Raw genomic sequence first — 144,179 nt, forward strand, 5'->3', positions numbered from 1 at the left:
AATCCAATAAAATATTATATATTTTATTTTATGTAAAACGCTGCAAACGCTTGCCACATAATCTCTGATCAAGCAAAAGGTCGTGTTTGTGTGGATATTTTATGAACATGACAACTACCAGATACCTTATAAGTAGGAGAGAAAAAACGCGACCAAACCAAATGTATGATTTGTCGTTTAACAGCCGTTTTTCATGCGATTTATCGAAATGGTGACAACACACTCGAAAAAAAAACCAACACAAAATCATTGGCAATATTTTTTGAGCATTTCTATTTGCATAAACATGATCGAATCGTAAAAAATGTGATACTTTTGCGTTCAAATCGCATTGCGAATAAATAAAATTTATTGGCTACTGATGCCAATCAATTCACCTTCATACGTTTCGCATTTTACGAGGACTACAATTTTTTATTTCCCTGTGAACACACACGGCTTTTTTTTTCAACAAAAAAATACATTCATCAAATCGTTTCATTCAAATTCGAATAAATAAATACTTACAAAATTGTCTATTACTTACGTTATGATGCAACCTTCCGAAATGCAAAAACCCATTGAATAAACATGATGATAAAACGGCACGATAAGAACTCATTCATTGAATGCATACTTACATTACAAGACCTTCGCTGAATCACACTGTGTTGACCGAGTATTTTCACCGCATTGACGTTCCAAATCAATAATTTATGACAGCTTTCCAAGCGGAAAGTGTGAAATACTTTGAATTAATTGCATTCATTATACACAATTTTATCATCTTCACTGCTGCGAAAACAAGTACACAAACACACTGTGTGATAAACCTCAAATTAAAAAGCCGATAACAATAAACCTCATTAAAATAAATTAAAACAAGCCATTACGCCCTTTTTTTGTATTTGGATTTTCATTTTTTTTGCCATTGTCTTTATTCACATTATTTTCAGTTGGTTTTTAAATATAATTTTTATTTCAGCGGTTAAAATTACTGTGTCTGTTTGTTTGTGTGTATGTGTGTGATGTGTTTGTCAATGAAACGAAATTGAAAAAGAAATCTCGAAAAAAATTGATGAATATGTAATACGACGGTGCGACTTACGATTGTAACCACCGAAACTTATTTCGCTCTCTTAATTTCTTTAAAACAAACAAACAAACAGAAAAAAATTACAACAATAAACAATTCTTCTCCTCTACTACACGTCTGGCATACAATTTTCTCTTTCTATAATCTATCGCACACGTCGTTTTACAATCAATTAGTTGTTTTTACAGCAAATTGCAATAATTTCTATCGTTTAAATATAGATTTCCATTTTATGTGTGTGTTTGTGTGTCTGTGTTTTGTTTTTTTTTTAATATTCAGTTCCATATCACGATTTTAACGAAGATATTACTAGATGTCACATTAACTTGCTTATTAAATTTTTTTTTTCTTTTTCTCAATTTTTTTCTCTCATTTGCTCCATCTTCGCATCAAAAAATGATTATTTGTTAAAATTTACAACATTTTACAATTAATTTTCGAAATCTGTCAATTATCATCATCATTATTATTAGCAATAATCACGAATTACATTAATATAATAGAATTACATTGTCTCTCTGTCTAAAAAAAAGTTATTTAAGCGTTTATAGACATAATTTATGTGTTGTTGTTGTCTTCTTCAAAGAAAAACTGAAATATAAAAAAAAAATGACAAATAGAACGAGAGATTGTTGTTTGTTTTTTTTTTCTTTTCTTTTCTTTAATTATTTTGGTTACTTAAATTGTTGGCGCGCAACTATGGATGCATGCCAGGCGATGTGCCCAATCGTCCATACAGTGAGTATGGTGAAAAATAGGGAGCTAGCGATGGATGTGGCAACGGTAAACCGGCTAACGATGGATGCAAGCTCGGAGATAGCACAGATGGTTTGCTGTATGGATGATACCGACTGCCCGACAATGGGCTCAATGGTGGCGTTGGATAGGTGCGCTGAAGTAACGGATGTGTCGGTGGTAGTCCAGCTGTTGCCGGATTAAGCATCGACTCAGTATGTGATCGCAGCATTGATTCGGGCATCGATGCGGTGTGTGTTCGCAAATGTTGCAACAAGTCATCGGATGTTGAAAATCGTTTTCCACAATAGGCTGCATCGCCAGCAATCCAATTGCAAATGTATGGCATCTGAGAAGCAGCAGCCAATGCTGCCAATTGTGCATGGGCGAATGCCTGTGACATTTGATGGGCATATGATGATTTTGAGGCAGCAGCGGCAGCGGTTGTAGCCGCCGATGGTTCGCATTGTGTGCAGCCGGTGGGGCATTTACCGATTGGATGTGGATTCAGTGAGCAACCAGTACAGAATGGATCGCGACAACCGAGTGTTTCAGTGCCATTTGCACCGGACATTTTCATGCGATTGGCATAGTTCAAGTACGGATTCATGGAGGCAGCTTTGAGCATTGCATGATGTGGTGACATTAATGCACTGGCCGCCATCAAATCCATTGGATACGGTAAACCCGGACCGTATGCACTGAAAAATTGTGGCACCGATGTTGGTGCTGTGCTGGCCGATGTCAATGATGTGCTCGTCTTCGGATACAATACCGACGATTCTTTGGTTGCTTCAGCTAATTTTGATGCACTATACAATGGACTCTCCTGAGCGGAACGCGATGCTGCACTGCTCGATTCTTTCGATGTGACCGAGGCACGATGATTCGTGACCGCGGATGCTGATGGACTAGCACTTTTTTCCAAATTTATCGGTTGCTGCTGTTGCTGTTGTTGCAACGATGATTTACGTGAACTGCTGGTGGCCGGTGATGAACGTGGCGATGCAGCACTATGGTTTGATTCACATCGTCCATTCGATTGCAACGAATGTGTCAAATGCATTTGTTTTGGTGTTTTGATGCGATGATTATTGGTGATCGATTGTGTTAATCGATAATCTTCAGGCGTTGTGACCGAACGATCCCTAAACGATGGCTCGTACGGTTTGAAACTAGACTTGGGATGTGATTCACTTGAACTGTTCGACAATGATGACGATTGACTGCCCGGTGACGACTTATCGCGGCTATCGGATTTTTGCAAATTTTTTCCACTCTTTTCCATGTTTGCAATGAGCTTTGGATTGGGTGCGTCGGTGCCAATTGCGCTGCAAGTCTGTGCCAATAATGCCAATGGACTATTTTTTGCGTCCAACTGAAACGAATCATAAAAATTACCAATTTATTAGCACATTTTGATAGTTTAAAGTGTATAAATAGAGACAGTGAGAAGGAGCGAAAAAAAAGTGCTGAGAATTAACTTGTTTTTAATACGATTAAGTCAAGCGGTAATTTATTCGCTGTAAATATCTTATGTGTTGGACCATGTCGTTCAACAACAACAACCACAACACACACAAAAGAACCCAGTCTATTATATGGTCATAAGTTATTATCATCGTTTAATAAGTGGCCAGAGAGTGAGAGTGAGAAAGAGAGTGCTTTTGCCAATTCAGAATCATTTGAACTGCAGCTAAATTTGCTGCTCCAGTTTATGCACACAAGAGATAGAGAGAGCTGGTCTGTATCACATAGCCAACGTGATGAAGGAAAATGCGTTTCGTTCATATATGCGCACCTCTTATGTTATAAAACGTTTTCAACGGCACGTTGGCCTATAAATTTTCCAAATTTATTTTGGAGAAACAAGTTTTTGCGGTTGCTCATTTCTCTGCAAATATGAGCCAAAACAACATCAAATTATCTTCTGGATTAATTTTTTTTTCTGCTGCTACTACTGCTGTTGCTGCTCTGTGCTTTGCAAAACCGCACTCACCGGTCGTCGCTGTTCCTTTGGCTGTGCAGAAAACATGTAAATCGCAATAATTTCGGTTTGCTCGTCTGCGCATGGGGATATCATTAGTTCATATATTTATAACAAACAGTGTTTAATATGTGCATTTGGGCGAAAATACGAACAACTTTTTCACATACGCTCGCAGCAGATCACATTTAATAGCGACCAAAAAGTGATAAAAGAATTTAAGCGAGCGATAGAATATGAGAAGAAGGCACGAGAATAGCGAAATGGATACAGAAATAGAAAACGAGAGAGAGAGAGAGAGAGAGAGAGAGAGAGAGATAGAGAGAGAGAGAAAACGAGAGAGAGAGAGAGAGAGAGAGATATCAAATTATGAATGCGAGCAAAATGGCAAATGCCCATTTAGCCCGAGTGTCACGTAGAATTGGAATGTGACCATTTGAGAAAGTTTATAAATATCACACAAATGGTTTGCATTACATATTTCTAGTTTAATCCCATCTTAAAAATATAAATCCGTCACCGAAATAAACGTAAATTGTTCGAATGACTTCACTATATTCCGTTTGTTTGGTTTGCACAATATTATAATAATGATCATCGATTTGTGTGTGTGTGTGTATGTATGCGTTTCGGCCGTCGAATTCACGTTTCACATTTACCATACATATATGTGAGCAGTTTGTTGCTGCCCAGAAATGCTTCAGGGATTTATTTGTAGTCGAGTCGCAAAAACATTGGAGATTATTTGATTTTAAATCGCTTTTTACAATCCTTCCTATTCAAAACAATCTTCAGTTAACTGTTTTCGTTGCCATTTTATCTGAAGAGCTGAATGCTTAGCCGTTACCATGGCTAGAATGAATGCCATTTCTCTTCGAAAACTTTGTGCGCTCAATTCAAATCTAACCCAAAACGAAAACACCCAAAGTTCGACCGCATTCATATTGTAAATCCCATTTAATTTACTGCTGAGGATGTGTTAATTATTTTATGTGCGCATTTGTTTTTGGGACTGTGTGTATGCTTTGCATGGTGTGGGGCGATGTCGAGATTTTCGGTTGTTGAGAGTAGCTCTTTTTAGTGACATTTTCATTTGTTTTCATTCCGGATTTGGTTCGGATTTATCCAAAACTGCACGTTTATAAACTGTGCCATGCCTTTCTTCTCTCGCTCTCGCTCTCTCTCTCTCTTTGGGTATGTGCATGCGGTTTTGTTTGTTGTTGTTCTTGTTTTATTTCGAAATTTTTACATGCACGATTCTCTCGATTTCGATTTGAGTTATCTGGCCGGAGCCGTAACAGTGTAACGAAAACACATATTCACAGCAAAAGTTTAATCGGATATTGTCGGATAATAATAATGGTCTCTCCGAGCAAAATGTGCAAACTGCAAATCCCCAAAAATAACCGTTTTAGTTTACATAAAATTGTCGTTGAAAAGGCAACCGAGCACAGCGCTAGGGCAAACAAAACTTTGTGCTACCTCTTAACTCAGGTAATTATCGAGCAATTTAAAGTAGTCACAAATTTTAACCAGAGAAAGAGAGAGAGATAGAGAGTCACACACATATTTTGGCCTCACCTATGGTAAGAAATCACAACTGAACTTCTGAAACTGCACTAAAAAAGGAGAACATTGTGCAGATCTGTGAAACATCTGTTTGGGGGATATCCGAGATTTAAATTCTCAGCTTTTTTTTGCTTGTGCACATTTGTTTCTTCAACAATATTGATTTGAATGTCTGTGGAATTTTTCGGAGCCATCAATCATATTTCTGGTGTCAGGCCTGAGTTTTGGATAAAAATTTCGATTGTGTGTCAGTGTCACTTAATTTGAGTCAGTCATTTTGCGTGTCATTCTTCCACTTGGTTCCGGTTTTTGTTTCATTTCGACTAATATTAATTATAATTAAGGGTCAGAAGGACAATGGTAAATTGTCGACGACGGGCGTCGTCGTTTTTCCAATCTCCTTTCAACCATTCTATCATTTGTAATTAGAGTGAATGGATTTTTTTTCTTTCTCTTTTGGAAATGCCCGGTTCTTTCTTATTTGACCGTGTGTCATCAATCATTTAAGACAGACGAAAAATGATTGGTAATGACATTTAAAGGGGAGCAAATAGGTATGAACCGAAATGAAACACACAAACGAAAACAATGATCAAAAGATAAATTGATAAAAATGATTAATTGAACAAAGGTGAGGAAGAATCATTTTGTGCGTATAGATAGCGTCGAATGATTAAAATCGAATTTTCTATCCATTGTTCCCAATGGGACGGAATTTCGTCGAATAACTAATGATTTACTGAGTTCCTTCTCTAATTGCTACCTAAACCACACTTTTTTTTCCCTCATGTTTTGATGGTGATTTCTTAATCGTGTGATCGAAGAAAAATAAACGATTCGGTCGATGATGACAATTTCGAAAGCATTGCTCTTAGGGGAATCGGCTGATTCCATGGTGCAATTTCCGTTGTTATTTTCGTCGAGTTTCGATGATTTATATCCAAAAGTGTTAATACGTTTTTAATTGTTGACTTATGTTTGTCAACGCTTGCCTCACTGGCTTCGACCACACGACGTTGCCATTCGACAATCACAGAGTTCGCGTTTTGCGTAAATTGCACGAATTTCCTTGTCGCTTTCGCAGCTCGTAAATCATGGCAAAAGGCTGCAAATCTCGCGAAGAAAAATCACAGCCGAAAATCCATTTGGCGACACGATGCCAAAAATAACAATCAACACAGAACAAAAAAAAAATGTTTTAAACCCCAAAAAGAATGCGATCAAAAATCATTGTCATCATCGTCATTATAATTATCAGTTCGTTATTTTCATAAATATTTCGTAAGCATGAATTATATATAAATCAGTCACAGAACCTTTTGAGTGACACTATAAAATGCGAGATCGTCGCCGTCTTTTCTTTTCTTGCCATCGTCATCAACATACTTGAGCGGAGAGCGATTGTTGAATCATTCACACAAAACGAACGTCTTTCTCTCTCGCTCTTCGCTTGGGAAAATACATATTTTTCTTTCTGCACAATAAGAACGAAATATTTCTTTTGGATAGCAAAGAAAGAAGCAGAGATTGAGAGAAAAAAAAACGTGTGTTGAACCTGTCACATGATGATAATTAACGTCTGTTTATAAAAACAAAGTCGACAAAATAAATTAGGTGTTTTGTGACAAAAGCTGACATGGTCTGTTGAAAAATTAAATAACACACGCGAATGCTGCGAAAAACGCGCGCGAGTGTCCGAATGAGCAGAGAAGAGACGAAAAGAAGGAAGAAAAAAAGACTGTCAGGCAACTGAAAAATGAATATATAGAGAGAAAAAAAATGAAGAGAAAAATGAAAACTGACAAAAATGAACAGGCGAGCACGAAACAAACATTGACAAACGACACAAACGGACCGACGGACAAGTAAAATGGTAAACGAACCAAGACACACACACACATCATTCGTCGACAGAGCGACAAAAATTATTATTTGTAGCAGCATTTTCTTGACACATATGCTGCTGCTCTCTGTCGGAACGAGGCTAGTGAAACAAAACACACTATAAAATATGCTCTTATGAAATGAGTTTGTTTGTTTTTTTTTTGCTTGCGCCAAAAAGCGCCAAGACAAACAGAGATGACTGAGAGCAAGAGCGAGAGAAGGATAGTGCGACCGAATGAATTGCATGACAAATATTTCAGAATTAATGATATAATTTGAGAGTTTTGCTGAAATGATGGCTGTTGTCAATGTTGCAACGGTGCTTGGCCATTCTCGTCGTCGCACACATAATCATTATAGAGAAGAAATAATTAAAATAATTAATAAATTGTACGTTGGCTGCTACGGCGTTATTGTTTTTTTCTCCGTCGTTCTCTTCTCGGTTTCATTTTGCGGCGTGTATAATTTTGATGTCGACGATTATTTGAATTACACATTAGCAGTAAGTGTAAGTGACATCAATAGTAATTATTTGGTAATGTGATACGTATACGAAATGTGTATTGCCTTCTGTATCGCAATGCATCAAAATTAATCTGACTAATATAAATGATTTCAATATTTCCATTCCGTTCGATCGGGTGAGTTGAGTCGAATGTCAATCGAAAAACAACAAAACACACATACACAATCTCCGGAGACACTAATGAAATGATTAATGTCACGCAATCAAAGTCAACGTCGTTTCAATGCAAAACCGTGAGTACTCGCTTAACTTGCCCGCCGTAAATAGAAAAAAAAGTGTATATATTTTCCATTTGTTTTTCGGTTTGTTATAGAAATTAATTATCATTGATAAATTATCCACTTTTGAATTGCCCACAAATTGACAGCAACAATTCGTTTTGGCGTTTTCTGCTGTCGCTTGTTTCTCTCTCTCCCCCTCGCGTTGCATTGTAAGCACCACATAAGCATTCCGTTTAAATCAATGCTCGAACTCGATCGAGAGAGCGAGAATTGTGGTAAACCCAGTCACAGTAACAGCAAAAAAAACGCCACATTAGAAAACCGAATATAATTATTATTAGATTCAATAAATAAACGAGCCAAGTCATGTATTTATGGAGTTTTACAAGTTTCATACTCACTAAATTATAGCCGAGAGTGTGAGAGAAAGAGCTCAAGATAGACCGTACGTATGCTACGTACTAAAATAAGAACTACACAACTAAAACAATTATCGCTCGAGTGAATTATGAGCTTCGAACGGAAAACTGCAATATGTATAGTTTCTCATATATGAGCGTACGCGCCCGCGCCCGCGCCCGCGCCCGTTCGCGAGTACTCATGTAGTTGCTTTTTTCGTTGTTCTCTGTCGACGGTGTTTTTTTTTTCTCTCTTATTTGTTCGTACAGTTTGTTCGACTCGATGTGCGCGTGAGCGCACGCTCACGTTCGTAAATCGATTGAATGTGGGTACACATAGTAGACAATTTATTAGTCAGTTTAGAGGTGGAGTCGTCTATTAAGTTGTCGGCTTTTGCATCGTAAATTCTTTAAATGGTCATCGAATTGTTCGTCGGCATGCATTGCATCGCGCGCGCGCGTACAGCTCACCACAGCCATTTTATCATATTCTCTCAATCGGAATGGAAATTAATGTTGTGTGTCTTGAAAATTGCAATCGGCGAGCAATTTTACAAGCATTTGGCTCGGCGAACACAACTCTCCACATATATATTTAATAAATGGCACAATTATGGCGTGCGAAGAAAAAAAACCCGTTGCAAGTTGCTATTTTTTTCGTGTCGTAGCTCGTTGATTGTTATCGATTGTTTGCCGAGAGGAGAAAAGAGTGCGAAGAAAGAAAAAAAGTGCAAATGATTTTCCGACAAATTATCAATAAAAATATGGAAATTCCGCCTCTTGCCCATATTCATTAATGTGCTGATGAAAAGACATGCATCAATTTCTTTTTAAGATATTTGCATTTGGCACGCTGTGCGTATTTTTATGTGTCACCGTGTGCATCATACATTTAAAATGGTTATGCCTTACGATTATCATTTATCATCATCAAAAAGGAACACGTGTAGAAAATGGCAGCGAGAGCTGCAGCCAGGGCTTGTAGTTGGTGTGCAATATCATCTAATTGCAATTATTGGTTTTGATTATAGTTTAAGAAAAGGAGGCCGTAATTGGAAAAATGTTTTGCAAGTAGCATCAAATGCCACAACGATATGGCCATAAAGTGCCGGGGCGACACAATCTTCGCATTGTCGCACGTTTTCGCAAATGTGTTACACATAATTACATTTAACTTGGCATCATTATCATTAATCGTGTGTTTCGCTGGTGAGTGACGACGACGATGATGGTGCTCAAAGACTTCTTTTCTATTTGCAACCGCACCATTTACAGGCATTTCGTGTGTGAATATGCTTTGCCAAGTCTTTTTCCCCATCTTCCTTTTTGGTCTATCCTCCGACAGCAACAACAACAACAACGATATCAAAGTAATTTTACACACTGAAAACATGATCGTTTTCAATGTAAAATCTGATCTCGCCTACCTATTACTAATAATAATGTGGTGCAACTACCAATGATGGCCTAAACGTAGAACATGCACCGAAGAATCGAGACAAGAACCAAACGAAGGCAGAGAGCACGAGAGTTGGAGAGAAGAAGAAAATGTCGTTGCTGTGCATTGTACTGTGCTGCCGTTGCACATCGTACGTCGTGCAAAAATGCATTCAATAAATTCTTTTGTGAATTGCAATAACAGCAAGAATGCTCAAACATTTATGGTCATAATCATGTTGTTGTGCCAACGCGCGCACAACACCACTTGCTGTGTGTGTACTTTGTGTATACACTGTCTTGTTGTGTCGTTTGTTCTACTATGTTGTGCTCGTTATTTATAGAGAATAATTGCGAAGCGTAGTTCGTGTGTGTTTTTTTTTTGTGTGTTTCTTGTCGACTTCTCACCATGTTTACTTTTTGGTGCACTCTCACACGTCTTCTCTTCAGTTTGCCCGAGTCTAACTCATGTGAACTCCAAACATATTATTACGTACATGTACGCAAAACCGACTCGCTGTTACTGCTGCTGCTGCACCGTCATCACAAGCGGATCAAGACCAGAGGATAAACTTTGCGCTTCACTTACAAAAACTTTTCATGTTTTACAACGTTCTTTGGTCGAACTGTGTTTTTCTCATTCTCTCTCTCTCTTTGTTTGGCCCTCTTTAACACTCTAGCCATTTAACGCGCGTCGTTCTCTTTCTCTCTATCGATTTGATGTGCTAAGCTGTTAATGCTTATGGTTGTGTGCATCACACGCGGTTAGATGAACTTTAATCTCTTGTGAATTAGTATAGCAAGTAGATTAACAAGTTGCGTGGTTTTTCACTTCGGGCCATTGCCTACCAACCGACCAACGGTATTATACATACTTAATAGTTTTTAATGAGAAGCGATTTATTTTTGTGTGTTTCACTTAAACGAACCACTTGAGTCCGCGCAACGCTCGTAATGGCTTTTGATCAAAGCAACGAACACTTTGATGCCTTTGTAATTTTTTCCCCTCTTCTTAACCATTCGCTTGGTCTAACGCCACTTTAAGTGGCCGCACTTCCTGTCCAATCGCCGTTAGACTATGCCTTTGTTGCAACAAAGTCTTTTTATTCCGTTTTATAATGAAAAAAAAAATGCCAGAACGATGATTGTTTCGAATAAAATTTCAATCAAAATTTTATTTGCGCATCTTTTGCCGATAATGACGGAATGAAGTCAAATCAGAAATGCGTTTTTAATGAGAACATAATGGATTGGGTCAATGACAAACGGGCTTTGATTGCGCATCCACTTAACATTGTCATGGAAATTGTCGTAAAAAAGCGAATTCCCATTCAAATTCATTTGCATTAATTGAACAAAGTGCATCATCAAATCACTCTGTCAGCACATTCAAGATGCCATTTAGGAACGAGGAAATTAAACTTTGGCCATAAACGGAACATACCATTTTATTGGAAATGAATAACAATAAAAACGGAAACGAAATCGATTTTTGATTACAATTTTATTGATATGTGCATTTTTCAATCGATTTATGGTCATGTCCAATGTTTTGATTTTGTACTAATAAAAAACGAGATGATCTAAACAAGCGCAAGCACTTAGAAAAATCAATGGGCGCCAAGTGAAGTCATACTTTGTGTTATAAATCGCACAATACTCGATTATTGATTTGATGATTTCCATATTTTATGCTTGGAGGCAAATGAGCCTGATTTTAATGTGCTTGCTTTTTAATTGCTCTACCATTTACCAGCCAACTATCGATTTAAAGTTCAACCGTTTTAGTTTATCTTGCTTAACAGATTCTTTACGGCTTTTTATTGGGACAACTGTGTACAATTGCATTTAAATAACAACAACTGGCGTGTGTGAATGTTGAAAAAGTCGTAAAAACTTGTGTGCGGTTGATTGATATTTTATGGCATTGCATCAAGAACAATAAACGACAAAAACCGTTATTGTGTGTCAACATATGTGCGCCCATTGAAATCGATCTGTTGAAATCATTGATGCGCAAATGGACCTGAAATATGCATTAAAAATTTATCATGCATAACAGCAATAAAACATATTCCAACACACACACACACACACGACTAGTTGTACTTATCCTTGTTATAGTTCTCGCTCGGCGAAAAGTCATCGATTTGTCATCGCGACCATCGTGTCGATGTGTAAGAAAGAAAAGCCATTGAGCTGATTAACTTTGGCCATAAATTATCCGATTTTCATAGCTATACGCACCGAATACATCATAAAAATATCAACGGAGTGATAGAGGCGAACGAAACAAACTGCGCATAAATTGTTGCATGATGAGCTAAACACACATAAAATAATCAAAATAAAAATAAAAATCCTACCCAAAAACAACGGGCATCCGAAAACAGGCAGTCTTAAATACATATATCACACACACAAACATAAATTAGATCATCGACAACACAACCATTTCATATCTAAGATTCGAAACGACCCGAAAAAAAGCTTCGGTATCGGCCATAACATTTTGGGAACGTGACTAATCGACTCTCACATATATATATATATATATATATATTTGGGAATGAGTTGGAGGAAAGGCAAAAATAAAAATGAAATAAAAAGCATTTTTATTGTTTTCAAAGCAGCAAAGCCAGTAGCGAGTAACAAGCTGTATAGTGGTCGTAAAAATTCTCGAAAGATTTATCAAAGAAATGAAACGAAAGAACGAAATGGCGAACGTCGACGTTGAATGTGCGGCGAACAAGAGAGTTCGAATGGAGGAGCCTGAGGCAAACTTATTTTCTTTTCGGTCGTATTATAACGCTATTAACTAGATAAGATTTATGACTATTTTCATATTAAGTAAATTAGACGTCGTAATTTAGTGCTAAGGCTGCACGCAAACCAAGCTATAAATGTCGCTCTTTTCCCGAACAACAACACACTATTTCGTAATAACATGTTCATTTTTATTTCGGCTCCTTTTTTCCTCTCTCTCTCTCTCTCTCTCTCTCTCTCTCGCACACACACTCTCACTCCATCTCTATCACTCGACCTAAACGCTTCAAAATGTATCTTTGTTAAACGTATCGATTTGGATTGTTCATTTCAGTTCAGATCAGTTGTTGTTGTGTATTTTATTCGTCGTTACCTCTGTGTGTCTATGAAATTTAAGCGAAATGTCAGTCAATTTCTTCACATTTCCCATGTGAACATGTGTAGTATGTGTGTGTGTGCTCTGTGAACGATTGCAATTGTGCCGAATGTGGAAAAGCATTGACATCGACAACGTACCATAGAAGAAAAAAAAATTCAATCGGATTTAAACAGCCTATCAAAAATGAAATGTTTCACAAGCACACATATCGCGTCACTGCATTATTCCATTTTATTTCGATTCACTTGCAAACGCTCGCGATTAAGTTTTATATTTACATTTTAGCTACTGTTTCTTGAATTGACGGGTTCTGGCAAGGCCGCCACCAAATCAGAAAAAAAAATTCACTCGTTCGAATGCATTGTATTGCGCGATGTTAAATGATGAACGTAAATAAATAAATGAATTCGAGTGAGAGAGAGAGAGAGAGAGACCAGGGATTTGGGTTTATTTGTTGTTCGGAAATTCCAATGCAGTCGGAGTGAAAGAATGCACTTCGCTTGGATCAATCTGCATAAAATATATATATATATACATCATGGTAGGAAAAATAAAAAACTTCCAACCGTTGACAAACATGCCGCCAATTTGAAAATCGCACAAACATTCGTTTTTTGTTGCTGCTCGCAAAAAAAAGTCAAAATACAAAACTTGCTCCGATTTATCATAGTGGTTTCAATTATTTTGAGCACATAGTGAATTTATGGGCCAATACACACACGTGGAGAGAACATTTATTTTGTGCGCACCACATTTTGATATCATAGAGTAGTTAGTTTGAAAACTCAGTAAATAAGTAGCAAAATTGTAAATGACATACTATTTTCAAGTGGCAGCAGCAGCAGCAGCATGAAAACAAAAACCGTCGATGAAACACACAGTGGCAAACACATGTACGAAATCCTTTCGACATTGTCTTATAGACCCCCTTGTTAAATCGTACTCACCGTGCATGTCATGCAGATAGTTTTGCACAAAGTTGGCTGGCTTGTTTCAATTCTATTCTCAACGCTGCTTTTTTTTTCTCTCCTCAGAAATGGAGGCCCAGCATTTATTATTTACAATGTTAATGTCACAAAGGTGAATACATTAATCGCTCTAAATAAAACGAACGGCATCATTCCAAAAGCAGCAACAAACAGCGAAAAAAAAAATCGCACACAGCGAATGAATAGAAATTTGTATGCAAATTTCAGAAAATTCAGCGCTTATTGTGCAAAGCAATTTATGCATTTATGCGACGGGTGCTTTTGTCATTATTTAGATTTAAAGGGGAAACAACAACAACAACCACAGAAAAAAAACAACAACGTTAAATAGATTCGAATGGCTTGTTTTTGTCTTTGTTTCGCCTAGCAAATTTATTCTATGAATGGTAAATTAAAAGGTAATCCATTTTCGTTTGTATTCACATCTTGTTGCTGCAGCTGCTGACAACCAAATATGTCAGTGGTTTTTTTTTTTTGGCGAAAAAACAACGTTTTTGTTTCTTTTATTTATGCAACCGAAATTTATGGAGTTCGTGATTGTGAAGTGCACACAAATCGATATCACACTTTGTGCATAAAAAAAGCATATTTCATCGGGATCATCAGTTGCATGGATCAAACGTGACAAATTGATTATGCAGCAGTTATTAAATTATCGCCTCGGCTGACGTCTTTCGTCATTTTTCCGGTTGTGAATTGTGTTTTGACAACAGCAGCAACGCAAAAAATGGCACACTGCACCATTTTACGACTCACTAAAAGTGTCTGGCTTTCGTTCGATGAACAATTTTTAAAATTGATTTGGGACACTCGCATGAAATGAGTTTCATTTAACTGAATCGAAAAGTAACGACAGCCTGACGCTGTCTTAACTCAATTTCAACGTCAATTGCGCACCGCCCAAAATTAACAAAGTTTTTTAACTAGCGAAGAGCATTATTCTTCCGAAACAGAGTGAGAGAGAGTGAGAGAGAGAGAGAGAGAGAGAGAGAGAGCGAGAGAGAGAGAGAGAGAGAGAGGACAAGAACTGCACTCTTCTTCACCCGAATTTTTTACAATCGATTGCACAATTTTGCAAGTTTGTTGTGTGCAAATTTGTATCCGCCACGATGAAAAACATACACACAGAAGAAAGAAACAGAGATACCCAGTGTGAGAAGTAGAAGAGAGAGAATGGAAGGAGAAACACACGCTGCGAAAATTGTGCAAAAATAAAGCGGCACTATAAAACGATTGTGTCTGCATTTGGTGTCATAAATTCGTTTAAAACCACTATAAAATTATCTATGTGCACACTTTGCTTATATTCAAAAAGTGTCTGGGAAGAATACTTAATCGTAATCATTTTCATGTAATTGAAAGAGCGGAGAAGGCGGAAAAAGCGAGCGAACCATTGTATTGAATCGCAAGAGTGCAGGCGGTTTTGTCATTTTCGCAAAACACCAGCGCACTGTGTCTTGATATCAGGCAGTGCGCGAGCGTGTGTTTTTTTTTCTACGTTCTGTCTCCATGAAATAAACAAAGAAATTAACATAAATTATGGTGCGTTTACCCTCATAATGTAAATTAGATTTTCAATTTTTCGAAATGAGATACTGAAACGGAAGATTTTGCACGCGTTCATTTATATTCATAACAACGTAAAATTATGTCATCGTTCTTTGTCTATGTCGTCGCCGTTTTGCATAAGTGCGAACGCCTCAGTTGGCTTCGTCCTCATTTGCACTGTTCCCATCTCTTTCATTCACCGCTCCTTCTCACTCTATTTATCTTTTGCATCATTTGGTTCTCTTTCCTTCCCTCTCTAACTCGCGTTCTTTTGCTCTATCTCGCCCTGGTTGCCTCTTGATGTTTATTATTTTTTTGCAGTTTTGCGAGGACCTGCGCCCATAAATACACACGGTTATTTCATTTAATCTCATTCTATGACGAACTTTGTTTATGATCGTTCATCTCTCACTGAAAACCAAATGCAGCATGAAAATGAGAGAGTGGCCGTTGCTGCCGTCGCCGTCGTCGTCGTCGTCGTCGTCAATGTTGTGTTCAAATACAAAAATTGCTATGACTTCATTTGGATGGTTTGTTTTGTGAACTGATTACATTTCGGTTATGCGTTGGGATCATCCGGTGGATCCTTTCATTGAATAAGGCGTTTGTTTAGTTATCTTTTTTTTGTGTGTGTGCGCGTGATGGGTCGGCAGTAATTTAATTTTAAATGCTTAACGATCCATCGCACATTTTCGTTCGCTGGCACAGTCAGTTCTTTTTCGCATTGGATATATGCGCGAATCCGTATAACTCAAATAACATTTCAACGACCTTTGTAAATTGCACTCCCAGCCATAAATAAAATTCATTAGGATATTTGTTAACACAGCGATAAAATAATTACCGGTTTATTACGGAGCGGCTTTTATCTAACGCAATTTCATGTTCTCACTGAATGCCAGCTAAACAACGGCAATGGCGGCGACGACGACGACGACGACGACGACGACGGCGTCATCAGCACCGACAACGATGGTTGATGGAGGGTTTTGATTTTCAGCTGAAAGTTGCGTATACGATTCATTAAGATGAGAGCAAATTATGAGGCATGGCATACATGAGCTCAAGCACAGAAAATGATTAAATCCAGAGATCTAAAAAAGAGCATCAGGCAAGCTCAGTCTCATCGCGAGCGAGTGCACAAATACGAGCATAATTCTTATTATCTTGTCATCGTCACATCTCATTTTCATTTTATGCGAAACAGAGAACGGCATCCAACACATTGTCAGTGGAGACAAATCATTTGGCGCGCTCGATTCAAAAGCCCAGCACCGACTCAAGCACTCACACACACACACACATTTCACAAAGGAAACGATGCGAAAAACATAAAATGTCAATTTATATTATTTTTCTGTGGCTGCTGGTGTCACAAGAAATTAAGCACAGTGAAATGCGGCGGAACATGTTCGCTACTTCCACCAGTCAAAATTGTTTGTTGAGTGTTCGGTCGGTCGGTGCAATAGAAAATTACACATGAACACATGTGAACCGCCGCGCTTGTTCACTTTGCAAACACACAAAACTTGGTTTGCATTTTTGATGTTAATGATGACAACAAACGATGTCGGCAAATATGAGCTTGTTCAATAGTACTCACTGACACTGAGGCACAACGCACACATGACACGGAAAAAATGCACACACAAATGCTGGCTGTCGCGGTACGGGCACAGATGCAAGAGGGAGCGTAATAGAGAATGGCAACATTAACATCAAGCCACAAAATTACACGATTGTAAATTTTAATTATTTTTATTGTGTTTAGATTGGGATGAACATAATGCGTTTTCATGTGTGTGAACACCGCCAACGGAATGGTTTTGCCTAGTGTGTCGTTATCGCATTTATGGCGGTTATACGTAATTTTCCACTTTGTTGTACGGGTGTTTTTATGGCCGCACAAACCATCTCTTTGGCTGCACAAATGTGTGTGTGTGAGTGTGCACGAATGATATTGAAGTAGCAAATGAACAGCGGAACAGAAAAAAAAAGTACACGGAAAACGAAGAAGCAACCGTCATTTACACACATTTATGCCATTTGTTGAAAACACATTAAAATCCCATAGAAAGTCTTATTAAGCATTTCGCATAAAAGGCTCTATTTTCATTGAGATCACAGCTCAAACACTCACTTGCACCTCACATTTCATCTCTTCTAGCCCTCCTCGATATCATCGCTCGTTTGCTCTGTGTCGCCAACGTTGATACTGCCGCTGCAAAGAGTACAGCGCTAAGATAATTTGCATGTTTAGTGACTTGTAATTAACAGGCTTGTTTTTCTTAAACCGCAATGAGATGATACGAGAAGCGTTGACTGCGCTTTCGGATCTTTATATTTGTGGTTTTTATTTACCTAATAAATAATCCAATTTACTTTGCATAACTTCTAATCCACGTCTCTTCACCATTGCTGCTGCCTTTTCCACTCTGACTGGCACTCATTCACTCTCGCTGTCTCTCTCTCTCTCTCTCTCTCTCACGCGTGAAACGTTGAGCGAATGTGTTTTCTTTCCGGTTGTGTATTCCAACAGTCATACATCATGTCACATCTACTTTATTTTCGACTGCGCATCGCTCATTTCAAACGAAAAAAAAACACACATAAAATCCAACTTAATTTCATTCATTTTGAGTGGCAACTATTTCCGAAACCGTTCACTCTTCACAACAGTTTTTGTTTCGCTCGAGATAAATGACGAAAAAAACTCGAATTGATAACCTGTTTGGACAAGCGATAAATTTTTTTGCTCCACACTGTTTTAGGTAAAAATCGATTGCTCAATCGTTGAAACAAGTTGCAGCATTTTCAGCGAAACTTTCGTTTGATACATCTTTATAACCGAAGACTTGAGTTATAAACACACACGTTAGGGAAAATAGATGTTTTGAAAAAGGCGTTTGAGTAAAAAAAAAGATCGTCTCAATTTTTTTTTTTAGTGTCGATGTATAATAAAATGCATTAAATAAAAGGCGCTAATGTACAAAATCGTAAAATCAAATCAACAGAAAGACGATAGAAAAAAAAAACCGAACCGCACTTTGCTTTTATTTTATGTGTTTATGGTCAAAAAGCCCCAATCAACGACATCAAAGAGCCAAACCGCCTCATTGATATTTTTATTTGAATAAAGTGTTGTTGATTTGTTCGTTCGTTCGTTCGTTTTTTTTGCTTCGCTTTAGGTCGCTCAGTCACAGTATCCAATGCAGTCGCTCTGATTAATGGCAAAAACATTCAGCGTTTCTCAATCGAATCACGAGCCAATTTCAATTTACCTCAAAATGACAACGAGATAAAATATATCCGAAACTAAATCAGGCCATCGTTGGGTTGAAACGAGAGACAAGACCCAACATGTTTGACTATCTGCACACATTTTTAAGGTGAAAAATTTCCGATTCGCAATTTTAAAAAAAAAATCACGAACAAAGCGAATGGATGACCGGAAAAAACATGTGCTGGCAACGGTTGATGGAGAGATAGAGGACGACACACGAAAAAAGAAGATTTATATGCAAAAAATGAATATGAATAAACGAACACTTCCCGCTGATTGCAGGAGAGGCGACACCGCCAAAATATATGTTACGATCAAAAATTCATTAATTTGTAAAGAGCTCTTTGCCATTGATGAAATTTTATGTGACAGCTCATAAAAAGCGACGGGCAAAATAAAAAACCTCAACTTTTGGAAAAAGGAGGTAAAGCGATAACAATATATACTGGCCGCAGGAAGCAACAACAAAAAAAAACGCAACACACAAATTTGCATAGGAAAACAAAAAACAAAAACAAGAAACGCCACACAATTCAAACACACACACATCGAATGTGCGACTCATTTAAATGAGTATCGTGACCAAATAAAGGCGAGTGAGTCAAAGGAGCGAGAAAAAAAAAACGAACAAACATTCGGAGCTGAAATAACCATAAAAATGAAAAATATCTTTTTAATTAATTAATTAAAGCACACCATTCTCGGAAGAGCTGAAAACAGCAAACAACCAACGAAACAGTAACAGCAACAACAAAAAAACGTGCTACGAAATCAAACCAAACAACAATCGAGTGCGAGTGGTCGCGCTTCGCTACGGAATGATGAATTCCAAAAAAACACGAATCAAACAAGAGATCCAGCGAAACGAACGAATGTGTTGGAAAAAAAAGAGAATTAACGTTTATGTCCGACAATAAATTGGATGTGAATGGAATGGTTGTTCATATCAAGCGGCGTCAATAACATAAATATGTATTATCAGCGACAGCAACCACACTATGTTTGGGTGTTATTTGAGCTAAATGCCCAAGACGAAACAACCAGCCATATTCGAATCGATTTTTATTTTTGGCTCAAGTGCGATAGAGCGAAAGAAAAGACGAAAAAATAAACACACACACCGTGCAGATTTATTCATCAAATCACATAATTTATCTACCGGAATCGATTACACCCATCATCGAAATTAAGCGAGCGGCGCGAGCAACTCATTAAAACTCTTTTGGCATTGGGATATACGTGCGGTGTACGTATGTATCGAATGGGGCTTGACTATACGCATTAGATAGCTGACTATATCGTAGAAGAAGATCAGGTTGGGTCACACTGATTAAGATGCGCTTGATGGCTAATATTTATTTGCGGTTTAATGTGAAAATAAAACAAAGCCATGGTTGAGCCGTTGACGATGACCCGGGGTGGTAATAAAAATTGACATTCACATTTATAAAATTGATTCGCCTGAAATCGTCAACTCTTGAGAAGAAAAAAAACTTCATAGAAATTACGGCCATTTGTATAGAAACACCAACAAAATGTTGCAGACATCCAGCAAGCCACACAAAGCCGCTCCAAGTCAATGAATATTGATTATCAATTTTAATTTATGTGTTTTTCCTCGCTTGTAATAGTATTTCTTTTGGGAATTTTATACTTTATAAATTGATGAGTTTTTTTTTTTTTGTTATTCATCGTCGTCGTTGTTGTTCAATCTCGACGATGTTGCCTTTCTCTTGAATGCGCGGCGCGACGCGCGAACGCTCGACAGTGTGTCGAAATGATTGTTAGCATATCGTTAATTTCATATTATTCACCTTCATTTGAATATAAATGTTTGATTTTTATTGTCGTCTCGTTTGCATATCGGAATAAATTTTGATTTGATTTTATTGTTTCTCTTTTCTCTGTGCTGCCTCTTTCGCAGCTCCATCATACTCATCGTCAACAAACAGTTTGAATGCGTCTTTGATTTGCTGCGTACAATCAATTTTATTTCTCTTCTCTTTGTGCATAGCCAACGAATGAAGTGAATGAAAAAAAAAAGCAACGACTTGATAATAATTTTATAGCGCACGATGTACATCGGCAATGGGTTTTTGATCGAAAATTATAAGCTTCATTTAAAATATGTATATCAACTAAGCATTATGAGTGACACCAACAGACAATAATTGATCCGCGTTGAAACTGGGTTCTCTCTCTCTCGCTCCACCTCTTTTATGAGCTTGAGTAGTCGCATTCCGTAAATTTGATTAAACAAATTTATGACACGTTGTTGTTTTCTGTCACTTCATTCGTTTGTCAGCCTCGTTGTGGCTTCGCTTTTGTGTCACAGTCTTTGAATTTATATTGTAATTTATTCAAACGACTTTGTGCATTTCACATTTTCCATTGGCATTTTTCTTCATTGGAACCTCTTCTTCTGTCGCACACATTTTCAAGCCTCAAAACTACAAGAATATTTACGACGACTACGACGCTGATGACGAAAAAAAAAAAAATCGAATAAATCGACAAAAAGATCAAATAAATCGATATCCATTAATCTTCCGCACTTTGTTTTCTGTGCACACGCACGAAGAGTGTTGCTCATGGCATTTCATTATTCACTCCCATCTCGGAGGCATCGAAGGTCTCTTCCGTTCATTAATCGAATGAATTACTGTCTAATTAATATTGCCAATAAATTATATCGGATTGGCAATATTTTTTATCAATAAAACGGTATTTTGAACGGCATCGTCGTCGCCAGTTCATTTAAAAATAGCCCAAAATTGGTGATGGTGCTTTGTTTTTTTGTCATTTTTTTCCTGTGTGTCGTGATTGTTTCATTTCGTAAATTCCGCTTTATCTCAATGAATCTGATTAAGATGGTTATGGTAATTCATTACGATTTTGACCACAAAACCCGATCCATTCTGAATCAGCCGTAAATTTATTTTCATAAACTCAACACACAGCGCTTGGTTGCGTCCTTTTTGCTTTTCATTCGAGAGGCTTCAAAAGAAATAAAGATGCAATATGGCCATTCAATGATTCATATTTTTATCGAGCGCTCGATACACAAACGAAAAAAAAGGAACGACTTAACAAAATGGAAATGAACAATAATCGTATATCATTTTGGCTTCTTTATCATTAACATTTACATGCTTTTTATTAAATATTTCGGTCGTTTTTCTATTCAATACGAATGAATTAGTGCTTGGCTTATTTTTTTCGTTTCTTTTCTCGCTCTCTCGTGTGTTCTGTCGAAATTTATTTGCGCCATAATTTTTCCCCTCGAAAGGCTGAATTGCCGATGAGTGGCCGGCATAATATATAATGGTTGTCAATAAATTGTTTCACCGCATTCCGGATGAATCCGAGCCGCTTCGAGAAATATGAGCGCGAATAAAATTTATGGCTTAAATGCGACGCACTGCTCGACAACACAAACGAGTGCCGAGAGACACTCGATTGATCTCTCGAATATGAAAGCTCAAAGGAATTTTCGTGATGTGAAATCTAAAACGGAAGAATCGATTCGTTCAGTCCTCATTCCACCGAACATCGCACGCTCGGCTCTTCAAATTTGAACGAAATGTTTTGAGAATTTCACAAAAAGCAATTTACAAACACCTACACACAAATCACACAAGTGAATGGTGCGAATTAATCGTTATATAGCCTGATTTGTTCGCATCGAACGAGAAAAAAATGCTCACTTTCCATTAATCCGTAATTTATATTCAAATTCAAATCGTAAAAATAGCCTTTGACTTTAAACACAAACACAAACACATACTCGGGTCGATCAAAATGCGATGCGCATAAAGCACCATACAACGAATCGTTGAAAATGTCATATTAACTGAATATTATTAATCATAAATTATGATTATCTTCGACATCACTTGCCTGGACGTAAATTTATGCTTTTGCGTCAGACTTATCATAATATCACACACACATACACACAACGGTCGCAGCAACTCAGCTTCAGGCTGTTTGCGAAAATTATTTATGGGCGAAAATGGGTTTTCTATAGAGATCGTCTATCGAATCTATCGCCATCACGCTATATCGATAAAACTGTGGACAGTAAAATGGATGGTGCATCATAAAGAAATCACAGTTTAAATTATCATTGGAGCATTTGAGTGGCTGTCACACACACACACATAGTATCTAACTATCGAAAGGTAATAATTGAGCTGAAGCACTGTTATGTACGCCATTACACTTGAATGTAACCATAAAGTGCAGCACTCTCGTTGACTCTCATTGCCCATTTCACAGAGTTCATCATTGAATGCAAAAAACGACGGATAAAAACACATTCCAGAAAAACTTGTTCCATTCACCGAATCCAAGCGATATACTATGTGTTTGTGCGATATGAATGATAGCAATTTATTGTTCTGTGAGTATGACTTTTGGATCATAAATTTCCATTTCTATTAGTCATTCGCATTTTATTTCGCTATAGTGAAGACGAACCAACAACAACAACAAAAAAAACCGGCATCAAATGGAGCGGAAACGATTGTGGCCGTTTCATAAACGGAATGTGCGCACCGCATGTATATATTGGATACATTGTATTCCATATTTTGTGTATGTGTGGTGGACGAAAAGCGATTCCGACTATTTCGTGTAATTCACCGTGAAGATGATTTTTATGATCCACATGAGCGAATGCTATGAACATTGGAATTGATGGAGCTCGATTTCATTTTTTTTTTGCTCGTCGTTTGTGCAATTTTGATATGACGTTTACATTGTTTGCTCGCATAATCCGGTGCTGTTTTTTCCACTGCGAATCATCATCATAAAATTCGGCAAATCAAAACCATCTCGAAGTGGCAGCCAATTACATTATTTGTCTCGGTACACCGTTGTCATCATCATCGTCGTCGTCGCCGTCGCCGTCGCTCTCTTCTCTTCGTGCGCATTTCACCGCGCCACAATGTAATTAAAGCAAATATAATTAAACATTTATATACATTCCAATTTGAGCGCAATAACCATTTGGTTTTTATGTTTATTTTTATTGGCATTTATTGCATGTATGTGTCCATTGGTTCGTTCATTCGCTAGCGATTGTTGGCAGTTTTCTTCTTCATGCTTTTTTTTTGCAAGGTTCGCACATTTCTACAGTCAGATCCATATAGATAAATTAAGATCTTTAAATGTGTCAACGCAGTTGTCGCACTTTAAATAAGAAGGCTGAAAGTTTCTCTTTCTCTCATACACTCGCTCCTTTCGCTGATCGTCATTTGAATCAAATGGCCATCATGCAAAAAAAAATTCACACAAGCAACTGAAAAACTTGAAAATGATGAAAATATCAGCCTCCACAAATAAGCGAATCATCATCTGCACACGCGCGTTAATTATTCAAGTGTGTCTTTGTTTGCATTTTCATTTCTCAGCACTCATCGGCAAACACAGTCTATTAAAAATGACATTTAAACACACACACACTTAGTGTGACCAAAACAAATTACTGAAATTGCCCAACGGCAATATTGAAATGTTAATTATCTCGATGACGAACCAATATACCGTAAGTGTTACGGTGCGATTTAATTTATAACTCTGGTTTTTTTCCCTATCATCATCATCATCATCATCATCGTCGTCGTCTTCTTCTCCATCACCATGAACGGCAACGATTTCTAATTTTAATTGGTTTAGCTATCAGTTAGATCAATCGATTATCATTAATTTGGTGTCTGTGTCGCGGTGAATTGAATGGCGTGAGATCCGTTCAAGCTACCGCTAAACGGAATCTCCATCTTGCAAGAATCTTCTCCTTCTCTCTGTCCGCGCATGGTGATAAATTTTAACGAAAAAAAAACAAACAAACACATTGGAGCCATTTCACAAATGTCACTTCAAATCATGCTTTTCCGCTTTTATGGCTCAAACGAATGACATTTTGAATGTCTCCAACATTCTCTCTCTCCCGCTCCCTGCGGCTGATGCTGGACCATTAATTCGCCCAAAAAATATAGATGTCAAATATATTAATCAATTTATTTTATGGTCCGTCTGTTCATTGGACGGAGTAAGCAACGAAGCGATGGCTTGTTTAAATTGTATTTGCGCGGCCAACGTCATCGTCGTCGTCGCTGCTGTCACTGCCATCATCGTCGTTGCCATCGTACACATGAACTGTGTGAATGTTTACGACTCAATGGCCAATAAAACGCAATGCACGCTCGCTCGTTTGCTTCGAATGTCCATTGATTATTATTTACGAGCCGAAATATTACTTAAAAAAATCATTTTTATTGTACTTTTGCCCGTTTCGAGCATCGACTCGGATCGGGGCGCGCGTGAACGAAATTTGCGTAGTTTAATTTTTTTTTTCTCTTTCGAATTGGTGTGCTGTACTGTGCCATTACTGTTGATTATCAAAACCATGAATTCGTGTACTTTTTATTAGGACATGTTAATGCCTTAATTTTGCCTCGTTTTACAGCCCCCTGCTATTACAGTAATATATCTGATGTGCGTCAATTGGTCGGTTGACTATCAAACTCTTAGCATGGATGCAATTTAATGACATTGGCCACGATTGGCGACTCTCTCTCTCTCTCTCTCTCTCTTCAACTCTCCCCGACTCTGTCGATACCGTTCTTCCTCCATTCAATACATAAATGCGGTGAAATTAATTGTTATTGCTTCGGTAAGTACTGGATCCGACGAGGGAAAGGAGCCAAACAAATGGACAGGGTGAGAGAGTGCAATGGCGAGAGATGAAGAGAAAGGGAGAATGAGAGAGCATGATGCATTGAAGAACAAAAACAAATGACCGCATGCGTTGGTTATAATTATACAATAAATGAACCACAAAAATGGATTTATAGTACCAGTTTGTTGGTCGACCATATTTATGAAATTAGGCACAAAGCCGTTAAATCTATGCGAAAATGAAAAAAGTCCGCGTTAAATTAAGAACCGTCGCCGTAATAAACAATGAACTTGTAATTCCACGACTAATATAAACAGCCTCATAAACAATTTTGTTTCAATTGTAATCGCCGTCGAATGTGTTTGCTGTTTTTTTTTCTGTTTTCCACGATAAAAGCTTCGATTTTGCCAAACAAAGCAAACGGAATTGCGTTGGCCAATCATTTGGGCCGAATTTGCATCTGAAATGCAACAGTCACGATTACAACTGTTATTGAAGCGTTCTTGTTCCCAAAGATATATACATTTCGAGTTGATTTATTTGCAAGCTTGCAATTTACAAATCATAAAATCGCCTTAAGCCAGTGGCACAGCTCGACAAAAAAAAAGTGTACGGTATAAGAATTGGCAATTAAAATGTTCCAACAAGCCAATTTCCAGCTCATTTTATTGTGTTTTGTGTGCGCTGCTTTTTTCGGGGTTTCGAACTCGTTTCGAGCGTTAGTTTGAGCGTTTGCATCGTAATTTCTCATAATTAATTATGTAAACGAATCAGAATTTTTGCTGTTTTCATTTGCATATTGAATTTCCATTTGGAAAAAGTGAAAGAGTTCACGGAAAAAATGGGCGGCATGAATCGTCTGTTTTTGTTATTTTTATCGCGCCATCACACACTTTGATTCCATTGACTGTGCGATGTGTATTCGTTGTTAATTCGAAAAGCTGCGTGTATTTGTTGATTTAATTTTTGTTTTGTTTTCGACTAATTAATTAGCTTCGGTTTGATGAATAATCACACACTCACCACTGAATACCAAATCAATGGAATTGAAACGTTGCCACACACAAAAATCAAACAAATGGTACAAAGTTCGGGTATCATGAGTAATTTGAAATCAATAAATCACCATCGCCCCAAAATCCAAAGCACCAAATGAACCAATCGAACGGTTTTCTTTTTTCGTTCGTTCGCTGCTTGTTTATAAAGTGTGGATTAGTTTGTCATTGAACATCACTGTTTCGCAGAGCCATTTATATAATCATCACGCTATCCATATTTCGATCCAATTAATAGAGTCATTTCAAAAAGCTGTTAACTCAATGGGCTCTCTACAACAGCAACAACAATAAATGACATGACAGCTTACGGCGGGGAAAAAAACGAGCCGTCATAATTTTTGCGTGGTTAAAATTTTAACACACTCCGCTCACAAATTGTCCAAATAAAAGCAAAACACCGAGAGGATAATAAATGAACATATATGAAACTTCCAATTCGAGTCAATTAAAAAAAAATGTATATCCAACGATTAAAAATGCGGACCCTCGATGTTGATGTGTGTGCATATGGTGTGTGTGTGAGTGAGCGCGCGCACATTGTGTGTGAATATTGCAGGTGAGGCGGCTATCAAATGAGTAACAGCACATTGACGGCTGAAATGACAACTGCATTTAAAATGTGCCACACCAATTCCAACAGTTCATATGTCCCATATGAAAAATCAATGCCGCATATTAATTTAAATGACTGTACCGCGGATCATGTGTGTGAGTTTGTGTCGGGGCCAATCCCAAAATATGTCACTTTAATTTCAATCGCCGTAAGACTTGAGCTCGCTAGATTTTGTTTTTGCGGTGAATAAACGACGTTGTGTGCAGCTGGAGGAAAAAAATGGCCCTTTTATCTCTTTCTTTGCATGAAAAAGAATGTGTGTGTGTGTGTGTGTTTGCACAAAAAAAGAGCCGTTGGTTTTTTTTTACACCGCATAAAAAGTAATTAAATTTTTTACAATGTTTAATTGCGGAAATTCACCTCAATTTAGCTGTGAATAGCCGCGAAATGACAGTCCATTTGCAGCATATTGGATTTTGCGCCAACAACACCGATTAATCACACACTCACTCGCGAAAAACCGCACGGCCGATAATGCTTTACGATTGCAATTAAAAAGTCATCCATTTTCGCGAGCAACAAAAACGACGAGAAATGCCCATTCATGTCATTTTCCGCGACACGCTCTTTAATTTCGTTCGAATTCGTCTTGTTGCGAATGCGGATTTTTGCGACGTGCATATGAATGATTGAATCGAAAAGATATAATGTCAAAATTAAATACAGAGCAATAAACAAGTCGAAAAATCTTGATACAGATGTTGCACTCTCGTAAGCATGCTCTCGATTATAGGCAATTCATTTTTCTGTTGCTTTTGTACAAAATATTGCCTCCATAACTTTTCCTTATGACTCACATTTATGTCTGCCATTCATATGTTCTGCGATTTTTTTTTCATCTCTGCGTGTGTTTCATGCAGCTAATTCGATAGCTGTTTCAGTTCGAAATTCGAATGGGTCAATAAAAAAAAAACAGAACGACTGTGCGGCTCCAAAAGAAATCGGACAGGTCGATTATGTCGCATTTTTGCATTTTCGATTACGCGCTTGACTTTTTCCATAGTTGCCAATTCCAAAACGGCGAAACGAAAAATTAATGATTTTTTAATTGGACAATATTAAGTGGTGGCAAATTTGAGCAGCCGTGTTGTTGTTTTTTTAAGGCTTCATAATGAAGCTTGAAGAAAGACAGACGAAGAAGCAGAAAAAAACACATACAAAACTTACCGTTGCTGGTATTGATGATAAATAATCCGGTCTGATGTACTGATTGCTCGCGTTATTCGGTGAAGTCAACATTTTGTATACAACGTCGTATTTTTTTTTTTCAATATCTCTCGAACACAAAACGGTGCCAATTGATCTTTTATACCAACACTAGTTTTACTTTTTTTTTCTCTTTAAAATATTCGTTTTGTTTTGGTTTTTTCACTTTTCGATGTTTAAATTCTTACGATTTTTTTTCGCTTCGCTTTTATTGCGGTTAATTTTCCAGCTCAATTTATTATTTTGCAAAATGAGTTAAAATTGCCTGTATTTTTGCACTCTATAATTTTATGTTTGTATTTATGAAGAAAAAATTTTATATTTCACTTGGTTTTTGCTGTTAATTTGCGCACTTTACGCTCTTTCTCCCTCTCTCTCTGTGGCCACAGGCTATAACAGAATTCCGTGGCTTCACACTATTTTTGCTGGTGGTGGTGGCTGTGGCGACGGCTGTAGTGTTGGGCTGTGATGAGTGTCGGATATGATCCAATGTATTGTAATGGACGATCAGCCTCAGATTGACAGGATGGTGTGTGCATTTGAATATAGAGCAGGTGCTTTTGGTTGGTATTCAGCACAGGAACTCAGTTTAAATCCGCACAAATATTGTAATTTACGTTTCACACACGATTTAACTGGTCAAAATTTACTTGATCCATTGATTTTCATATCGCATTCACTCTCATTTCATTCGCCAATTTTCAAGAAAAAACAACCAAAAATTTCATTTAAGCTACACACATGAAACAATACCGATGAGAAAAATCTCTCTGCATATTTTTTTAATCGTCAAATCTTTTTTGTTGTAAAATAAAACACTCGAAAATCGCGCACAAAAATGCGATTAATTTGCAAAGCAATGTTGTTCAAGAAAAAGTGTGTTGAACGTGTGTGTTTTTCTTTCGCTACGTGAATTCAAAACGGTAGCTCACTTATAAATTCATAATTTAGTAATTGACCAAACGCTGTCCGATATTCGGATAAATTCACACTAACTGTAAAGTGTTTTGGGAACAAATGAAGTTCGTCTCTCACTCTCACTCGTCGTGTACAAAACGGATGAGAAGCGCCTTTGATGATGCAAAGTGTGTGTGTGTGTGTGTGCTTTCAAATACGAAAAATGACAACGGAAAAATGAAACACAAAACACGTTCGACGATACAACGATTGTATATACACAACCATACAACGGGAATAGCTGCCAGTAACTAAAGCTATTTGAGCATACACCAGTTCCGGAGAGTTCGAAAAGGCAGCCAAAGAGAGCGAGCGCCAAACCGTGCATACATGCACGACGCGGCCCCGAAAAGTGTGTGAGAGAATATCCAACTCAATTTAACTGCGTTGAAGTGAGAGAGCGTAACACAGTGAAGAGAAACGGAGCAAGAGAGTAAGAGAGAGCATCAACAACGGGCAACACACAACCACTACAGTGTTGCGCTTTGTTGTTTTTGTTGATTTCTTTTTGTTGCTTTTATTCATTCCGTTTGAAACGACGGAAACACTGACGAGAGTTGGAAGAGTAGCTACGAAAACGGCGGCAAAACAACGATTCAATATGATTTGGTTATGTGTATTATGATGATTCCGTTGTGCAAAGCCACTTATACATAGGCAAAACGGCGAACATTTGCGACAACGACGTCGACGACGACGACGACAAATGAATGACGTCGCGCGCGAGAGAGCAAAGGCAGTGCGTGGAGAATTGTTAACAGAAGAGAATAAGCAGCAGCAGCAAACGAACTGTATGTGCTCGAGTCAATTGGTGGCACAAATAAAACAGAGAGTCGGTGTTCGTTGAACAAAACGATTGAAAGTCTTTTAGCGTTGCACACACATCGCTTGCCATTGTGTACATACGGGCCGAACCACAGGCGAAGAGCCACACGAATAGTGAACACAGAGAGTGCGACACATTGTCAGATCGAAGGAGAATATATCGGCGTGTTTGTTATTGCTTGTAAGCACATGCGCTACACCTCGATATACTGAGACCGAGACGAGTCATGCCATTCGACAAGATTTGCTTTTCATGTGTCGGTCGGTAATAGGAACTCATCGCATTCTCCTTTTGTTGCATTCAAATTGTCATCGTTCGTTTTTTTTTTCTTCGCTGGCTCGTTTCCTTTCATGTTGTGCTGCACTTTTCGCCAATTGGCGAACGGATGAGTGAGTGAGAGCATGAGTATGAACTGGGTTTTTTCTACTCACAGCCATTCAGACATATTGTTATTTATGTTTTGTAAACATACTGTCCGTCTCTTATTCTTTGATTGTATGCCCTCTTGTTCTCTCATCGCATTTTCGTTAGCTGTCGTTTAGTGTCGTATAGTTTCTCTATCTCTGGCTGAATTGTGATTATTCGTCGATTTGAGGAAATGATTCTTATGTGGACAGTAAGGCGGGTGCAGCAGCAGCACCGCTTCCACTTGAGCCATTCGCAATTTTCTTTCGGTTTGTTTGTGTCTGTGAGCAGCGGGGAAATAAAGGCAATATGCATCATCATTTTAAATTGCTAATAGATGCTCGTTGTTGGCGTCATCGTTTGCTTCGATTTTCATCGTTTCCCACCGCAATCCATTTTTGCATGCATGTCGAAATTGTGAGATATAGAATGAGTGAGTGACGGAACATGGGAGAAAGAGACACAGCGTACAGCTTTTTGCAATTGGCGTAATCAATGCGAATTTGCAAATGGATTTAAATCGAGTCGACAGCGACTCGACACATGATGAATTGTTGAAAATTTAATTTAAATATTTTATCGTTTGTGTCATGCCCTAATGGAATATGAAGTACAATTTTGTTGTGCGAGCACCGCATGTGCAAATGCACGCAATAAGTGCCCCAGCCAGTGTGTTGGATGTGTTGAATTAAATAGCAAACAACAAAATGCAGATTAAATTGGATTTAGTTAAGAGTAACTAAATACACGCACACACATATACGAAAAAATATGGAATAAAACCCGAGCTGGTTTGGATGTTTTGTTTGAGCCAATTCTGTAAATACGTCGTTTTAACATCATTTTTGATAACACACGATTCGAAAAACCGATTCCGATTAGTGAAGTGCATGTTTGGTTTGTGGTTACTTTGAAATTAAATAATTGCCCCAATTGAATCGTACACACTCACTATATCACGAATGACTCTGATTTCAATGGATTTCTGGTGTTACATTTCGATGGTGCCGCTGGTTTGAGGCGAATGAGCGAGACGAGCGAATAGAGGGAGAGCAAGCGGGTCGATGATTGTCACAAACCAAGTCTTTCTCTCACTCTCTTTCTCTTTCTCACACTCTCTCTCTGACATAACAACAACAGTTCGAGATAATTTAATATTGTGCAATACACAGAGAACAGGCAATTTGGATGAGCGAAAATGCTGACCGAGACTGCTTGTTACTAATTGCGTGTTACATCTCGCAGCATGTTCCTTATTGTCAAGTGATGCGAAGGCGCAAAACACTTAGTTTATGTGGCAGAGTGTCTCTCTCACTTGGTTTGATGTATACACACCGACATCCGGACATGATGCGACATGAATAATTCGCTGTCGTGTGAAATGGACAGCAGTTACAAACGACGACACTTAATGAGAGGGGAAATGTCTCTCGCCTTCTTCGCTTGAGTGTGAGAACCAAAACACTTGAAGGAATGGATGGTGCAAACGAAAAAAAAAAAACGAATCGAATTGAGGGAGATAGGAAGACAAACACACTGCGAATGAATCATGATCGTGATGCTGATACCAATGTATTTGCCAAGGAAAATTACGTTGGTGTACACCAATCAACAAAGCCCGAAGAAGCAATGCGATTATGTCAAACTTTTGTTCGGATATGTTTGCACAAGTACACGATGAAATGCAAACGAAGTTTTTTAAGCTGTAAATGGTTGCGTCAAATGCGCGTCCTTGTGAGGTGGTACGCTTGTTCGTTCGTTCGAAGGAAACAGCTCTCTTCCTTCATCGATTTATGGCAAATAATCCGCAATTATTCACCGATGACCGCCAAAATGAAAAATTCACTTTCACGGTATTATTTTCTGCAAAAGCCCCGACAATTCGAGTGCATATTTCACTTTAGGCAGCCTTGAAACTGACAAAAAAAAACACACACACACACACACAACATTCGCGTGGATGACGAAAAATGGTATGCACAGCACGTACAACGTATGAAATGTTATGCAAAACAGAATCAAATTGCTGCAAAGTGTCTATCGTGCGCTCGCTCGCTCGTTAGCATCCAAACCGAATATATAAAGTTAATGGTGTTCTTCGTCTGTTTTCGCTGTCACATCGCATGTTAGCACATTGCGGATCGAGAACAAACTTTTAATGAAGTGAATAACAGCAGATGCATTACGGTGTCGGCTACACGGATGAATAAATAATCGCATGAAATTGAAAACGCTTGAAAATTACAAATGCGATTATTAAAAGAGGCTTATCAATTTCCATCCAGCACGATAGAACGAGAGAAAGAAGAGAAAAACACCTACAGAAAGAAAAGAACGAGAGTATTTTTGTGCTACTTGAATCTCAGCACAGCAATAACAACAACAAGAACGGGAAAAAATCCAATTTAATTTCCATTAAAACGTTTCGAGACAACAAGAGGGAAAAAAAACGAAGCCAACGAAGAGAAAATAATAGAAGAACGACTCAATCTACGGCGGTTTATTTTGTGGCCTCGATGAAATAATTCATTGGAATTATCGTCGTAGTCTTCTTTGGAATCCATCGCATGGTTTGCTGGTGATGGAGATGCAAGAGAGAGAGAGGGAGAGTTCACTTCTTGAACGACGGTGTACACGCGTTCAAATGCGAAAGAAAAAGAAATCCATAAATTCGCATCAATGCACAAACACTCGCATTGCTTGAGTGGGAAAAATCGCTTCCAAAGGTTGTTAACAGGCCGACAGATCACAAATGGAAAATCTTGGAAAAATCCATAAAAAGGCACACAAATAACACGCGCCGCACTCACACACACACACACACACACATTTACAGATGCTAATCCCCTTGAGATCAATTCACTTGGCAAATAACTTTCAAACGAACTTTTCACAAGGATTGTTGATAGTTCAGCGAGCGACTAGAACGTTCTTAAGTCCATTCGCCCGTGCGCTCGCGTCTTCTTCATCCTACGACGAAAACCATTTCCATTTAAATTGCATCACATGCAATTTTCCACACTTTTTTCACTGCCTGCACTTACTCTCATTCGCTCTTTACTCTCATTATTGCATGCCATCAACAATGCTCGACGCGCTACAATGTTTCTACACACAACCGAGACGAAAAATCGCTGATATTCGAAAACGAACGAACGAACGAAAGAAACTGTTGGCAAAAGTTTTGTCGTCGGCAAGAAAAAAGTGAATGTGTAGTTATTGGTTTTTCGCGCTGAAGAATCTCTCTTGCTGAAAAAGTAACGACTCACGACAAATAACTCACCCTCTCAACCGGAAAGAAAAACACTCACTCACGCTGCCGGCGCAAAATAAATGCACAAGATATTTTATAGTCTATCACCAAAGGGTTTCGCTACGCGGAAAACGAATAATCGCGACTGTGCGCTATGAAATTGCTAATAAATCTGAAAACTTTGACTACATCTGTTTTGCGGAACGATACTTTGCTCGGGCACTAAAAATTAAAACGTGGTGAGGGGCGATGGTATGCATGGCTCTGTATGAGACTGTCAAATTTATGCCAAACAAGTAATACCATTTTACACATTGCACTTAGTTCACATCGCTTCGGTGTACGCGCAAGTATCATAAAAGATTTGCACTTCATTCATTTAAATTAGACGATTTTCACTCGGTGAATTTATGTGAAATTTAAATGATTCCAGCTTCAGAAATGAATTTTATTTTCCCCAGGAACGAAACGGTAGTTTTTTTTTTCATTCAAACTATCGAGGGTATTGCAATTTCTAGATTTCTTCTTCCAGTTGATTCTTTCGAGTTACTATTGTGCTTCTTTTGATTCTTTCTCTAGTCGCAGAGAGTAGTCAGCTCTTTTCGTTATCCTTCTCTTGCATCGAATGTAAAATTTATACAATGTTGCCAATAATTTCGTTGCATATTTCGGCAAAAGTTGCTCACAAGAATGAAACTATGTAATTTTCTCCGTTGTAAACATTCTTTTGTACATTTTTGATGCCAAGCGCATGGCATTCTCCATATCATTCCGCTACAATCTTTTTCCGCGACATGCTCTTTTTTTATATACTTATTCATAATATATGTTTGCCGTTGGCCGAACGAGACTGAGTGCAAAAAAGGGAACGCGGAAGAGCGAGAGAGTGCAAAAGCAAGAGGCAAATATATTTGCAATTAATTTTCCGCTGTTTGAGCAGCTCACGCCATTTGAGTCGTCGTCGTCGTCGTTGTTGTGCCACAAAAGGATTTTTCGGTGCACAAAACAACCGATTGAAACGGGATGGTATATCGAAAGCCCAAGGCACTTGATTCGTGCAGCAACCAAAATCCAACGTACAATAATGCAATTAAATGAATTCTTGCGACAGCCACAACAATAAATTCTTCTCGTTTTTCTGCTTGAGCACTTTTCGGGGGCCATTGGCTGACCCTCAAAATTCCACTTGCAAATATTTTCGCAATTAATTATTTCATTCAAATTGAAGAATGTTGCATGCGGTTTGATAAAAAATTTTATGCTTACAACATTTTAAGTGATATTTTGAATTTAACAGCGGAAAAAACAGCGGCGGCAAAAATGCCGGGCATCTTTTGCTGCAAGCGGAAAAGCGAAAAAAAAGAGTAATCGCATTGAGTAAAAGTGGTTTTGGTTGACATTTTCTGTTTTTCATTTGGTCGTTGGTTTTGAAATTTCGAACTCTGGAATATGAATGATTTTCGGTCATGTTGAAGCAATTCATTATATTGTCAATACGGTCGAAGGAAAGTAATTGCATGCATGTTAAAGAAATCAACGCCAACATTGGTAAACGTGGCCTTTTATCCACTCACACAATTTGTATCAATAGAGAGACGGAGAGTGAGAGATGGAGTGTGTGTTTGTGTGTGGCTGAGGTATTGTCTTGCATACCATCCATTTATCACCTTTATTTCGGTCACAGGCGAAACTCATACATCAAAATGTGCGTCTCGTTCACTTCATTTCAACGAAGTGAGTGGTGTGAGTTTGCTCTTGCTCTTGCTCTCTTTCTCTCGTTTGGTATGTTTGACACGCGTGACGAAGGAGTCTTTTCTAAACACATCATCCTATGTGTGTGTGTGTTTTTGCCTTCTTTTTTGGCTGTGTGTTGTTATTCTCCTCATCTATTTGTTATCGACTTGTTCGGTGTCTTCATCTCATACAGTCTTTTGTTCTCGGCCTAGGAGCCTTTTGTCAGAGGCTCAGCATGTGATATCTATCCGTGTATGTCAATTCGTTCTGCCAGCTAACGTCAATACATTTGCGATTTGATTTGTGCGTTAAAACAACAAAACGTTACAATTTATTAGAAGAATAATCAGAGTCGATGTTTTACGTGTGCATATTTTTATTTCTTCTTTCGTTCGCCAAAGCCAAATGGACGAGGGTTAGACAGGATAACAATAAATCATTCATCAAAAGTATTTCACACTGTACTCACTCACGCGTACCAAAAGTAAAACGAAGTCATCCAATTTCATTCGAAGGTGCTGAACACACACACACACTGCGCCGAAACAATCAACTCGAAAGAGATACAAATGACTTGAATTCCCCGTTGCCGTGCCATTTCTTTCTTTCCGTGTTTTTGTGCATGCGTGCGTTCCATTTTCAAGCATCCTTTTACCTGTCTCTCTCTCTCTCTCTCTCGCTGTGTTTGTGTGCTTTTTTTCAAAATGATAAATGTTCGATTAAATTATGCGCACATTTCGATCCATCAATTTGCCGGCAAGAAAGGTTATTCGATTTTGAATGATGAATGTGGAATATTTTTCATTCTGGCCAAACTAGTAATTTTGAATGGGAAAATGCGGAAAAATAGATAAATAAATGGAAATTTTTCATCTTCTTTTCTTTCGAATAGAAAATTAGTGTGAAAAATGTTGTTGGTTTTCGTTCTCTTCTCTGTGAAGAAAAATACTTCAATTGAAAGGTAATTCTGGCCTTTCAACGACGAGAGAGAACATATTGAGAGTAACAAAAGGCCAGCAAATGACGTCGCCTGCATGAGAACCACTGTCACCAAATGGAAACAGACGCGCGATTCATTCATTCATTCTATCGTTTGCTTTTTTTTTGTTCGTTTTTTGTGCGTTTTATGTTTTTGTGTGTGATCATCAATGTTATTCTTTTAAAATGAAATAATAAAGATTTATTTGGGCCGTTTCCATTCTTCATACTCTTTGGTCTATTATGCTCTCAGTGTATCGTTTGTAGTGTGGCACAATGGCTGAGCCAGAGGAGGAATGTGCATGAACAAAAAAAATTAATTTATCCTATTGACCGTAAACTCATAAATTGTGCTAATAATGAAATATTGTTTACACAACTGTAAACTTTAAGACTAAACACACCGGTTTTTTCTCTCTCTCTCCGTCTCTCTTTCAGTCTCTTTTGCCCTTTTCCCCTTTATACAATCAGCCTCTGAGTCACAGACAGAGTTTATTGTTCGGCATTTTTTTCTTTCATTTCTGCGCCTTGATTTCATTCTCTCTCTTTCCTCGGTTGTTGGTTGATTTTAACAATGGGAAATGCGCTTGTTAAGATCATTTATTCTCTTGAATATAACTAAATCTGAGTGACTGCTTGCTGCGCTGCCGCTGCTGATTTTTTTTTTCATCTGCCATTCCTTTTGGAAAAACGTTAAGTAACTGGTAACTGCGAAAAGGTATACATATGAACGGCGTAATTTATTGGCAACATTTGTGTCAACATATATTATGGATCGTTGTTCCCTTATGGTACAACAACAACAGAACAAAAAAAAATCACATAAAAATGGGATATAAAAACGAAATCAAAACCGAAGCCAATCAAGTTTATTACATGATTTTATGAGCGCCCCGGATAAAGAGAAACGCTCTCAATTCATTCTTTTCTATTTGAACCGATGACAAAAACCGACAGACAGACATAAAAAAAGGCCAATCGTAATGCTTTAACATCATTTTTGCGTTAAATAAACAGAAAATATCATCACTTCTTCAGCCACAGCGCACATACAAATGCCATTAAAATGCACATGAATTATAAATAAGCGCGAGACCGTATACTATCTATGGAATTTTCGGTGGCATTTCCCACGGAATTGGCCGGCTGTGAGTGTAGTGTATAAAAATCACAGGTGATAAATCAGCAATTTTGCACGGGATTCAATGCGCTTAAAGCGCGCGCACAGACAACGATGCGAGATCGAGATAATGTTAATATGGGTTTTAAATTGACGCGATTTAGAGTCAAATAGTTGGATGTAGATCGTGCATTATTCGATTTCGCCGTTTTCATTACGACAGTGGTGTTCACCTTCCATTGGCATGAATAATTTTTGTTCAATATTTCATCGATTACGATAAAATGCACACCGATTTCAACGAGCAATGCATTACAATTTGTTGGCTAGGTTGGCAGCCACGCTCGCGCGCAATCCAGTTCGAATTTATGACTCATTAATATGTATGAGCATTGAATTCATATCATTATCATTAGCCATTATCGCAATTTCCTTCAAAGATTTGTCAATGTCTAACGGAGTTCATAAAAAAAAACAAAAAAATCAACAACAACAACAACAACAGCAAGCAGCAACAGAACAGTTATGGTAATTTATTGAAATTGTGAATTTTAGTGGCAATAAAGACATGCATTCAATGTTGCACGTTTTCCCCGGACCAAATTCGATTCGATTTTATCAGAGTATCGAATCAAAACAATGGAAAATTAAAAAACAATATGTTAGCCGTGTTACACTGTTGCTGGCTCTCGTATCGAACGAACGTGTACGAAAAGTGCGAAGGTAAAAACATATAACGCGTCATAGAAAATCCCTCATTTGCGTATTTGAATAGATTATATTTGGTGTGTATCCAGGTACAATTCAATTCGGTGATATTTGCTTTTTTCAAACTAAATAACAATGGGCCTGGGCTCTGCGTCACTCTTTCGAACAAACGAACGACGATGAACCAATAAATATTCTCCGTTGATGGGTTTTTAGGAGAGTGAGCTCGTGAGTTCCACAGTGATGCACTTTAATTTGCATATTGCGCAGTGTCGACGACGAGAGTGAGTGTGTGTTGATTGTAACTGGGAGGAATTTAGTCAACCACAAAATCGGATATTTTAATTCCATTTCCATTCTTTATTGCGAATCATTTTTCGGGTAGAATGATTAGCTGCGTGTTTGTTTTGTGTGCACCACAAGGCAAACATTTCGATCAATTTGAATAAATTGTTCCGCTGGAAATTGAATAGAGTTCACCGATTCTCATTTTATGTGGTTTAGGCTCGGCTTCGGTTTGGTTCCGTTCGCAAAAGGGAATATCGAAAATTCAATTGAATTCGGCTTCGTTTGCCGACACGCACACGTACATTTTGTTCGTTATAATCAAGTTAAATTCATTATGATTGTGTGACTTTATGATGTTATGGCAGCTGATCAATATTTGTTATAGGATTTCGCTCTTGTGCTTGCATGACTGACGCCGTTGACGAATGTAAAATATTATGCCCGAAGGGATTCGATGTGCGCGCACTTTTGGCTTCTCAATTTGTTCCCCGTTAACTTAATTGGCTTAAATTTCGTCATTCACGAAAAGAACGCCGGAGAATGAAAAAAAAATGATGGGCAAAAATAAATTATAAAATGGAAATTGGCCCGTTTTTTTTTCTCTGTCTCTCGTCTGCTCCGTTGTTATTGTTTTGGCTTTTATTTGTTCACAGAAGCATACACACAATCTGATGTGTTTTCCTGCGCACAAAGGAATCAAGTTCTCGAAAATCCATCACATTGGATGATCGCTGTCTAATTTTAATCCCTTGCAACAAAATAATAACACGAAAACGAGCGGAAAGAGAATGAGAAATGGAGAGAGGCAAGCAGCACAGAAACAGAACATAATGTGTTGAAAGCCTAGCTGATTTCGTTTTGCCGGGCAAATGTGCGCACAAAAGTCGCGCGTTGATGTATGTGCTGTTGAGGATTTGTAACAAGATCTTTAATAGGATTTAAATTTGAGTTAAATTGGCCTGAAGATATTTTTTGATTCCTGTCTATTGTACTAACCGCTACATGGCTGCCATCGTTGTTATTATCTTTCTCGTGTCTTTTTTTCTCTTTCGTTCTCTCTCACTCGGTTTGCATTCAATGTAGATGGTTTGGATTTGAAAAAATCACATGCGAAATAGGAGCACCGAAATTTGATTCAACGTTGAAATGTTTTTGTTTCTCAGTGTACAGCAGAGCATAGCACAGCGGAACCGAATTCAGTGTTGCGTGTGATACATAATTCAATATCCAAGCCACATACACACACACACACACACACACACACACACACATCAATATCAGTGAATTTGGCTTTGAAGTGTTTTCTGTCAATTTTCTTGAAAATTTCAAACTCCCTTTTTTATGCGTTGTTTTTATGATTTCGTCTTGTTTTCCCACTCCCTTAGACGCACACAAAAACACCAGGCGGTAGTATGTTAGCACATCTATGCCGTGTCGAGTCACATTACAGCTACTTGCATGTGAAAAATGAGCGAGAACAAGGAGAAAATTGAGTCACCGTTTTAGCGCTGTGTGAAGATCAGGCCTACAACTGAGTGTGTGCGCGCGCGCGCTCGTCTGCATTTACATTCAATATTTGCTTTCATCGGGTGAGTATATTAAATTGAATGTTTGGTATTTACCCTTCAATTTTCACCACATTGTTTGGTACAGCGGTTTTTACCCTGTCGAAGCAACGTCATAGCAGCGCGCACTTCACAAACGAAAATCGCTCGCTCATCACACTCATTCGTTTGTTAGTTCATATGCTCACACTCACACATTTGCATCACATCGGGCACAGACAAATCAATCATAGTCACACAACGAACAATGATGACAAAGCATCAAATGAAACATTTAAAATGCGAAGGGTGCATAATCGACAATTCAATGAAGCCACTTTCGACGATCTAACAAGATTTTCGATATGTCGTTACGTGAAGCCTTTTTACCAAACAATATGAAAATTTGATTACTTTCTACAGAAAAAAAAAACCATTTCAACGACACATTCTGTTTGATTTTTATCACTTCCATGAGGTTGTTTTCTTTTATTTGATATGACAACACCAAACACTTTCAACTGTACAAGTCTCAAATAACTCGTGTCAAGAAGAAGAAGAAACACACCGATTTTCAACATTAAACTGCACTTCAACGGAAAGTCGGTTATCAAGAAGCAAAACTTTCCTCTGGGGAAAAAAAACCAAGAAAGTGCACATATTCTTCGAAGAAAAAAAAATACTTTCGATCCATTTCACTTGGCAATTATAAAATTTATTGCGGCGCCGAACAGTTACCGGATATTTTGCCAACATATACAATTTTCCCCGTAAAGTATGCCACTTTTTCCGTTTCAGTTTTTGTAACACAAAAAAAAAAACATTTTTTTTCGCCTGTGACAAATTAAATTTGTAGTTATTTTAAAGTTATGCATCGGCTCATGGGAATAGTCAGTTGTTGTTGTCGTTTTTTTTTCGGGAATTTTATCATTTAGTGTTCGGTTGACGCTCTACTGCATGCAGTTTCTTCCTCCTTTCGGCAGTATGCATCATTGTCTCATATTTCGAGAGAAAAAAAATACTGAACGCAACACTGTGTCAACGACACAGCTCAAATTGTATAATAAATTGATCAAATATTTTTCCTCAGCGCAAAGTGGAAACGAAAATATTTGTCAAAGTATTAGGTTAGCTGCTGTTGATTTTCTACGATTTTTACGACCGTTCTTCTTCTTCTTCTTCTTTTTTTCGTTCGTTCGTTCATTTGTTCATCCAATCTTTCAGTGAAATCCCAAATGGTCGCATTCAAAATGAAAATTTATTACATAGACGCTATTGTTATTCCATTGAGTGCTGCTTGCTGCTGCTGTGAGTCTCCGAGAAAGAGGAAAAAAATTCTCTCGAAAAAATCTGTTCGAACATAAATTTAAAAAGTGTTCATGTTATTTTTGCTGAGCTATGTGTGGATGCATTTGTGTGTGACCCTTTTTATCTCCGTTTCATTCGTACATTTGGGCTTCCATTTCGACTAGTTCATGTTCATTTTTAGCCCAACCGCTACAAAAGAGTCAAATTAACTAATTTTGTGTCTTGCATAAAATTTATTGCCGCTGGTTTTTTCCTCTCTCTGGCTCTTTTACCAGAAAACAGAGAATTCAATATCACTAATGAGGCAGCCAAGGGGTCACTTAATTTTCTATTAATTTCAATATTTGAAGAGCTGTCGCCTCGGGAATATATTACAAGTACATTGAGAGAGAGAGAGAGAAAAGAGAAGAAAAAATCTCGTGACAGCAGGCATTCCATAGCTAATTCGAGCCAAATAAATGTACACGCACATTTCTTTCTTGTTTCGTGTGTGTCTTTTTTCTCGTTGAGATTCGTGTCGTTTCAATCAAGTAGTTTTGCTGCTGTTTTTACGGAATATTTTCATGTCGTCAAACCGATAAACACAAACACAGCTGTGGTCGTCGTCGTCGTCGTCGCGCACTATGGAGAGCGACCGTTACAAACAAACTGGGAGAGCTGGGCACAAAACCGATTGACATTCCAACGAAATGCACATTCTCAACTACAAAAAGAGCATTTAATTGCTTCTGTTGTTTTTAATGTCATTCCATGTACGAAAACCATTTTAACGACATGTTTCTTAGAAGAAAAGCGACGACAACAACAGCGATGACGGCGGCAGTGGCGACGACCAAGACAACAAATCAACTGTATGCATTGCATTGTGCAAGAGCGAATCGATGCGAGAAAATGGGGAAGGCGAGAAGAGAGCGTAAGCAAGAAACTTTGTTCATGCAATTAGATAACACTTACGTTTCAATCTCAATGACGACGCAAAGTGTGTGCGCTTACACCAAAGTGCTGTTAAGTGACTGCGAAACACATAATTTTCCGAAAGCACCACATTTCGATGCAACGACTCGACCGGCTCGACCGACCGACAGACAGAAAAAAATTCCACATACTTTAGAAAATATTTGTGACATAATTTATACAGTTTTAACGAGAGAATTTAATGCGAACAAATTGACAATTTAAACATGATGTTTTCGTAACATTTCTTCAAGATTTTTTTTCTGCTTTTTCTTCATATTTTGGGTTGCACTCGTCGGCGATACGGTATGTTTTGATGGTGACAATTATTCGAAGATGGATTTGCTTTAAATTGCCGTCAATTTAATTACGAAAACGTGATTAATCGCTTCGAAAAAGGCGGCATTCCGTTGAATTGACGACCCATTGACGCTGTATTTTTTTTTCACTCTTCTTAAATCGTTTCTTGGAGTCATTTAGATGAATTTATGGTGCTTTCGGTGTAATTTTCAAAGATTTTGAACGAAATAAAAATTTCTGATTTGCGTTCAAAATAAGAGCCACGACACCATGAAATGATGTAATAATTGCGAATATGTGCGCTTATTTTGGTGCACTGAACACACTTGGGATACTATTGCACACCATAAAGCGGCTGCATATTCACACGTGAAATATATATTTCCTAATAAAAATCAGATTAGAAATTTGCCAGCATAAAACGCTGTTGCACTTAACAGCTCTCTCTCTCTCTCTCTCTCTCTCTTTGGCCATTATGTTGTACGCCATTTCATCGTCACTCGGTTGCGGTGATCGTTATGTGCCTTTCCATTTGGTTTTCCAAACAACATGTTGAGAGAGATGCAACGAGTGTGGGAGCAACCAAGAGAGAGGAAAAGAGAGTAAGTGAGACCGAGAGAAAGCAAAAGAGTGCTGTAAAAATACTAAAACACTGGAAAATAGAATACGTTTGGGATTTAAATGGCATTATGTGGTGGCGTCAATTGGTTTGAAAATGCTTTTTATTCGCCCATTTTTTTTTGGGGCCAGCACGATAAAATGCACCATCGTATATTTGGATTAAATCAAGCATTTCGTTTATGCGGAAATTTCGACCGCACTGAGCGAGTGAGAAAGAGAGAGAGAGAGAGAGAGAGAGAGAGAGAGAGCGCGCTCTCCCAGACATAGCATTAGTGTATGTGTTTGGATTTTTATTGAAAGTCATCGTCTTGGCCACCGAAAAATAGCAGCACCAACAACGGCAACGGCATTCGCCGTGACCGTCGTCGCCATTTACTTGTATCTTTGCAGGCGAACATGCACCTTCGATGTGGTCGGGTAGTTTTCACCTAACATAAAATAGCATTGTAAGTGTATTCGATAAATTTCAATGACGTTTAAATGAATCCCAGGACCAATTTCCCAGCTGCTTGTTTATTGGACACTTGGATATAATGCAGCTATCGTCTCGCAATCAAAGTCGCCCGCCCAAGACATGGTTTCGCTCTTTCGTTGCGACGACGACTATGACGTTGCTAGCAAAAAGGAATTAACAAAAAACGAATTCGATTATTTCTGCACATGTTGAAATTCTCGCAAAACAAACGGATTTCGGGAAACGCAACACGAAAACTTGCTTGTGTGAACAAGTAAAATGGAATCGCAAAATGAGTCAATAATTCCAAAGAAATGGATCGATTACCTATTTCAAAAAGAACATGTGAAAAGTGACAACATTTCATTTCGTTTCGTTTGAGTTGACTGGTTGGCTTTGATCTTATTGAAAACTTTCAAGACCCAGGAACAAATTGATTGTTTTGATCAAACGAAAATTTGATTGATTTTTCTACATCCCACCCAAATCACACAAAAATCGGAGAAAACACACAGTTTTGATTGCGTCACCGGTCGGCGGCTGTTGGCATATTTACAAATTAAAGAGCAAGCCAATCACACATTCGACTCTTTCATCTTGTGCCAGACTTATTGTTTTGTTCTACCAAATTCACTGATTCTCTCTGCCATTTCACCAAGTCACATCAACAACAATGACGACGACAGCAACAACAACAACAAAAAACTCCGGTAGACTTACGACAGCATGCTAAAAAGTGAATTACAAAAACGGTTTTTGTTTTACAATTTTCACATTTCAACTTTATCACAAACAGAATGTTAACTGAACATTTTTCGACATTCATGTAAATTGAGTTATCGTTTATTATTTGCGTGTGTTATGCTGATGTCAACACGTGGTTCGGAGTGGGCCATATTTTAGCAGCATCGAGCCATATTTGACTTTGTAAGCAAGCGAGAGAAAGAGAGAGAGAAAAACGGTTGCCAGAATCCGATTCAATACTCGCATGATGCAAAAAGTAAGTATGTATGTAAAACAAAAACATCAAACAGCATTTAAATTGATCGCCGCCGGTCCTGATTTTGACAGAAATATTATTTCGCTTTCGAATCAGTTTCAGCCGATGGTTCCGAGGCGAAATGGAGAAAGAGAGTGGACGAGTGTGGGAGAGAATGGAAAAACGCGGATTGTGCGTGTCCTTTCTTTTGTGTGTTTTGGGTTTTTGATGCGCGTCATGGTTTTCTCTCCTGCTCAGAAATTGCCAGCGGTGCGTTATTGAATGTAAATATCAATCCGTATACGATTTACTCGTTTACATCATCAGATCAAATGGAGCGCACTGTGTGTATGTTTATTTGGCTTGTTCCAAATACAATTTACACATCATTTGCACTCTCTCTCTCTCTTTCTCTCCGTTACATGCATACTCCGTTCCAAATTACAAAAGCGACGACCAGACTTTGCATGCTGATTTCTGTTTTATGAAATTTTTGTTGAAATCCAATTTCCAGAGGCGACATTTCGAACCTGGCTGGATGTAAAAAGCCGAGCCTTTGATCTTTGTTCGGGTTTTTAGGACATTTTCCAGAAATTTTGACAGATTTTTGCAGTGAATTTACGCATATCACGCTTTTTTACGCTATTAATTGTGCCGCTGACAGCAACAGATTTCGGATTTCTGGCCGAGGGGGTGAAAATTAATTTTCGAAATGGAATAAATTGGTTGAGCAAATGTGTACAATTTAACATGGCACCTTTTTTCCCCAAAAGTACACGTATTAAAAATCGAAAAAAGATATAATAAATTGGCCCATTAATCTTGTGCCTTTTGACGAGGAGACTGTGTTGTTTTGTAACAACGCAGGAGACACACACACATCAAACAAACCAAACGGCATTTCCATAACGAATTCGTTTCGAACAGATTTTCAGTGTGACTATTGGCTACATGATTTAGTGACAAATCACATCCTTTTTTTTACTGGCTTCAGGATAATATTTTTTTGTCAAATGAAATACTAATAAACACCACGTAATTTTCACTGCTGAAAGCTAACAAACTGGATGATTGTAATCATCATCGCCGTTTCGAATTCGGGCCATTTTTCAAGTCACCATTTCAACGCACTCACAGAGCGAGAGAGAGAGAGAGAGAGAGAGAGAGAGACCGAGAAAAAGGGATGAGTGAACACAACAATTTATGCTGTTTGTTCCATTAAATGCTGGGCCGCAGGCGTTCGTTCGCTCAAAATGCCGGGCTGTCGGTCGTTATGTGAGTAGCAAATCGCATATTAATTCAGCTGCTCGCCTCGACACACAACACACCAGAAGAAAAAAAAAACCAACTCCAAATACCAAAAGTGCACATAATCATAAATTAAAGTCACATAGTGAATTTTCATGTAAATATCCTTGGAACTATAAATTTTCGTATTTTTTTTTTTGTTTCACCCAAAAAAAATGTGTGTATTCTGGGTGAAACTTCGTCAGCATTTGGGAAATGAATACACAAAAAATGGAATAAAAACATACAATGAAAAAAAAAATGGTCTCGCTACGATTTGGTGAAGTGAGAGTATGAGTGAGCTAGCGAAAGGGAAAAAAATGACAAAATATTAAAAGAGTCATTAAAACGGAGCACATATATTTTGTGTCATTCAATCGTGTATTCCCGTCAGTTGGTTATCCTTTTTGTTAGGCATTGCGTGTATTTTCACTCTCTCGACACAAAAATCAATTACATTTATCCTTGAAAATTTTCGCACCCCATCGAAAATCTATATCGACATATATCCAGTCACATCCTAAAGAAAACAAATGACTCAATAATTCAACCTTGTCTATATAATAGTGAGCACGTTCGCTGAATAGTCTGCTGGTTGTTGTTTTTTTTCTTCTCCGATCGCATGTGCGCTCACTCTAAGCACTAGACAAGAGAGACAGAATAGAAAAGGAAGTGCAATGGAAAGAAGAGAAAAAAACGAGCGAATATTTTATACAAACATTGAAATAAAAATATAATAGTAGTGCCATGGGGCGTATTTAATGTCGACGTTCATCAATTTATCACTATGTTACACAATGGAACAATGTACACACAAACACAACGACTGAACTAGGGATATGCACACATATTCACTCTCATATGCCAGCAATAATAAAATCGCATATAACCATATTTGCTACATCGACCATCATCGTATTCGCTTACGCATTTTGCAATTGTCGTCGTCGTCGTCGTTGCCGCTGATGGCAAATGGGAGGATAAAATGAGAAGAAGGAACAAGGTTGCAGTAACAGCAGTAGCATGACAAAAAGGAAAATATCGACATCGTTTAGTGAATTTTACGCTTGTAACGCAATGAAATACTGCTTTTCAAAGGGATGCGCTCATCAATGCACGTACATTTCAATAAATCATCTTCGCTCGGAGTGTACACAACGATATAAAAATCGAAATAAATTTAATCAAAAATAAAACTGAAGGTAATGCGTTTGCATTTTATGATCTAATTTTCGGTATCAAGTTTGGTGAATCGCTTGATTCATCACGTATAAACATTTGGCAACTTCAAATTGAACACTTACTTTCGATTGCTCTCTCACACACACACACACACACACACATACCCAAAAAGCATTAGCCAATTTCCCGCAGCGCAAGTCGAAGTTCATTTTTTTTCGTGCTGTATTCGGTGGGGAGTATTGAATTTCGGTTTTGGTGTTTGAGCAATTTAATCGGGTTGAATAAACGTTAAAAATTCGATCTTTGGCAATAATGATATTTATAAGGGGTTAGTGTTTATCATGGCAAACGGGCCATAAAAAGTAACTTAACTGCCGCCTGCAAAAAAAGAGAGAAACACATAAACATAAAACATGACTTAATCGAAAATGCGCAAATGATATTTGATATTTCAGGACAAAAATATTCAGAAACGCACGCAATCAACTTATACTGGGATCATGTGCATGTGACTCGTCTGTCGAAAGAAAAATGTCAACTCTAATCAATTTTTTTGTCTATAATTTTTTTTTCTCATTTCAAAACATATTCCCTTTCCTGCCGTGGATCGGCTTGTTTGTGTTTAATCTTTTATCACGTTGAACAACGAACAGACAAACTTCAACCAAACAATAACTCATAAACACAGTCATTTGATAGCATAAACATAAAAAAAGAGCGCCGGAAAATGGCATCGCAATTTTATGTGAGCATTCACCATACGTGTAAATTTCATTTTATGCACAATGTCAATGGATAACAGATTCTCGCCAACCAAAACCCATTGCACCGAAAGAAAGAGAGAGAAAAGCACATGCGATATAATAATTCACAATCTTTCACGATCGCTTTGACAACGTTCGTTGATTTACTGGTTGTCGCTCGTAAAAACTGAATTGCCAAACAATAATTTTGAATTATTTTCACCCCAAAACACAATGGTCCAATAGGTTATAGTCGATTTGATGGCACGAGAGAGCGGGATAGAGTGGGCGAGAGGCGGAACGAGAAGAAGGGAAAGTATGAGAGAAAGAGAGAGACATATCAAAAGCGACAACATTTTATGCGCTCCTGTTAAACTGTTATCGATAACAAATGGCACACGAATGAGTGCGGGACGACAGTCACACACCGGTACAGTTAGAACGAGAGGCAGATAGACGAAAAAGAGTGAAATAATGACAAATAAACAATGAATTATGAATACAAATGGGCCAAATGAAAATATGGAGAGACAGAGAAAAAAAAAGCGACTCTCGCATTTAATGATTGCCTTCAACCGATATAAAATCCATAAAAGGCACCAATAAAAAATTATTTATGCGCCTTTCTTCGTTTTCTATCTCTCCTCTTTATTCCGCTATGCCGAATTTATTTTTGCGATTAGAAAATTTATGGCAACCGATTTTTTTTTCTTCGGCTTCGTATTATTACTACCTCCTGTCGCTGCTGCTAGTCCTGGTGCTGCTGCTAGTCCTGGTGCTGCTGCTTTTCATTCGATTTGTGCCTCTTTTTTTCCACTTGCTTTGCGCTCATAACTCACGACATTTTGATAATTTATTTTTATGTAGTACATAAAACTCAAGTCCATATAATAAAAGCTTCATTGATAACATAAAATGCCCCCATCCGCCATCGGATCGAATCATTCCATCGCATATCGTACAATTTGGTCGACTTTGCACACAGAGATTCGTTTTTTTTAATGTTTTTACCTGAACCGACTAATCCGAACGACATTGACGCTTTCTTTGTCCATTAGCCACATCATATTTCAAGCGAAATTGCAATTAAATTGCTACGGATTTTATTGGAAATTATCTAGTCAAGGATCATCGCTGTGGAAGACCTTTATGTGGGATGTGAAGCGCTATAAAAGTGTGAAGCGCCATTTGGAAAATGGTGAAATTGTCGATAATATCCAAAGAGTTATGATGAGAGAGAAAAATAAAACGATACAATTTATCTCAAATGGCCTATTCTATGCCATGAACTCGATTATTCCATCAGTTTATTAGCTTTTGAAGCAATTCACATGAACAGAAAAAACCGAACATTCCCATTAGAACTGTTCAACCATTGAATGTTCACGTTGATGTGAGAAAAATTGGAGAATAAATGACGCAAGCCCATTTAATTGGCTCATGTTGTGGTCACGACTACCGCTCATGATTTGAATTTCTCTATAAATTTGTCCATTTTGGTTTTGTGTCAATCTATTCAATCACCCATATCATATGCCGAAAAAGAAACCGTATTTCAAAAGAATACAAAATCAACCAGAAAACGGTCAAGCGTAACGTTTCCATTTATATTTTCTTTCTTCTGTGTTTTTTTCGGTTTGTCACATCGCAAATATGATGAGGGTCTTCGGTTGAAGTGCTTAAATTGTGCCTCGGTCATTTTGAATGGCAGTTTTAGAAAAAGGATTTGAAGAACCCTACGAAAATGGTAGCAACAAAATCAATGAACTCATTCTCGATGAATTTTCATTAGAACGCCGATAAACAGTGGAAATGGTGGCAATTTCGACCCATGTTGATATGAAACGCCTGACGAAAATGTTGACTAGTGATAAAAAAAATAGATTTCGAGTTAATGGACAAGGCCTTTTTATAATAATAAAAGCGCTTGATTTTATATTCATTCAAAATACAAAAAAGTTATCAAAAAAAAATGGTGATTACCATTTTGGGTAAATAATTTTCTAATGAGAAATTCAAATCGCATTTCAAACCGGTGAATCACACAAATTGTAATTTTTCTTCTCTTGTTCGTCGCTTCCAATCTTTTAACTATATTGATTCAGAGGCTGAGTACATAGCTCTGTGATATTGATTGCAATTGTTTCTTTAGATTGGATGTCGAATCACCAATGATTACGTTTGCAGCACTTTCGACAATCATAATTTTAAAATGAATTGTGGTTAACATTTTTCTGTTAATTTGCAACCTCATTATTAGATTCTGTCCAGTTTTGAATGGAATCAAGTTTCACTTTAAAAAAAACTCGATACGATAAAGTCTGGAAACTATTATCAGCGGCTTAAAAATTGTTTTGAAACAAACGATGCATCTGTTTTCTCTTTCTAAGAAATGGTAGTGAAAATATGACCGGACAGTGTCCGGCAGACACCCATTTTATCTGTGAAGTTTGAACTTCCTATTTTACGAATAGATACATACGAACTCATTTAAAAAATCTAAACGCATGATAGCAACTAGTCTTAATTTGACATTCTGAATGTGCGTACACGATTTGAGTTGAACACTTCGTGGCCATGGAGTTTAAATTATTCTGTTGTTTAGTATTTGTTTTAGTAATTCGAACGAAATTTGTGAATTCTGCTAAGCATTATGAACATATCAACGATTGCTACTTGTATGACGCTGGTATGGCGTTTGGAAATGACAATGTGACATTCATTTGTGCGGAAATTAGTCGTGAAAATATCGTTTTCCCTCAACCTTTAAGATTCAGATGCTCCAACAAGAACTATGCAAATTCTCTTGTCTTTGATTGGCCAGGAAATATAAATTTCAAAAACTGCCAGTTTAAACTGTTGAAGAGAAATTACTTCAAAGACTTTCCGAATATGCAAACGATCGATTTTTCTGATGTTGGTTTGGAAGTCCTACAAAGGGATATATTTAGTGAAGCAACGAATGTAACTACTCTGAATGTATCACGAAATAATTTGAAGGAGATCCCATCGCTTATTTTTGTGAACGCCAAAAAACTTAGTCATGTGGATATTTCCTGCAATAAAATTGTGCAAATCGATGCTGTGGCTTTTGCGGGTGCAACTAAAATCGAATCCATCGATCTCTCGCAAAACGATCTTAGCAGCCTCGATGAACAAGTATTCAAGGGTTTGTCGAGCCTAAAAATGCTGAATTTATCGTACAATAAATTTACTGAACTCAATTCGCATAATCTATCTATGCTCAATTTGTTGAAACTGGATGTTTCACACAATAATTTAACCCGCATAGGAGAACATACATTCGACGAATTAAGTGAATTACAACTATTGGATTTATCATTCAATCCGATTGGCGATTTGAAAATTGACACATTCATTCACGTCCTGAAGCTGAAGCATTTGAATTTAAGGCGAACAAACATATCGTCCATTCAAATTGGAACGTTTTCACATCAGCTGCATTTAGTTACGTTGGAATTGTCGGACAACGCTTTAAAAACATTGAACTTTAAGCTATTCTATCCAATTCAACATGATCTTCGTACTCTTTACATCAGTGGAAACCAACTTTCAGATTTGAATGGTTTTCGAAACGCTCTGTTTCCACAGTTGACTTCGCTTGATATCAAAAACAATCAGTTCAATTGCACGTATTTGACACATTTCATGGAATCCATCAATTGGGAGAAAATACATCTTCAGGTTGACCCACATTCAATAAATCCACAAGTAAGCAGCATCCGAGGAATTAACTGTGAAGTTGTTGCGGGCCAGGAATCATCTGATGATAATTCAAAATTACAACACAAATCTAATGATGATATACTCATAAAAATTACGTTGGTTTTACTTTGCATAATAATGTTGACATTTTTGGTCATATTCGTAACATTAAATCGCAAGCGAATCTTTGATAAGAGTTTTTGTTACTGGAAAAATTCAACCAGTAATGGTCAAATAGCAACAGATAGAGTTGAATATTGTAAGGAAGAGCTATTATTGAATTAATTATAATTAATATAATAATTATTAACAGCATAAAAAATGTCCTTGATATCCAAACTTCGATAATTATTGTCAAATAAATGTTTCAATAAAATTAACGTTTGAAAAAAATATCCACATGAGAAGTTTATTGACTTTGCTTCATTTTTGTTGTACTATCATGTACATACTGTACTCTAAGAATTTATTATCAGTAGACATTTGTTGGCTAGCCCATACTTTCCGTACCAATTTGCGACATCGTCATATTCATGTTCATTGTCCAAATAAGAATTTTATCGACATTGGGCTCTGCCCTATTTTTGTTGTTCTATCATGTATGTATTGTACAATAAGTCGCACGTTATGCTAACGAGTTTGTGCTTCCTTTGAGTGATAAATTCACACATATTATAGTAAATAAGACTTTTATTTTTCACTTATTCTGTTGTGAAATTCAGTCTTAGTTTAGTCTTCGTCAAATCATTCGTTCGTTCATAAGATTCATTTTCGATTCTCGTACATAGATATGGATCCAAAAACGTTCTACATTTTAGTATGTTTATTCACAAGTTTACCGACATTTGTATTTTGTGCTCAAAAATATGAGCATATTACCGATTGCCGTTTTCATAGCCGTGGCAATAATAAGTATGGACATGACAATGTGACATTCATTTGTGCGGAAATTAATGGTGAAAATATCGTTTTCCCTGATCCCAATAATTTCAATTGTTCAAATTTCTGTCGACCTGTTCACTTTAATTGGCCAGGCACTATAAACTTCGAAAACTGTCGGTTCAATGAGTTAAAGAGAAATTTTTTCAAAGACTTTCAATATGTGCATACGGCCAATTTGTCTGATCTGGGCTTGGAAGCTCTACAAACTGATATATTTAATCAAGCGACGAAATTAACTTTTTTGGATGTATCAAAAAATAACATAAAGGAGATCCCATCGCTGATATTTATGAATGCAAAAACTCTTACTCATGTGGATTTTTCCTGCAATAAAATTGTGCAAATCGATGCTGTGGCTTTTTCGGGTGCAACTAAAATCGAACACTTGGATCTTTCGCGAAATAATTTAACGCATATTAAAGAACACACCTTCGATAAATTAAGTGAATTAAAACTATTGAATTTATCATTCAATTCGATTGGCGATTTAAAAATTGACACATTCATTCACCTTTTGAAACCAACGAACACATCATCCGTTCAAGCTGGAACACTTTTACATCAATCGCATTTAGTTACGTTGGACTTGTCGGAAAACGCTTTGAAAACATTGGATTTCACGCTACACTATCCAATTCAATACGAACTTCGTACTCTTAATATTAGCAAAAACCAACTATCTAGTTTGAATGGTTTTCGAAACTCTCTGTTTCCACAGTTGACCTCGCTTGATATAAAAAACAATCGGTTCAATTGCACGTATTTGAGACATTTCATGGAATCCATCAACTGGGAAGATATTCGTCTTCCGATTGACTCACATTCAATGAATCCACAAGTAAGCAGCATCCGAGGAATTAACTGTGAAGTTGTTGCGGGCCAGGAATCATCTGATGATAATTCAAAATCACAACACAAATCGAATGATGATATACTCATAAAAATTACGTTGGTTTTACTTTGCATAATAATGTTGATATTTTTGATCATGTATGTAACATTGAATCGCAAGCGAATCTTTGATAAGAGTTTTTGTCACTGGAAAAAATCAATTAGTATTGGACAAACTGCAACAGAGAAAGTTGAATATTGTAAGGAAGAACTGTTATTAAATTAATTATCAGCATACGAAACGATGTACTATTCAAAATATGATCGATAAATAAATGTTCAACTGAAACTAATGTTTGCGCCAAGATAAAGAAGTTGTTTTAATTTATTGCAATAAAAACACTATCAATAGGTAATAACTGTATAGCCTTTAGGAATATCATCTTTTTGCTGCTACTGATGCGTTGGGGTTATCATCAATTTTCACATTGAAATTTTTTTTGCTGCTATATTTTTAGCCAAAGCTGATTAATATCAGCCCAAACCAATCGAGTCAATTTGAGATTATCATTCTGCAACTACATTTTTGATGGAAATACAGATTTCTTCTTAATTGGAAAAAATCCACATTCAAATGTTTCGGGAATGCCAGTGAACAAGTTCAGCTGAAAAATGCGAACACATCGATCTGTGTTGCACATATGATGCTTCTTCGAATTGTTTGCAGGGAAAACTTTGCATTCTTTTGTGGGAATACCATGTGGTTTTTTGTTTTACTCATTCATCAGAGATCGTTTTTTATCAAATGGCCGGACAAATTGGTTAAATAGAGTTTCGAGAAATGCTAGTATTCGATATCAGTGGACACTCGTTCGTTAGCCTATACTTTCCGTACCAAATTGCGACATCGTCATATTCATGTTCATTGTCCACATAAGAACATTTATCGACATTGGGCTTTGCCCCATTTTTGTTGTTCTATCATGTATGTATTGTACAATAAGTCGCACATTTTGTTAACCTTGGAGTTTGTGCTTCCTTTGAGTGATAAATCCACACATATTATAGTAAACTAGACATAAAGACATTCATTTCGCACTTATTCTGTTGCAAAATTCAGTTTTAATTTAGTCTTCTTCAAATCATTCGTTCGTTCATAAGATTCACTTTCGATCCTCGTACATAGATATGGATTTAAAAACATTCTACGCGTTAGTGTGTTTGTTCGTAAGTTTACCGATTTTTGCGTTCTGCGTTGAAAAATACGAGCATATTAGTGATTGTCACTTCTATGATCGTTCAGTGGTGACTGGAATCGATAATGTGACCTTTATTTGTGCCAAATATGACAACGAGAATGGTGTTTTTATTGACCAGGCGCGATTTAAATGTTCAAATCATCATCGAAATGTGTACGATTACTATCCGGGAACGATAGACTTTCGAAATTGTCGATTTTCAAAACTCGGTAGAAATTTTTTCAAGCAATTTCCTCGGATGCACACATTCGTCATGACAAATCTGGAATTAAAAACGCTCGAGGCGAAAATATTCAGCGAAGCAAAGAATATCACCACTTTAATCGCATCGAACAATCAAATCGCAGAAATACCCGCTATTCTCTTTGCCAACGCAAAGCGACTTATCTCCGCTGATTTCTCGAATAATTCCATCGAACGAGTCGACCGTTTGGGTTTCACGGGTGCTAGCAGTCTCGAAACATTGGATTTATCGCAAAACGCACTTACATCGCTCGCTGCTGACGTTTTCATCGATCAAACGAGCTTAAAAGTCCTGAATTTATCATACAATCAAATCAATGAACTTGAACCACAAACCCTATCCACGCACAATCTATTGACATTGGATTTATCAAACAACGAGTTGACGAACCTAAAAGAAAACACATTCTATCAAATTATTTCGTTAAAAAGCTTGAATTTGTCCGATAATCCAATTGAAAGTTTGGAAATTGGTACATTCAATTTTGTACCGAATTTAGAAGTGTTGAACTTGAGACGAACGAATTTATCCAGCATTCAGTTCGGAACATTTTCCCATCAACATAAATTGATTTCGTTGGATTTATCTGAAAATCTTCTGAAACAATTGGATTTTAACCTTTTCATGCCGATTATGCATGATCTACGATCACTCGAATTGGACGGAAATCAACTAACTGATTTGGATGGTTTTGGAAATGCACTGTTCCCACAATTGGAACTGTTGGATATCAAGAATAACAATTTCAATTGCTCATATTTGATTCAGTTCATGAAGACCATCAGCTGGGAAAAGATTCGTCTTCCAGTTGATCCAACAGCAGTTACGCAAGGTCAAACGCACGTTCGCGGAATTAGATGCGAAATTGTAAATCCAAATAATATTCCTGATGCAGAAGAAATTGATGAAGCTGCAAATGAAGCCATGACTAAGGATGGAAATGCTCAATCGAATGATTATGTTTTCACAAATTTTTTTATGATTTTTATGTGCGTTGTCATGCTGACGTTTCTCGTAGTATATTTGACCTTGAATATAGATCAAATTCGCCATCACCTTCGCAGATCCAATCATTCTCGCCCATTGAACGGAAGACTATCGTCCGCAGCACTCAATTTTGATTATGCAAATGAAGACAGTATTCATTGAAGAAGGAAATGTTTGAGTCGATCATATTCAAGTACAACTGCATTTCATTGTTGTGAATCATTAGATTTGAAATAAAATTGACTAGTTGATTTCGATCATTTAATATACTAATCATTTATTAAATTCCTTTCACGAATGCAAAAGACGATATTGTAAATTAAAAGTAGTTTGGTGAAATAAACTGTGTAATTGATATGAAAGTTAAACATTTATTCTGATTAAAAGCTGTTATTTCTGTCATTTTCTTGGCTTCAGTTACTTTTTCCCCGGAAGATGGATTATTACCTCTATTCACTTTGTTTAAATTTCGGCTTCTGTAGGTTGCGTGGACACTCGAAGTATGTACAAAGAAAACTCTGAAAAATGTTGAAGAGAAGGTTAAACATTTGAGCTATCTTTAATCTATCTATTGGAAGATAATCTTAGCACATGAACAATACTTACATTATCACTTTGCGTTCCGGTTATTTTGATGAAAATAGCTGGACGCGGTTCAAAATCGAAGTCTTGCCATCCTGACAGGGTTTCATTTCGTTTATCGACCGCCATCTGCCATTTTGATTTATTCATCGATGTCTCAATGTAAAACGAATATTGGTTCGATTGGTTCATATTGTTGCCAAGCAGCATTCGCAACGAGTCGATGTAGTATGGTTGACCGAATTGTAATAGAATGTAAGAGTCAACTTCGTGGCACGTAAATTTATTTGGATTTTCGTTCAACATATTATTATGACCGTCGCCTCCTTGAACAATAGAAGCGCCACATTGCACTTTAGCAACATTTTTGCTTGGCCTTATAACACCATCAACGAACTCTGGATAATTCTTTTTGGTAAACATTGCTTGCAATTCCATAACGTCGAACGAGTTGTACTCGATCTTTCGCCATTTATAAGCCATTCGCTTTTTCTCTATGTTAATGGCGCGTGTGCCAACCATTTTGATGAATCGAACTGGACGTGATTTAAAATATAAATTTTGCCAAGACCGATAGTAATACTTGGTGTGATCGAATAATCTTGTATACTTTTTTCCATCGAGTGATATTTCAATGTAATATGAATACGAACGGGAATCATCGTCCTTTAATAACATTTTAATATAATTTATGAATCGGACATCACCCAGGTCGACAATTATAGATGAATCCTTTGGTTGCAGATATTTGCTACGACGAAGTTCAGGTTTAGAATACACTTTACCGTCTATTGCATGATATACACAATATTTCCTATATATACCAAAATTTGGTTTATCTTCACCACAAATAAATTTCGCACCGTTTTCAGTTGTTACAAAATTTTCTTCAATATGTTTTTGTGAATCTTAAAGTAGAAAAAAAAACAAATTAATTCTCTTTTCAAAACTATATACCGAATAAGTTGTTTGTGCCTCACATGGTATGCGACATTGTGTACGACCAGTTTTGTTAGTTGATTTACGATTCATCGTGTTTAAAAGTTGAGTTGAATCTAAAATGTTACTTGGTACAACAACATTCAAGTAATCATCCATGCTCAATTCTGACCAGCGTACTGTTGAAAGCGCCTCCTAAAATTCAAAATCGAGCGGAAGATACAATTTAATATATTTAAATAATGACCAACATTGGATGTAAATTGAAGCTTACCTTGATATCATCATCTGGTTTGTTTGTTGACCAATTGCAGATCGCTTTGAAAATATCGATCTCCGGTGCGTAGAATGTATCTCGCTTCAGTAAGGCACATAGTGAAGTGAGTGGTAACTCTTTAAAAGTGATATGATCGAGGAACTCGTTAGAATGGCAATCCATAAACTTCATACACGAGGTTTGCACATCATCCAGAGAATATAAATGAGCCGCATCCAACGTTGAAACACAGTTTTCCAACGTTAGATTGACTGTTAAATACTCCAAAATGATCGTCTTCAGTGTATCGAAGCCATATTGATTTGCCAGATCATAAATCTCCACTATTTGATGACTTTCTAAAGTAGCTAGGGACACGCATCCAGTATAAATGTATTTTAGAATCGCTTTAAATGCGTCCAACGGAACTTTTAATTCGATTTCAGGTTTCTTTGTCTCAGAAAAGCCAGCAAAAAACAACGATTGAAAATATGAAGATCGACCTGATAGAATCACTTTGTGCGCTGGTATTTTTGTATTTTCAATGATGAACAACACATCGGCACTATCATCATTCATGCAAATATTGTTTAAAAATTGCAATATTTCATCTGTTAATTAAATAAGAAAAGTATTCAAAACGAGAAATTAGCTTTAATTTGACTGCAATATTTACCCGATTGATCAATTTCGCCATTATTTTGAAACGACATTTTTAGAAAAATTGGTCTCAAATATACACTGTGTCTCAAATACACAAACAAAACGAGGAATTAATTATTGTAAATTCACTTCAATGTACGACTTTTGAAATACTTCGAATTATTATGAACAGTCGAAACAAAAAAATCACGTGAACACGTTTTTCAAACAATTTTCGGATGTCAACAGAAGAATGAAAAGAATCAATAGTATTGTTGTTGGTTTCACTTTGAACATGTCTGAGTGTCGCTAGAGCAGCTGTACGATTTTTGTGAATCCGAACATGGAACATACCCCGATTTCATTCTTTTGGATAAGTACATACATAATTCTTGATGACTTCGAAGTATTGTTTGTTAGGTATTGATATTCATGTACAATATCGTTTTCAAACTAAGAAATAAAGTTCACAATATCTTAGACTGTAATATCATTCGTTTTATTCTATTTTATGATTTCAAATAGATAATTCCCTTTTCATGCATTTACTTCTATTACTTCAATGCTTTTTTCATCTCTGAAGAGGGCGCTTCAATTTGGGTCTTCGAGGATTGCATGGACATTCGAAATAGGTACAGATAAAACTCTAAAAAAAGAAAAAGCCAAAGGAATTGATAATTGTCACGTAGTTTGCTAAAACTTAAAAATATACATTAAAAACTCATACTTACAACATCACTTCGCGTTCCAGTTATTCTAATAAAAATAGCCGAATGTGGTTCAAAGTCAAACTCTTGCCAATTTGACAGATACTCATTTCGCTTATTAACCGCCATTTTCCAATTTATTTTGTCCATCGATGTCTCAATACAAAATGAATACTTGTTCAAATGATTCATATTATTCCCAAGCAGCATTCGCAATGAATCGATGTAGTACGGTTGATTGAATTGCAATAGAATATGAGAGCCTTTTTCGTGGCACGTAAATTCATCAGGATTCTCATTCAACATGTTGTTCCCACCTACACCTTTAACAACGATCGCACTATGTTCAATGTTTGCAACATTTTTCGTTGGCTTCATAACACCATCAACCAAATTCGGATAGTTGATAGTTGTGAACATTGCTTGTAATCCGACAATGTCGAATGAATCATAGGAATCTGCATAATTATACCCACGATCATAACAAAAACCACTTCGTTTCCGCAATATGTCAGTGGCTTGTGTGCCGACCAATTTGATAAAACGAATTGGACGAGATTGAAAATATAAATATTGCCATGATCTATAGTAATGCTTGGTGTGATCGAATAACCGTGTGTACTCGATTCCATCGAGCGATACATCAATGTAGTATGAATATGAACGGGAATCCTTATCCATCAACAGAAAATTGATATTGTTTATGAATCGCAATTTTCCCAAGTCGACGATTATGCACGAATCCAGTGGCTGTTGCCGAACACCGTCATGAATTCGGTTTGCATTTACGGGATGAAATGTACTACCTGAAATATTCACTCACTTTGGTCAGTAAATGTGTTGGACATTGAAATGAAAGACACTGAATACCTTTGTTCACATCATAATCCGTAAAATTACCACTCAAAAGTGCCGATGGATTTTCACCAGAAATCGTCTTCGCACCATATTCAGCGGTTGCAATATTTTCCTCAACGTCTTTTTCTAAATCTTTAAATCAGAACGAAATAAAGTTACTCTTCTGTCAAAACGACATATTACCAAAGACTTTTTTACTCGAATTGCGACACTGAATGCGGCCTCCTGTGTTACTCGATGCGATCATCACTTGCAGCAGTTGCGTTGGATCTAAAATGTTGCTAGGAATAACGATGTTTAAATATTGATGCATGCTCAATTCAGTCCACCGTACTGTTGAGAGTGCTACCTTGAATTTGAAAAGAGGAAGGAATTTGATGCACGTAATATAGAACCAGAATTGGTTCAATCAATCGGTGCTTACTTTTATATCAGTATCTGGGTTATTTGTTGACCAATTGCAAATTGCTCTGAAAATATCAATCTCCAGCGCGTAGAATGTATCACGCTTCAATACAGTGCACAAAGACGTGAGTGATAACGCGTTGAAAGTGTCGTGATCAAGTAATTCGGTCGAATTGAAATCGATGAAGTTCATGCACGCAGCTTGCAAATCATCCAAAGAATATAAATAAGCCGCATTTAAAATTGAAACGCAGTTGTCCGACGTCAGATTGACTGTTAAATACTCCAAAATAATCTTATTCAATGTATCGAATCCATATTGTTCGGCTAGGTCATAAATTTCGATTATTTGATGACTTTCCAAAGCGGCGAGCGATAAGCATCCAGTATAAATGTACTTCAAAATCGCTTTAAATGCGTCCAACGGAACTTCTAACTTAATTTCAGCTTGTTTTGCTTCGGCAAAACCACCACAAAACAATGAATGGAAATAGGAACTCCGTAGCGATAGAATCATTTTATGCGCTGGTATTTCGGTGTTTTCAACGATGAACGACACGTCGGCATGTTCGTTGTTCATGCATATATCATTAAGCAGTTGTAATATTTCGGCTATTTTTAAGTCAAAATAATAATTGTTAAAAAGTGATCAAAAAAATAGGAGGAAATGTTGTTGTAAAAAGTAATTGGCAGAAATCAAAGTAAAAAAAATTCTGCCGATGTAATTTGACAACACTCGTTTCAATGCAGAACTTACTCGATTGATCGATGTCACCATTGTCTTGAATATCATTGATCACCATGTTTTGTTAAAATGATATTTACTCCTCCCAAAAAAAAAAACACAATTAAAATGGTGCCAATACAAAACAATATAATTCTAAATCTACTTTGAAAAGCAGTCGAATTCAATCAATCAAGCGTATTACTAATTATATGACCAATTACGAACTGAAACTCACACGAACAATTTTTTCCTTCAACTGTTGCCCGGTTTCTTTTGACACGAATAGAAAATGTGATAAGAGTTGCTAGTATTGCTGTTCACACTTCGAGATGTGTGCACATCATTAGAGTAGCCGTCATTTAAATAAACACGAAACATGGGTCATATTCCGATTTCAGTAAATAACTCTATTAGTCTATGAAAATGTTCTTTTATTGAAATATCAATTTATATTGAAAAATTGTTGATGTTAGTTGCCAAAATTCTAAAATTAGGGTCACTCTAAATTAAGATTTCGTTGTTCGTTATACATATTTGAATAATCAATATGACGTCATATTTGTTGTATGGTTTTTTACTGATTAACTATACTCTGAGTATTGAAAACAGATAGAATATTATAATGACGATGTTCCTTCATTATCTCAATAAAACCAATGAAAAATACATTATATGACTCATTTAGATTCGCTGTAGTCTGTGATATTGTGATGCTAATGATATTTTTGAAATAAAGAAAATAGTAAAAAAAAATCACAATCATGATGCAGATGTCGGTGCTGAATGTTTCAAGTAATATGCTGTCTGGAATAGCGGACATATGTAAATATAGTGAGAAATTTATTGAATCACTAAGAATAAAATAAAAATCGTATGAAATAATAATTTCAATGTATATTTTCAGATGCCCACATGACAAAAACATTAGAAAATACATCATTTATCAAGTTCATCCTTTGAATACAGAACAAGTTATCGTTAGTTGAATAAGATTGATTTAGTTATAAGAAAAATGATACTTATCAAAATAATCAAAATCAATATATATGAATTGTTCTTTAATTCATTTATGTCGGTACTTTATTCTCTCTTAAGCGAAGATATCAATTTGGGTTTTTCCGGATTGCTTGGACACTCAAAATATGTACAGATAAAATTCTAAATGAAGAAATATCAAAGAGAACATTAAAAAGAACCATATTTTTAATTAAACCAACAATGTATACTCACAACGTCGTTTTGAGTTCCAGTTATTTTGATGAAATTAGCTGGACGAGATTCAAAGTCAAACTCCTGCCATCCTGACAGGCTTTCATTTCGTTTATCAACAGCCATTTTCCAATTTTTTTTGTCCAAAGATGTCTCAATATAAAACGAATACTTGTTCAAACGATTCATATTATTCCCAAGCAGCATTCGGAACGAATCAATGTAGAGCGGTTGATTAAATTGTAATAAAATGTAAGACCCAATTTCGTGGCACGTGAATTCATCGGGATTTGCATTCAACATGTTATTAGCGCCCACTCCTTGAAGAATAGTTGTGCCAAATTCAGTTTTTGCAAAGTTATTCCTTGGCTTCATGAAACCATCGATAAACTCAGGGAAACCTCCGGGAAAAGTTGTTTTATGCATTGCTTGGAATCCAACCACACAAAATGGCTTATAGGACGCCATTTCCCACTCTCTCACAAAATATCGAAATGCATTTTCTTCCTGCAATATATTAATGGCTCGTGTGCCAACCAATTTAATGAAGCGCACAGGACGTGTTTGAAAATACAAATGTTGCCATGATCTATAGTAATTATTGGTGTGATCAAACAAACGTTTATAATCTTCACCATCAAGTGACACATCAATGTAGTATGAATATGAACGGGAATCTTTATCCATTAACAAAAAAATGATGGTATCTATGAAACTGACTTTTCCCAAGTCGACGATTATAGATTTACTTATTGGTTTCGACATATTTTCATCTTGATACAATTTCCAATTGTTTTCATCTATTGCATGATATGTACAACCTGAAATATTCACCCAGTGAAATGTCAATATCATAAACGTTAAACCAAGACATTGTATATGTTACCTTTATTCACATCATAATCTGTAAAATTACCACTCAAAAGTGATGCTGGATTTTCACCAGCAACAGTTTTCGCACCGTATTCTGTGGTTGCAATATTTTCTTCAACTTCCTTTTTGAAATCTTTAAATTAGAAAATGAAACTGAAGTTACTTGTGGTCAACTAGCAAAACTACACAATAAAAAACGATCTTTACCCTGTGGACTACATTTGATACGCCCAGTTGTGTTGCTTGATCCACAGCTTCCGCTCATTATAAGTGCAAGTTGAGCTGGGTTCAAAATTTTACTTGGTTCAACGACATTCACATAATCAATCATATCCAATGTTGACCAGCGTACTGTAGAAAGCGCCTCCTAGATTCAAAATTGTGAAAGGAACTTTATACGAATAACAATTGACTAGAATTAAATGATAATCGGAGCTTACCTTGATATCATCATCTGGGTTGTTTGTTGACCAATTCCAAATCGCTTTGAAAATATCGATTTCCGGCGCGTAGAATGTATCGCGCTTCAGTAAAGCACATAATGAAGTGAGTGATGATGTTTTAAAGGTGTCGTGATCAAGCAACTCGATGGAATGGCAGTCCATAAACGTCATACATGTGGCCTAGGGGTTTTTATGTCAGTTGAACCTATCGAATTCGATCGTTTCATTGTGATTTTGTTACGAATTCGCACATTCTCTGCGAATTCTTTACGAATTGTTCACATTCGCTGCTTTGTCACTGCGAATGATAACTAAGATGGCGCCAGCTGTCAATGTTTGGATTTGACCAATTCGCAAAAAATTCGCAAAATTCGTGAAATATTTGAATGAATTTGAAGTCAAAACGCGTGCGAATTGTGCGAATTGTGCGAATTCCTGTCAATTCGCGAATACATAAATTCCCCTAGCATGTGGCTTGTAAATCATCCATAGAATACAAATGAGCTGCATTCAAAATAGAAATGCAATTTTCCAACGTCACATTAGCTGTTAAATATTTCGATAGGATGTTTTTCAACGTATCAAAACCATATTGTTCTGCCATATCATAAATTTCGATTAGTTGATGACTTTCTAAATCGGTCAGCGATAAGCATCCGGTGTAAATGTACTTCAAAATCGCTTTGAATGCGTCTAATGGAACTTCTAACTTAATTTCAGCTTGTTTTGCTTCAGCAAAACCACCACAAAACAATGAATGGAAATAGGAACTTCTGATTGATAGAATCATTTTATGCGCTGGTATTTTGATGTTTTCAACGATGAACGACACATCGGCATGTTCGTCGTTCATGCAAATTTTGTTAAGAAGTTGCGAAAATTCATCTTTTTAGCATGAAAAAAGTGAACAAAATGTTAAAAATAAAATTGGCATTTGATTTCATTGCAATACTTACCCGAATGATCAATTTCACCATTAGTTTCAGTATTATTAAACGACATTGTTATTGAATTCAGATTTGATCGCTTATTTCACTTGATGAATTCAATTCGATTATATCATTCAATCAATCCCAAAATGGAATCTTCACAGTTTAAGGTGGTGGAAATAAGGAATAAAACGAATTTAAATTTAACCAAAGTCGATTTCTATAACTTGTTAACTACTTCAAATTATGAACAATCTTCGTCCAATTTCTTGCAACGCCAACAGGAAAATGATAGGAGTTGGCATTGTCGTTGTCGCTTTCGGATGTGTGAACGTCATTAGAGTGACTGTACGATTTTCAAACGAAATAATAGAATATATTCTAATTTAAATAGGAAACGCTACTGCTCAACTGGAATATATTTAAAGTTTTTATGAAAATAGCATTTTATTTTGATTAATTAGCAGAGACCATTGGTGAGATCCAAACACATTCCATTTTTTTTAGTCACGAAAACACGATCACTCTAAATTTCCGCTTCATCGTAATTCAAATTTGACAGAATTATAATTATTGCACATACTTCATATCATATCTGTCAAGTAGTTCCATTGCTTATTTCGAAGAATTAAAGAAATAATTGTGTAACACAAACATTGCGATAAAGGGGACAAATTTTGTATACTAAAGCATATTCTCGTATTACTGTATACAGGAATGAACATACAGAACTCAAAAGTATTGGTGCGCCTCGATAGTCTAGTCTGAAACACTGTTGCATTCTACATATAATATGGCTCAATTGTTCGCTCACTCACATACAAATAATAGAAAATATTGAATCGCTAATGCGCATTTCGCTCTTTTAATTTGAGTTACGATTAATGTTAGCCATGGTTTTAGCTGACAACACTGTTTATTAAATGAAGCAAATGCAAAAAAAAAATGCATTAAAATACAGTTAGCTGCATGTCGTCAAAATTCATTCAAACAATGTCGATAAGTTCCATATTTGTTCCTTTTTTGCATTGAAAAAATAAGGCTCCTTTATTACCCCGACAAAACAGACAAATATCTAATGTCTCATCTGATCTTGTCTCCGTTTGCGATGCTAATTTCAAAGAGTCAACGACAAAATGTTGATAATTATATTGCAGACGTCGGCTCCGAATGTTTTAGGTGTCATAAAAGGAATTATACCGTCTCGAATAGAAAAAAGAGGAGAAACACCAAAAATTGTTCTGATTGTTGGTAATAAGAACAACTAATTGAATTTTAATGATGTGTGTATATAAATTCGGCCACTGGTCACTGAAATCACTCAGTTATCTCCGGTGCTCTCGAGCTATAAGCACTTCGCTCTGCAAACCTGTTGAAAAATGGAGTTGTTTTACTTTTTGGCGATATTTTCCGTGATTCTTGCAAATTTTGCCGTTTTTTCTCTAAAATACGAGCACATCAGTGATTGTCAATTTTTCAATCGTGGACCAAAGGCTGGTGACGATAATTTAACATTTATATGTGGCGAAAGTAATGGTGAAAGCAGTGTTTTTGTTGACACAAATCATTTCAAGTGTGCGGATGTTTCGAGCCAAGATCGTAAATGGCCCGGGACAATAGACTTCAAAAATTGTCGATTCCGTAAAATTTCAATCAACTTCTTTGAATTATTCATCTCGTTGCATACGTTCATCGCATCGGATATCGAGCTCGAATCAATGGAAACGAAAAACTTCCGTGATGCAAAGAATCTCACGCATTTGGATGTGTCGCACAATCAATTGACCGCCATTCAACCGTTGCTGTTTTTCAATGCTGAAAAATTAGCCAGAGCTGATTTCTCAAGGAATGCAATTAATCAAGTGGATCCATTGGCATTTATGGGCGCTAACAACTTGAAATCATTGGATTTATCGCACAATAACATCAATCAAGTGGATTCGAAAGTTTTTTCCACACCAAAATTGTCGGAACTAAATTTGTCGAATAATAACTTGAGCATTTTTGAGGAACACACATTCGATAACATCACGGAGTTGAAACACTTGAATTTGTCATTCAACCCGATTGGCGATTTAAAAATTGAAATATTTACTTATCTAACGAATTTGGAGACGTTGGACTTGAAGAACACCGGTATTGCAAGCATTCAACTCGGAACATTTTCGCATCAGCAAAAGTTGACATTGTTGGATTTATCTGAGAACAAATTGCAGAAATTGGATTTCAATCACTTTTTACCGGTTCTTCCCGATCTACGATCATTGAATTTGGACGGAAATCAACTCACAAATTTGTCTGGCTTTGGAAATGTTCTGTTCCCGAAATTGGAACATTTGGACATTAGAGATAATAAATTCAACTGCGTTTATTTGGAAAACTTCATGAAATCCGTCAACTGGGAAAAGCTTCGACTTCCAATCGGTAATCCAACAGTTAAAGCAGGAGAAAAAAGCATTCGGGGCATTAGATGTGAAGCTGGCAATCAAACAGTTGAGGCCGAAGCAACCAATATTCCAGTGGATGGTAATCACTGTTGTTGTGAAACCATTGTTCATAATCACAAGATTGAGCCCGAAGCATTGGTTGCAGCTCGTCTTGAAATTGAATCAAAAGAAAACAAGGCGACTGAGTCTACTTTCAATGTAAAACAAACATTCCATAACGATCTATACGTTCATCTGTACCTTGGATTCATTTGCATCATGCTTACGGTATTCATCATTTTGTACGTTGTTGCAAACTTTCAACAACTCCGAAGACTAGGAAAGTCGGTAACGTTTCAACATGAGAAAACTGATAAACCATCTCCAGCTCAACAAACCGTCGAATTTACAAACCATTCCGAGATGCTGCTGATTAAAGAACGATAATAATCTTTTCTCGAATTTAAGAATTTCATAAAAACCCATCAATTCTAATCCATTTTCATTTAATATTTAATTCATGTACTGTAATTTAAAAGCAAAAAATTAAACGAAATAAATAAAAAATTGCAATAATTGTCTGTTTTACTTTGTTTGAAGAAAACAAACGACCAACTCAAAATTTGGTCATATTTTATCCTTATCACGACCGATAAGGAGAAACAAAGTTGTATATCCATTTAGTTGTTGTACCAAAGAGCACATTCAGATATCATGAAAAATGCAAAGTGGTACAGCCATGCTCGGAACGGAATTTGAACATCCTTTCGAAAATGATAAAATTACTGCATTCGTAGAGATTTTTGCTGCAATCACATCGAACATGCGATCAGTCTTCGTTCAACCTTTCGAAGTATTTGATAATTTGGTTTCAAAAGATCAGAAATCATGGCTTTGAAAGCCGTGAATTGTCTAATTTTTCTAATTATTGCACGTTTTGCCAGTTGTTCCGTTAAGTTTGAAAAAATCAGTGACTGTCATTTTTATGATAATTCATATATACCGGGCTATGACAATGTCACATTCAAATGTGCCGAAAATGGAAATGAGCAAAAAATATTCCTCAGTGTTCAATTTCAGTGCTCAAATCGAAGACCAGAAGAATACAGATGGCCGGGGACAGTCGATTTTCAAAATTGCCAATTTCCACAATTGAATCGAAATTATTTCGAATTATTTCCATATATGCACAAATTCATCATTTCGGATGTGGGCTTGGAAGATTTGTCAATGAAAGTGTTTAGTGAAGCCAAACATGTGACACATTTGATCGCTGATCATAATCGAATCACTGAGTTACCATCGCACATATTTTTCAATGCGAATAGGCTAAAATTCCTAGATTTTTCGTATAATCGCATACAAATGATTCATAGTTCAGCTTTTGAGGGTGCAAATAAGTTAGAAACATTGAATTTTACGCAAAATGCTATACCGATACTCGATGAAAAAGTATTCCAAGATCTAGCGTTGTTAAAACAATTGAATGTGTCACACAACAACATCAGCCGCATTGATTTGACTAGTTTGCCAGTGAATTTACTGGAATTGGACCTATCCAACAATAGTTTGTCGAGTTTGGAGCACGTGTTTGATAAAACTACGAAGCTGAAGTATTTGAATTTGGCATTCAATCCAATTGGCAATGTAAAAATCGAAACATTTGCTTATATGCCCGATTTGGAATACCTAAATTTGAAGCGCACAAACATAACTAGCATTGAATTCGGCACATTTTCACATCATGAGAAGTTAGTTTTTTTTGACTTGTCCGAAAATCATTTGAAAAAACTAGATTTCAATCTTTTTATGCCCATTCTTCCCGAACTGAAGTCATTATCACTGGCCGGAAATCAACTGTCCGATTTGAGTGGCTTTGAAAACAAGCTCTTTCCACAGTTGATTCAACTGGATATCAAAGGAAACGATTTTAATTGCTCCTATTTACAACGTTTTATCACTTCTCACAATTGGGACAGACTTCGTTTGCCGGTCGATCCAACGGCAGTGAAACCGCGCGAAACCAGCATCCGAAGCATCAAATGTCATCCTATAGTTCAATCAAGCCTAGAGGTTGAGGAACCAATTTTTAAGAACAAAACACTGGCAAAGGATTTTAAATCCACGAAATCAGCACAAAAATTATATGGCGAAACTTATCTCATTTTTATGTGCATAATTATGTCGTCATTTTTAATTATGTTCGTGATAGCAAATCGAGAAAGAATTTTTCGTCCAAATGGAGAGAGAAACGCCCACGAAAAACAATCACAACATAATGTGGAATATAAAACCGAAAGTTTATTACTTGAATAGTGACTTTGAATTTTAATCTAATGTCAATTTGATGAAAATTTATTTTTTCTGATAGATTTTCATGAAATATTTAAAATTGATATCCATTTCCTACCGAATGTTTGATTATTTAGTTCGGAAAATCATTGTTAACAATTATACGTCACTAATTTGTTCAGAAAAATTGTATTTTTGCTCAAAAGAAAAATAAATCATTTGAAAGTAATCAAAAAAACCATTGAAATACATTTTTTTATGAAGAAACGTTAATGAAAAATAAATTCGATTAGGTCAGTACCAAATCAAAATTACTTCTTTTGTTAAATAAACGTTATTAAAAATGCATGCCAAAGATTGACGTGAGTTCGATCCGATTTGATGGGTCTGAGAAAGTTATTATGTTCAATTTAATCACGAATCAAGATCAAAAAGTGAGGCGATTCGGAAATGGGAACTCATATGCAGTCATGCAACCACTTGACCATGGGTCATGGATTACAACATGTGGAGAATGGTTGATCCGTAATCTAGATTGCCGCAAACTTCAGAATAGAGCCGCGCCTAACAACAAATAAACGAAAGAACAATAATATCCGGATAATATCTATGTTTTGTAGCGCAAACAGGCGATTATAATGATCTCTCTGAACGGCGATGTGTTCCTTTCGATGTGATTAATGCTGAAAGCGGCTTGTTTAGTTGGCACTATTATAGCTGTGCTGTCGGCGGAATCACGCAAATATCGCTTAATTACATGTGATTTCAATCAAGCCAAAAGGGCCTTTTTACCCAACTTGATTACAATAAAAAAAACAATTTCATTTGTGAAAAGGTTTCGAAGGCATAAAAAAACCACCTCTTTCTTTCGTTTGGCATATGCGAATCAATGTCGAAAAAAGGTGGAAAAATCAGCGCTGTGAAATGCAACAATGCAATTTGCAACAAAGATAAAAAAAAATCTCTGGATGGAATGAGAGAACCGCGAGCACAAAGGGCATTGCGGTCTTGACTTATCGCTCATAATTTCTGCAATGTGCATGATGATCATTATTATGCGAGAAATGTGTAATTTAATGCAATATTGAATTAGATACAACGAAAAGGAGTAGTCGGTTAGTGTTTTTATTTCCATCGCCTTTTTTTCTTTTCATTTCATGATGTGATTAAGTTTCAAGAAAAAAAAAATTGAAACGTGAACACGGCAAACGCATAAACAGCAACAACAAGGCAGGGAAAAAAAGCAACATGTAAAATGAGAAAATTATCGTTTGGTTTAGAAATGAATCGCTGTCTGCATGCAGAAACATGCACGTCAACAAATAATAGTAATGAAGTGAGAACAAAACACGAAATAAAAAGCTCAAATCATCAAAAGAAGCAGAAAAAAATGAAGGGAAAGAAAAATGAACACAATCTCTCTTTCTCGGTGTTTTGGTTGTTGTTTTTTTTTCCGTTGTTGTGGCCGCAGCCACAGTCTTTCGCCGTTCCGATTAAAATCTATATTACATGATTATGTGCTCAAGCTCAAGTTATATCGCACGTATAATGACAGCTACAAAACGGCAACACATACACGAAATCAACCGTCCGACCAACCGACCGACAGACTCAGTGCCTGTCTGCGGTTGAGACCAACCGAGAAATCACTCTCTTTCAATATATGCACAAAACAATGGACGAGACACACTCACTCTCGACTCTCACACACGGATTTGTGAAATATAAATCGACACACAGCAAAAATGTAAAGTGGCGCCCAAAGCATGTTCATTAATGGAAATAGAACAGACAGAATAATAAATGGTTTGTTAATTCATAATTACGTTTTCGCTCGGTGTGTGTATGCTTAACGATCAAATCAATTCAGACTATACAGCGGCTGTCGGCTGCCTTCGATGCCGGACATGCAATCTAATTGCTAAATAAAGATGAAAATAACAAACTGCACCAAAAAAAGAACAAGATCCCAAAAACGTCCTCGTCTCACTCTACGGTGATTTGGTTCTTTCTTTGTTTTGTTCTATCCATTCTTCTCGTTGTCGTCGTCGAAAATGACCTTATGGTGTGCACGTGATCGTTGCTAATCACCGTCTGATTAGATGAGAAACGTGTGATGGGTGGATTTTGGTTAATTTTGTGCGCTCGGAAATACATTTTGCCAAAAGGGAAACCATCAACAGTTTTTTTTTTGTTTGCCACATTTCATGACTTGACTCTTTTTTCGAGACTTGACTTTTCTCCTCAGATCTTTTCCACTGACTTTGACCGAAATCACGTTACGATGCAACCGTAAATTTGATTAATAAATGGTATTTTATTACATTGAATGATCACGCATTCGCATTAATGATCGCAGAAAAAACAAGAGCCAAGCGAACGGATATTAAAATATAAACATTATCTTTTCGAATGTTAATCGGAATTTGATTAAAGTGGGATTTCTTCGGCAGCGGAAAAAGATACCCTTTTCACCGTTATTCGATCAAAATACGGTAACGGGATCGGTAGAATGAGAAGTCTAGGATTAATGTGAATGGAAAAGCGCCGGAGGATGCAATTAAAATGAAAATACAACGTAACTTTTTTGCCGATTGAAAGTCCTTTTTATCAAAGCCGACCACCGAAACGATCAAAAGTCTTCGTTTTTAGCTCAACACATTTCGTTGTGTTTCATTTAAAACGATTCCAAAACTTGTGTTTTGACCCAAGATAAAAGACCAAATTTAATTGATCATTCTTCATCAATTTGCTGGGTTCTAACAGATTCTTGATTTCTCGATTACCTTGCTTAGATTAAATTGATGATCATCTCAACTGCACTTTCTCCACTTGAATTGAATAGTTGCATCAGCACCTAATTCAATCATGTTTACAAAAATCCCATAAAAATAATTAACAATCTCGCACTCTCTTTGCAGCTGCTTAGTATAGAATCTACTGTGTACTTGCCCCTTTTGCAAATTCTCCATTGGATTCTTTTCCGTCATGCAACAAAATGATCGATTGCGCTTCAAGAACATCCAGCCGGTCAATTGTACGTGCGAGCGCGCGCATTGAAACGAATTTATTATCTTTTCACGAGAACATGATGCGATAACGTATAACACAGACTGCATATATGCAGTTGGTAATCAGTGAAACATGCATCTCTATAGCCATGATGATCAAATAATTTAATGAGATAACCAGTTCTCCTTTTTCGCCGCAATGCCGTGAGTACATACAATTTAAACACCTTTGATGCTGCACTAGTTGCAGTTATGCATCGTAAAACGAGTTAAAAATCACTTTAGTTCGTTTTCACCAATAAAATGGCTAAATGTGATTATTTTTAAAGCCCTGTGCCAGTGAGTGTGTTTCCATTAATCGCACTTAATTAATACTTGAACTTCCATTTTTTTTTCCTTTTCGTTCTCAGTCTTGGCCCAATGCTGCATAAAAATCCATTGCTGCGCATTAATCATTGCAGCGTGTTGTGTGTGAAACGGGCAATTCGAAGCCGTCGGGCATGTTTTTATTGCTATGTGTCAACCGAATGACAGTCTCTTTTTTGTCTGTTTTGTTGGTCGTTCGAAAAAAAAAATTTCTTTAATTACGAATCGCATTGTAATAAATCAATCACGACGTGAATTGAACGTGTGTGTTGTCAAACGAGGTAATTGGATTTCAGACCGATGGTTGGTGTGTGTGTTTTTTTTTTAGTTCTTCGATCTTTCTTCCATCGTGTTTCATTCCTTTTGAAATGTGCATTTCATTGAAATTGGACAGTTCCATTGGTTTTATCGTAAATTTTAAATGGACAAGCGTCGATACCATTCAAATTTATGGCAATCACAACAGTTTTTTTTTCTCGATCATACAGTTTGAAAGGAAAAACTTCAACATTTCAAGATTGTGTCTTTCTTTGGTTGTTGGTTTTGTTTTTTTTTTTGTCGAATTGATAAGAAAATCCACTTTTTGTTCGCCCGTTCAACCAGAGCGGTTAAATGGATTAACAATCATCGTTCGAGAAGAGGAAGAACAACCATATAAATTAGCCAGAGATTCCTTTTATCACTGTAACGAGGCATCAACGTCGCATTTGTGCAAGCACTTTAATGGCTTACGAGCTCGAATCGAACTTTCTGAAATACAAAAAATTCATTCGAAAAAACCTTTCGATCATTCCAAATTGAATAAAAAAAGAAGGATTGAATTCTTGTTTTGATATAAATACAAAACGTTTCTATCAGCGTGTTTATTTTGCGGAAAAAAAACGAACCAAAATGATCGACACTTTTGTGTTATTTTGTGTTATTTTGTGTTGAGCCAGACACAATTTCAACCGCGTCATGTTCCATTGAAATCGGGTCTTTGTTATGAAAACAACAACAGCAATCGATCGAAATGGTGAAAATGATAATTATAGTTGATTTTGTCGGCAAACATCCAACGGACTAAGCCATTGCTTTGATATATACGATATATGTCAAGTCAAATACTGTTGACGCCTCACGTTCTTCAAAACTCCGTCTTCAGCACGATGAACACATCTACAAAGCCGGAATCAAATGAGACATACACAGAGAAAAAGAAAACGGGCTAACATTTGCGGCAGCTCCTTTGCATGCATCTCGAGAATTAAATTCGGATCGGTTGAATACAATTCGTTCTTCTTTTTTTTCTCGTTGCTTTAATCAACGTCATTCGCGTCTCGCGCTGTTACTCGGATATTTATGTTTATGTACGCATTTATTCATTGGAAAACAAAACGAATGAAATGACTTGATGAACGCAAACGGGCGCGGGCGCGCGCAAACATTTTCGAATCTTCGTCTTTTATGTTTGACATAATCAACATTAAAATGTGACAGTTTGTTTACATTAGCCCCGTTGAAATCAATTGATTTCGACTGTTTCTTTGTCGGCACATTTTCTCTCTGTCTCATCTTGTGTTGATGTGGTGTGAATGGTGCGCGCAGTCTCTCGCTCACGCGGCCAATCCTAAGAACGATCGACCCGATGTTTGTGTGATTGGTTGTCGATTGTTTATTTAAAATATGGTTTCTTTTGATTGCTCCGTTTAAATTGCTTTCATCTTTGTGGTGATCTTGTATTCGAATGGATAACGCAATGTTTGGCCTTTCAACACGCTGCTGCACCATACAAGCACATTTCATTCGCATTTCGTTTCGCTTGTTATTTGGTTATTCGTTTGTCTTCTTTTTTTTCTCAATGCCATTTGAATTGCCGATAACGAATTGAGTTGTAATGTGATTAGTAGACTTGTATGCATAAATCAATAAATAAAATGATAATCGTTGCCCATTAAAGCATATTACAACATATTGTCATTCAAAGACTTCTTAGACAAGAGAGAGAGAGAGAGAAACATAACATGCCGACCATTTCATTTACATTTTCTTTTCATGTGTAAATTCAAAATGTTTAAGTCATTGAGTCGATATTCTATTTTAAAAAAAATTACCTTTATCTCCAATGCCTTCGGTGTGTGTGTGTCTGACCTCGACGCTTAATTTACGATCATCTATTTTATATGCACTCATAAATTTTCGAATGCGTCCATTCCGATCCATATGTTGTTCATAGTTGATCGAGCATGCATTTTTCAGCCTGTCAAGATTTACATTACAAATGCCCGAATCAATGAACTGGAATAAGCGATACCGTTGCATTTAATCAACAAGAAAAATTTCACCCATTTTTACGGAAACCCAAAATGAATGAATTCCACTAGCAGCCCGTTCTAAATGGCTGTCATTCAGCAAACAGCACATTGCTCTATCACACAACGTCGCTTTTGTACCATTTTAATGACAATATAATATTAATTGGCTTGTTTTTTTCTCTTGTGCTTCTGTTTTGTGCATCGCTAATGGGGCTGAATGAATAGCAATAATTTATTGGTTTATCAGTCATCGCGTTTGAAAGATTTTCCAAACCATTTGCTAACGGCTCAAAATGTTGCGCATAGAAAAATCTCTTACCTTTTGAAACTGATGGATAAATTATTTCGTTTGACCATTCCTAGCCGATTATTATCTCATTTCGATTCTTTTTTTCTCGCTAAATCAGCAGATGGAATGTTTATCCAATAAATAATAATGATAAAATGAGCCATAGATTTAATCTGGTCATTTTAATTAAATCATCCGATTGAACGTGGTTTCAAATGAAGATTATTCATTTGTGTTCGGGTTATCGATAAGCCAAACACAAAGAAATTGCTGTTCACAGCAAATGCAACAATCTTTGAAAAACAATTTGCGTTGATGAAACATTGAATCATTGAAAGAATCTGCAAATTGTGCCCTTTTTGCCCATTCTTAATTGAAATAAACAAATCCAGTGCGTAGGCTTACACGCTTTGTGGCTGATTTATTTATCATATCGCTTTACTCTTGCATATTCTTCCCTTCCGCTCTGGCAAGACGGTCTAGATCGCAAGTGCAAGCGTGCACTTTGCTAGAGCAAACGATAGCCCATTCTAAAGATAAATGTTTATCTTAACTCCAACTTATTCGATACGACTTATAACTTCATTTTATTCCATTGTTTTGCTTAGTTTTTGTTCCGTCTTTCAGAAGATAGCACAATGAATCTTCGAACGTTCTGCATTTTCGTCATTTGTTCCGACATTTCGGCCAAATTTGCCATTTCATCGCCGAAATATGAACACATCAGTGCCTGTGACAATTCGGCTGAAAATTGTGATCAAGGGTGTCGACATTTGAATTTCACGTGCACCGAAAGTGATAACGAGAGTAAATTATTTTCTACTACATCCGAGTCGATTAAGTGTTCGAACGGGGAATATTATCGATCAAGATATGGTGCAATCGCTTTTAAAAATTGCCGATTTCGTGAAATTGACCGGAATTTTTTTCAAGTATTCAAATATTTGCACACGCTTAACATATCGGATGTGGAATTGGAAACGTTGCAAATAAAATCATTTCGTGATGCAAAGCAATTGACGACTTTAGTGGCATCGAATAATTATTTGACGGAAATCTCGGCCCATTTATTTGTCAACGCTGAAAATCTCAGTTTTGTCGATTTTTCAAATAACACAATTAAAAGCGTCGACCTGTTGGCTTTTGATGGTGCCAATTCGCTGAAAACACTCAATTTATCACACAATTTCATCGATCAACTTGATTCAAATTCACTCTCTACACCCAGCTTAGCGACGGTGGACTTATCATTTAACAATCTAACAAGTTTGAACGAGCACACGTTCGGCATTTATTTGAAACATTTGAATTTGTCATGCAATCCAATTAGAAGTCTGAATATTGACACATTTGCCTACTTGCCGAATTTGGAACAGTTGAACTTGAGACGCACGAATATATCCGGCATTCAGCTGGGCACATTTTCACATCAACACAAATTGACTTCACTGGATTTAACCGAAAATAATTTGAAAACATTGGACTTCAATGTGTTTTTGCCTGTTCTTCATGATTTACGATCACTTTTCTTGGGCGGAAACCAGTTGAAAGAGCTGAAGGGATTTCGAAACGCACTTTTCCCTCAGTTGGTCTTATTGGACATGAAAAATAACCAATTCAACTGTTCATATTTGCAACATTTTATGGAGACGGTCAATTGGGAAAAACTTCACCTTCACATCGATCCGATTTCGGTCAATACACGGCAAGCAAACATTCGGGGCATCAACTGTGTGCATTTCGATGAAAATAGGACGGCTGGTGGAGATATGAATAATGCAATTAAAAACAATAAGCCTGAATCAGGAAGAGATGCATTCAAAGTGGAAAATCCAAATAAATCGACTGAAATTGGGTCAAACACTTCAACAACTGATCAAAAATCGATCGATGATATTTTCGTCATTAAAATTGCATTGATTTTTATTTGCATCATTATGTCAACCTATTTAATCGTGTTTTTAGTTCTAAATCGGCATCGATTTGCCAATCAACCCACAGTAAACTATTCAGGAAATTCAGAACATTCGAACCAAGTCGTTGAATTCTCGAATGAAGTATTGTATACTAAAGGATCCAGAAACTCTGAACAAGAATTTTGAAAATGTCACACAATTGAAGAAATAAAAGAAACACATATTATTTGATTTGTAAGCTTTGTAAATTTTGACTTTTGTAACGATTTTTATATTCTCAACTTTACTTAAAACTAAAGGCTCAAAAGTATGATGTATTCGTTTGCATTTTCGATTAAATAAAGAAAAAAACATCGATAAAATCGCAAAGCATGTCAACGCTTTAATTTATTTCTAAACTGTAAAGCGATAAATATGACATAACACCCACACATATTGATAATTATCGTCATTACATTTATACGCTGAAAAATGGAAAAGAAATTTCAGTGAATAAGTCTGATCATATCAAATCAAATTATTTCAAATGGCTTTTCTTTAATTCTTATATAAAGTGTTTTTCAGCTAATGATCCGAACAAAAACCTTCATATGGGTTAAAGTTGGTTATCGCTTGACTGTATAATATTTCCTGCTGATTTCATGTTTTTCATGTTGCGATTCATAATCAAATATAATTTTTAAAAAGTCTGATATAATAGTGTCGCACTGATGGTGCAATCGAGTTGATGGTATCAAGTGGAACAAAAGTATGATTATGTTAATGAGTTGCAAAAAATTGAATGTTCTTTTAAAAAATACTTCTTTTTATACTTAACGGAAGGATCAAAACAGATTACGAATTGTAATGTCGATAACAATTATTTTATTGTGTATATGTTTCCGACAATTCCATCATTGCATGTACAAAAGATCCCTCTACCCTATCATACATGGGATTGCACAATGTTTTAGTCTTTATTCAGTTTTCCAGCTATTCACACACATAGCATACTTGTCCCAGTTTTACAGTTATGGAATACCGAATATTGTGTTTTTTCACATTTCTTCTCGCAAATATTTTAAATTGTGCAGTTTCTTCGCCGAAATATGAACACATTTTTGATTGTGATTCCACTGATCATGACTGCACAGGTTGCAGATTTGTTGAATTCATTTGTGGTGGCATAAATAAAGAAAACTCTATTCTTCATTACGATACCGAGGCAATTCTAGGCTGATCGCATCGCAAAATCGACTCAAAGAAATACCGTCTCTCCTTTTCGTGAATGCAAAAAATCTCACGCATGTTGACTTCTCCAAAAATACAATTGGTCGAATTGATCCTTTGGCATTTGCCGGTGCAAACCACATCGAATTCTTGGATTTATCCCAAAATAATTTAACCGAGTTCAGTGATCAGTTATCCAAATGTTTGACGAGCATAGAAACATTAAATTTATCACATAATGCAATTCAAGAATTGAATTCCCTCTGTGCGCCTAATTTACACGTGCTCGACTTGTCCTTTAATAAATTAACGGATTTGAACAAAAACACATTTAATCAAACCACCAAAATGAACAGTTTGAATTTGTCATTCAATTCAATTGGGAATTTAGAAGTCGAAATATTCGCGTACATGCCGGATTTGAAGTATTTAGCATTAAGACGAACAAATTTAAGCAGCATTCGATTGGGCACTTTTTCGCATCAACATAATTTGGTCTCACTCGATCTTTCGGTGAATTTATTGAAAGAGCTGGACTTTAAGCTGTTTATGCCAGTTCTCCATGATCTACAAACACTTCGTTTGGCAGGAAATCAGCTATCGCGTTTGAACGGCTTTCGTAATGCGCTATTCCCAAAGTTAGAACTGCTGGACATAACAGACAATCGATTTAACTGCTCGTATTTGCACCGTTTCATGGAGACCATCAATTGGGAACATCTTCGTCTTCATCTTGCTCCACATTCGGCTGGAGAAACAAACATCGGTGGAGTTCGATGTGATGACATACTTTATGAACATACCGACAGTGAAACTACAGATGACATCCCCAACGAGAATAAATCGTTGGAGATCGTTTTGAAAGAAACTTTATCACAGTTAAACCAAAAAACTAATGATAATATATTCACGATTATTATAATTCTGTTAGTATTGATTTCTTTGATTTTAACTGCTAATTTCACCGTATTCTTGATACTTAACCGTGATCGCATTCGCGACCAGTGTTTAAGAACTAATTTTGCAAATGATCGACCATTATCAGCCACATACAACACAGAACGAGCTGAAACACTACTCTTGTAATATTACAAAATGTATTTCTAACCATATGAATATTTGAGAAATGTATTTTTTTTTAAATAATTATAATAATAAATTCTCACCAAGATGATATTTAGAATTAAAATCAATTCAATTATTTTGACAAGTACCTATAATATTAACTGTAATCCATTAAAGTTGCACACAAAAATGTATTTATCAAATTGAACAGCAAATTCTTTTATTTAAACCGAATGAACACATTTCGATTGACATTGTGCTAAGTAACTTCATGGAAATAAAATGCTCTGCTATCATTAAGTGTTGCTATGTGACATTTCCTGCACGCACTTGGTTTCATACTTTTTCGTTGTGAAATGATTGTTATTCAAAACTTGGTCGATTCAACGGAAAGACTGTCTGCTTCTTGGTACAACTGAGTTTATGATAGTAAATATTATAGACTACATCAAATTCGAATTCAATGAACTTTATCTATATATTTGTGACTTTTAGACCTTGAAATATGAAGCAGACAGCTATGCAATTTAACGAGAATTTCTTAATTGCGTGGATTTAAATTTTCGGATGTAATAAGATAGCATTCGAAATGTCGTTTTATCCCATGATTATACATGGAAATGTTATTCTATCCAATGGCCAACGTATCCCATCGATTTTGCAATGTTTCAGTTTTTATTCAGATTTACCACCGTTCACACTTGTAACATTTTTGTCCAAGTTTTACAATTATGGAATACAAAGTGTTGTAAATTTAAAAAATTGCCGTTTCCATCAAATTCAGATAAAGTTCTTCGATGTATTCAAATCGTTGCACACTTTGAATATTTCGGACGTCGAATTGGAAACATTACAGACCACTGTGTTTAAAGAAGCAAGCAATCTGAGCGACTTGAACGCATCGCAAAATCGACTGAAAGAATTACCGTCTCATCTGTTCGTCAATGCAAACAAGCTCAGAAATATTGACTTTCGCAATAATTCCATTGAATAGATAGATCCTTGGCATTTTCGGATGCAAAAAACATCGAATTCTTGGACTTGTCACAAAATAATTTAATCGAATTAAACGGATTATTATTCACAGATTTAATCAATCTGAAAACGCTAAATTTATCACACAATTCCATCAAACAATTTTATAATTTCCGTACAGGCAATTTATTGACAATTGATTTGTCATACAACCACTTGACCAGTTTGAATGACGACACATTTAGACGAACGATCGAATTGAAACATCTGAATTTATCATTCAATTCAATTGGTAATTTGAAAGTCGAAACCTTTGCATACATGCCGAATTTGGAGTATTTGAATTTGAGACGAACAAACATGAGCAGCATTTGATTGGGTACTTTTTCTCATCAACACAAACTGATCTCACTCGATCTATCAGAAAATTTATTGAAAGAATTGGATTTTAAACTTTTTTTGTCCGTCCTTCATGATCTACACACACTTCGCTTGAGCGGAAATCACTTATCACATTTAAGTGGATTTCGAAATGTCTTATTTCCACAGTTAGAACTCCTGGCTATAAGTGACAATGCATTCATTTGCTCTTATTTGCATCATTTCATGGCGACCATCAATTGGGAGAAACTTCATCTTCATCTTGCTCCATATTCAGCCAAGACAGGGTTGGAAAACATCCGAGGAATTAGTTGCAGTAACATATTTTATGAACCGACCAGCAGTGAAATTACAAATGAAATGCCCAACGAGAACAAATCTTTGGAGAATGTTTTGAAAGAAACATTATTGAAATTAAACCCAAAATCAAATGACGATTTATTTTCGAAAATTGTATTAGCATCGATGTTGGTGATCATAGCCGTATATGTTAGTTTATTTATAATTCTTAACCGTGACCGCATCTGTAATCAATTTAAAAGATCTCATTCCTCAAATGAATGCGAATTATCAATAAGTTATAAAAAAGAACGAGACGAAACGTTAATAAAATGAAGCGACTCAATATTGAGCTCAATTCAAGATGTTATTTTGCATAAAGTTTAAATCAATGCTTTCATTTCAAAGTTGTTTAGTTGTAGTTCATTCAATTGAGACAAATAAATTCATTTATATGAACACAAATAAGCCAATCAATAAGCTCTTTTATTTGAACATGAATGATCATGTTTTTCATCACTGTGACAGAGTTTCAGAAGCAGAGTTCAAGGGTCCAAATTACTCCTTCTACTTCGATTTTTTTTTGGTAGATTACGTCTATCTCAAAATTTTAGTCATTTGTCTTCATATTTTCATATTGTTATCATTCATTCTGAACGTTCTTACGATACAAAGAAATAACCAAATCAGCAGATAACATTTCTTGGTGCAATTATGTACATGGTACGAAAGAGAGTCTCCGATAAAAAGAAGCGACAATTGCACACTGACGCGTTCACCAGCTGAATTTCATAGAATTGTTGTTATTTATTTGTGCTTTCATGGTGATATCTCCAGTATATATCATCCCACAATGTGGAATTCCCACATAGACTTGAGTAAAAAAGAAGAAATAGCTGTAGTGTTGTTATTCTGAGAGTTCGTCCAAAGTGCATATTTTATCACAGAAAGCAATGTCCATGCGGATTGATTTAAAGGTCACTCTATAATAATGCGAAGGGAAAAACCCACATTCGATATCAAATGATTTTTATTTGTGTTGCTTATTATCAGGAGGAAGTCTAAAATCTACGATCATACATCCATTCCACTTTAACAAATACTCTTTATCTTATTTTCTACGAGAAATTCTTCGATGAACAAATTAATCATCAACTATTCAAATATTGTTGATATTATTTGGAGTAAATAAAATTATTGTACATTGACATTCCTGATTTGTGTTCAATTTGTAAATATTCACTATAGCCAAAGTGATTGTGTCGATCGTTGTCCAAACACCTCACGCTTGACGTTTCTAACGAATCTATCACAAGTCATCATTCGAGTAATCAGCGATCGGTTCACTGGCTTCATCTGGAAAAATCGAAATCTTTTCAAATATTTGCTAAAACAGAACGTAATTTATGATTGATTTGAGTGCTCACCATCTCTCGTAGGCATTCTGTAGTTTCGCAATTTTTGTTTATTATTGAAGAAAGCGATGGCAAGAGTTGCTGCTACAAGAATAAGTGTCAGAGATATGGCGGGTATAAGCCTGAAATTAAAACGATAATCATTGATTATTATTAATCATCAAATAATTCCAATTGTTGGAAATCGTTTTTCAAAAACATTGTAAAACAAAAGAATTTCAGAAAAATCTGAAAAAAGGTATTTACCAATGAATTTTGGCCGTATGTTCTTTGGCATAGACAGGATCGAAAACGCAAGTGAAGTTGGTTTCAGCGCTGAGTTTGAAATCTTCATAGCATTGGCATGTATCTGGTGCGACACAAGTACCGTTGATACAGCCATTATTGTCTTCAGCCTCTGGATCGCAGATTGGATGGCAAATGTGCGTTTCGCTTTCATTGTAACCCAATCGATAGCCAATATTACATTCGCATTCATCGGGATTGATGCAATAGCCATTAGCACACTCTTTGGTGCAGCTTGGTTCACACAAATCACTATGCCCTTCGCTCATTTTGAATCCGTTTACACAGACGCAAGTGAAGTTTGCAGTACATATTCCATTGATGCAGTTGCAAGTTTTTATCTCCGTTACATTACAGACAGACGGTTCATCGATACACGTTTCATTCACAGCGACACAATTGAAATTTTCATCTTTCTCAAAGCCATCATAGCATTCACAGTCGTAAAGTGTCATGCAAACACCGTTTGCGCAAGTATTCTCGGTACAAATCGATGACATGTTGTTGCGAATTACATCGCCATTGATGCGATGCTCATCGTCCAAGCAATGGCACATTCCTTCGATTTCCACACAATACTCTCCACAATGGCATTCATGTGGCTTAGTGTCATCCAGTATACTGTATCCATTGTGGCATTCGCAAACATTTGGACTAACACATTTTGCATTTTTACACGACATTTCGCAGATTGGCTCACAAATACTCTGTGATCCATTGGTAAATTGATGTTCAAAGTCACACTCACACTTATTCGGTTCAACGCATTGTCCTTTTATACAGGTTTCATTGCAATGCGGAATGCAAATACTGTGCGTGGGATGGTGAGCATAGCCTGCGTTACATTCACATTGTTCCGGAGCGATACACGTGCCGTTGTGACACATTCCAGCACAAACTGGAATACATTCCGTCTTTTCGGAGTCCCAATTGTAGCCAGAATTACAGGCACACACATTTGGGGCGATGCAAATACCATGCGTGCAGCCGATGCATTTCGGTTGACAACTAGAGATGTGAAAAAGATTTCTTTTAGATTTGTTTTTACAATTTTGTGAAAAGAACTGAAGGAATGAAATTAGAAAAAAAATGAAATTTTTCACTGATCATATGTATGTATGGGTGGGAAATTTTTTGATAAAATCGTCAGGGCTAAAAAACATGACCTCACTTACACATTCGATTTGTTTGTTGATTCATAACCATCATAACAGCTACATACATTCGGCTCTGTACAACTTCCGTAAACGCAGCTGTGCTCGCAAATTGGCAGGCATTTGTTATTATCCGGATTTGAAGTGTATCCTTCACAGCATCGAACAACGGTGTCGTTAACTTCACGGATTTTATTTTCATAGCGCGTCTTCTCAACCAGCCTTTCATTTAAGCACTTCTTAAAATAGTACCCACGGCATCGGCCAAAGTATGTTTCAGTTTCAGAGTACTTCACCGGAACAACGACTATTTGTCTTTTTCTATTGGAGAAATGAATTTTTTCGTTGAATACAAATCAATGTTTCTTGCAATTTTAAATTTACTCAAGTTCATTATTGTTGATTGATTTTCAATAAATTAAAATTACTTTATTTCAAATGTACAATAGCCACTGGCATTCCGTTCGATTTCTGTTTCACTGATGATCATCGGTAAATCGGTGGTAGTTTCGATGGCGATCGTTTGTATAGCGCAGTAGCCACATATAAAAAAGCACAGAGCAAACAGTGCGTTGGCACTCATTTTTATGACCATATGGAATAAAACAACAAAAGCCAAATCAACTTCTTTTTTCGTTTCAAGCACTCACTTCACTGTCAACAGTCAACATGAAACTGGAGCATGAACCAAATGTAACTTCCTTTTCGTTCTCCTTTTTGATAATATGATCATAGTATGATGCACTTTGTTTCCTTGAAAAAAAAAAAAAAAAACAATCAGACAAACATGAGCAACGTCTTATCGTAACCGGACACTCATAGTCCAACTAACTGCTCGTAATTATGTACATTTTATCTTAAATAAAAACTTAGACGCGTTTGTGATAAAAAAAGAGGAAAGAAGTAAACATTCGTGGCCTTTTCGAGAAGATTCGACAATAGTTAACACGTTTACTAAATTCGTATTCAATATTTGCCGTCCAAAATTATATGTAATTACCCGATGTAGAGTCATTACGCAGGATTTGACAATAGTGTTGTGTCAACAAAAATACTGTTTAAATGAAATCATTTATTGTTGGTATTACAAGTCAAAAGACCGTTGATTTATACATTGTTTTTGGGTTCATTCGCTTATCTTTTGACAAATATTCCATTTGGTTATTAACATAGAGAAATGCCCGGTTTTTTGTTTCAAATTTATTCCCTTCAGAAAGTTTATCAAGATGAGTAGTTGGGTACATAATCATTTTTTCAAAGGTTTCAATTTATTTACTACAAGAAATTGTTAGTTCGTAAGCAAAAATCACTTTGCAATTTATTGATATTTGGAACATATAACGTTTCTACGGAAATTAATAATCTTTGGAATAGTACACACTCAGATTGACACAAAATGGACTTTGGATTTTGTTCATCTTACAAAGAAATTATTTACTTTTCTATGATAATGAGTTGTCAATAGCAATGTGAAATGTCACTTAATGTGACGATTTTCTCTTTTTATGCATTTTCCCAATGATGAACTTAATTTCCGCGATAAATCTTCGATTCAAATTTAATTGAAACGAAGTGTAAACAAAATAGAAAAATGGTGCCATTCCGGACCCAATGTGTAATTTAAATTATATTGAGATATTTGTATTTATTTCAGTCTATCACAAGTCTTCATTCACGTAATCAGCTATTGGTTTGGTGGCTTCATCTGAAAAAACCGAAATCAAAATCTATTGAAATATTTCCGATAGCTGCTAAAATCACACAGGTTTCATTGCAATGCGGAATGCAAACAATGTACGTGGGATGGTGCTCCGGAGCTATACACTTGCCATTATCACACATTCCAGCACAAACTGGAACACATTCCATCTTTTCTGAGTCCCAATTGTAGTCAGAATTACAGGCACACACATACGGGGCGATGCAACTACCATGCGTGCAACCGTTGCATTTCGGTTGACAGCTAGAGACCAGACGGGATTTAAAAAAAAGTTAATTCTAATTTTTATTCATGACAATTATAAGAAATTATTAAGTGCAAATTTTACGAAAACAAAAGATTCGGAAAAAAGTTTTGACAGCAAAATTCCTGTCACTTACACATTCGACTTGCTCGTTGTTTCATAACCATCATAACAGCTACACTCATTTGGCGCTATACAGCTTCCATAAACGCAACTGTGCTCGCAAATTGGCAAACATTTGTTTTTATCCAGATTTGAACCGTATCCATCGCAACAACGCACAACGGTATCGTTAAATTCACGGTTCTGATGTTCATGGCGCGTTTTCTCAACCAGCCTTTCATTCAAGCATTTCTTATGGTAGTGCCCATGACATCGGCCATAATATTTTTCAATCTCAGTGTAATTCACCGGAACAACGACTATTTGTCTTTTTCTATTGAAGAAATTAATTTTTTCGTTGAATACAAATCAATGTTTCTTGCAATTTTAAATTTACTCAAGTTCATTATTGTTGATTGATTTTCAATAAATTAAAATTATTACTTTATTTCAAATGTACAATAGCCACTGGCATTCCGTTCGGTTTCTGTTTCACTGATGATCATCGGTAAATCGGTGGTAGTTTCGATGGCGATCGTTTGTATAGCGCAGTAGCCACATATAAAAAAGCACAGAGCAAACAATGCGTTGGCGCGCATTTTTATGATTATATGAAATAAAACAACAAGGGCCAAATCTACTTCTTTTTTCGTTTCAAGCACTCACTACAGTGTCAACAGTCAACATGAAACTGGAGCATGAACTGAATGAATCTCTCTTTTTATTCGCTGTTTTGATAATGTCATATTAAGATACACTCTATGTTAACACCGAAAAAAGAATCAGGAAACCCCAGCATCAGCTTATTATTACCGGATATTCGCAATTTGATTTCACATTATCATGTACGTTCATCCTGAACGAAAACTTGAAAGTTTCTTTTATCATAAGGCAGATGACCGTTTTGGTGTACAATTTACTTATCTTTTGACGTAAAGTTTGTATGGTGAGTTCGGGTTACATTTTTAAAGAAAAAATACTCATTTTTTAGCTTTTAATTTAGTTTAAAAATCATCAAATTTGTAATTTCACTTAGATAAATCAAAATATTTCCAACGATGTACTACGAGAATATATTTTTTATTTCATAATCTAAAACCGAACATTTGTTCATGCAACAAAACACAATCATTTTCTTATCGATAATACCATTCTCTCGGTACCAACGGGGTAGTCGGAGTCATACTCGTTCATTCTATGAATTTTTTACAAGATAAACTTTAATGTTGCCGGCAAATCTGAAATTTTAATGAAAAGAGTATGTAAGCTGGTTTGAAACGATGAAAAATGTTCTTAGAAATGAACTAGAAACGCCTAGCTTCAAACTTGTATGTCACTTACATTTTCGATCAAACGTTGATATGGTCCATTCGTTCTTTGATTACACACAGCGTGACAAAATGGAGTGTTCCTACAAAAATTAGAGCGGCGATTATTCCTAGGAAAAGGCCGACGAAGAATGAAAAGAACGGAAGAGACAGAATGTACGAATGTCCATCGGAAGATTGAGTTATGGTTACATTGAATCGCTTTGCGACGCAGACGGAGATATTATTCGAATAATTTTCAAATCCTTCATAACATTCACAAGTATTTGGATCAATGCACGTTCCATTTCCACAGCCTTGAGTTTCATCGATATCAAATTGGCAAATTGGATAACAAATATTCGTTTCATTTTCATTGTGTCCCAATTCATATCCATTTTCACACTGGCATTGATTTGGTTCGTTGCAAAAACCATCGATACATTGTTCTTCGCAGTCTGGTTCACATAGATCAGCAAATCCCTCGCGCATTTTATAACCATTTACACAGATACACGTTTTATTCGAGGTATAGAATCCATTGAGACAGCTACAGCTTTGCGAAATAGTTCCATTCGTTGAAGTGGTTTCAATACAAAGAGATGAAGTATCGTTATGAATCAGAAGTCCATTGATACGTTCGTCTTCCTTTAAACAACGGCATAATCCATCGACTTCTGCGCAATACATTTCGCAATGACACTCATTTGCCTTATTACGATCTGAAACGGTGTATCCTTGATTGCACTCGCACTTGTTTGGTTCAACGCATCGCCCATTCACACAGCCACCATCACAATAAGGAACGCATTCGCTGGCTTCAGGATCGTGAACATAACCATTTTTACACTTTTCATGACATCTAAAGAAGAAAATTTCGTTACGCTTTAGTAAATATTGAACTATTACCGCTATGGAAAAAAGACTTTTGAGTCAGAAATCTCGCAATTGTTCCACTTACACAAATGAACTGCTGTTTTTTCGTTCAAAGCCATCATTGCAAGTGCACTCATCCGGAGCTGTACAAATTCCATTAACACAATCATCCGACGTAGGGGAAGAGTTTGTTTCATCTCTACATATCGGCTTGCACACCAGGAAAGTGGAATTAGTAGTAAATTCTTGGTAATACCCATCGCAACACTCATCAAATATTTTGGTTATTCCATTCCTGTGACGAAAAAAATTGATGTTAAACTTCTATTGTTGCGAACTGTTAATGTTTTGAAAGTTCATTTTAATTTACTCTTTCTCTTTCCCATAAACTGAGCAAACTCCAATCGATTTATCTTTTTCGGTGTGGTTAGATATTTCAGCACAAGAATAGCCATTTATGAAATGACAAATCAAAATAAAAGTAAAAACGCGCATTTTATAAATTAACTACTAAATCAATGTAAAAATAGCTACTCAACGCTTATAAATTTCGTATTAAATCATGCACTGAGTCTCTTTCTATCTCAATTTTTGTTCACAAGAAGCGATTGAATCTCGGTAAGTGTCGAAAAATATTAAAGTAAAAATGCCTTCTTTCAAGGCCAACAGCTACAATTCAACTGATTGCAAATTATATTTTCTTGTGTTCGTTTTTTTATTTCATGCAAAATACAATGACCGCTAACGCCCACAATTTGTCGCCGCATCATAATTTAATTATTATTCCATGCACGAGCACATTTTTTCATTCATGTTTTACGAATACCAGTGCATTTGACCATTTTTAAGCTCGTATTGATTGTGTCAAGAAAGAGAAAAGTGCGTGGGTTTGTGCCTACACGTTCGTAAAAACATCGCTTTTGAATATTGCCCAAAAATGATTCTTCCTACATGGAAAATGCAATGAAGTGCCAATTTTGATTTGTAAAAAAAAAAGAATGAGAACAACAAAGAGAATTACCCATCAACATATGAATGATTTCAAGTCGAAAAAAATACTACGAGTAGATATTAAGAGTTGCAATTCTGTCAATCAAATTGATCTCAATTCAAGAATAGGAGCTTCGAAAAGACTGATCAATTATTTCGCAAACCTTAGACGATGCGTTTTTGTTGGTGAAACTTCGATACTTATATCAAAGAATACATTTCAGTTTGAATTATTCAAAATCGGTTTCAAAAGTAAAAAAAAAGTCATTTATTTCTTATTTTCAGTACAAAAATTCGATGTTGTAAGTACAAAAAGTCACAATTCATCAAAATATCCTTCACATTTCCTTCTGCTTAGACTTCGTCATTTATCAAAATGTAAACGCGTTTTGAAATCTCTAACTACACAGTATTTCTTATCTCTAATTGGAGTTGTTATGCTAATGGAATCAGAAGTCTTCTAGCGAGTAAACTTCAATATTGAATCGATCGGGGATGGCATCTGTAAATCAAAATCAAAGTCATTGAAACATTGTTGTTCATTTATGCTTGTTTTAGGGAATATCGAAAGAAATTTTTTCGAATAAGTGAAAAAATTTTTATTTCAAATTCCATAGCTACATCAAAACTTACCATTTTGTCTGGGTGGTGCTTTGGATGAATTCATTTTCCGTTTACGAATGAAAGAGCCGCCGCCAAGGAAAGTTGCCAAAACCACTAAAGTCAACAGGATTCCTGGGATCACCCTGCAATGTACAAAAAAACATTTGAAAATTGAAGTAAAAAGAACTGAAAATGTGAAAAAATGAAACAAAATCACACCAATTAATTCCAGCCTTCTGTTGTTCGGCCGTAAGTGCGCTGGCGATGCATGCACTATCACACAGACATGTATTTGGTTCGATGCAAATACCGCTGGTACATTGTTCTCCGCAGTCTGGTTCACATAGATCAGCAAATCCCTCGAGCATTTTATAACCATTCGCACAGATGCATGTTCCATTTGTTGTGTAAAATCCATTCAGGCAACCACAGGTGTGCGAGAGGGTTTCATTTACTGAAGTGGTTGCATTGCAGAGGGATAGAGTGTTGTTATGAATTCGAACTCCATCGATACGTTGATCTTTGTGTAAACACTCGCATGTTCCGTTGACTTCTGCGCAATACACATCACATTGGGACTCATTTGGCTTTTTGCAATCTGTGACGTTGTATCCTTGATTGCACTCGCACTTGTTTGGTTCAACGCATCGGCCATTCACACAGCCACCATCACAATAAGGAACACATTCGCTGGTTTCAGGATCGTGAACATAACCATTTTTACACTTTTCATGACATCTAAAGAAGAAAATGTAGTCAAGCTTTAGTAAATTTTGAACTATTACCGCTGTTGAAAAAAAACTTTTGAGTCTGAAATCTCGCAATTGTTCCACTTACACATATGAACTGCTGTTTTTTCGTTCAAAGCCATCATTGCAAGTGCATTCACCCGGAGCTGTACAAATTCCATTAACACAATCATCCGAAGTAGGGAAAAAATTTGTTTCGTCTTCACATATCGGCTTGCACACCAGGGCAGTGGAATTAGTGTTAAATTCTTGGTAATACCCATCGCAACACTTATCAAATGTTTCGGTTGTTCCACTCCTGTTACGAGAGAAAGTCGTGTTATCTATTGAACTTTTATTGTTGCTAATGGTTAATGTTATGAAAGTTCACTTCAATTTACTCTTTATCTTTCCCATAAACTGGGCAAACACCAATCGAAACATCTTTTTCGGTGTGATCAGATGTTTCAGCACAAGAATAGCCATTTATGAAATGACAAATCACAAGAACACTGCAAATCACAAGAAAAGCGGAAGAACGCATTTTGATATTTCAGGACGAATTCGCTTTAACTATTTTCGTCACTTGAAAAACTCAATATGAACTGATCTGTTTTGAATAAGGTCACACTCCACGGTCAACGATCAATATCAAACTGAAAAGTGATTGATGTCTGATCGAAAGAAGGTGCGTTGCATTTTATTAAATTTCAAAATTCAAACTCTTTCCAAATGTTGTTTTCATAACATTTCAATGAATGGGTCAATTTCACAGAGGTGACCATTAAATCAATTGCCTAAATGTGCAGAAAATAAATTGTGCGAAAAAAATGCGTTACCCGCATCCGATTATATAGTTGGCCCAGTTTCAACTGCAAAAGTGCAAGCGAAGCATCCGTGCAAATTGAATGGTTAACAAATTCGGCGAACCAATGCGTATGCCAAAAATATTCACGCTTTTTGCTTTACACGCACTCACACACACACACACACGCATACCGTTAACATGTAAACACGCTTGAATTAATCGCATTGTCTGAAGTCTTTAATTGTGAAAACATTTCGATGAAAAAAGCATTTATCAAGCGCGAATAGCCAATTTCCGTGCGCTTGCAGCGCAAAACGAATTCCATCGGTTTTTATTTTACGATTAAGCAGTTCATGTGGTCCAAATGCAAACAGAATTGTGCACGCATAAAAATGAAAAAAAAGTGCCGGCGAACGATAGAAATCTGTCAAAGACATTGGCATAATTCGTTCTTGTCGAAACGATAAAATTGATGATCGTAATTTAACTGGTTGACGTGAAACAAATTTCTGAGGACTTAACCAATAAATTAAGCGTTGTGTACATGTAGAACTGGGTGTAATGCGACATATGCGTAGAATTGATGTTTGCATCGGCAAAAATGCTTTGACTGTATGAGCTGCTGCCTGGTATAATGAATGTGCACAGTTGCTTGTTGACATGCAATTGCAGTTCGTTTTTTTCTATGCTTTTTACCGCACTCTTCTCTCTGCTGTTCGCTTCGACTCGTTGAGAGGCAGAGAGAAAAAAGACGAGCGCTCGTACAACCAAAACGAAATTCTTGTACAAAATGAATGCATGAGCGCGCGCGCAAAAGCGTTAAAACTCAAAGAGGGAGAGAGAGAGCGCACATATATAAAAATCGCATTCGCATTCCGGTAATTTTGTCATTTTATCTGTTCGGGCTTCGACGGCAAATAAGGTTCATATGGTAAACACGTACAAAATGCATCGGGTAAATATTGCACGTTGCTCTTTTTGTTGTTGTTACAGTGTGCATGCATTTCGGTCGAATGCACTTGGCTTCTGTAAATTTTGGGGCCGATTTCGGTCGATGAAACTCGATACAAATTATAGCTTGGGTGCGCGAAGAGCGTGTGTAATTACGAGACGGAAATAAATGAGTGTGACTTAAAGACATACAAACAAAAAAAGGCAGCGCACACACACAGAGAGAGAGAGAATATCGCATGAGCTGTTTGCTTTAGAAAGAAAGAAAAAAAACATGAAAAATGCAATCGTGCAAACGAAATATGCCAGTTTCGGTTGACAAATAACGGATGACTTGTGCTTGCAAACGACAAGCACATCTATTAATTGAATGCAACGTGTTTTTTTTTCTTTGCTCTGCAAAATGTGCATCAGCCTCAACACCAATTCCAAACGCGAACGATACAGAGCACAGGCTGCTGCCGCTAGCTAAGATAAAACAGAGTAAAATATACAAAGAAAACCGAAGAAAAAAACTATAAAAACAAACAAAACGTAGAGAGTACGATGATATTGAGATTAAATGAAATGAACTGGCAAGCGACAGAGATAAAAGTGAAGCGATGAACGACAAAGGCGTGCAAACGAATGGGGAATGTCGCTCATTGACAGCCAACTGATTACAGAGAACCGAGAGCAAGACGTGTGTGTGTGTGTGTTTGTTGCGGGCAATATTTGCATGTTCAAACTTAATTACGTTCGGAGAAGCGAAAAGAAGAAACAACAACAGAAGAGGGAGAAAATGTATGTAAAGAGTGTGTGAAATGGCGATAATGCACCGAGTCAGCCGTGCTGAAGATTGCCCCGCATTGAATGTAATAACAAATTAATTTTCACCATGCAGTCAAAATAGGTGATAACCGCCAAGAGCAATTGATGAATCATATTGAATTGGACATTGTTGATGTGACTTTACGAACATAGGATCGTTTTTGTTTATCGCGGAAATAATCGCCGCTGCAAAAGATCAGCAAATCCAATTTAATCGTTCATTTGAAAGGTCAATTCCTCGCTGCATTTTATGCACAATGAAAATTGCAATTGCGCCATGTGTACTCCGTTTCAGGCCAACATAAATATTTCCAATCCGAAATGAATGACGACTTTCTGTACAGCAGCCGATTTTCCAAACCCTAAAAACGTTACATGCCATTTTCATATCATTTATCCGACGACAAATCAAGTGTTGCACAAATAGTTGACGGAATGCGATTGAAATTATAATAAAACACATATATATTCAAATCGGATTGGATCTCGCGATTTGTGTGTACCGCGCGCGATGGTGAAAAAAAAACACTTTAAGATTGACATGAACGAATGGAAATGGTCGTAAAATACCATATTCGTGTTTTGTCGAACATCAGACAGCCGAGACTCGGAGGCAGAGTGAGAGCGAGACATAGACTAAGTGAATGAGTGAGTGACAGAGAGAGAGTGAATGAGAGAAGAGATGTGTTCGCTTTGCGAAACACGACACGATGCATAATCACATCTTGACTGACTTGCTGCCCGATCGCGCGACTATTGATTGCATACACAAAACGTTTCATTTGGTTAATGGTTATGCATTACGGAGCGCGACGTTCCAATGATAATATTTCGAATTTAACGGGCATCGAACAAAATTCTGCACGTACAAGAGAAAAACCCAAACGACAACACCGGAGAGCATGGAGTGAAGAGCGACAGAAATGAGAAAAAATATGCGCGCACCGGCAGAAAAAAAAACGACCTAAGAATATATGTGAACAAAGTAAGCTGATATGTGATCTTTGTGGTTCGTCGTATGCAATTTCAATTCATTTCCATATACGACAATATTCAAGTTGGCAGCAATCAACCATCAATCCAACCATCTATCCATCCATCCATCAATCCATCGATTTTCTTCTGGGTACATCTCGTGTACACTCGCGTTAGCAATTCGATGCTTCGATTTCAATATTTATTTTTAAATAAATGGCTGGCTGACGTACACACAAAGATCGAATACTGAAATCGCACATTTGCTGCTGTTGCTGATGCATTGCCACAGACCGTACACATACCGATAAATTACGATTTTAACGTAACGAGAAAGAGACAGTGAGGAGGCATAGAGCGAAAGAGAAAAAAAAAAGCAGCAAACCAACAGTAAATGCTGTCGAGAACGACAATAGTTCAAACGGCAGCTACCAATCTCCATTGAATGCATACACAAACACACATACCTTACAAGTTGTCAATCAAACAATCAAGAAAATGTTTCTCCCGGTTTGCTTATTTAGACTCGATTTATTTAGTATGCATATGCAATTGATAGGTGATCCATTCTTAAGTGATGTATGGCCATGATTAAACTCTGCTGCTGCTGCCGTTGTTGTTGCTGGTTTTTTTTTCTTTCGCGTTGCACGCTCACTATTGCCTATCATTTGAGCTGAGCGATGCAATTGGCTTTGTTCACATTCAATTTTGGGCAAACATGACACAAGCTCGAGCGCGAAAGAATTTGTAAGCAATATATAAACGAGTGAAATGAGCGCTTGTGCTCGTGTGTCGAACGTGGGCTTTTTTTGTGCCTCTTCTCTTTTCATTTGGTTGTTGTTGTTGTGGGCTTTCATTTGACTTCGGGGATAAGCTACAAATCGTTATGGTTGTTTATGCGACCGCACAACTGTCACACTCAACTGATTGACTGACGACGATGACGAAAGAAAAAGTGCTCAGGCATTTGGGCTGGTCCGATCGGTTTTTTTTGCCAATCGGGGTACAGAGATAGAGAGAGAAATTATTCTTGAGAATAACAAAAAAAAAAACCATTTGCATATTACTTTAACAGCTCGTCGGAAAACGCAATTTATTGTTTGTTTCACTCACTTTTTGTGTGCGTCGGCTGTGGCTGTTGTTCGATGATGCGGATCGATAGGTGATGAATACGGTTGTCCTTTCGACAAACCTGTTTGCAGAATACATAGCACCCATTCCTAATTCGCAAGCTGTGACAACACAGATAAATTGACGGCGAACAAAAACAAGACAGGAAGAACTTTGCCATCCGTCGATGTCGTCGTCGCCGTTGTCAACGATGAACCATTTTTCGGTATCAGGCTGTGCAAAAATAATTGGTTGACATTTAAGGAGATGAGGTTTTGTAGCTGCTACTGCTGCTGTTGGTCTCTTGTTTAATTTTGCATTGTATGCTGATCGGTTTCTTCGTCATGGTTGTTATCTGGATGACAAAAAAAAAAGAACAGTTGATGAGATGCGCAAGCAAAACGCTTGCACGTTTCGATTTGAACGGCCCAGTCAACGCTGACATCGCATAATTGCGTGGTACTTTACAGAAAATCGCCAGTTTGCGGTCACATCGCATTTAATCACTTTAGAATTTCGCTTTGGTGGTCGTCACAATGTGCCTCGTTTCCATACTTGTTTGGAACCCCGTGCGACAACATTAACAACTGCATCTTTGAATAAATACACCAAAATTTAAATATCATTTGAATTTCAATTAACCGCATCGAATTAATGACTACCAGGCCCGATACGATGGCAGCAGCTTGATCAGATTGTTGACAGATTTTCTTTTTTTTTCCTTTTTGCAATTTTGTTGCTTCGGACTGCACAAATTCAAATTTTTCAAGATGGAATCAAATTGTTGTTGAAGAATTCGCACATTTATATTTTATTTATATTTATTTATATAGACGAGGCTAACAGATACACACAATTAAAATGCCCCGCAATAAATTTGACGATTTTACATAGAATTTTGGGAGAAAAAATTATTTTTTAGCCATTCGGACTCATTTTCATTTCCATTTAGTAAATAAGCGCATACGATGTATGCGCTTATTGTAAATTTGAAGTAACTTTTGATGAGTGTTTTTGTTAACTGATTTTTATGCCGTTCTCGGAATTGGTTTGGGCTATTGGAATGATAAATATATGATAAATCTCAATTTGAAGGTAATTGCTTTCGATCCCGCCTGATCGATTTTTGATATTTGATCTTGTTTCAAAGTCACACATCACTGAAAATAACTTCAAGATTTCACAACATACGTACAATATTGTATCGCGTGAATTATGGATCTCCGTTAAAAAGTTACTGTTACAGACAAAAATCAATATCCTCTTCCTTTAAAAAAACGAAATCCTTCATGTTGTATAGATAGATAATTTGAAGATAGAAAAATAAATTCATTCTCTCTTCAAATCGCCTTGTCTCTGATACTCTCGCCAATTTAGCGCAAAATCAAGCTTTTGTTTGTCGTGCACATAAAGGCGTGGTATATAATTTAAATCAAATTCATTTGTGCATACACGAATATTAATTTCTGAATATTTTCGTTGTAAATGCTTATCGACCTGAACAATCTATCATTGTCATGGTTCAGAATATCTGAACGTGCTTTGATCTTTTCCTTTTGCAGAAAAAAAAGAGAAAACGATCAAAGAAACGAGAAAAAAGAAACGCTCTGATGGCCAAACTGAGTACAATAAAAATACGTTTGGCATTTGTGGTGGAATGACTTATTTATTGTCAGTTATTTCAACAATTCGAGTGCCATAAATGTTAAAAATCGCATCAATTTCATAATAATTTCGATCCATTTTTGCTTCACGTCCGACGATGTTCTTTCTTACATTCTTCTGTCTGAGTCCAAGCATTCCGTGTGCATGCATAAATGGTACGAAATATGCATGTTATCTGCACAGAGGTATATCAAATCAGAAGAACAATGCCAATAATGCTGTTGCAAGAGAATGTTTTCGTTGTGCAAATTGTTTCGTTTGCGCTAAAAAAAAAAAGGAGTCGCGGTACATTTGTCGTTGCATCAACGAAAATAGCTCGTTGCGCAGAGGTGGAGAATGTGCGTGAAGATGCTGTTTAAAATGTTAAATACGTGAATGCGTTTGATCATCGTTCAAGTGACAAGTGCAAATGACAAGTTTTCTTTCTTTTATTCGGCGGTCGCCTGCACACACCATTTCGCCAATCAATTTGGGTTTCTTTTTTTTTTGAGAAAAAACGACACTAATCATTCGACCAAATGAGATTCTGTCGTGTGTGTGTGTTTGTGTGACCTTTCGGCGTGAGTCTTTTTTTTAATTTAATCAAAAATGCTTGCAAATTCAAACAATGCCAACAATCTGGGCATCTTTAGATGTTTAGCGACCGACCCAAAGTGAATGCAACGCCGAATTCGGCGTGACCATTCGCATTCGATTGTATTGAAAGAAGAACAGACGAATGAGAGAAAAAAAACCACTCGCGCAAAATGAAAGCCGCCGAAATCAAACGTGTCTTGTCATAGACTGTGAACATATCATCGACAAAGCAATAAATAACATATAAAAATCCAAAAATGCTCGTGAAAATGTCGCAACGATTCCAAACTTGAACGGCGGCACATCTGATATTTGATGTTTGGCTGCGTTGCATTCGCATTTTATTATCGGCAAATATTTTCACAACATCGACGAACAGAAGACGACATTCATTGCCCTGAACCGCAAAATACTGTAAAAGGGCAAAATATACGAAATGAGAGCACAGGAAATATTAATGTCGACTTCTTTTTTGGGAAAATTAATTCGTTCTTAACACAATCGGTTTTTGGTCAGAAATGCATTCCAAAAGTTTGACGGTACTCTCATATTCCCTTTCGGTTTGGATAAATTCCACTTGAATAGTCAAATATTTTCAAAAGAGAAAAAAAAGCATGAATCACACTCGATTTTAATCGATTTAATGAGTTTAAGAACGGGCGTCGATTCATTAGTTCCTACAGAAGTCAAACAAATATCAAAACGTGATGTTAATGTCAACCTTCCACTGGCCGAATTGAAAAATTTCACCATTGACGAATTAAAGAAACTTACTGGCGACTGATGAATAGAATGCAGTTATGCAGTAAAAATACGTATCAGAATTGATTCAGTTCAGGTTAAGGTTAACTCATTGTGATTTTAAATTGTATTCATTGAGGCTATAGGCTTATTATCCGAAAATATTCTGGTTGCTTTCCCAAAGTATTTATGGCTCTGGCATATTTTAATGAGTAATAACATTTGACATAGCACCATCAGTCCATTTTTCTATCTTATTCCAGAATAAAAATAATATTTTGTCAATTTTATGCGTTTCCTTTTGTAAAAATGTATCGTTTATTGTTCCAATAGTTGCAATTTTTTCAGCTTGGGCATCAACAGCCTTGAAATGAAGGGAAAAAAAATGGTGAATTGGAAGAAGAGTGAGAATTTAATGAAAAAACAACAAAATTTCGGTAGAAAAATAAACAAACTGAAAAAATCAGACAATGAAATGGGGCAGAAAATAGCAGGATGAAAAGTATTATAAATATTTATCGATGTTCCTATTGTATAGCGAGAAGTTTTGTCATTGGAATCAAATAAATCTCGTTCCTTCCTTCCGTTTGTTATTTTTCTCCTCGTTCCATGATCAAAATGGGTAAAATCGAAAGACAATACGAATGCAAAACGGAATGATTTGAAGAGGAAAAAGGGAGAGATTTATGTTTGAATATTTGTTTTCTTTTTGTGCATTTTTGCCGTTGCGACTGAGCCCAAGCCGATTGGAATGTTGCATTCATCGCCGAATGAACAAAAATAAACGTCAATCCGCTTTTTTCGAGAAAAAAAATTTGAAAAGAAAAAAATCTGAATTCATTCGAATCGTGGTGCCGCATTTAAATGAAAAAGGTCACTGCAAAATCGGATTGTCATTGGTAGTTAAAAATGTGACGTTTCATCAACTACCATAAATAACCTAATTGATCGAGCTGACGTCAATCTGTTGCAGTAATCATTAGCAATCATCATCCGAAAACATTGATATCGAAATACTTGAAAATCATTTGGTAAATGGTGGTGCTTTTGTTAAAATACTATTTGGCTAGACCATTCATCTTCGTGTTGAAGCATTGACATCGGCTGCACTCACCCCAAATCGGGACCCATGAAAAACAAAAGCGATGCGACGAATGAAAAGAGAAATTGAAAAACGAACGAACGAAAAAATTACGAAAACAACAAATTCATTTCCCATTAATTTATCTCAATTTTGTGTCCGTAATGAACGAGAAAATCGTTCATTTATCATAATAATGATGGAAGACAAGACAATGTCACGTCAGGAGAATGGATGAAGAGAGCGAAATGGAGCGAGTGAGAGAGAGAGAGAGAGAGAGAGAGCTATGGCGCGTCGACCGACGAACAGCAAGGAATAATACATTTGATTTCTGTGTGACATTGTACCCGATGCCATTAGCAATCAATTCAATATATAGACGAAAGATGAACACAAGCAGCAGCACACAGTTGGTGACATGATGCGGTGCACGGGCACACGAACACAATAGAAACCATAAATATCCGACCGCAAGCATATGCCACATTGTCGTGATCGTATAAACGCGTTCGCGCACAGTAGCAGGGGGAATAAAAATCGACATCGACGTCTAATACACACACAATAGACCGATGGCAGCAGCAGCAGCAGCAGCCGCAGCAGCAAATTCAATATCGTATCATCGTTTGCACTCAATTCGATAAGCGTTTACATCAATTAGATTCGATGGAACACCGTTGCCAAGCGCAAAAAAAGGAAAACGGAAAAAAATTGAATAATTGAACAAAAATGGAAAATTAGACGAGAAAAAAGATGGGAAATTCTCTGCCGAAGATAGGGAAAAACTGGAATGTTTGTTATTGACAATAGATCTCTTCAAATTAATTGCTTGTCGCTTTTTTCTGCACACATTCCGGTACGGGGCGGCAGGCCGATTTTATTGTGATCAAAATAATACCAAAGCTTGACAGCATTTTTATCCACTGTCTATGAAATTGACCGTATTTTTTTGCCTTTCATATTTTTAATTGTCTTGTGAGTGCCACTTTTTCTACCCTGCGCCATCGCACAGCTGCATTTATCCATAATTTGTGTCAGAAAATGTCGATGCAACACGATATCGAATTTGTTGTGATTAGGAATTGAAAAGCAAACATGCGCGCACACACACACAATGTGAGAATGCATGCGAAGCAACAAAAAATAAATTAATTTCTGTTATGCCATCGGCTGTCTTGTTCCAGTCAAACTGTAATGCACTTCGTTTTTTTTGTTGTTTTTTTTCTAATACAAAACTTTTTCCGGTTGGAGAGAGAGAATGTTGGTGGAGAAAAAAAGTGCATGGTTTTTCTCCCGCTTTCAAGGACTCAATTCCCATTCTTGATGCGCGGCGAGTGAGCGGGTCGGAGGAATCTGTGTAAGTGACAGTTATGAAATGAATAATTATGTTCGGTGCAGGTTTTTTTTTTTGATAAGCTGTGGCGTGTTAAATCTCGATGCATGATTTATCACTGTAAATCCAATCCAAGCGCCTAAGGACAGGCAAAAAGCATTGCGGTGCGGAAAGGAAAAAAACGCAACGAAACATTTCTGACATGCAAATTAATTAACATATCACCGAGAGAGAATGAGAGAAAAAGAGAGTGAGATTTCATTGAATTTGCTTAATCGAATTTGCATGCGATTTCTGGTGAATGGGCTCTATTGAAATCTCTGCGTTGAATTAGATTGTATAAACACACACACACAGCGAGAGAGTGAAAAATGGATGGATAAACACATAATCACAGTTCGAAATGGAAAACACCTGGCTTTTTATAAATAGACAAAACGGTGGCAGCGAAATTATGAATTAACAACAACTACGAAGGCAACGAAAGAAGTGTACAGTCATGAGTATACACTATACACGCACACATCGTTAGCGTTAGTAAGAATAATTTTTCGATTATTCAGGATCCGATCATCATCATCATCAGTCAACGGACTTGAAACTCGTTCTTTTTTTATCTGCTGTTTCTCAACTTGAAAATTGGTTCCCGCAGCACATTTGATAAATTGGCTGATTTTTTGACTAACGACCATCTGTCGTGCGATAATGAGTGTTTTTTCTTCGGTTTGATTGTGTGCAAACGAACGAAGGAGAGATTAAAATATAACCTAATTAAAGAAACTTATTAATTATGACTTAATCACCACTGAATTTAAAATTTTCTACCTTTTTTCGAAATTTTGTTTTTTTTTTTGTTTCTTTGTCTATTCTACAAATCTCCACCATTCGGGTTGAGATTTCAATTCAGTTTGTTTTGATTATGCTGAAAAAAAAACAGATTTTTATCTCGATGAGTGATTGAATGATCTTTTCCATTGAAACCAAAAAAAAAACGAGTCAAAAATAACAACGAAACAAAAATGATAATCTGACAAAAACGGTACACACATTTCACATATGAAATTGACTAACAACACCGAATGATAAATTTAAAAATTCTGTTTTCGTCAGTTAATTCTTGATTATTATTATTTTTTTCTCTTCACTCGTTACATCGGATGACATTTGATTTTGATTCCCGTGAGTGTGTGCTACAATGTTTGCATACTCATTTGTTGTACCTCCGTATTTGTGTGGCTCTTTCGCTTGCTTGTTGTCACTCGTTTTCTGTATGAATCTTTCTAAATGTTCTTTGTTCTGTATCATTCGGTCGTTGTGTGTTGACTTTCGAAATCGGGGCGACAGAAATGCAAAAATAACATAAATAACCATTAATAAAAATATGAATGAAATTGTTAAACATGACATCTGAATAAAAACTCATTTATTATGTGCACGATTATTTTCGAATCGACCCATTGAACGAGTGAACGAGAAATGCGAAAGAGCAACAGCAGCAACAGCAACGGCCTGAGAAGAAAGACGAATGATTGTGCAAAGTTTCAGCGATTTATTTACATACGTGCGTCGCGAGTATACAAACGATCCACATCGATCGGACGCACGGCAAAACGAGTAACGGGGGCAAGAACATGCACCGAAATATAATATCACATATTGTGAACGAATGAACAAACAGAAAAATATATAAATGTTAATTTGCATAAATGACATGTATGATTTATTTAACATTAATTTTCAATGACAGACCACGCACATACTACACATATGCTCTGTCTCTATCTCACTTTTGCCTGGCCGAGCACACTTTGTATATCGTCTTTACATTGAACAATAATCACTTTTGGCAGCCAATGCAATAGAGTTGTTTGTTTGGGCAATCGTCATTTCACTCCACCGCCGTCGCCGCTATCGCTGTCGCTGTCGTTCATACGTATTTGTTTATTAATTCTCGGCATTTTTGACATTTCACGGAACATTGACGAATGGCAAACGCGATGGCTTTGTATGCACAGCACACACACACACACTCACTCTTCACGTGCTTATTATCTTATCATTTTTTGGATTTTGAGCTTGATATATTTGAATATTACTGGATTTAACAACATGTCAACATGCCAGATATTTTTTGACAATTGATAAACGATTTTTTCATATCCAAGGATTTTAATCGAATTTTTGGCCTTTTTTGTTACATACACAGTTGTGATTGAAGCCATCGAGCGCGCTCTCACACCGTGTCAAACTAATTCCATTTTGACTGTGGGAAGCCTTTGCAAATACGATTTCAACGAATGCAAATGATTTTTTTTCTGCACCAACTCAACTATTTTGATCGATAAGAATGATGCTTTTTGTGCTGAATGTTGTTTCTCATCGATCTATTTCACTTAAACTACTCTCGTTTGCCTAATAGAGTGACAGCATGAAATATGTAAATGCAGTGTGTGTGTGTGCTTTTTTGTTCTGCCATTCGTCTTATTCGTCATTATTTTATTTGCAACAGATTTGATATGCAAATGCAAGGAAGGAAACCAGAACAACAAGATCAGTGCAGAGAAAGAGAGACTGGCCTGATCGTTTCGGACTTTCGAATGGCCATAAATTAAATGCAAAATGAAAAGTGATTGAAAATCTATTCGAGATACTCTGTCATCCGTATGGAAATACAGGCAAGAGATCAACCCGAATCCGATCAAAAGAACGAACGAATGAGAGGAAAAAAAACTACGGATGGTGAATGTCAAAAATCAAGTCACGTATTTCTCAAATCGAACTGAAGCAATCCAATTCGAAATGCGATAAATTAACCAAGAACATTTTGCATTGGACTCTTTGGCTTGTTCTCGTTCACTCTCTCGCCGATGCGAATCAACTTAATTCGTTCGTCGTATAAATATAAATCTGTTCATCCGTAGTGTGTGTGTTTCTGTTTCTGTTTCTGTTTCTGCACAAGGTGTGCAGGATTCGTTTAAACTCTTTCACCGAAATACGATTGTTAGATCGTGCGGAAATGGAGTACCCTGCATTTTGCGTATTTCACATTGTTCTGGCATTCGTAAACGTTTATCCAGTTTGATTGAGCGTTCGATTCGCCCGGATCGATTCGGGCGACGGAGGTAAAAATTATTGACGTATGTAAAACACGTATCCAGATGATTTTCGTTGGATATAACTCATGACTTGTGTGATGCATACAGCTCCTGGATTTTACCAGTTCCGCATGCAATAGTAGCGTTTCGTTTACTCTTTCGTTCGCTTGATTGTCCCTTGTCTTGAGCTCGTCAATCTCGGCGATTCGTGTTCAGTTGTTTTTTGATTGTTCGTTTTTTTCGTTTTCAATTCCGCCACGATGCAGTTCTCGTTCGGCACATAAATAACCACCGGGATCCCTTGTACAACGAGCTCTGTATATTCATGAGGCCAAACGAGCGCGAACAACTGAGAAGAGAGAGAGAGACAAAGGCGAACAACACACAAATGGCTTAAAAATGTGCGAGAGAGCGCGCTTTGCCTTCCGTTTTTTTCTTCTTTCGTTGTTTAATTGGCTTGGATTTTGATTTTTTGATCGAACGCACCACATTCGATTTCATGTCAAACCCGACCAGACTCAATGAATGGAAAGAGAGCCTGGCCTGGCATTGTAATTTTCGTGCTGACGGTTCTGCTGCTGTTGTCGTTTTTTTTCCTTCGTTCCGTGCACCAACGTATAAATGGCTACTTGTTTGTATTAAATTGGCATCTGTCAATCTCGCATAAATCGTTTGTTGATTTATAAAATAGTCGGCGTTGACTTTGATTTGGCATTGGGAATTAATTTAAGTGCAATTGACATCTTTCGTTACATTGATTGGTCGCTGATTTTCGTTTTGAGTTTTCTGTTGTTGTTGGTCGTTCGTTCGTTGCTTTGTTGTCGTCGTCATCGTCATCGTCATCGATTTTTTGCGTGAAACATGATTGATATTTGGTTGCTGTTGCTGCTTGAATCGCGTCCTCTCGTTGTGTGTGTGTGTGTCAGGTGATTATTCTGGTATATCTGAAGCGCGCTGGTTTTAACCATTTTTAGAGCTCAACGAATCGTGCGGAGGATTTTTCGCATTTCATTTACATTTATGTGCATTTCATTGTTGTTGCAATGGACCACGTCCTTTTCAATATGCCCGATGCTGTTGTGGACTTTTGCTGTGTCGCTGTCATCATTTGCATTTTCGTTTGGAGCTAAGCTACCGTGTGGCTGCCACTGCAGCCCATTGCCTTGTTACTGAATGAAGTGTGCATTGCAATGCATGCATTCCGAAAGAAGCGAATATATGGCGAGATAAGCAATCAATGACTCGATTGTTAAGTACGCATTCATTTTCGGTTGTGACGAGTGAATGTCATGTGTCATGCGAAAAATCTCGTGCATGTGTGTACATTCGTTCGCTTTGTTGCATTCCTGTGAAATGTGAGATGTGACATTTGTCCATCATCGGTTTCGTCGAGTTCACAGTAAATACGAAACAGTAGCTGGAATTTTTGTGTCCACTGTTTGTTTGCTTCTCGTTCTCTCTCTCTCTGTGTGTGTGTGTGTCTGTCGACTTTTCTTCAGAAAACACAAAAGAATTCATGGGCGGATAATCGGTAAATTTGTGTGTTTGTTTCATTTTTCACTCCTTTTGTTCATACGAACGGCGAGCATTTTCGGGAAGTCTCTATCACTAAAATATGAACATTTGTGCCGAATCATTGTACACCTATTATCTGTTTGATCTTGACCGTTAAGTGCACTTTTCTCAGCTTCTGCCAGCCTCATACAAAAACCATTCTCCGGTTTCAAGCCGTTTTTAACAAACCGAAATACGCTTTTCTATTCATTGCATTGTGGCAAACAATCTTTTTTCGAGAACAAAAACCAATGATTTTTTTTTGCAAAATCATTTGAACATTGGATTGCACATTGGTAAAGCATCAAGAAGCCGTGCTAATCTTCCGCCGACAATTGGATGATATATTTGTTTACTATAGTCAGGTTCAGCCCATGGCACATTTCACAATGATTTTCAACAAAATTCTATCTTTCTTTTTTGCTTTCTGCGGTGGCTGTAGTGCCGACATCAGCCTTAACAGCCGATGTATGCCAAAATGTCAGAAGTGCCGAATCGCCTTGCATGCAAAACATACTTTTACGTACCGTCTTTTGATCTTTTCTCGCTCTCTTCCTCTCTCTCACAGCAATTTTTCATACATTGTAAAAAATGATGAGTAGCAATTTTGTGTTGTGTGCCCCGTACAATGTACACAAGGAAAGAAAGAAGAAGAAACGCAAAGCGATCAATTACAGGTGATAAATGATGAATTACGAAGAAATGCTATGTAAATTGTAATTGAAAACGATAATTTGTTATACGTCGGCATCTTTTAGCCCCATCGCTTTCCATCAAAATAAATGTATATTCACGGTACAACGTTGATTTATGATGCGTAATGATTTTTCTACGAATTCAATTAGGAAAGTAAGTGGGAAAAAGGTGAGTGCAAGGTTCGAAAAACGATTTTTGGTTCGAACCAAAATCGAAATGATGTTGAACAAAAAAAAATTCGCTTCTGCAAACGACACAGCATTTCTCGGAATGATTTTTCCTGTCAAATTATTGGCATTCATTTGAAACAGTCTGCAAAAAAAAAACAACAAATTCCGTAGAAACTGATGTTTCAGTTGGTTTGGTTGTTTTGTCGATCGTTTTGGCATTTTGTTGGCTGCAGAGATGTTTCTTTGGTGTTTGCCTTAAACAGACAGTACAATTAAATTGATGCTGGTGCATGGAAATATCAACGGCTCAATGCGAATGCAAAACAATGCAAAAAGCGACTGCATAAAATAAATATTTCATCAGGGAGAGACAGAGCGATTCAAGTCTCATTTGGCGATTCATTTTCATTTTACGCAAAAACGTCTGATTTAATTAACATCAATCTCAGTTGATATGGTGCGTTTTTTGTTCGTTCATTTGTTCATTGCTTGGCCGTCGTCATCCGTAATCAATACATCAATGTCATAAAGCGAAAATAATCGTCTAATCACTTTATGTTCATCGAACGAACGATGTCGGAGAATATAGCATCGAAAGATAAAGGCGAAACATGTCAAGAGAGCCAAGAGATTTTCAATCAAATGCGATCAAGACACGACAACGACAACAAACAGCGAGCATTAACCGACGACCGGTGCTGCCTGCGATCTCAATACGACCTAATTGGCAAGCGCACAAGAGAGAGATGAAATGAGATGAGATGCGGGCTTGACGCACTGATTACAATAACAACAACGACCAAATCAATATCAAGAAAAAAAAGACTCCTCACCAATCGATCGATCGATGATAGTGGCACGACGAAAGATGTGGGCGCACAATGCGAAGACAAAGTCACATTGCATTGTAAAAACCGCAGAGCAATAAATCATTTTTGAGTTTGATTGGCAAAGTCAAAGATGAATTATTTGCGGACGTTAAAGTGCATTAATATTAGAATATTATAGATTGGGCGAAGCAAAAAAAAAAGCCGTCTCTCTTGTGTGTGTTCTTTGCTGGGCATTCGCTTGTAGCCAATACGAATGATATATTCCCAATGACAACGACTTGAATCGATTCGGTCGGTTGTTCGCATCGAACTGCAATAATTTAACCAATTTATACATTTGATTTGTGTTGCAATGTCACAGATAAATCTGGTACATTTCGAATTATCAAGAGAAATGGACGGCATATCGAACGTGTGTGTGTGTGCATATACGTGCAATGGCAGTTCATGCAGTCGAATGTTGTTGCAACAATCGAAAATTCAAAATGGAATCGACTCAGCCGATGCAGAGACACTTCATAAAAACTGCATCGATGCGAGTCTCTGCAGTAATCAACCTGTTTAAGTCAATGTAATGTGAATCGATATCAGCATCGATGCAATTAAATTTGATGACCAAATTGGTCGAGTGGTCGCCATTGGAGTTAGCGCAACGGTTAGATGTAATCTCCTCGGTTGATGGACAGATTATGGATTTTGATAGCATGTTTTTTTCATTAGACAAAACGATCCAGAAAAAAAGAGAACCTGGCCTGAACGAATTCAAACCGATTGAACAAGAACGAAGTGGCTTCATCCCATTTGAAATGCACACAATGTGTATTTTTTTCTCACAGACATACAAAAGAAGCTGCTGCTGCTGCTGCTGCTGGAACAACTCGTTAAAAATGAATGAATATATTTGAGTTGAGCTGTCGTTTTTTTGCTGTTCGCTTCGGGAAAAAGAGCATATGTTGTGATGATGATGATGATGATGATGATTGTATTCACAATCTTTGATTTCCTTCGGGCGTCTTGAATGAGGCTCTGAGCGTGACTAACACTTTTCAGGTTTGTTTTTCGTTGTTGTGCATTCGTTCCATTAAGCGCTCACTCGCACACTTCCCAACACAACTCGTTAGACATATGCCGTATGGCAGTTAACACAAAGTGATACTTGCTCGTCGATGTGTAAAATTCGAGGCAGAATTGTGTATAAAATAGACACCGAGCGAGATAGAGAGAGAGGGAGAGAGAGAGGAAAATGACACAGAACGAACAGAAATAGAATTAAATCACCAAACGAAATGAAATAAAATGGGGAAAAAAAGAAGAATTAGATTGTTAAACAAGAAATGAAAGAGTAACACACAACATTGAACCAGATTATCTATTGACGACCAGAAAGCACTTCCACATTACACACGTACGTTTCTGTCGCGCTCATTCGAAGCGGTGATTTGCGTATATTTTATTTATTTTTCTATAGAGAAATCCGAGTATAATTATTACATTATACAATTATCGACACACTCACACTCACCGAGACACCGCCAGTGTGTCGAAGAAGTGAGACTGGGTGCTGAATAGAAAAAAAAGAGCTGTATATTACCATGGCGCAGCCATCAGCGACCCAAGCAAACAAATCGTCGATGAGATATATTTGAAAATTGTGTACACACATCGTAGAGCCGATAATGGGTATACGATTTGACGCATTGCAAATTGATTTTCATGGCCTGTCAAATTGTCAGTACAACGACGCACACCGAGCATAAAATGTAACAAACGAGCTAACGGTGGCAAACAGCAGAGCAGAGACGAATGAAACGCATACAAAACAAAACTAGTTGATATATTTCTCCAATATTTCTTTCCTTTTTGATTATTATAACCTATTGAAGTTGGATCTGCATACCGGGGATAAACAGACACATCACACAGTGTTGTGTGCTTGTGTATTCGCATTTCATTTTGGTTGTGCACATCAAATGTGTCTCTATTTATGTCACGTTACTTGATGGCACATTCAAAATGACACATGAAAGACCCTTTGCACGGAGGAAGATAGAGAATAGTCACTCAACAAGCGCAATACTGAGCGCACATAGTTTAACTTGAATTGAATGGTTGCTGCGTGCTTTTTCAGTTGCTTCACAAATCATTGCATTCACAGATTCTTGTTTCCAATTTCCATCTTTGGCTCAAATGCTTTCAAAACATTCACGTTGCTGAAGAATAAATGCAAACGCACTTACAAAGCACACATGAGTGCCCGCGCGCGCACACAAACACTGAACCAAATAGAGAGAGCATGAGAGACGAACGTGAAGGAACGAGAGAAAATGGGAGGGAAGAATTACGTCAACTATCTTGTCAAGATACATATCGAATAAATATTTCATGAAAATTTCATTTAAAAATGAATATCAACAGCAAAATGTGGATGACACTTTACATTTTCATATATTTCCATTTGATAACGTGTTCGCATGGTGCTGTCATTGACTTACTCTCTCATATCATACCTTTTGCTATGTGTCGGTTCATTCGTTCATTCGTTCGCTTCGTTGCTTGCTGTTGCTCTGTCTGTCTGTCTCAGCACTTTATAGACCGAAAGCATTTTTGCACACAACTGACGACACATTGCATCGCCTTTTACGCCTCACTCTTTCTTCACTTCTCTGTGCTTGCTCTCTCTCTCTCTCTCTCTCTCTCTTTCGATCTGTCTCCCGATAAACTCCTAGGAAACCGATTACGGAACAAGAAATGTCAAATTCCTTTTCCCCACTTTTCAAATGTACGAAAATTGAGGAAGAATTTCTCAGTTGACTTGACATATTCGCCGAATATGAAATGGAATGGAAAGAAAAAGGGACGATAGTGCAACCCAGAGATGGAAAACCACACAAACATATTTTTATGACAGACGTTTAGGTTACTTCTTCGATTTTGTTTTTTTTTCTTAGCTCCGGACGTTGTTCTTGTACATACGGGAAATGCCAGTGGCAGCTTTTCCGATCGCATGGAATCATTTCAAATGTCTTATTTGGACAATTTTCAATTTAATTTTATTACCGTTTTAGCATTTTTGCTCATCACAAACATTGAACAGAGAGTGACACAGAGAGAAAAAAGCGAACCGAGTCATTGCCTTCTTTCCAACGCTTCACTCATTCTGATAGTTTGTCACATGAAATAATAATAAACAAACGCCTCTTGTTGCTTATACCCCAATGTCTTCACCTTTTCTAGCTAGAATGAAATAATCAAACAACAGAGCGAGGGAAAAAAACCGTAGAAGACTGTGACAGAAATTTTGAGTGCAGTTTGACATTTTTGATAGATCGTCATTTCAAGTATTTGTTTCAACGTTGTCAACTCGTTTTAATGGCAATGTTCTATCACGATTTTCTCTTTTTGAAAGACAATAAAAAATACTGAGTTGTGAAATTGATTGTTATCAGCCAATTTCAAAATTGAAAAGTTTAACGACATATCACATCTTTTGGAAGAACGTGGAGAAAAATCAATGCATTTCAAAATCGAAATGACGATTCAAAGCGAAAGTAATGCGTTACTTCAAGGTGAAACGAACATTTCGAGTAGGTTGCATTCGAAGGAGAAAAAACAATCAACGCTTTTACGTGTAGAAAAGGGTGATTTAACGTCTAAAGAAGGTGATAATGATTTCAAATTAAAAGCGTCCATTTCAACGTGATGCGAAAATATGATAACAAATTTCAGAAAAAAACATTCAATTTAATTCGTTCGATTTTTTTCAATGGATTTTTCTCATTCTCCATTCAGTTTGTTATCAAAAAAGCGCTTTCTTCATAATGAAAAGCAAGAAGCTGTTGACAGTCCCAATTTTTATTCGTTGGCTACTAGATTATAAAATTCATACGAATGTGAGAGAGGAAAAAAAACCGAAATGGAATGCATAATGCTTAATTCTATTCCCTTGGCATACATTTCCATAAATTATGGGCCTGCAGGTAGTTTGATAGCGGCGCATAGAACTGTCTTAAGGTGAGATATTTAGTTCTCCTGGTCTTCTGTGGATAAGAAACAAAAAGAAAAACAACAACGCCACGATGATTTGTACAGTATCTTTGCTATGGTATGTCAGACATTTCGAAACACCAGCCCAAATGAATATTTGCTGAGGATTAACATATTTAAAATTTTATGATACCCTTAATGTGTCACAAAAAGTAGATAATCCTGACTGTTTGGCAGTGGCATATAATTGGAAAACGCATATCCTTTTTCTTCCATTTAAAAAAACATTTTTTGCTTCAAAAATTGTCCTTGTACTTAGACCAAAATGAGCTCCTATTTACTTGCGACTTTTAACTATGACGAAATATAGGGTCTTCTTATATTGTTAAATGTGATTTCTGTTCAGAAGTTTGTGGAGAAAACAACAGTACGTTTCGAAAATGAACATTCTCTTCACAAAACCAACAGATCACAGCTTTTCATCTAAAATGAAAATAAAAACGATTTTTTGCTCTGTCACAAAATACCAACACTCAAATTTCTGGTTGAAAAAGCAGAACGGTTGTTATTCAATACAGTCAACAATTAAATCAGTTTCATTGGTGTCTTTATATTTATTTGTTTGTAATAATTCGTCCAAATTATAAGCCATTATGGCATTGCCTTATTTGTCAAAATACAGAATCTACAAATGTTACTAAAATCTTCTATTTTTACTATGATTTAATTTACATTCATGTATCTGTCTACTTTGTGTATAAAAAATGTCAATTATTGCTGCCCTGTGTGGAAATGTAGTACTGTCATGTTGAAAAAACGACCAACATTTGAGGTGACTGCTTTATTCATTTTATTGAAAAATTTAATCGCATCTAAATTAAGTTACAGTGGAGTCTCGATTATCCGTCGCTTCATTAACCGCCATCGTTCGCCGGCGGTCCGGTGCCTGACGGATAATCGAGACTCCACTGTTAATGAAAAATTTCCGCCGAAAATGAATACAATTAATGTGGTCGAATACTATTTCCCGACTGGGTAGAACATGAGTCTGTAAATAAGGCCTGTTCGGGATATATCATTCGGTATAAGTGGGTCGTCATGAAATTGGATGGTTATGCCATCCTTCATTTGGACTTCAGTTTTAAGTGGAACACCAATAGCGTAATTTTTTGGGGGATTTTGCTTGAATCGAATTTCGTATAAAAAGCCGGGGCGAATGAAAATCGGTTTAGACAGACAAACAATTTTACTTGTGTCTGTTTTGGACGAAGGTAAGTCTGCTTTTCCTTCATATAGTAGCGTCTCTGTTTTAGAATCTTCGGTACCATTCAATTCGACTATAGTTATTTCTGTGGCAACATTTTTACAGTCACAATATTTCGTGCCGTCTCGAATTTCCCAAATATAACAAAGATCAAATTGTTTGAGTAAAAGTGGTGTGTTGCTGGAAAATTTGGTTATTTCTAAATTTTTAAAAAAATATGGTGCATCTATCCTAAATTTAGAGAGTAATCGACTGGATCCAACCAAATCATTGTTGTCATTCCATGGAAACGAGTCACGTTTCATTGGCTTCAATCGCTTCGCTCGATTTCCGCTTAATTGATCCGGTGACAGCCCATTGTATGAAATCATTTGGAAAATTTCAGTATATTCACTGTGCGAGAAATAGTTCGAAATCATTTCATGAATATCCTTCAATAGTATTAATCCAAATCGAATTTCGTAGAACGACTCACCGAGTTTGGCTTCAACGATTTCCTTGGTTAAAACATCTTGTTTGCAAGCTATCTTTAACCAAGACAAACATGCCTCGAAGAGTTCGTTCTCTGTGCATTGCAACCAATTCAATTTCAAAATCTGAGCCATCGCCTTTTCGTTACAGGCAAAAAAAGCAGGCGACTTTAGCACAGTACTTGTGTTGAAGCCAATGATTGTTTCACAAGACCGTTTCAAATCTTCTTGATCGAAAAGAATCGCCAATTCATAGCTCGAGCAGACGTTGTCATAGTTGAGATTATTCTTCAAGAACTTGCTACAAACTGCTACACACTCGGACATATCATACATTTGACCGAAGTTCATCACTTGGCCGACATTTTCCTTGGTCAATTTGACACGGTCGAGATAAAAGAACTGAAGAAACTCCTTGAAAGCATCGGCTGACACATCGACAATCTTCACCTCTTTCAGTTCTTTCCATGTTCCATTGAACATCGTTCGAAAAACGTTGCTTGCGGCCATCAAGATAAATTTATGTGCTGGAATTCGTTCGCTTGATATATCATTTGAATCGAAGACGAAATGGACGTCCGCCATGTCCTCTTTCAAGCACAGCTTTTCTCCAATTCCAGAAAACGCTCGGCTTGGATAGTCGCTGGTGATCGGATTGTACACTGACATCGTAATTACTATGGGGGAATTGTTTCAATTGCGATGAAAATTCTGAAGAATAAAAAAAGTATATATAAAAGTCTTCTATACATGACTAATAGTCATTGACTATCAACAAGCAAAAAATGATACTTTTTAAGTTTTTCTACGACTTCAGCGGTATTTGAACAAGGTGTATCTTTTTATCGCCATGAAAATCAATTGTTTTACCTTAAGTAAAAGTGTTTTATAAAACGAACACAATATATGATGATCAATTGCTGACAACTGTAAGTTCAACTGATGTTATTTGTCAATTTATATAGGTTTAACTGTGTCAATTTTAAATGATCTGTACACTTCGACGTGTCTTTGAAAAGTGAATTTGTATCGATGAGCCAAAGCCCTTCAAGTTACTTTCTCAATCTGAGTCCTTCTTTGTACGTCTTTTGACAATCGAAACCATTAGGAAGGACCTTAATTATGCCAATGTTAACTTATTTGCCTACGTGACCCACACACAGTCATTTGGAAACTGCAGAAAAGACCGTTTTCGGCGAATCGAATTAACGTAAAAATAGATGTGGAATTTTCGACGAACAAAACTTTGTTCAACGGATTATTCACTATTTCTATTCATTTTATGACATGGTTTTTGCTAATGAGTATAAATATTCTGGTTGAAATGTACATACGATAGTAAAATGTTGATAGGATTCCAACTGTACATGTACACCCAGAACGCAAGACGAAGAATATTTGCTGGGCACTGGATTATAACATTCGAAGTTCATGATAGCCTTAATGTGTCACAAAAAGTAGATAATCCGGACTATTTGGCAGTGGCGTATAATCGTAAAACGCACATTCTTCTTGAATAATAAAAAATTGAAATTCAATAAATCTCTTAATTTTATTCATTATTTCGGTTTCATTCAGTGCTCGTGAATGCTTCTTAATAAGTGCAACAGCACTTTGTGTCAGCCTCTTTGTTCTCGGTAATTTTGTCGTTGGCTTTTTTTTTATGGCCGCACAACAATACGCGGCGCGAGAGGAACGAAAAACAGAAGAGATTTTCATAAATATTCATAAATTAAAATGTTCCAGGAAACTTTTCTGTATTCACATCATCGTCGTCGTGGATGAGACAGGCTGCGATTTAAGAGCTACGTTTTTTAACTTTCAGGTAGACACAGATATGAGCAAAACAAAAAAAAAACACAGTAAAATTTACGAGTTAATATTCTGTGTTGAGCACAATGAAAATAAAAAATGACGATGATTTTAAGGCGAGATAAATTTCGTGGTTGTTTTGATATAATTTCTTGTTGTTTATTTCTTTTTCGCTGTGTCGACCTTTTTTTAAAGGGAAATCACGTTTACCTTTTTTTTATACGAAACATGGATTACAGTTTATGAGTAATATTTTCATAAATAATCAGAAATGGCTTTTTTTGGCTTGGTACAATTTTGTTTACGAGAAATTATAGCGGAACTGTGACGTGTACATTGATATAGCGGGGATTCTGGCTACAGATTCAGTTAATTTTCACATTTTTTTCCCCTTCTTGGCAATGAATTTGGTTGATAAAACTGACCTCACACCATCCGTTCCAGGTTTCGTTTCGTTTTTCGGGAAACGATTGTATGCGTTGTAAATCACATGGAAAACAAATCAAGATCTCAAACATCCCTACTATCGACGCCATCGAATTGGAAAATGTACATTGCCAAGAGTGAAAAAAAGAGAGATGGAGAAGCAGAAAGAGACAGGCATGCTATCCACGTAATCAATCAGACAAGCACACCAATATACACGGTGAACGTGCCATCTAACCTACATATATCCAACGACCCAAAACTTTAGAGCACATCTAGAAAAAAAACACTCATCTAATTGTTGTTTGTGTTTAAAAGTGAATTTCGTCGTATTTTTCTCTTTTCTTTTCTTGTTGTCTCTCATTCCTCTCTTGACACTCTTTGTCTTTCTTGAAGCAGAAGAAAATTTATGTGCATTTGTTGTTTGATATCTTGAAATAGATATATTAAGTATAAATTTTCTGGTAAATAGATATAGAGACAAGCGCATGCAGGAGACATGCCGTGTCACCATATCGAACATTCAAACAGGCGATAAATTCTATTTGGTGTTTTCTTTTCTGCTTCGTTGTTGTCGTTGTTTTTTTCTATTTGCTTGGAAATATAAATTTAATTCTATTTCGTGTTCGTAGCGTTTTGCTTCGGGTGTTCGGGGCCAGGACCAACCGGGATAAGTGCTATTATTTGATTTAGAATGTTGTAGCAATAAATTGATATCGCTTGTGTGTGACTGTCGACGGTAATGAAATGGTTGAAATAGGAAATCTGCTTGTCGGACACGAACAAATGTGTGTTTTGTGTGGAAGTCACGGCGAGTGAAGAGAAAGAGGAATGAAGCCATCGTCGTCGAGTGACGAGGAAAGACGATTATTTCGTCGAAAACGCACCAACTTTTAAATCTCTAAAGTGTTACGATTGGCCGACAACGACAACAACGACGACGTGCCACATACGTTACTCACCGTGTGCGCTCGTTCGCTTCGCTTCCCATTCATTCACTGTTCGGCTGCGATTGCCATTCAATTCAATTGTTGTTTGTTGTTGTTGTTTTGTCATTTTCCTTCGTTGAGAGGAAAATTTATGGCAAAAGTGAAAGATTTATAGGTTTTAGGGCAATGGGTCTACTTTTGTTTTCACTTTTTTTCCTTCTCTGTTGTTGTTGTTGTTGTTTCATTCCACTGTTGCCATTGTTCATCGCGTTGTGTTCTGTCTGTTGAAAATTTGTTGCTTTTTTATTATCATTTTGATAAAGCTGCTTCATTCTTTTTTCGTTCGTTCTTTTTTTTTATTTATATACAAAGGGGAAGTGCTACATCTTTCTCTGATTATGTGTTTGAAAGTTCTAAATGATAAGGAACAAAAGCAAAAACAAAATGTTCATCAAGATATGGTGAATTCGTCGTTGATTTATCAGATTTTCGATTCAAACAAAACAAAATTAATGGCATTGGGCCTGAGCCTGAGTCGGAGTTGAAGGGAAAATGGAAGCGATTTCGTTGGTGTTGTGATGTGAATCATGAATTTACACCGAGTGTTTGATTCAAGACATTAAATGTGTCATCTGTCTAATTCGCTTCACTACCTGATAAATTGCATTTGGCATTTGAGGTGTTGGGCTAGCTTACCTTTCGACCACCCGATTCAACTAACTAATTTTCTCTTATCAAAATTTCGGTGACACACCATTGAATCACTCCCGCTGTATTCGATCGTATTCATCGAACGCCGCCGTTCAAGGTTGAAACAAATCTATTCTCAATCTCTTAAGTCATTGAATTCGTTAGACTCTCATACAACGGTTCAAGGGTACACATAACCACAAGAAAGAGAACCATTGATGATTTTCTGGTTTGCAACAACTTTGACTGATAAATTATTTAACGAAAAAGAAAACCATATAAAAATGTCATGGCATTCAATTCAGGTCGTGTTTCATCCGTTAAATTTGTGCTACCGCTTTTCGCATCGTTGCACTCTATCTCTTTGCCGTAAGAGTGAGCAAATTAAAAGCATGTTAGCGTTCTTCGGTCAATGCGAGAAGTGGCCAAACGAGAAAATTGCTTGCCACAAACGAAACGATGAACGAATGAGAGAAGAAGAAAAAAAAACATAACCACACCGAACCGTGTACGTAATGTATATGTATGCCCATCAATTGGTTTGTGTGATCTAATTTATGACGCGTTCTTGTCAAAGTGATGTATATCCTGTCTAAACAGCAGAAGATTGATGACATTGGCTGTCACTTTGCTTCATTCTCATTTCTGCGTGCTCATTGTATACGTGTCGAGAGATGCGTGTGTAGTATGATGGGTATGGTATAATAAATATAGGGTAAGTACACTGTTGATGCATACCGAAACATTACGTATACGGAATGTATTCCGAAAATTCCATGCCAAATTGCCAGAGGTTGATTCACTTCACTCCATTTTACTCTCACAATCGCACACTCTGGTGCGATCTGTGTGTCTCTCTTCATCTCGCACGATATGTCTTCCTGCATTCGTCGAACACAATGGATCTTGAAAATATTTTTTATAATGATAGCGTAGAAAATCGCTACGTGCAAAGTAATATTGATGAGAAAAACGCACATTTTCAATTCATCGTGTCGCGCTTTTTTTTCTGCTTTTGCTTTGCTTTGTGTCCTTGTTACCATTCAGTGCGCATTGCTAACGAGATATTTGGTTGCTTTGTTTTGCTTCGCATCCGCTTTGGTGCGTTTTTTTTTCATTTTTAAGGATCCACCTAAATGACAGTTAACCAACTTTGGCCGTGTGTTGACTTTTCATGATTCATCAAAAAACGAATTGTTTGAAGAATAATATATTTGCCGCTGACATGCATTCGCCATCACACTCATTTACGCAAGCATTTTCAAGTGTGAAAAAGGTTCGGAAATGTCGAAAAAGTTTGATGTACGCGAAAAAAAATTCAGAAGTTCGGCAGTCACTACCGAACAAAATTAAATGTTATTTAAAACGAATTATGTAATTAGATGAATCGAAAATAATAATTAATCATTGTGAGGCGAGGCGACGACGATGTTGATGATGTGGAATCGGAAATGCATGCCACGTCATGACAAGAAGCCAGCCAAGAGGGGGAAAAAAAGAACGATGAAATGTGAATTTCGAGATAATGATGTGGTGGAAAGAAAATGATGGTAATTTTCAGTGGTTTTGCAGCTGAAGCACTAATTTTTGCGCGTAGTCATTTATTTGTGTCGGTCATTCAACAATCAACCAAAGATGAGGAGAAAAAATCGTGTGAGATGATTCTTTGTCGATCAAGTTTTTGAAATGTGGAGAGAAAAAACGAAACGAGAGAGAAATATCGAGAAAAATCGTTCAAAATGCGATTAAAACTTCTAATTTACCACAAAGTCAACCGCAAATCCGGTTTAAAGCCAACTGCTCGCTTTTCATTGAAAATCGAAACGCCTTTTGAAATGTTTTCAACAAAGAATTTGACATGTTGGAATTTTTTGGTTTTTTTTTTATGACCAATTGGGTTGCCGACATAAAAACATTTCTGCTAATTCCACATCTCTACAGGATTCATTACCGATGCGTCTAAGTAAGCGGTCTCGGTTGTCTTTTATTCATTTACAATAGATGGCCAGGTATGGCTGCATATCTTTTAACAACATCATAAAAAACTAAGCCATCATAAAGTCGTACGACTTTGAAGTAGAAGAAAAAAGTAATAAGGTATGCAATTGCTTTTCAATGAACTCCGAATGTTCCGCTTAGCCGCACAGTAGCTTACGACTGTGTCGAATTACCTGCATTTAGCTATTGCAAGTCATAAAAACAATGGCAACACTCATAAATGTGCAGGCAATTGAATGCATTTCCTTATCCGAAAAGATTATTTTGAAACCTTTCGTTTTATGACTCTAGCTGAGACGATAGATAAGAAGGAAGTGAAAGAGGGAGAGAATGTTCAATCCTTTCACTTTAATGGCCGAATGTGTAAATGTGCTGTGAGTGCTTAGGCAGTTGTTTTTCGAGGGATTTTCGACCGTTTGTGGTTGGCTGAGCCGGAGAATGTTTTTAATTGGAATCCGACTCTAATCCCGTCCCAAAACAAATGAATACTCTCTCCTTGGGGATAATCCTTTACAACACTTTTCACAAATTGCAAAAATAACTCTTTTCTTTTTTTGGCGAACAACTTTTGTTTGATTTTATGAAGAGAATTGAAAAGTATTTTCTTGTAAGTCGATTGCCTGCCAGTTTCATGTGCAGCGGAAAAAAGATCTCCTTGCATTTCAAAGCAATCCTTTCGGGTATTTTAAGCGAATCTCTGTGGGCTAATAAAAGAAATGCCATTGTTTTATAAAAGAGTTAAAAATACGAAGAAAAGCAAATGACTCATAAATCAGACTCAGGCAAAGAGAAAACTGCGTAGACACATGAAAAGAAAAACGAAGAAAAAATCTATGCGAAGTACATCCGAGATGATGTGACCACAAAGTTAATTTTAATTATCGTAAATACCGTTTCGAACACGAAAATAATAAATCAACGGATAATGAAATTGTTTATGTGAGGCAGTTGCAGGTAAAGAGATTTTCTTTTCTCGACAAAAACATTCTGAGTGTTCGTAGAACCGGTAGCTGCAACTGAGTATACAAAAAATGCGTTTTTTTGGGCCCGTCGCTGCTCATAAAAGCCTCTCGTCGAATTTTAATCCGACAGAATTGAGGCGACCGGAGGTAAACACAATGCCATAAAGCCATTTCATTGAAAAAACGGAGCCCATCTAGTGTCAATACAAATGTCAATGTTTCATGCTATTCACACAGCGCGAAACGTATTAGAATTCCAAGTTGCGACAGCTAACAAATAAACCATGTGTGCTCGTTACGCTGTGCTCACATCGAGAACTGAGTGTGTGCGTGTGCGTGTGTGTGTCGTAACCGGCAATTTTCAACAATCTTATGAATGTCGTCGTGATAAATAAAAATTGTATTCGAAAAAAAAAAAATGATTGATTACGGTGGCAGGCGAACGAGGTGAGGAGAATTGAAAGCGGAAAGCAAATAAATCCATTGAGAATGAGCTATTTTAAGGCGCCGATTCTGGAATTAATTTATCGAAATGTAAACAATGTGAAAACCGGTAGCCCTTCTATCTATTGTGTTTGTCAAATTTCGATTGACTCATCACGATCTCGATTGACTCTAAGCACAATAAACAATTTCCCATTCACATAGCATGCGATAGAGAGAGAGAGAGAGAGAGAGAGAGAGAGAGAGAGAGAGAGAGAGATTGACTGTGTGAATAGAGTTGATCGAAGTAAACAAATCGACAAGACTCGACCAAACGACGACGTCCAACGGAAAATACTTAAACCAATTTACTTCATGAATAAAATCTATTGACAAGCGCAAACACATGCACACATATTGTTCGGCAACACATCGAGTGATTGAATGGCATGCATTTTCGATTGGATATTGCTGTTGTTATCATAAGCCCAGCTACATTAATCCACAATAATCGCTTAATGGTTCAATTCAAAATTTAGGAACATTTAAGATAATTAACATTTATCACGCAGACACCGGAAGCCGTTCATTGCTTTCATGTCATTGAAGCATAAGCCTATAGTAAATATTATTATTATGCAAAAGGACGACTAATGCAATACGGCAGTTGGTTGAAGAGACACGGAATGAGAGAGAGATTGAGCGTCTGTCTGATTATTATTAGCGCCCTGAATTATGATTTGCCAATCACACACACACACAAAATCTAACCGCTCAGTTTCTCATTCATTTCGCCTGCCTGTCACCTCCAAGTGTTCACGGATGCAATCACGAACAACAACGACAACGACTACGACAACGACGACGCCATTTCATTAATACATAATGATCCATCATTAAATTTTCGTTCCATCGGTGTTATCTGCCACCTTTTCTCATACACATTTCACTTATATGACGTTAGCTTATGGCATCGGCTCGGGCAAATATGGAAAAAAAAATGAGAACATTCATCGAATGATTCATACACGCACATCGATTCGTTGATGCACCTCAAACGATTGGATTTAACTCGAGAAAATAATTCGAATCAACAAAAAAAAGAGATTGGATTCAACGTGTTGAAAAAGGTGTATTTGGGTTGTGGTTGGCGAAGGGAAATAGTTTCAACGAGGACCAGAAAGAGAAAACTGATCAATTTTTCGTGAAAAAAACCCTCGTCAAAGAGTCGACGCGTCATGCATCCAACTGACAGCTACTTCCACATGCACAGAATGCCAACGCGTAAATCATAAATAGTTCGAAGCACATATAATTTTCAATATAATTTTCATCAATGTCAGATAATTTAATTTTTATGCCGCAACAACACAGTATAAACACGGAACGTTCGTCTACTCGAGCTCAAGTGGTTATTAAAGTGTCATAAAAATGGGAAACAATCCAAACACACGGTACATAAATTGCACTTCATTGGTGAAGTGAGTGAATTGTTCGTGTGTTTTTTTCTTTTTTGCTTTCTGTTGTCTCTGTCGTAACTGTCCGCCGCTAACATTCTGGCTGCGTTTAATAATTGTATCATTACAGAGCTGCGAGAATAATGTGTACGTATTAAAAGCGGAATAGGCATGGCGCGGCACGGCCTGATTGCTAATGTGGGCCCATAAATAAAATCATCATAAAATGAAAATGCACGTTTAAGTGTTTAATCGTCGCAATGAAACTATTATCTGTAATTACAATTATATAAAACACGCTCGCAGACGCATTCGCTTGCCATGAGTTATTATCCCATAAATGCATGACATTTTCTCTGTGTGCTGCAGCTCTGTCAATATCTCTTTGGTCGCTGTTCATCCAAAACTGTCAGCATTTTGCCTGGCCGTTCAGTCGTCGATTGACCTGTTTTCCAGTTGATTTTTTTTTATCTCCATTTCATTCGATTCAATTTGATTCGAGTGGCTGCATTCGACATTTGCCCGGTTGAAAGATGAAAAAAAAACCATGCTCAGGAATATCACACAATTTATGCTGATTGCCCTCTTGCGGCAATTCGCGCGTCATTCTTTCCCTTCTCCATTTTCGCGTTCTTCATCTTATGCTCTCGCTCTTTTGTCCGTTGAGACTTTATGCATCCACTATATTCATCGTTCGGTCTTTTTTTATTTTCGCTCTCTCCAAAAAGGAGTTGACGATCAAGTGTCGTAGCTCATTTTCGATTTAATAAAAACGTTTTCATTTATTGACGCGTTCAATTCGAGGCACCGAGAGACGACCATCAAGACATATTGCATGAAATTACAGAGAAAAACGAACGAACGAGCGACGAGCAGAGAAAAAAACTGTACATGGCAACGTCCATCACGTCTTCGGCATCTTGCAATCAACTTTTTTTTCCCTTCGATTCACGTTGTCTTTCAGCCGGTTATTTGATACAAATGAGAGCTTGTTTGGTAATTTTATTGACAGGCCGTCACGATTCTTTGCCTTCAATTTTGCCGCTTTTCATCGTTATCAATACGTATTATGTTTATGTATGCATTTTGAAATTGTTGTGGCCAAACAACTCAAACAATGTATTCCCTGGGTAATACCGTTTCTGTTTCTTCTCCTTCAACATTGAAATTAAATGCGAGAGAGTGAATGAAAATGTCAATTTTTCAATTTTCGTCTAGTCATCGATAAAATACGTTGACAAATGGCACCATTCAGTAAGTTTTTTTTTTCTGTAATCGACTGGCTGGAAAACCGTGTCTCGCAATCAATTTCGTGCGTCGCTTTATTTTTAAGGTATACATATAATTAAATTAATGCGTGTGTAATTGATATGCCGCTTGCTTGAGTGACCTGCCCAGCATTTAATTTCATTAAATTTATCCATAATAATCTAGCCAATTTCCATCGAATTAAATTCTTCACAATAATAAACAACAAACAGTTAATTTGTTGACGTCGATTGCATTCAAAAACGAAAACACAAAAACAAACGGCACTTTGGAACGGGGGGAAAAAAAGAAGTTAATTATACAAACAAGTCATGATGAAAAAGATGGCCATAAACGCATTGGCATTGCCATAATTTAATTTCAGCAATTAGACGCTTTTTATTACCATTGACGCCAATTTTATTTGTCACGAAGTCCGAATTTGTCATTTAAAATGACAACAAATAATGCATTTTTTCTTACTTTGTCATTTCATTTCTTTGAAAACTGAGCACATAAAATGGTCGCCAAATTGAAGTCGCCGAGGAATTTAAACATTGTCGACACACGCCGGATAATTAGAATGATCACGGTGGGCACTTTTCATTTTGTCACGATCTCGGAGGTTCGATTAAACGAATAATAATCGCTTTACGATTGACCGAGAGACACACGACTGATACTAATTAAAAACTTTATCGACTGGTTAGTTGTGAAAAAGTGTGGCTTTTTACAAATTTTTGGAATTCATAGTTGCTAATCATCGATCATTATCTCTGGCCAGATGCATGGTGAATTTATGCCTTTTTTAAGAATCCAACCATTTTTATGTTTCAAATAAAAATGCGCTGTTTTTGAATGAATCGATCGGAATGACGGCCGTTTCTAATTGTGGCAATAAAATGAATTCTTCTTTTTTTTCAATTCGTTGACAACAGATTGATGCCATCAAATCCAACATGTGAACTTTAAAATATGCATTTGAATCATAAAAAAAGTGATGGAATAATCTTTTATGAGTGTTGACTGTTTGATGTGTCTTACCCCGACATAAGTCGCAAACGATTGAATAATTACTTGCATGTAGTTTATCGTTAATTGGGCGTCAACAGCAAATTATCTATCATTTGCATACGCGCACAAGAAAAATCGATGGCAAACTGTTGTTCGTACGTCTAATGCATTCAATTTTCGATAGATGTGACAGTGACTCGTCTCATCGCCAGCGAGGCGGTAAATTAATCTCACTCTCATGGATATTAAATTCACGGAGAAAATCATGCATGCATAACGAGAGTGAACGAGCGCCCGAAGAGAGTGTGAGAGAGTCGGGTTAAACGCCTATATCGGCAAACAACCCAAGTGCCGTCTAGTCCAGATTTTCTAACGATATTCATATAAATAATAGAATAAATTATAGACTTGTCGGCTTGAACGTTTCCGATAGAGCCAAGCAAATCCGACGACGGTGACATTGTATGTTTTCTCATTGGTGTGTGCTTTTTTCTTCGTTCTCTGTTTGCTTCAATAAATTATGATAATAAATTTATAGTTCCGGTTTCAATATGGGACCCATACACACTTAAAAGGTAGCTTAACCAATTTATGTTACATACAATGACGACGACAACGACGATCGACAGCTGAAAAAGGACAATCCAGAGATGAATCTCTTTTTTTCTCCTTCGCTCTCGGTTACTTCGGTCGGAGACGACGATTGATTCTACGAAATAAATGAAGAAAAACGATGCCGTTCGCACAATGTGCTTGCCACAAATCAACACAAATCACTGAGCATTTAGAATCAATTTCGGTACTGAACTGCTTAAGTGGTTTTCCTTGAATGGCATTAGGGCCGCATGAACATGGATGGGAACGCATATGCCCGTCATTGCAACAGCATGAACATGTGACAAAAGGCGTCAATTTGCATCATATTACACAACGTTTAGTTCTCTTGTCATCCAACTGATTCCTTTTATGAACACTTTTTTCTCGTTCGTTCATTTTTTTATGGCTAGTGAAATATGAACCAAGATTTTTTGGCAATAATTTTTTTTTGTCCATTTCTGTTGAAGAAGATGAAAAAGATAGTGCACGTATGACTTTGGTTTCAACCAAATGTTGTAAAATCGATAACCACGATTCAATGAGAACTGCCATCGTTCAGCAGACATACAAACACTTAAAAACTTTTAAGTTTTATGGCTCAACTTTTCAAATAAATCAGAATTTCCAGTAAAAATATGTTTCCCGTTCCTCCGTTTCAAACAAACAACCACACTCTGAGAAGATGAACAAGAAAGAAAAAAACTTCTCCGAAATTCATAAACAGCCACTTTATGGATACATCTTTTCCTATCAGTAAACAAGAAATGGTTGAATTACAGCGAAATATTATGCTGTTTTCTGAAATTGCAGCTAATTTACGAGCCTCGGACATGGAAATTCAAAACCATAATTGATCTATTCACCCGGCAATTTTCTATTCGATATTTGTATACCAATTCATAAACATGACATGATTGTTGTTTAGGAAGTTGCACTGTGTCGTAAAACTACTCGAAAAAATTCTCTTTGTGTACGCAATTGTGTGTATAGTTGTCTATGTGGAATAGTTGTAAACGATTTAATTGCATGTTATTTCGTTGGACGAAAAATAATAATCGTAAAAAAGGAGACTCTGATTTCCAACGGAACAAAACCCCGGGAATTTATTGCTATTTTGCCAGTCGGAGACACACAAAATGATCACTTCAATGCCATCAGGTTTCTTGTTTCACATTTTGGGCGATGGTTTTTTTTCCGGGCTGTTTGTTTGCCGAATTTCATATGCATAAGAAAAGAAAGGACACAACAGAATGGTATAGAAGTTACTGTGGAAGTATCGAGGTAAAGGAAGTTGGTATGCACGTCCATTGTCAGGCAAATATAATGAACAATAACAAACCAAGAAGAACCGAATGACAATTTTGATGAAGGTCCAACGCTCATTCTATGGTTTGAACAGCACAATAGAAATAAGTGCCTTTCTTTGCACAGAATACACAAGAAACATACATATTGCCTATAATCAAATTATCAACTCAATCGACTACGGTTGGAATATGTGCAAAGGTTGAAATTTGGAAACAATCTTGCCTTTTGTTTTTTTTACAATGTTTTCTTGAAGACGAACAAAATGTAACCCTTTTATCAGCATAACATTTTTTTTGAATACTTGTTGAAGGTCAGTTTGGAAACGATGATGAAATATACCATGTTTTTCTATTTCAGTTTCAGAAATAAAGAAATTAAGGTCACTTTTAAGAAATAAATATTCGTACCGAATGCATTTTCAATGCCTTTTCCTAAAGTTAATTAATTTGTCGTAAGAAACAGCATTCGTGTATGATGAAATGAGGAACTATACTTGCTGAGATTTCATTTGCGTACAGAAGCCTTCACATAAAGTTCTAGATTTACATGCGTTTCATTCTGGAGGTAAGCAATTGAGTCTCAAATATATATATCAAAAATGTAATGTTCGCTTTTAATTTCTGATTAGTAATCAGCGATTACACTAGAATCAATTTATTCATCATGTTGAAGACAGTTACACACAGAGTATCCGCAATTTTGATTTTCATAACCATTCTGCTGCTGAGATGTGAAACAAATGCTGAATGTTGTTGGGTAGAATTATTAATTAAACATGAATGCGGTAAAACACCCCACGAAAGATATACTTATCTTGCACCCAGACGTGTGCAAGGTCAAAAATTCTAGGGGGGGTAAAATGATTTTGCCAGGGGGGGGTCTGGAAATCGATTCTATCTAGTGTAAAACCAGTCTCCGAAAAAAGTGAGGACTAAAAAAAAAAAAAAAAAGTCCTCACTTTTTAAAATCGATTCTATCTAGTGTAAAACAGTCAAAATTCCACAATGGGGGTCTAAAATTTTGCCAATGGGTATCAAAAAACAAGTGAAGACCTAAAAAAAAAAAAAAAAAAGGTCCTCACTTTTGAAAATCGATTATATCTAGTGTCAAATTTTCCAAATCGCTGGGGGGGTCCACATTTTGGAATCCTAGAGGGGGGTAAAACCGGAATACCCCCCCCCCCCTGCACACGTCTGCTTGCACCTGGCGGTCCAGGTTGTGTGTCGAATATATGTTTTGATGGAACAACTACGCAGGCTTTTCGTTATTGTGGATATGAACCATGCAACATTTTCGGCTGTGATTGTGTCTGTAGAACCAATCCAAGCGGAACCGAGGATGAAGCTAGGCGAATGTTTAAGAAGAGATATAATCTTGCATGGATCATCGATATACCGCTCCGTAGTATTAATGAGACTATGGAACAAAAAATTTCGACGAGCATTAAAATAACCGTCCAATAGTAGCCTGATATTGTTGGTTTCGAAATAAAATGTTCGATTTCTATCGAGTGATATCATTTCAAACAGTTGAATTTCCCTTTGCGAATTTCATCGCTTATGAAATTCATCATTTCAAACGATTTTATGTTATTCAAATGATTTGTCCTTGTAAAAATCCACATGTGAGAACTATAGAGACAGCACCATAGAAAAGTAGAAGTGACTATTGAACGAAGGGTAGAGAAGTATGTACTTCAGTTGTCCCATAAACAGAAAAATATAATGGCAATAATAAGCAGAACAGAAGCGATTTTTTGATGACGGCTCACAATGGTTTTGGGCAAAACAAAAGAAACGAGTGCCTTTTTTCTGTTTAAAACCCTTGAAGAATTTATGACCGCTTTCGCAGTATATTCATTCTATGTGTCATAGACGTAATTTATGGGCAACGATCTCTCTCTTCCTCTCTCTCTGTTTTTTTTTCATCCACAGCAATCCAACTCAATGGCAATGTTTGTGCAATGTGTACGTATGCTGTGCATGTGAAACAAGTCGACTGCTGTCTTTTCTTCATATTTCATTGTAGCGATTGTCTATTTCGGGCCGTCAGTGTTCATATTGTCAGCTTGTTCTATTGTGTTGTCCCATTGTACATAAATGCCAGCCTAATTGTTAATTATATTCTTTCTTCGAATGCAATCGCTGCTATCACACGAAAAAAAAAACACACACACACACAACGACATGCCTGGAGAGTGAGAGTAAGAGTGAGAGCAAGAAAAATATAACAAACGACACCAAAAATTATTTGTTAAGAAATCGTCCAAGATAAAGATCCAACATGCCAACACACAACAATGTGTTAGGTTCAATGTGTGTGTGTGTGTATCGTTGTCGTCACACAGTTGACAGTAGCTTTGGAAATTTATGCGCCTTAATGGTTGCTTCGTCCTTAACCATTTTTTCTGGTTTATTTCACCCCATAAACGTGTTTACTCTCTCACATCCATGACAAATGCCTTACATGGAAATAATTTATGTGAAATATTGACCGTAGCACCGAGCTCATACACTCTTAGCACATACACACAATGGGCCCATGGCAATGCAAAAGGCAAAATTCGGACAAACAAAATTAATGGTAAAAATTACAGGAAATTTGTGTTATGCAGTAAATTTAATAATAAAGATAAACAAATACGACCAATTTTGTTGAAACGAATGTAAACAGATGACACACCGGAGGTACAGCCAATCAACTATTTTAGACAGCTTTATTGCCCATCAAATATTCTTTTTTTCTTCCAGCTCTGTTATTCCTTTCCGAAGAACGTTCGTTTTCCATCGAAATGGAAAGAAAAAACAACAAAATTTCGCATACTAAATCACTCAAGAGAAGAAATAGCGATAAAAATCTTAATATAACGATCCCCTTCGATGAGTTATCTGGCATTTTATTCGTTGCTTGTCTTATTAGATAAATAAACAAATACGTTCAAGTCTCCGACCGCATTGTCGATGGGTCATCGAAGTTTTGAGTGTTTTGATTTGATTAGGATTTGGGTAAGTTCAGGTAAGCGATGGCATCAAGTTACCATTTAAAATTCAACGAGCGTGATCTCGTATTCCTCCTCGTTTTTATATTCATACGCACCAAATAATAAGACCGTAATAATGGTGAAATGTTAACCGGAACCAGGTATAGCCATCATCCATCTGACGAGAGAGCACAAGCCCGAATAAAACGAGAGTGATAGAGATAGTAAATGTTTTACATAAAAGATAAAAATTTTATATCGTCAATTGCGATGGCCACTTTTCATCCAAGCTGTACACATAATCCAATACCGAGACGGAGGAAAATGAAATACTAATACTTATTACGTCGACCTTTTTTCCTCTCTTTCGACATAAAATATAATATTAAATGACAGTTAATGTGGCTTAAGACGAGCTACTTCTTTTTTATTGCTGCTGCTGCTGCTGCAGTTGCTCCTCATCTTCTTTTTCTTCGTCGTTCTCATTGCTTTATAAGATACCCACCGATTTTCCCAGATTGAAGTGGTGCAAAGGCGATATCGTGCAATCGAGAGATGGAGTGAAAAGAAGCAAAAGAAATTATAATTCATGAAATTTGACGCACCAATGCCAACCAGCTAGCTCACGAACGCTCTCTCATCAACGAATAGAAAAGAATGTTGATAAGTCGACGGATTAAGTCTATATAAAATCATTATATGGATAGAAAAAAAAACCGTATGATCAAATCAACTGTCTTACCGTTGCTGACATTTACGACCGGGTTTACACTAGTTTTATTCGAGCCAAATGGCTTTTATGCCAATCGCGCTGCCATTCGAAGTGGAATTATGGACGCAAATGGAAATCGAGAGACACGATGACTCGCGGTAGGTAATAAAATTTCAATTCCAATGAGTAACCGAGAAGTGATATAAAATTGTAATTGAGATGGTTGTGACTAGCATTTCATCGAGTCTATTTATGGGAAAGCGATTAACATGGAAAAGTAACCACGATTCGATATCAAAATAAGAGAGATGGAGTTGTGTTAATTCGCATCGAAACGATAATCGGTGCACAGACTCGATGATGGCTATCGCCATAGTCATTTCACAAATGCTTATCGCCATAGTTGTAAATTGCGGTTGTCGCAAACAAACAAACAAACGAACAAACACACAATCTTAGTTCATTCAGCTGAGCAAATAGAATGAGTGAAACGAGCGGTTCAAGAACTAATTTAAATTGCGTATGTTAATACATATATATATACGTACGCGATGGAAGGTGTGTAGGGTAATAGAAAAAGTAATAATCGCCGTGAAATATGGCTAAATGGATTTTTAAGATATTGCGTTGTGGTCGGAGTCTCGAGTCGAATCGAGCTAAAATGAAAACTTTTCGCACATTCGAAACGATTAAGTGCACTTGGAACATGTTCTTGTCCCCTACCTCTCAGACCATACCCATTTCCTTTTCTTCATTGGCTTGTAAAACTCGATTTCTGCTCTCGACAGTGATGCCATCATACTCTTTTGTGCGTCGTTGCCGTCGTTGTTGGCGGCGACGGCTTCAACATCGTCATCATCATCACCCAGCCATATAGAAAAAGAGAAATTCACGCATTCTGACACATGCACGGCCAAAACTGTTCATAATAAATATCGCAATAAAATCTCATTTCAACACAGACGATGGGTATCTAAAAGTCTAATAAACGAACAAACATTTTGTGATAATGCGTTTATGACAACGCGCGCCGTGCTCTGCGCTGTGCGCTCTATGGAAAATTTTCACTGTTGCTGCTGTTGCTAGATGTTTTTCCGCATATTTCGAAGTCGATTCACTTCATATAATTAAAAGTCATAAAAGTCATTGCGAACCGACAAAAGATTAATGGTGAAAAACAATTATAAACACACACACAGAGAGACACAGACACAGACACAGAAACATTTCGACGATGTAAATTAGACAAGGGTTTAACAACACCAAACGAGAGTGGCCCGAGCCACGTTGAACCACATTCAGTACGCCGTCGCTCCAAAATAGCATAATCAATTTATTTTATTGCTACATGGGGCTTCGGAATTCCATGTAGTCTTGTTTTTCCACAAGTGTATTCATTGTCACAATCATAATCGGCAGTAGGCTAGGACATTGTTTCGAAAACATTTCAAATTTTCAAGCTCATTGAACTTGGACCGACACCGTTCAGGCTTAAATGGGTTGATGACTTTATAGAGCATCGTTTATGACTGATTACAAGCAAGTGATACATGGTTCTTTTTCATTTGACCGGCCACAAAATCATTTAGTTTCTACCAAAAAACGGTAGCAAAACTCTATCAAAACCGTTTAAACTTGTGAAATGTCAAAAATATTGTTGTCATTATTAGCGAAATGTGACATTGAAATGGAAAAAACTTCATTATAAAATATCTATTGTTGCCGGTTCTAAAAATAACAAAACAATCGTGAACATTTTAAAGTAATTTTCAAAATATAAACGCTCTTTTCTACGTAAACAATGCCCAGTGTGACGGAACAATTGGATAAAACGTGATTGTGATAAAAAGTAAGGAAAAATGTTTCAATTACACGTTCTGTCTAAAAATGACATAATTCAGCCCAGCCTGTTGTACCGTCGCTGTTTTTGTGTTTTTTTTTCTGCAGAATTGTAACAAATGGTCGGTTGATTTTGCTTTCTTTCGCTTTCAATTGGCCACATTTGCAGTTTTTTTTCCATTTTGCACAGTCATAAAATAAATATCTTAACAATATTATTGACAATTTGATCGTTCTGTTCATTTGTTTCCATCTTTCTGCACGCTCTCCTTTTGTTGAATATTGCTTTTTTGTCCGCAATTCACAGTTTTTTTCCTCTCGCTCTCGCTCTCTCTCTCTGTGTGTGTGTGTGTGTGTTGAACAAAAACATAACGTATTATTCCTTTCGGCCTTTTAAACATGGCATGCCATACAATAAGCACATTGTTAATGTACCAACACTCAATTTTCTTAGGTCCTGCATATTGCATACCAGCAAGCAAGTGAGCGAGCGAGAGCATGTGCCAGAAATAACGAGAAATGTGGACACAAAACAAAAGGAGCGAATTTATAACAAATGAGAAATTATACGTACAATTTTACGACGACATGCAATGTCTGCATGCAATCGGTCGCAAGATAAATGAGCGTGTGTATGTGTGTGTGTGGTGAGGCTATGGGGCTTTGTGTGCAGTGTGCACTTTTGCACATTGTTTCGTTATATATTTAGAAGAGAATTATGACAAATGCCCAAGTATTTCGAATGGTGATTTTTGCTGCTGGTTCGCCCATCGTCGTTGTATGAAAGAAGAAGAAGTAGAAAGATGAATGCAATCGCATATATTTTCCACAAATAGCCAAGTCATTTGTTGTGTGTTTGCAATGCATTTTTCGTGTGCAATTTATCATTTGAGCAACGTTTTTTTTTTCTGCATTCGCTCTGCATGTCTTTCCATTTGTCGCTCATAAATCGTTGTCGTTTACGACGAAGTTTCGCCGGAAAAATTTCGGCATGCTTAATAACGAAACAAAAACCGAACCGAGAAAAAAAAAATTAACATTTTTTAATTGAATCGGTTGTGCCCGAGCGTGTGATGACATGACTGATCTTGAAATGTTAAGTATGGAGAAGAAGAAAAAAAAACCTTCTAAAGAATCAACAAAACAGCGTCGCTTCCTCGCTGACAATTGACAACCGGAGCAAATATGTGTTTTGTGATGTGTTTGTGTGTCGATGTCGATGTCAAAAGATTATTTATTTTCGTCTATGGCATTTCATGACATTGGATTTATGACCCAAACAATAGAGCCTCCAGGCAATTCATTTCGTCTTTGTGCACAAACAATTGCAATCCACAGAAAATGCAGCACACCAACTGCCATTCTCTTTCACCCATGCATTTGCCATATATCGAACACACAGTGTGTTCAATGAACAGTCTCACTCACTCATTCTTATGATTTTAACCAATCGGAATGAAATGGCCAGGATCCATGGCAATGACAATCACACCGAAAAATCGACACGGCAAAATAATACTAATAATCCATTTATCAATTGTACCGGTCGCATTGTGTTCATGATGAACACAACAACATTAATTTTCTATTTTGTTCGAATGTTTAATGATCAATAGAATGTGTTATTGTTTGCAAATTGATTGTGTGCAGATCAGTTTTGGCTTGCACACACACATTTCACAGTTGTGATTTTGTGTATTATTTGGTGAAAACGAAAAATTTATCTAGTCACATAAAACAGTAATTAACTTTTTCTCTCTGACAGATCGTTCCAACGAACAAAACGTGACGTGTCTACAGTTCTGGATCAATGTAAATAAAGAGCGTTTATCGTCTCCATTTATCAATGTCTATTATCCACGTCTATTCATTGAAGAGCGTTTCATTACGGTTGGATTTTTTTTTCATCCATTCTCCAAATGGTTTTCCTCTTATTTGTTCAGGCGATTTCATTCCTATTTTTTTTTTATTGTTGTTATTGCTGTTGTTTATTTGTACGTCAAATAGTTTGGTTCCCTCTTTGCTTCCACTTTCTTCACCTTGTGTTGAAGTGTGTGCAAAATGGTGAAACATAAAGCACATCTCATCTGTGTAATAAAAACCGGATAATAAATGTTTGGCCGAATGAAAGCGTTCGATGAATGCCATTTTGGCCGTGCAAATGGCTGGAAATGATTTCGGTGAGTTATGACTTTTCAAGATTTTCAAGCTGTTTCATCGTACACCTTTTCATTTACGCTCTCGCTCTCTCGTCTTTGGTCTCATGTTCAGGGGCAATAATAAATGATTTGCCCGAGCTGAACAACATCATGGAAAAATGACAATTTTCAATTTATTCTGTTCAATTTCAAAGGAAAATAAAACAGAAATAATGGCAAACTCTTCGTAACTTAATATCACCTGTCATTATTCTCGCATATCCCACTCCGAATGTGAATAGTTTGCTGCTTGATGTGCTGGTCACGTTTATGTGATTTTTCTACAGCATTCATAAACACAACAATCAATCTTGCAACTCAATTTTTCATTATAATTGCCAATGTTTCTCCATCCATCTCCTGCTCTCTCTCTCTCTCTCTCTCTCTCCACTTCACATTGACGTGCATAAGAAAAGTGCTGAAATTTTGCTGCACCAAACGATTAAACACCAAACTGATTAACTTTTCGTTTTCGGGAACTAGAGCACGGAATTCATTTTTGTGACAGGTTAGCACGAGAAATAAAAAATTTCACGAAAATTACATTGCATGGGAAGCGTTGCATTCCTTTGGCCCGGAAAACTGTGTGCAATGTGCATGCCAAGCAACGAGCTCAAGCGAAAATATGTTGTCAAAAACTCGCTGTGTTCTGTGTATGTGACAAAACAAACTGCAAAATGCGATCGCGCTCGTGCTGCGGTGTGGGTGAAGGAGGTTGGAACAAGAACCATAACGTGGAACAGTAGTAAATAGATGACGACAGCGTCAACAAAAGCAAATGTCTACTTGTTTATGACAGTTGTCAGACGAAATATTAAACTCGGTTCCAATCTTGCTGCAATTCCTTGCACTATGAGTGTGTGTGTGTGTAGATGTTGTGTGTATGGCATCGAAACAGGGCGACTGTCATTGCAACTCTCACCAACCATTTCCGTTGCTGCACCAACAACGCGCAATCATCATGATGACGCGCTTGTTTTCGCTCCCGCCAACAATGCATACACTCTCGGTCTTATCTCAGAATTGAACTTTATTCAACTACAGAAAAAAACACCACCCAATTCGCTTCACACAAGAAAGATTAGACTTTTTGAATGTAAATGCGCCGAGCTGAAAACCTTGAGCTAGAATTATCTATTGTGAGTAGTCCTGTTTAACGCGCGGCAGGACAGTTTCTCTCTCTCTCTCTCTCTCTCTCTCTCTCTATTTTTTCGTTTGTTTTTTCTCGTAACTAAAGTCATTTTCGTTGTCTTTGTCAACGGTACGATTAATACTTTTGTCCCTTTCTTTCGGCAAATCACATTTCAAGCGTGGCACTCCGTAGTAAACTTTTAATTTTAAACGCCATTGTTCTGCTCGGTTTCGAAAAATGAAGTGTCACACAGTTGTGCGACGCATATATCCACAAACTTACTCGCCCCGTTCACCATCACCGCAGTTGATGTGTCATAAAAGTAAAAAAATGCCGCATGAAACAAGCACACGATTCCGTACATTTCAGACAAAATGAACTTGTTGTACTCCTTTCCAGAATATGTAGCCACGCTGTGTGTATGTGCTGTGTCCATTTCGGTGTTCTTTTTTGTGTGTAATTGTGTGATGGTCTTCCTGCTGTTTGCAGCAAGAAAACTGGCATTTTTCAAAATGAACGCCGGGGAAAAGGAATATGAGTGAGACCGAGCGAGAAGGAACAAGATTGAAAAAGAGTGACATAGACACAGAGAGATGGAGTGAAAAAAAAATCCGAAAATTCCGCACATTTTATGGTAACTGATAAGCAATTTAAAAACTTTTCCACGACGTGTTTATGAAAATATCTATTTGCTCCTGGTGGATGGTTGGAACAAGTGAGCACACAATCTTATCCTCCTCGGGCTGTCATTCGTTCGCTTTTTTTCTGTTGCCTCAATCTCATGGCGTAAAAATGAATAGACGAGAATTGTTTGTGTTTTGTATCGGGAAGAGAAGAGACGGTGATGTGTGTGTATGTGTGGGGAGGTTTCGTGTATACGAGACACATTCCCGTCATACAGAACCAAGAGTTGTAAATTTTTGTCATATGAAAATGTTGATAAGTTCATATTCTCTGTGTCTGGGAGTCTCTGTTCGTTCTGGATTCGTAGACATTCTCATTATTTCATTGTTAAAACTTCGGAGCAGATCGAATTTTTCGCTGTGATGTGACATTCATGCATGTTTCTGCTTCATTGTTGTTGTTAGCATCATTTTTTTCATCGCTTCTTCGAAGATCCTGGCGTTTTTGATTCATGAAGTAAGCATTCGGATGACACAATGACACAAGAACTGATGTGTTGACTATTGTGCAATTCTCTGGTAAAATTATAAACGAAAAGGGAATCGCTGTCGACGAAACAATTTTTTTGTTTGGTTTCTCTGTGATTGTGACACAAAATTCTATTTACACTTTAAACTTCACATCCAGTGACGGAGACACATGAAGAGACGTTGGCAGGCGAGAAAGAGAGAAAAAAACACGCAAACACCAAACAGGTTAATCAGATGCATTTTCGTCGTGTTGTGTAGTTCCATTTTTTTCGTGTTCTGGTGCCAGTCAGCTACTCTTGTTCCCTTGTCACATAAATTTAATGCTCGCAATCAGTTCAAAATTGAAATTAAAAAACTTTTTCGGGCAGACACACATTATACAGAGAGAAAAATCGTTTGTGCCAGAGTTGCAAAAGTCATAAAGCGCACACAGAACTGGCGTTGGAATACATGACGGAAAAAAGGAGATCTGAATGGCATTATTTAATTGTACTTAATGTCAGCTGCATGATAAATCATAATGGAAATATGCGCGCAACACACAGAGCAAAAACGCGCGCCAACCAGCCAGCAAGTGTTTTCTCACATATATTTTTCCATGCGGTGTGTGTGTGTGATCAACATCAGTGGCGTTTGCGATGACATTTAATTATAATGTGTTGAAATCACATTACCAAGTGAATGGGAAATTTGATGAAAATATGATTAAACTACAATCGGATGTCATCGTCAGAGTTGAGAGAGTGAGTTAGCGAGAGCTAAAATGCAAAAGAGTGCTTCTGGTGACAGCGCGCATAATGGAAATGCAATCACGCTGTAATTTACATACATTAATGTGTGCATAGAATCTTGAGAGAGAGAGAGAGAGAGAGAGAGAGAGAGAGAGAGAGAGAGAGAGGGAGAGAGAAGGAGAGTTGTTATGCGTATAATTCCATTCGCCACTAATGACGGTTTAACCATCAGAATTTAATTCGATTTACGATGATATTCATTACAATGCTTCGCGCCTTTCTATGCTTCTGTGGATTATTTCCTTCATTTTTCTCTTTTTTTCTTTCTTTTTCCCTTTTTCACATTTTTTTGCAACAAAAAGCAAAAGTAAATTAAGGAAGACTTTAAATTATGGTTGCCGGAGGGCAAGAATAAATATACCCATTCGCCATGTAAGTGTAGCGCAGTTCAGGTGTAATTGCAATAGTACAATTAATGCATGGGAATGAATGCAAATGAAGTAGAATGGCCTGACACCTTCATGGTTCAAACTGAAAACAATATGCACAATGCACACGGCTATTGTTCCTCCTTTGACACATAACATGGCTTCACCTTTTGTACATCATCCGCCATCTCGATATAAATTATGACCTGTGAAATAGCATTCGAAAATTTGCCAGCCGATTTGTGTGCCAGTGTCATACATGTGTCAGGCCGATTGTACATTTTTTTCACATAATAAATATTCCCAATTCCAATCATTTATCCGTTGGCATTTTCGATGTAATCAGTTGACGTTTAATTCACATTATTACACATGAGCTGCAATTGAGGTGGAATAAAAAAAATAGCCGTGTAGAGAAAAAACAAAGTATAAATTAATTTTTCGACTTTGTGAATGGTGAAAAAAAAACATGTCGGTTGTTATTTGTGTTTTCGTTAAGTCCGACAGAAAAATGGCAATTGTTTTATGATCGTGGATTGCTACTAGAATTCAACGCCACATTGAGATACTTTTGAGCTGACGCGATGAATGCAATTCTTTCGTTGTGGGCCGCATTGCACCCGCGTGCGCGTAGCCTCTTTGACTATTTTATAATTATAAATTTATTGTGGCGTTTTATCCATCGGTTCAACACACACACACACACACATACTCACAGGCCGTGGTTGATATGACCGCGTGCTCATTTCCTCTGACTAGTCCAATAGCTCGATGCACATGCATTTTTTTCTATTTGCGCTCGACACTCTCCATCTATTATCTGTTAGTGTGGTACGCGCGGTGTCGTGTGAGCCGCACCGTCGTTCGCGTCCTTTTGACCAAGTCGACTGACTTCGCTGCTTGAATGCAATCGCTGAAAATGTGTGTAATGTTTATGTGATTTATTGTGTACAATCAAACTGACAGTTTGTTGTTTTATGTTTTTAAAGTGTTTCCATTCAACGATAAAATTTATTGCCGCATGATGAATGGCAATTTATAGTGTTACGAACGATTATACAGCGAAACGGAACAGAAACAACAACAACAATAACAGGAAAAAAAAATTGTACACGTATGGTGATTGAGGGAAAAAATATGCTCGCGCGAAAAAACACACACACCAATTCTCGTTTCTTTTTCTCTCTCTTATTCATTTTGAATAAGGGCTAGTGCCTTCGAACAGATAGAGTCGAATGAGTTGAACTGAATGGGCTAGAGAAAAAGAGACAAAAATGCAAACTGAAATAAAATTGTTTTATTAGTTGCGCATTTAGAATGAACGTGCAGAGAAGCGAGTCCGTTCATCGAAAGAGTCTTCGAGCATGTCCAAAAAGTCGTTTCTAGCTCTCTAATAGCTGCAATCGTACCACCTAACGTAACCACATTTTTCTCGTCTGTGTGTTTGTGTTTTGGGTGAAGCTTTTTTTTGTTTCATTCAGTGCACAATTCTATTTTTTTCCGCTGTTCTTCACCGTCCGAATGCGATATTAGGCAGCAATATACGCGAATGCTCGAGTGTTAGATGTAATAATTGCAATAATAATAAATTTTCAAGATTTATGCGTTTTATTCAAGGCTTTTTTTTTCATACTGTTCCAATCCGATTTTTCCCCTCGATTACAATGCGAACAATATGTACGTGTACATGCATTTGGCTCTCTCGCAAGCGCGAGCTGTCGTTTTCTCTCTTTCATTCGGTGTATTTAATTTTCAATGAAATATTTCTAACTTATGTTTAAACTCCGTTGAGTCGTTTGTTTTTTTCATTTCCTATGTTTTGGTTTTGCTGTCCGTTCATTTGCTGGTCGTGTTCATTCTTCGATTCGCTGAGCTGTTGTCAAACATCCAAATGTACAATAGTTTTATTGCCATGCAAAACGTTTCAGCGTTCGAATATTTTCACCCCGCGCGCGCATTGAAGCACTATGGTTGCGCTCACCCGAGCGGCAGCTTTCAAACGATAGAAATTGATTAATTGCAATAATGCAAGTGATTTATTTACTCGTTTTTATTTCTGCTTTATCTTGGCTTGCATTACTTTTTTTATTCCTCCGAGTTTTGGTTTTGTGTACGGTTTTTCTTTTCGTTCGGAATCTAAGCCGTAATTTTGAAATGGCTATTGCAGTTGAGCTTGAAATGTATGGTTTTGCCCGTAATGTTATGTAGTCGACACACGATATGTACAGTGCTTGCCTGCTTGCCATGTGCATTCAGTCGCATATGTTGCACATTTCATGATGATCGCACCAGCCTGAAAGACACAACAAACAAACAAAAACTCGAACCAAACGACCTAGAAGGAAACCGCTACTTGACCGACCAAATGCACAACCATTTTCATGTTTATATTTCAAATGCGATAGTAATAATTTTTGCCGGAATTACTAGCTCTCTCTCTCTCTCTGGGTACTTTATATTGTGCGCGACTGGAAATTTAGAGCCAACGGAAAACAAGCGAGAACCCTCTGGATTTATGACCGACGACTGAATTCATGCTAATTAATTGTCATATTTTAAGTGATATTTCTTCCCCTCCTCTCTCTTTCTCTCCTTCTCTCTCCCTCTCGTTCTTCAAATGCATCTTGAGAACATGGAGAGTAAAAAATGTGAGGGTCGTGTCATATTTTAAACTCTCTATCAACAAATTAACTGAGATCATTTTTCGTTTGCATATAAATTATGTGATTTCCTGTGTGCTGTGCGCTGACACGAACGACCACAGTTTGCTTTTGATGTTATGCGCTCACTGCGCGCCCCAGAGCAATACACGAAAAAGCTGCCGCGCTGCTGATAAAGAAACTGAACTAAATGAACCGGCATGTCATTAAATCAACCGATCCCAGTATTATCTTTATAATTGCCAACGATTGAAATTCGTTGAAAACAACAACAACAACAACAACAACAACAACAAAAAAACGAAAACAAAACATCGAATGACACGGGAGAATCAAGACATCGCTCCAAATAGATCGTTCGGCATTTTTCATTCGATTTGAAAAATGTGTTTAAACTGTTTTTAATTATTTCGATAATTGTAGGCCTTTTTGAAAATGATCGGAATGCATTTCACACAAACAGGATCTGGGACATAAAAATGTTTTGAGAAAAATCGAGAGCACGTCTTTCCATTTTGTGGTTTCAATTTCGAGAGAAAAGGCAAGAGGAATGCGTGTGTGCCATAAATCTTGGCATCCTAATTGAAGCATCGAAAACCTCCTCGGCACAGTGGTGCGTCGATCGTGTCTACAAAGAGAGCGATGAAAGAAATGACGCTTGATTTCAAAGCGAAGATCAAGCGCGCTTTCAATGCGGTGCGATCACACATCGATGAAAGAAATGGAGAAAAGGAAAATGAGACGCTTGAGTAAATAACAAATTACCCTCATTTCACTCAGCAAACATAGAACAACAACAACAACAACAAACCGGGCAAATGTGGAGAATATTCGCCGAGCCACAATGAATGAATGAAATGGTGGAAATAAAACATGTAAATAAACATGTTTTCTTTCTCTCTTTGTACCATTTCAATGTTTACAGATTGATTCACTCTTCTGAAGAATGACGAAATGTTCGAGTCATGAGTTTAATGAGCATTGAAATTATTTTCGACTTCTTTTGTCTGTCGTGTTCCGGCATTTCGTCTGTCAAACAAAACACTACTTCTTTCTTTCTCATTGAGGAATGTGTTCAACTGTTCATCGACTATTTTTCACCGATGATTATATTCTACGACACTAAACAGATCGCTGAATCGACATTTGACTCGATCTAATTTTATTTTAATATCATTTGGAATGAATGAAAGTGACGAATTCATCATTCCATCGTTACGACGGTGGGTAATAATAAAGAGAGACTATTTACACATTTTTCAGCTACGACGAGATTAATGGAGAAATAACGAGAGAACAAAACTGAGACAAAATTTCGGTTCTCAGAGAAGAATCCAGTTCAAAAGCACACATACGCTCTCTCGCACGCACGCCCTGACTCATTGCCCGATAAGACATTGGCCACGGCACAGCGAGGCCGGGCCTAGATGCAGAGAGCAAAGATAAACACCGAAAAAGGCAGATAAATTAGGTAATTGTAAAAAGAAAAAACGAAGAAACAAAAACGAAAGAAATATATATAGGAAACCCCATGCAGTTTATATGGCGTTATTATGATCCTTAACAATTCAAATAGAATTTATAGCATGACACGCCGAGAGAGCGAGATATAACGAACGAGAGGAGCTCAACGGCGTGAGCGAGCACTTGGTGTGTCTTCGTCGTTTTATGTCTGTTTAATGTGCACAAAGCAGAGTAAGTACAGCACAGACAAACGGCAATTCCAGTTCACAAATGGAACCATTTGTAGCAACGGCGGCGGCAGCATTTGGCTTGGAACATGATCGTTTTCTGTAATTTATGACTTGTTTTTATTATTTCTCGTGCACATTTAATTTTTTTTCCACATCTCAGTCTTTTGTTTTTCTCTTCTTCTCCGTGCTTTTTTTGTTATTGCAGCCGTTTTTTTTTCGGCAAACCATTCAAAATCAGTGTGTGTTTTTTTTTATATTTCGTTTCTTCAAAATGTAATGAACAAACAAAGAGATCAAAATAATCTTTTTGTAAATACCGAGAGAGCCAAAGACTTAGATATATGAACTGTTAACGAAAAGACAAAAACCTCGTGTGTGTGTGTGTGTGTGTGTTCTGTTTCGCTTGTCTATTTATTGCACAGTTGTCATGAAAAACGAAAAAAAAAACACGAAGAAAATTTAACGAATTCGATAAGGAAGCATTCAAAAGCATGAAAGATTTGTGATGGGCCTTGTGTGCGTGTGCAACTGTGCGTTGGTCTCTTTTGTTTCATATTCGCAATTTTTTAATGGATTTGCAGTTCGAAGCACGAAGTGGAATTAGGTCTCTGTCAAATGCTATTATATGACATCCAACCCAGAGACGACAAATACACTAGAGATAAGAATAAGCAACTGGCTTTTCATTACACAACACACAACTAAAGACCGAATAAACCATAAACCAAAAGTGATAAAAATCAAATGAGAAAGAAAAAAATAGAACAGAAGACTTTTTCGAGTTAATACAACAATGCGAAATATTGCACACAACACTTCAATAGGTACTTCTTTTTTTTCGCTCGATCTCTCTCTCTCTCTCTCTGTGTGTGTGTGTCGTTTCCTGAAATGTGACACGGTTTTGCAACAAAAATATGTAGCCCGACCAACAACAGCAGCCGAAAAAAATCAAATATTTTTTGGACAATAAACGAACAGCATCAAATGAAATAAAGATTGAAATCTTGATTGCTATTTAACATCACTAGAGTTCATTTTAATCCAGAGCTTTTGCCAAACCAAGCGAGTAAAACAAATCCTTCGACAAAGCGACTCGACAACGAAAGATAATGCGAGAATTTAAGCAAGAGCAAGAGCGATAGATGGAGAGAGAGAGAGAGAGAGAGAGAGAGAGCTACAGAGAGAATTCATCCTGCGAAGAAAAGAGATAGAGAGCACAGAACTAGAGCGAAGAAAAAGAGGAATAATATATATTTTAAGAGCATAAAGCATATTAAGTGCTGTTGAATTGAACACAAAACTGGTAAAACGGATTTTCGAGTTTTCTAATTTTGACAAGTTCCTCTCTGTTCGAAGGATTTCGTCTCTCAATTCCGAAACGTTATTTATATGTACATATATCCTGGCATTGTTGGGCTGTTACAGCATGTTCATTGGCATGGTAATCATCTTATTCGGGTTTTTGCCTTTTCTGAATGGCATTTCGTTGTTCCACTTCTTTTCCATATTATTTGCTTCGTTTCAATTTTTTTTTTTAATCTGGGAATTGTTTTTGCTTCTCTCCGGTGTTTGCAGCATGGAGGTTTCTCATATTTCATCTTTTTCAATTATGTTATTCGATGATCGAAGGTATTTGAAATGCGATTTGACACGTTGGCAAAATGAAAATGTATGTTTTTTAGCCGTTAACAATGGGGCGGTTATTTTACGTCTTTGGTTAGGTGCGCCGGTAGGTATGACACATCCAGTTCAACTGCTTTTTTCTTGTCTCTCTTTAGAAAGAAAAAGCAGCTTAACGTCTGATGTAGTTCATTGTAAAATCAATACCCAAAACACATAACTTGTTATTAATTCCTTCTGAATTGATTCGGTATTTTTTCGGTCGTTTTTCTTTCAATTTCATTTGACATGCTTTGTATGTTGGTGTGTTTATCTCTTCCAAAGTCTTATTTTCTGATTGCTTTCAATGCGTCCTCTTTCTGTGTGTCTCTCGCTCGGTGTTTTTGATAATCTGAAAATTTATATTTACACACAATTTACCGAAGAAGAAGAAAAAAAAGCAGGAATACAATTCGAGCGATTGTATTGACGACAAAAGGCAGCCCAAAGCGAAAGGCAAAATATGGAGAACACTGAGAGAATTGGCTAGTGGCTCATGGTGTGTGTTTACAAACGTGATTCGTATTTTTTTATAACACACGCACAGTCGGATTACTTTCACGTCAAACGAATCCATGATTCACAGCAAAATAATAATAACACACACACACACTCAGCGAGAACCGAAAGTCATCACACATAAAAACGGATATAAATATTATTTATCGCAATGGGAATGAATTCAGCACACAAAAACTCACACTCCATCACAGTGGTGCGCGCGAGCGCGTTCGCTCTTTAAATGAACCAATTCGGCCGGTGCAACGGAGCGGGTGAGCGGGCGGGAGACGGAAAGAGAGTGATTAACAAACGGCGGTATCGTTTGATGCGTCTTAAATTCGAGCAATAAAAGAGAAATGTGCGTTCGAAACGACTGTTTATGTGTGTTTCGATGTCGTAAACAATTTCGTTAGCTTCATTTTGATGTTAATGCAAATCGTAAATAAAAAAAAGTATTTTTTTTCCGACTCTTTCAGAGTTCCGAAAAAAATGCACCGAACAACGTAATGCGCACGATTTGCTCGAGCAACGAAACAAATGAATTTCCAGAAATAAACGACCGAACGGGAAGAAGTGAAAAGACATAAAAATTAAAAACGTACAAGCGCAATCTTCGACATGGCTCTTTTTCCTTCTCTCTCTCTCTCCCTCTCTTACCGTATGTGTTTGTGTGTGTGTTAAAAACGTGTAAATAACGATTTTCTTCGGTTTACTCCGATTTGTGTTGCGCATTTAAATGGCTGTTTCGAAATGATTATTTGCTGCCTTTGATTTATTGACACTGATTGGGCTTGAATGCATCGTTCCGTCTTGTTATTCATAAATTTGAGAAATTTATTTCGCCGCACTGTTATTGTTACTGCTCTTTCTTCGCCGTTTTCATTTATATTTATGAGATTTTTATTAGTTGCATTTATTTCATTTTACTTTTCGCCCGGATTTATGCTGATAAAAAACGGGCGGTTTTACTGTGTGTTCAATGAATTATTTTTTTCGGATTTTCAATTAAGCACATCCACGAGTTTTCC

At 36.9% G+C, this 144,179-nt stretch overlaps 11 protein-coding genes across 15 annotated transcripts; 5 read left to right on the plus strand and 6 right to left on the minus strand.

The window, feature by feature from the left end:
- Positions 1-1,187: 1,187 nt before the first annotated feature.
- Positions 1,188-29,576, minus strand: LOC129567109 (zinc finger protein Elbow). Of its 3 annotated transcripts, XM_055443707.1 has the most exons (3): positions 28,312-29,576; positions 1,754-3,188; positions 1,188-1,666 (listed from the first exon to the last, which is right to left on the minus strand). In XM_055443707.1, exons 1-2 carry the CDS (start codon positions 28,390-28,392, stop codon positions 1,773-1,775), a joined length of 1,497 nt encoding a protein of 498 aa, XP_055299682.1. In that variant the 5' UTR covers positions 28,393-29,576; the 3' UTR covers positions 1,188-1,666; positions 1,754-1,772. The 3 variants fall into 3 exon arrangements, with proteins under 3 accessions (XP_055299682.1, XP_055299683.1, XP_055299681.1); XM_055443708.1 differs by having other exon boundaries at positions 1,188-3,188; positions 28,321-29,576; XM_055443706.1 differs by having other exon boundaries at positions 1,188-3,188.
- A 20,979-nt stretch (positions 29,577-50,555) lies between these two features.
- On the plus strand, positions 50,556-56,151 carry LOC129566979 (uncharacterized). The gene is made up of 3 exons (XM_055443429.1): positions 50,556-51,995; positions 52,624-53,506; positions 54,631-56,151. The coding sequence occupies exons 1-3, from the start codon at positions 50,578-50,580 to the stop codon at positions 56,149-56,151; spliced, it is 3,822 nt and encodes a 1,273-aa protein (XP_055299404.1). The 5' UTR covers positions 50,556-50,577.
- On the plus strand, positions 52,471-53,944 carry LOC129567111 (uncharacterized). Its single transcript, XM_055443711.1, has one exon. The coding sequence runs from the start codon at positions 52,517-52,519 to the stop codon at positions 53,783-53,785; it is 1,269 nt and encodes a 422-aa protein (XP_055299686.1). The 5' UTR covers positions 52,471-52,516; the 3' UTR covers positions 53,786-53,944.
- An 89-nt stretch (positions 56,152-56,240) lies between the features above and the next one.
- Positions 56,241-58,850, minus strand: LOC129567108 (BTB/POZ domain-containing protein 9-like). The gene is made up of 5 exons (XM_055443705.1): positions 58,443-58,850; positions 57,785-58,377; positions 57,552-57,705; positions 56,596-57,479; positions 56,241-56,507 (listed from the first exon to the last, which is right to left on the minus strand). Exons 1-5 carry the CDS (start codon positions 58,477-58,479, stop codon positions 56,439-56,441), a joined length of 1,737 nt encoding a protein of 578 aa, XP_055299680.1. The 5' UTR covers positions 58,480-58,850; the 3' UTR covers positions 56,241-56,438.
- Positions 58,851-58,885: 35 nt separating this feature from the next.
- LOC129567107 (BTB/POZ domain-containing protein 9-like) lies at positions 58,886-61,386 on the minus strand. Of its 3 annotated transcripts, none has more exons than XM_055443702.1 (6): positions 61,136-61,386; positions 60,398-60,990; positions 60,157-60,322; positions 59,986-60,099; positions 59,140-59,921; positions 58,886-59,054 (listed from the first exon to the last, which is right to left on the minus strand). In XM_055443702.1, the coding sequence occupies exons 1-6, from the start codon at positions 61,179-61,181 to the stop codon at positions 58,980-58,982; spliced, it is 1,776 nt and encodes a 591-aa protein (XP_055299677.1). In that variant the 5' UTR covers positions 61,182-61,386; the 3' UTR covers positions 58,886-58,979. The 3 variants fall into 3 exon arrangements, with proteins under 3 accessions (XP_055299677.1, XP_055299679.1, XP_055299678.1); XM_055443704.1 differs by having other exon boundaries at positions 60,172-60,322; positions 61,136-61,385; XM_055443703.1 differs by having other exon boundaries at positions 59,986-60,105; positions 60,172-60,322; positions 61,136-61,380.
- Positions 61,387-61,986: 600 nt separating this feature from the next.
- Positions 61,987-63,804, minus strand: LOC129567110 (BTB/POZ domain-containing protein 9-like). Its single transcript, XM_055443710.1, has 5 exons — positions 63,628-63,804; positions 63,395-63,554; positions 63,201-63,320; positions 62,336-63,135; positions 61,987-62,263 (listed from the first exon to the last, which is right to left on the minus strand). The coding sequence occupies exons 1-5, from the start codon at positions 63,799-63,801 to the stop codon at positions 62,186-62,188; spliced, it is 1,332 nt and encodes a 443-aa protein (XP_055299685.1). The 5' UTR covers positions 63,802-63,804; the 3' UTR covers positions 61,987-62,185.
- Positions 63,805-64,093: 289 nt separating this feature from the next.
- On the minus strand, positions 64,094-64,770 carry LOC129566980 (BTB/POZ domain-containing protein 9-like). The gene is made up of 2 exons (XM_055443430.1): positions 64,587-64,770; positions 64,094-64,515 (listed from the first exon to the last, which is right to left on the minus strand). The coding sequence occupies exons 1-2, from the start codon at positions 64,630-64,632 to the stop codon at positions 64,094-64,096; spliced, it is 468 nt and encodes a 155-aa protein (XP_055299405.1). The 5' UTR covers positions 64,633-64,770.
- A 1,168-nt stretch (positions 64,771-65,938) lies between these two features.
- LOC129566981 (toll-like receptor 7) lies at positions 65,939-67,432 on the plus strand. The gene has a single exon (XM_055443431.1). The coding sequence runs from the start codon at positions 65,939-65,941 to the stop codon at positions 67,430-67,432; it is 1,494 nt and encodes a 497-aa protein (XP_055299406.1).
- Positions 67,433-67,846: 414 nt separating this feature from the next.
- LOC129566982 (uncharacterized) lies at positions 67,847-79,448 on the plus strand. The gene is made up of 4 exons (XM_055443432.1): positions 67,847-69,300; positions 72,618-72,627; positions 75,846-77,299; positions 78,368-79,448. The coding sequence occupies exons 1-4, from the start codon at positions 67,874-67,876 to the stop codon at positions 79,446-79,448; spliced, it is 3,972 nt and encodes a 1,323-aa protein (XP_055299407.1). The 5' UTR covers positions 67,847-67,873.
- Positions 79,449-80,031: 583 nt separating this feature from the next.
- On the plus strand, positions 80,032-81,407 carry LOC129566983 (leucine-rich repeat transmembrane neuronal protein 4-like). Its single transcript, XM_055443433.1, has 4 exons — positions 80,032-80,130; positions 80,212-80,363; positions 80,426-80,776; positions 80,924-81,407. The coding sequence occupies exons 1-4, from the start codon at positions 80,032-80,034 to the stop codon at positions 81,396-81,398; spliced, it is 1,077 nt and encodes a 358-aa protein (XP_055299408.1). The 3' UTR covers positions 81,399-81,407.
- A 667-nt stretch (positions 81,408-82,074) lies between these two features.
- On the minus strand, positions 82,075-113,082 carry LOC129566984 (uncharacterized). Its single transcript, XM_055443434.1, has 17 exons — positions 112,393-113,082; positions 90,596-90,720; positions 89,978-90,496; positions 89,789-89,901; positions 89,629-89,657; positions 88,565-88,578; positions 88,251-88,460; positions 87,338-88,151; positions 86,903-86,906; positions 86,427-86,643; positions 86,017-86,316; positions 85,620-85,879; positions 84,345-84,561; positions 83,938-84,237; positions 82,724-83,770; positions 82,490-82,599; positions 82,075-82,418 (listed from the first exon to the last, which is right to left on the minus strand). Exons 1-17 carry the CDS (start codon positions 113,080-113,082, stop codon positions 82,372-82,374), a joined length of 5,016 nt encoding a protein of 1,671 aa, XP_055299409.1. The 3' UTR covers positions 82,075-82,371.
- Positions 113,083-144,179: the final 31,097 nt, after the last annotated feature.

Source organism: Sitodiplosis mosellana, unplaced genomic scaffold, assembly GCF_009176505.1.
Source record: "Sitodiplosis mosellana isolate CC-2019 unplaced genomic scaffold, AAFC_SMos_1.0 Smas_scaffold_5, whole genome shotgun sequence".
Taxonomy (NCBI): Eukaryota; Metazoa; Arthropoda; class Insecta; order Diptera; family Cecidomyiidae; genus Sitodiplosis; species Sitodiplosis mosellana.

Excerpts from the sequence above, each read along its gene's own strand:
- LOC129567109 (XM_055443707.1), bottom strand. The coding sequence starts at position 28,392 with ATGTTGACTTCACCGAATAACGCGAGCAATCAGTACATCAGACCGGAT. Across the intron at positions 3,189-28,311 it reads TACCAGCAACGGTAAGTTTT|TTGGACGCAAAAAATAGTCC; the intron begins GTATGTGTTTTT and ends GATTCGTTTCAG.
- LOC129566979 (XM_055443429.1), top strand. The coding sequence starts at position 50,578 with ATGGAGTTTAAATTATTCTGTTGTTTAGTATTTGTTTTAGTAATTCGA. Across the intron at positions 51,996-52,623 it reads GTTGAATATTGTAAGGAAGA|CCGTGGCAATAATAAGTATG; the intron begins GCTATTATTGAA and ends CCGTTTTCATAG. Across the intron at positions 53,507-54,630 it reads CACATTCAATGAATCCACAA|TCTTCTTCAAATCATTCGTT; the intron begins GTAAGCAGCATC and ends GTTTTAATTTAG.
- LOC129567111 (XM_055443711.1), top strand. The coding sequence starts at position 52,517 with ATGGATCCAAAAACGTTCTACATTTTAGTATGTTTATTCACAAGTTTA.
- LOC129567108 (XM_055443705.1), bottom strand. The coding sequence starts at position 58,479 with ATGTCGTTTCAAAATAATGGCGAAATTGATCAATCGG. Across the intron at positions 58,378-58,442 it reads TGGCGAAATTGATCAATCGG|ATGAAATATTGCAATTTTTA; the intron begins GTAAATATTGCA and ends TTTAATTAACAG. Across the intron at positions 56,508-56,595 it reads CCGGAACGCAAAGTGATAAT|AGTTTTCTTTGTACATACTT; the intron begins GTAAGTATTGTT and ends AACATTTTTCAG.
- LOC129567107 (XM_055443702.1), bottom strand. The coding sequence starts at position 61,181 with ATGGTGATCAATGATATTCAAGACAATGGTGACATCGATCAATCGA. Across the intron at positions 60,100-60,156 it reads TTCGAGTAAAAAAGTCTTTG|AAAAAGACGTTGAGGAAAAT; the intron begins GTAATATGTCGT and ends TTAAAGATTTAG. Across the intron at positions 59,922-59,985 it reads GGATTATGATGTGAACAAAG|GTAGTACATTTCATCCCGTA; the intron begins GTATTCAGTGTC and ends TGAATATTTCAG.
- LOC129567110 (XM_055443710.1), bottom strand. The coding sequence starts at position 63,801 with ATGACGTTTATGGACTGCCATTCCATCGAGTTGCTTGATCACGACACC. Across the intron at positions 63,136-63,200 it reads AGATTATGATGTGAATAAAG|GTTGTACATATCATGCAATA; the intron begins GTAACATATACA and ends TGAATATTTCAG. Across the intron at positions 62,264-62,335 it reads CTGGAACTCAAAACGACGTT|AATTTTATCTGTACATATTT; the intron begins GTGAGTATACAT and ends TTCTTCATTTAG.
- LOC129566980 (XM_055443430.1), bottom strand. The coding sequence starts at position 64,632 with ATGTCGTTTAATAATACTGAAACTAATGGTGAAATTGATCATTCGG. Across the intron at positions 64,516-64,586 it reads TGGTGAAATTGATCATTCGG|ATGAATTTTCGCAACTTCTT; the intron begins GTAAGTATTGCA and ends CATGCTAAAAAG.
- LOC129566981 (XM_055443431.1), top strand. The coding sequence starts at position 65,939 with ATGGAGTTGTTTTACTTTTTGGCGATATTTTCCGTGATTCTTGCAAAT.
- LOC129566982 (XM_055443432.1), top strand. The coding sequence starts at position 67,874 with ATGGCTTTGAAAGCCGTGAATTGTCTAATTTTTCTAATTATTGCACGT. Across the intron at positions 77,300-78,367 it reads GAATTCTCGAATGAAGTATT|GCTGATCGCATCGCAAAATC; the intron begins GTATACTAAAGG and ends AGGCAATTCTAG.
- LOC129566983 (XM_055443433.1), top strand. The coding sequence starts at position 80,032 with ATGATTATACATGGAAATGTTATTCTATCCAATGGCCAACGTATCCCA. Across the intron at positions 80,131-80,211 it reads ATTTACCACCGTTCACACTT|ATAAAGTTCTTCGATGTATT; the intron begins GTAACATTTTTG and ends CATCAAATTCAG. Across the intron at positions 80,364-80,425 it reads AAAGAATTACCGTCTCATCT|ATCCTTGGCATTTTCGGATG; the intron begins GTTCGTCAATGC and ends TTGAATAGATAG.
- LOC129566984 (XM_055443434.1), bottom strand. The coding sequence starts at position 113,082 with ATGTTCAATGGAACATGGAAAGAACTGAAAGAGGTGAAGATTGTCGAT. Across the intron at positions 83,771-83,937 it reads TCAACAAACAAATCGAATGT|TTGTCAACCGAAATGCATCG; the intron begins GTAAGTGAGGTC and ends TCACATCTCTAG. Across the intron at positions 82,419-82,489 it reads CAGAATGCCTACGAGAGATG|ATGAAGCCAGTGAACCGATC; the intron begins GTGAGCACTCAA and ends CGATTTTTCCAG.